The sequence below is a fragment of the Chlorocebus sabaeus genome, chromosome 26, assembly GCF_047675955.1.
Source record: "Chlorocebus sabaeus isolate Y175 chromosome 26, mChlSab1.0.hap1, whole genome shotgun sequence".
Classification (NCBI taxonomy): domain Eukaryota; kingdom Metazoa; phylum Chordata; class Mammalia; order Primates; family Cercopithecidae; genus Chlorocebus; species Chlorocebus sabaeus.
The window spans coordinates 13,033,338-13,177,516 of record NC_132929.1 but is presented as its reverse complement, the minus strand read 5'-3'; positions in this window follow the sequence as shown (position 1 = coordinate 13,177,516).

Here is a 144,179-nt window from a genome sequence, read left to right as displayed (position 1 = left end):
TCTGGCTAATGAGATAACTGTCTTCCCAAGGAGGGAATGATAAAGTACTCAGGCCATAAAGCATAAATTAATACTGCAAGGTTAAACACTGGAACTAACTCATGTTTCAACAAAAGCCCCTACCAGCAGTTAAATTAACTGACATAAATACCATAAAATCTGTCTTTATTTTAGTTTCAGATGATGCTTTTTTTTACACCCCTGCTTTCAGTTTGTATAACTCATTTTTGCACATTATTGCATGCACCATTTGCCATTTAAAGAATCAGCTACAACGGGGGAAAGATTTAAGGAATCAAATACTCAGAGAGAAAAAAAGAAACTAGTGGGTCTGGGGCATATCGTACTGAAGATTGTTGACGCCGTTGAAAAATACTACAATAGACAACAGTAGTTCAAAGAAACAGTTAATTATGAGACGGCCAGCCCAATGAAATCTACTTTTTAAGCTTTTGATAGACATTTTTTCTAAAAAAAATGCTAAAGAAACCTGTGGTGATAATAGGTTTGATATATATTCTGGCAAAAATTATATCACATTAATGAGGTGTCTTAAAGGGCTCATGCATTTTGTAGGAGGCATTTCAATGTATTAGTATAATTAGCAGTGATGAGAAAACTGTTTGGAACTGAATTACCTCTCACGAGTTCATTTGAGCTATATGAAATTACACCATGCAAGAAGGAAAATTATGGAGCCATCCAGAGAGAGTTCATGCCTGATTTGATCATAGCCACTAATTGGATGATCATTTTCGTAAAGCTTTTCAAATGGTTGACAGTTTCTGCCTCTCATTTTTTTTTTTTTTAAATGGACGAGCTCTTTATTTCTTGTCCTAAGCAACCAAACATAGGTTTGTTAGAGATTTGGGTGTTTCTACGGGGACCTTACAGGTGTAATTGTCACAATCTGAGCAACCTTTGTCCCTTAATTAGCTGCTTTTGGTGAACCCCCTAATGAGAGTTGCTGTTCTTGTTAACAGTCTTAGAGAATACCTGATGAGTGAAGCTCTCCAAGCCTGATACATGTCAGCAGCCACCATATGACAGCAATTTAAATGAAGTTAAAATTTGACCCGATTGGGATGGATAGAAGAGCACTTGTGTTGTACTGCTTTTGATTCATCCGTGTGTGTGTGTGTGTGTGTGTAATATGAAGTAGGTGTTCTGATAAACGACAACAAGAAAGTGAAGGGTGAGGGTGGAGAAAAGAAGCTTTATGAACCCTCTTCACAAGGCAACCAATAGCCAATATCAGAAGAAAATTGAAATAATGAAATTAGCTTTGTATAAATTGCTTTATGTGCACTGCAGGATATAGCAAAATCTTACAATTCAGGTGATCAGTAAATATACTGTTAGCTGCTTAACTTTTTACTTTTCTTCCATAGCTCCAATTTGAATCATTATTTCCATTTCAGGCATACAAGATTTTCAAAGACGCTTCAGTTGTGTGAAATTAAAATTATTATTTAAAAAATATACTTTTCTCATATGTGTGACCTAATAAATCAAACAGTCATTATGAAATATGCCACGCAATTTGTTGCTGAAAAGGAAGACAACATTATGATAATGATTTTCAATCTGATGGACAAGTTCTAATATTACTAGGAAGAGCCAGATGAGATACAATGCAGCGTTGGCGTTTTGTGTGCCTGTGGGTGTGTCCACATGCATGCACAGATGTGCCTGTGTTCAAGCTGGAAAGTGGTGTTGTTTCCCAGGCCATATATTGCAAGTACTTCTTTCTCTAGACATTTCTACCATGTTTGTAGCTAATAAATATTATAGGACATTTCCTCATAAAAACTACTTTTGGAAATATTTGCTATCAATATTACAACAACAGATCAAAGAAAGTGAAATATTAATAATCTCAAAGTTTCAACGAATCCTCTGGCTCTCCGCTGGCCTTCCTCTGCCTCCAGTTTTCTCAGGTATACAGAGAGATTGCTAAATTTAGCCACTCAGAAAGTTGAAACCAAATATCTTTATATTAGGGATGGAATATTTTATAAATGTGCTTGCTACATCCAAGGAGCATAATTTCAAGACATTGAGATTGAAATTTCAAACAATTAGGATTTGGAGATACTGCCTATTCTGAGCTAAGTTAGTTAAATTATTTCAGAGAACAAACAAGTTCCTTGGTAATAAGTGACTCCCATCAATACCTTGGCTTTTTCTCATGTTGACATTGTTTTCTCAAATTGGAATTTGTTTTCCTCTGAGTTTCCTATATTAGTTGCTCATGTTCTTACATTTCTTGTCTTCTGATTTGTATTGATGTAAATTTTCTGAGTCTTTGCCCTCAAATTTGATTCAGCTGAATGTGAAATTCAGCTGGGTATGGAATTCTAGGTATAAATAATTTTCCTTCAGAACACTGAATGTAATGCAGTATTACTGATGAGAAGTCTGATGTTAATTTAATTCTTATTCCTTTATAAGTAAGTGGGTTTTTTTTTCCCATAAGGACAAGTTTGATCTCATTACCTTAAGTGTTACTTCTCTTTCCTGCTCAACACAGTGAACAATTTCAATCTAATAACAAGTCATTTATTGGAGGTATTTTCCTTTTTCTTTAAACAAAATAAAGAAAAAAGAAAAAAAAGACAACTTTAGTCTCTCTTCAGGTTCAGGTTTTTTTGTCCTTGCTTCTTCCAAACTCTTGTAAGATGCACATTGACCTTCTGGCCACATTTTCTGTTCTCAACCATTTCCCTCTATTTCTTAATCTCTTAATTCTTTAGTTCTGTGGTCCAGGAAATTTCTTCAAAAGACTTTCTGTTAAATTTAGGTTTTTAAAATAATTGTTTCTTGCACAATAATTATGCTTTCTACTTTTGTATTATAAGGGCAGTACCTTCTTGAATCTCTGAAGGATACAAGGTGTTTTTTTTTTCCAAAATTTATGCGTCCTGAATTTTGTGTTTTCAATGGAGTTGGGTATTTCTCTCACATTGCATTTCATCTATATAATACAATTATATAGATAAAATAATATTATATGTATAATACTATATATACACACACAATATGTAATATCATAAATACTATATATAATATTGTATGTATAATACAGTATTATATATAAGGTATTTGTGTGTTTATGTGTATGCATGTGAATAAAGAAAAGATCTGGTAATATTAAGAGCTATAGTGAGTTTCGTTGCTATTATCTAGATCTATTTCTCCAACATGCCTCTCCCCAGCATGGGAGAGCTGACCTCTAGCTCTGTGTATGTGGGCCAATCTTTAATTTAAATGAATGAGAAAACCACCAGCACAGATCAATATGGGGTTCAGGCAAGCTTTTGTAATTTCAAAGAGCTCCCTTTTCTATAGTATTCAATAATACAGTGTCTAACTTGCTATGATTTCCCACTTCTGTCTCCTCTCCCACTTGGTCTAGACATTTGCTTTCCTCTGTCGTTATTGTCTTACCCTGCTCAGTTGTTTTTCCATTCCCAAAACTTTCTACTCAGTGCAAAGGCCTCCTCCTGGATCGGTCTCCTAGTGGGTCCATTTTTAGTGCTCTGAGGGACTAGACTGCTTTGGGACCTTCAGGCCTCCTTACCAAGGGCCAGTGGTACTTTGGTCTGTAGCCTTGGTGGTTTGCAGTTTGCTTCCTTCATGCTATTGAACTGAGCTTCCACAGTGCTGTTTCTATTCCGTTCTATTTACTCCAGAGAAGACTTAAATTTTGCTGTAACATTCTTAGTCTGCTTAAGTCTTTTCACTCTTCTCAGTTTTTATTTTAACTTGTCTTTTTCCCTTATAACTTTCTTTTTATGTTTTGTAAGGGCCAAATATTCCTTCATCATATTAAGACTGCAGACATTTTTCAATATTTTCTTTGGTTTACTGAAAACAATTATTTTCAGTCTTCTATGACTTATCTTCTTCACTCTTCTTTTCATAATCTCCAATCTGGATTTTTCCTTCAAACCAGCTGGAAACTACCTCAACTTCCCACTATGAAATATAAACATGTACCTATATCTGCATCCCTATTTTTTCTGCATCACTAGTATTAATTTTATTTCTTTTAGACAAAGTTTCGCTGTTGTTGCCCAGTCTAGGGTACAGTGGTGTGATCTCGGCTCACTTCAACCTCCACCTCCTGGGCTCAAGCAATTCTCCTGCCTCAGCCTCCACAGTAGCTGGGACTAGAGGCGCCTGTCACCACACCCAGATAATTTTTTTATTTTTAGTACAGATGGGGTTTCACCATGCTGGCCAGGCTGTTCTGAAACTCCTGACCTCGGATGATCCACCTGCCTTGGCCTCCCAAAGTGCTGGGATTACAGGCATGAGGCACCGCACCCAGCCTCTGCTATTAATTTTTATAAAGCATCCGTTCTCTGAAGGTGAAACTCTCCACCTCTGATCTATATCCTATCTCCTGCCAACTTCTCAGAAGCAGGCATAACTGATTAAGCTCTCTGACTCTGCTGTATCCCCAAGAAGTCTACCAGAGCCAACATCCAACAAGGTGAAGGTTTTTTCACCTTCACAGACTTTTTAGAAACATCGTCTGTCTTTCCAGTCTGCATTTCTGAAACCACCGCTTGGTCCTTGGTCCATGTCAGGCTGGCTTCTGTTCCTCCACTCCACCAAAATTGCATTCATCCAAGAGAGCAACAATCTCCCACCTTCTAACTGGCGATTTTTCACTCATTCCTCTTAACTTCTCAGCAGCATTTAAAATGCAGTTGACTACTCCTTTCTTCTTGAAACATGTTTTAGTCTTGCCAGAGAATCTTCTGCCTGTATTCTTCATCCTTATGTCCATTTAGGTCCTTGGTATTTGCAATATTGATTTCAATATGCTTTACATATTAAAAGTACTAGCATTTCATCTGTGACAGGAGACATTTGAGGAAAGAAATATAAAAGATCACTTGTCAACATAAATATATACAAACCTATTTCACAAACTCGGAAGAGAGCTACAAAAGAAAAACTTTCAAGAAAATACTTTTCCATTTCAAAAGTATATATTTCTACTAAAGTTCACAGTCCTGTAAACTAAATCAAATGAATTATATGCACAGACATTAGTTTTTAATATTTCTTCTTGGGAAAATAGACTGTTGCTTGGCAACTTATCATTCTAGTGTACAAGTTATACTAGAAAAATCCCTTACTTAACCATGCACCTTACTTTGAGAAAAATAGGTAGAGAAAATATTTAGCAGATATAATCAATTGATAAGAAATATTTACCAACTTCCATATTGCTGTAATGAATATTATTGTTCAGTCCTATGGAAAGGGGTCAATTCGGGAGTAAAATCAAAACTTTTAGAAAAAAATTAATAGAGGAGATTGATCTTTAATAGATAATCAATAGTCTCTTCTTTAAGAACTATAGGTAAAAACTGCTTATTCATTAGCACTAGCCTTACAGAAGTTTGTGAAGAGAAGAAAATTTGACTCCCTCTTTACGCTACAAACTCAGCATATTTTCTGTGGTATCCAATACCCCTATTGCTCTCCACATGTTTTTTTTTTTTTAATGTAATAAAGTATTAGTATTTTTTCTTGCATTCTCCAGAGTAAGAATAAACAACTTTAGAGAATGCAGAATTACATAATAATTTGGGGTTTTATTCTTCATAGTCCTCTTAGTTAATGCAAATACTTCCAAATTCACACATAAAAGTCAGTAACAATCATAACCAGTATATAATGAACTATTAATATGTATATTATATATACAATGGTACTTTATAAGTAGCTTATTATATATATATAAAAGATATCTGTTCTTCACTGTAATCTCATGAAATAATATTATTAAAATCTCCATCTTAAAAATAAGATTCAGAGATAATGATATACCAAAGGTGACACACCTTGTAAGGGGGCAGGTTCAAGACTTGAGGCAAGATCTGCTGACTCCAAAGGCTGTGATCTTTCCATTTTGACATGCAGTAAAGGGATTCAACCAGCAGAAACTTAAAAAGGTAAAAGTAATATGGGAAAAATTAATATTTGCCTATTCTGCATCTGTTCTCTTTTTTAAGAGCAGAAAGTGGCAATCCTCACAGCAAAAAGACTGCATTTCCCATTCTCCCTGCTAAGAGGTGAATGTAAATAATGAATTGGAGTACCTGGAGGGCTGACTCTCCTGGGATGTGTGCTGCTTTGGACCCTTTCCATTCCCCTCTTTCTTGCTGCCTGAAATACTCTCATAACCAGCAATCTTGGTCCCTGTGGTAGACTTCAGTACATGAACCATGTGCTAAGGAAAATGGATAAAAATATAGAGTCATCATAGCACATAGCACCTCTAGCCTGCTTAACCTTTTGACTTCTTTTTTTTTTTTTTTTTTTTTTCTTTTTTTGAGACGGTGTCTTGCTCTGTCGCCCAGGCTGGAGTGCAGTGGCACCATCTCGGCTCACTGCAAGCTCCACCTCCCGGGTTCACGCCATTCTCCTGCCTGTGTCTCCCGAGTAGCTGGAACGACAGGCGCCCGCCACTACGCCTTGCTAAATTTTTGTATTTTTTTAGTAGAGACAGGGTTTCACCGTGTTAGAAAGGATGGTCTCGATTTCCTGACCTTGTGATCCGCCTGCCTCAGCCTTCCAAAGTGCTGGGATCACAGGCGTGAGCCACCGCACCTGGCCAGCCTCTTGTCTTCTTTTATGTGGAGAATAAGTCCTTGTATTTCAGCCATTATTATTTGGAAGTTTCTGATATTTACAACTAAAATACTCATTGATACAGATATATACTTCTTCTTAAAGGAGAAAAAAAACATTCATGGATTGTAGATGCGCAGCATTCAATATAATCTTCCAAAAATATTGCCTGAAGCTATGTTGTCAAAGCAGAAAGCACCATTTTGGGGTAAGAATAAAATTATGATATTTAAAGTTTGTTAGGAAAAGAATTGGATGCTTTGTGGTAATTAGCATCAGGAGAGTTTATGTACAGCAGTCATACTGCTGGCAGAAAGCTGGTGGGTAGATTGACATACTTAGGACAGTTATTTAAGAATGAGGCTGCTGTGCATGCAGAAGTAGCCTGAGACACTTCATGCTCCTGAGGACAAATGATGTTTTGTTATTATGCTTAATCTGTGATGAAATCAATGAAGGCATCGTAGTAAGAAGCAAAACCATGGGGATGCTATTAAGAGTTTAGTAATTCTAGTTTGTGTGGAAATATGGATTCCACAGAAAAAAGCATATAGGGAAAGAAAAAAGTTACTGTCATTGTTTTGAATTGTTCCTGAGCTATTCTATTGTGTCATGAATTTTAAGTCAAATTTCATGTTATTAGTATTCACTTTTTTAGTGTGATATATGTGTACTGCCACAATATTACTATCATAAAATAATATGATATTATGAGTTGTCTTCTACTGATCTAAAGTAATGTTTGTAAAACGTAGCAAAAATACACATCAAAGTGAGAGGCAGAGAGAGAGAGGGAGAGGAAATGGGGGAGAGAGAGAGATACTGATTCTTTCCTATTAGCTCACGCTCTTAAGTACCTAAGTTATTTTCTTGGTTAATAACATACTCTCTATCATTACTCCTTTGCTTACAGGTCATAATTGTCATGTTCAATTTTAATCTCTAGCATGTTCTCTCAGAAGTAATTTTTTTTTTTTTTTTTTTTTTTTTTTTGAGATGGAGTCTTGCTCAGTGGCCCAGGCTGGAGTGCAGTGGCACCATCTCGGCTCACTGCAAGCTCCGCCTCTGGGTTCACACCATTCTCCTGCCTCAGTCTCCCGAGTAGCTGGGACTACAGGCGCCCGCCACCACGCCCGGCTAATTTTTTGTATTTTTTGTAGAGATGGGCTTCACTGTGTTAGCCAGGATGGTCTCGATCTCCTGACCTCGTGATCCACCCTCCTCAGCCTCCCAAAGTGCTGGGATTACAGGCGTGAGCCACTGCGCCCGGCCAGAAGTAATTTTTTAATCCAGCATTATCCTAGTGTTTACTATTCACCCAAATGGACACCTGAGTTTGGTTGTAATAATCATATGAAATCCACATAATTCAGATATCTCTCTATAAAAATGCCTAGAAGTCCTCTTTGATTGTTTTAGGAAGAAAACCATAGAAGTATGTGACAGTGACCTCGTCTAAATCTACACTCTGGAATAAAAACTTCATATTTATTTCTAGACAATTAACTCAGGCATACTTACATATAGCAAATTATGAATGGCACAAAATAGGATTATCTTGGGAATTTCCAGTTCCTCTTTATCAAGAACCTGAGAAAATAATTTCTCCACAGGAAATCTCTCTTTTCTGGTTGAGTGTGGATTTTTTTCAATGTTCAGCTGACATTCTTCTGGTCAGCGACCGTGGGCTCAAGTGTTGTTGCATTGTGTCCGGGTGGTACAATAAATGAAGACTATGGTCTTGAAATATGGGTCAGAATGAGAATGAAGGAAAGGAAATGGTATTCCAAGCAACACAAGTATCTTAAGCAAATTCACATAGTGAAAAAAAAAAGAGTGGTATGATTATTACACAGAGAGATGACTGGCCAGACTGGACAACATACTCATGTGATAGTTGCGGCCAAATTTGGAGAGTTAGAACAAAAATCTTACATGACAGACATTGTAAGGAGGCTTGCTATTCTACGTAATGGAAGGTTTTCTAGGTGTGAGAGAAAAGGGTCCCATGACAAAGATGGTATTTTTCAAGTGCTGTCTCATTTGTGCAGAGGTTAGAATGAAATGGAAAAGACTGTTTTAAGGGAAGCTTCAGCCAAGACTATTTAGTCGTTAGTTCAAATATTCTGAGGAAGAACTCAAACTACGTAGGAAAAATAGGAAAGCACACATTATACAAGGAAGAATTCGTTCCATTTAGTCTGAATTTTACCGAATGAGAACAGGTTATGATGGCAGAGTAGGAGAAGTTGCAAGTGGCACTTTAGTAAGGTTGTTTAATATATCTATTATTTTTAATTTAAGAAACAGAGAAGTCATAGTGTACCTTGGAGTCTACATATATTTCAAACAAATGGCATACACAACTCCTATAGGTTTTGTTTTGTTTGTCATGTAGGCTAGAAATAGAAGCATCTGTTTAGGTAGACTCTAATTTTTCTGTCTGATGATTTATGTCTCTTGAGGGAATTTTGTTATATTATAAATGACTGCAAAAGTTCATATGGGTCTATATAAAATCATCAAATCAAATTGAAACCAAAGCTTCTACCTTCCTCATCACTCTTGCTGTACAGAAAAATATTTTCATTTGAGTGACATCATTAGAGCAGACTAGAAATACGATAGGAATTACAGTTCATAGCATTTAATGACCTCAGAAGACTAACTGCTGAATAAGAAGACAAGCTTTTTTCCTATTTTTCCTGAAAGTGTAAACCAAGTGGGTAAGACCTTTAGCCAACCTATGCTTCACCAAATCATCTCCCAACCAATTTCATCCCCAGCAGCTAAAAAAAGAACCTTAGCAAAGGAACCTCACAGTGATTAACTTGCTCTCTCATCCCACCGGTTGTAAAAATATACTTTATACATTACATAGTGATGCTCTTTGATGTTATACAAGAAGGAATTTGTGCTTGATAAGTGGCATTACACATTCATTTCTAAAAGTAGTGTCTGGGAAAAGCTGTCAAGTTTATCAAAAATAGGAAAGATTTTACATTCTAGACTGAGTCTTCTATAGAAGGAAATTGCTCAGTGTTGGAAGTGATTGAGTTAGCAATTATCCCATTTCCTTGTTTCATTTTCTCCAAGCACTTATCATCCTTTGACGTGTTATGCATTTTAATTATTAATTGTTGGCCTCTCACCATTAGAATGAAAACTCCATGAGGACAGGTGTTTTTGTGACACTATGGATACTTGTCTCAAAGAATGTACTCACATCCTGAATATGAGTCCCACAGTACCAAATTATGTGCAGCTGCTAAATTGTAACACTTGAGTGAGTAATGTGTGGCATTAATAGCCATGATTTTGAGTCATGATTTTGCAAGGGACACTGTTGTGTCTACATATTTAGACAATTCAATTATTCTACAACTTCTATAGCCTAATTGCAATATTAAAGCTCTGGGAAAAAATTAAAATCTGGGCTTTTCCGTTTTAATATTGTGAGTTGATAATGTCATTATAACCTGCTGTTATAAATGTTCTTACATGACTTTCCAAGTAAATGCTCTTACATGACTTTCTTTGTATAGTCTGAGAGCACTTATACAATCAATTTTGAGAACTGTAATAAGCAGCAATCCAATAAAAAGTGTTTAGAGTGACTTAAAAGGCAAGTAGATTCTCAAATGTTTCTATTGCTTTCACTAGTTGTTTTTGCAAGTTGCTTCTTCAGAAATTTCCAAGAATTTCAATGTTACCCATGATGCAATTCCACCATTGACCTATATGGCGTAAGATGACAAGCAAGTGTCCAGACTAATAGAATTAAGTGGTAAGCAGGATAGAAACTGAGGCACTGGAGAGAAAGTAGGAAGAATATTTTATTTCTGAGAGCTAGTAACTATATGCAAAAATGAAAAAAAGTGCTACTGACAAAAATCTGACATTTATACAGAGTACTGTATCTTGATTCAGATGATCAAGTACTGATAATTATTTAGGAGCTTCTTCTAGATTCTCCCCTCCCATTGGGCCAATTGAGGTAACATTCTCAGTATTTTGCATTATTTTTGTTTTGTTTTACTTTCAAAACACTTCTTCTCTCTGAATTTTTTCTCTAGTCTTATTTTTATTGCCCCAATAGACGATTAGTCATGCCCCGAGAAGCCCAGTTCAGAGTGTAACGTGTTATATTGATAGTTATTTCCCTGTTATTAGTAATCCAAAAATCTATCTTTATATTCTCTAAAGTCATTGGATTTTTGTATCTTTGAATGAAAGGTCACTATCTTTTTTCATTACTGAAAACAAAAAATAAATTTAAAATAAAGTCATTTTACAAAGCCACAACCTAATTAAAAGGAAACATTAGTTCTACTTGTGATTATTTGGCCTGACAGAGACTTGTAGTGCAAAAAACAAACGAGAAATCATAGACATCGTTCTATTTGTTTGGGAGATGAGATTTAGAACTTAGATTTCAATAGAGGTGACACCGATTTTCTGAATATTTAGACCCCTTTGAGGAAATTGGTTCTGCATTGGATCTAATTCAACAGAGACAGGAAAGTGGTTAGCTTTGCTTTCACAAACTCTCTACTCCTTTCTGCGTATTCTAAATAGCATTACCTATTTTTCTAATACTAAACAATAATTTCTGATAAATTACCCTCTCTTAAGTGTACTGAATTACTTTCATTTGCCTTCTTTTGTTTTTATTTCAATAATTTTTTGAGGAAACGGTGGTCTTTGGTTAGATGAATAAGACTTTAGTGGTAATTTCTGAGATTTTGGTGCACACATCGTCCAAGTGTACTGAATTACTTGATCCTAGTTTGAGGCTAGAGAACAAAAGTGGTAAGAAGTCTGTGTTTCGAGGTAAGTATTTATATTTCTTGAGCACCAGACATTCTCTTACTCAAACTGTTTGTTAATTTGAAAGGGAAAGGCAATGGTATTTTGTAGTTTTAAATTTACTTCTTTTTCTACCTGTGATTCTAAATTGCTTCACCAAGTTAATTAGTAATCATTTTTTCTTCTTTCTTGAACAAGTGTTTATGTAGTTTGCTTATTTTAAAATTGGGCATTTATGTTTTATTACTCATCAATAAAAGGTTGTTACTCACTTTGAAAGTTTATCAACTCAAGATCTGTTATAAATTTGTATAGGTAGAGATCGATATATATATATATCTCAGCACTTTTTCCCTACACCTCTACCAGTGAGGTTATTTTTTACATTTTGTAATACAATTAGATTCTTTTCTCACATTCTGCATTCCATTATGGGATCCCTTTACCTCTTAAATATTTTTTTAATTTGCATACATTATGATTTACTCTTTGTACCATAAAGTTCTATGGGCTTTGACAAATGCATAGTGTATCCACATTACTATAACATACAATATATTTTTATCATACTAAAAATCTCCTGTGCTGTATTTATTCAACCCTCCTCCTTCCCCAAGCCCCTGGCAATCACTGACACATTCACCTTTTGTATAGTTTTACTTTTCCAGATTATTTAGCCTGTTCATACTGGCTTCTTCCACTTAGCATTTATAATTTATTCATGTTTATATGAGGCTTGATAGTTCATATCTTTTTATCACTAAATAGTATCCCATTGTGTAGATGTACCACAGTTTGTTTATCCATTCACCCATTGAAAGACATCTTGGTTACTTCCAGTTTGGGGTTTACAAATAAAGCTGCTATAAACATTTATGTGCAGGTTTTGCGTGGATGTAAGTTTCCAAAGTCACTGGGTAAACACCTGAGAGTATGACTGCTGAGTCATTTAATACAACTGTGTTTAGCTTTGTAATAAAGAACTAAACTGTTCTCCAGGATGGCTGGGCCATTTTTAATTCCCATCAGGAATGAATGATAGTTTTTCCAGTTCCACATCTTTACCTTCCATGGGTGTTGTCAGGTTGCTTTTGTTTTGTTTTGCTTTGTTAAATTTTAACGAATTTAAATGGTGTCTGATAGTATCTTGTTGTTTTAATTAACATTTGTCCAATGATAAATGATGTTGAAAATCTCTTTATATGCTTAGTTGCCAACTATATTTTCTTCTGTGAGGTATCCATTCAGATCTTCTGACAGTTTTTAATTGGTTTGCTGGTTTCACTATTGTTGAGGTTTAAGAGATCTCCATATATTTTGGGTGCAAGTTTTTTATCAAATTTGTAATGTCCAAATATTTTCTCCCACTCTGTGATTTATCTTTTCATTCTCAGGTAAGAGAATGAAAGAAAAAAGAAATGTTTTTAATTTTAAGTTAAACTTATCAATTTTATCTTTCGTGGCTCATCATTTTGGTGTTGTATCTAAAAACTTATCCCCAAACTCCATGTAGATTTTATCTTATATTTTCTTTTATAATGTTTTATAGTTTTTTATTTTGTATTAAAAATGCAAATGAACTCTTTTGAGTTTATTTTTCGAGTACGGAATAGGTTTGTGTACAAATTCCCTTTCGTTGAAAAAGACTTACTCTTTATTAAATTGCCTTTGCACCTTTGTCAAAAATCAGTTGACTATATTTATGTGGATCTATTACTATACTTTCTGTTCCATTCTATTGATGATCTGTGTGTGTATTCTTAGGCAAATACTATGCTGTCTTGATTACTATAAATTGATAGAAAGTCTTGAATTTGGGTAGTGTGAGTCTTCCAACTTTGTTTTTCTTTATTATTGTGTTGACTATGCCAGGCTCTTTGCCTTCTTACATACATTTGAGCATCAGTTTGTTGATATCTACAAAACAGCTAGCTAGGATTTTTTTAGGATCATGTTGAATCTATGGATCAATTTGGGAAGAATTGACATTTTAATAATACTCTTCTAATCTCAAAATGAATTCAGATGACATGACACCCTGGGGCCTGTTAGTGGGTGGGGGGCTAAGGGAGGGATAGCATTAGGAAAAATACCTAATGTAGATGACGGGTTGATGGGTGCAGCAAAAAACCGTGGCATGTGTATAACTATGTAACAAACCCGCACATTCTGTAAATGTATCCCAGGACTTAAAGTCTAATTTTAAAAAAAGCTTTTTTTAATGAATTAAGATGGAATGAACTCAGAATATCTATTTATTTCAATCTTATTTCTGTCATCAGTGTGCTGTACCTATCTTCATGCAGATCCTATACGTATTATATGTGTATACTTAAATGCTTTATGTTTTGTGTGCTGTTGTAAATAATAGGTTTTTTAAATTTCAGAGTATCATTAATCATTGTCAGTTTGAAGGCAGGCCATGGACTTTTGTATTTGACTTCGTAGCCTATTACCTTGCTATATTGCTTGCTGGTTCCAGGAATTTTTTATAATTTTTTTGTGGTTTTCAACATAAACAATGGCTTTATATGTGCATAAAAATTTTATTTTTACTTTTTAATTTGTGTAACTTTTTTTTCCTATCTTAGTATGCTAATTAGACCTTGAAGTACCAAATTGAATAGGCATGGCAGGAGAGGTTGTCTTTGCTTTTTTGTCAATCTTCATATGTCTCTTTTTTCCTTTACCATCCTGTCTAGAATTTTATTCATTTTATTGATCTTTTTTAAAAAAACCAGCTTATGATTTTGTGGATTTCTCTATTTTTTTCCTATTTTCAATTTCACTAATTATCACTCTAGTTTTCTTTTTTTGGAAAAATTGCTCATTTTTCACAAACTTCCTAAAGTGTAAAATTAGATTATTAATTTTAGATCTTCCTTCTTCTCTAATATATACATTTAATGCTATAAATGTTCTTTTAGCACTACTCTGGCACATCCCACAAATTTTGATAAAGTGTATTTTCTTTATGATTTTATTGAAAATAATTTTTAATTTCTCTTGAGACTTCTTATTTTTATTACACTTTAAGTTCTGAGGCACATGTGCAGAACGTGCGGATTTGTTACTTAGGTACACACGTGCCATAGTGGTTTGCTGCACCCGTCAACCCGTCATCTACATTAGGTATTTCTTCTAATGCTATCCCTCCCCTAGCCCCACACCGCCCTACAGGCCCAGGTGTGTGATATTCCCCTCCCTGTGTCCCATGTGTTCTCATTGTTCATCTCCCACATATGGGAGAACATGTGGTGTTTGCTTTTCTGTTCTTGTGTTAGTTTGCTGAGAATGATGGTTTCCAGCATCATCCATGTTCCTGCTAAGGAAATGAACTCATTCCTTTTTTTTTTTTTTTTTTTTTTTTTAAGATGGAGTCTCGCTTTGTCTCCCAGGCTGGAGTGCAGTGGCAGGATCTCTGCTCACTGTAAGCTCCTCCTCCAAGCTTCATGCCATTCTCCTACCTCAGCCTCCTGAGAAGCTGGGACTACAGGCACCCGCTAATTTTTTTTTTTTTTTTTTTTTTTTTTTTTGTATTTTTTTAGTATAGAAGGGGTTTCACCGTGTTAGCCAGGCTGGTCTCGATCTCCTGACCTTGTAATCCACCCGCCTCAGCCTCCCAAAGTGCTGGGATTACAGGTGTGAGCCAACGCGCCCAGCCCTGTGTGCTACATTTTCTTTATCCAGTCTATCATTGATGGCCATTTGGGTTGGTTCCAAGTTCTTGCTATTGTGAGTACTGCTACAATAAACATATGTGTGCGTTTGTCTTTATAGTAGAATGATTTATAATCCTTTGGGTATATACCCAGTATGGGATTGCTGGGTCAAATGGTATTTCTAGTTCTAGATCCTTGAGGAATCACCACACTGTCTTCCACAATGGTTGAGATTATTTACACTTCCACCAACAGTGTAAAAGTGTTCCTATTTCTCCACATCCTCTCCAGCATCTATTGTCTCCTGACTTTTTAATTAACGCCATTCTAACTGGCGTGGGATGGTATCTCATTGTGGCTTTGATTTGCATTTCTCTAATAACTGGTGATGGTGAACTTTTTTTCACATGTTTGTTGGCTGCATAAATGTCTTCTTTTGAGAGGTGTCTGTTCATATCCTTTGCCCACTTTTGCATGGGGTGGTTTGGATTTTTTTTTTGTAAATGTGTTCAATATCTTTGTAGATTCTGAATATTAGCCCTTTGTCAGATGGATAGATTGCAAAAATTTTGTCCCATTCTGTAGGCTGCCTGTTCACTCTGATGATAGTTTCTTTTACTGTGCAGAAGTTCTTTAGTTTAATTAGATCCCATTTGTCAATTTTGGCTTTTGTTGCCATTGCTTTTGATGTTTTAGTCATGAAGTCTTTGCCCAAGCCTATGTCCTGAATAGTATTGCTGATGTTTTCTTCTAGGGTTTTTATGGCTTTAGGTCTTATGTTTAAGTCTTTAAATCTATATTGAATTAATTTATGTGTATATGGTATAAGGAAGGGATCCAGTTTCAGCTCTATATGGCTAGCCAGTTTTTCCAGCACCATTTATTAAATAGGGAATCCTTTCCCTGTTGCTTGTTTGTGCCAAGTTTGTCAAAGATCATATCATTATACACATGTGGTGCTATTTTTGAGGCCTCTGTTCTGTTCCATTGGTCTATATATCTGTTTTGGTACCAGTACCATGCTGTTTTGGTTACTGTAGTCTTGTAGTATAGTTTGAAGTCAGGTAGCATGATGCCTCCAGCTTTATTCTTTTTGCTTAGGATTGTCTTGGCTATGGGGGCTCTTTTTTGGTTCCATATGAACCTTAAAGTACTTTTTTCCAATTATGTGAAGAAAATCAGTAGTAGCTCAATGGGGATAGCATTGAATCTATAAATTACCTTGGGCAGTATGGCCATTTTCACAATATTGATTCTTCCTATCCATGAGCATGGAATGTTCTTCCCTTTGCTTGTGTCCTCTTTTATTTCGTTGAGCAGTGGTTTATAGTTCCCCTTGAAGAGGTCTTTCACATCCCTTGTAAGTTGGATTCCTAGGTATTTTATTCTTTTTGTGATAATTGTGAATGGGAGTTCACTCATTATTTGACTCTCTGTCCATTATTGGTGTATAGGAATGCTTGTGATTTTTGCACATCGCTTTTGTATCCTGAGACTTTGCAGAAGTTACTTATCAGCTTAAGGAGATTTGGGGCTGAGACAATGATGTTTTCTAAATATAAAATCATGTCATTTGCAAACAGAGAAAATTTAACTTCTGTTTTTCTAATTGAATACCCTTTATTTCTTTCTGTTGCCTGATGGCCCTGGCCAAAACTTCCAACACTATGTTGAATAGGAGTGGTGAGAGAGGGCATCCTTATCTTGTGCCAGTTTTCAAAGGGAATGCTTCCAGTTTTTGCCAATTCAGTATGATATTGGCTATGAGTTTGTCATAAATAACTCCCATTATTTTGAGATGCATTCCATCAATTCCTAGTTTATTGAGAGTTTTGAGCATGAAGCACTGTTGAATTTTGTCGAAGGCTTTTTCTGCATCTATTGAGTTAATCATGTGGTTTTTTATCTTTTGTTCTGTTTATGGGATGGATTACGTTTATCGATTTGCATATTTTGAACCAGCCTTGCATCCCAGGGATGAAGCCAACTTGATGGTGGTGGATAAGTTATTTGATGTGCTGCTGGATTCAGTTTGCCAGTATTTTATTGAGGATTTTCACATCAATGTTCATCAGGGATATTGTCCTAAAATTCCATTTTTTATGCTGTGTCTCTACCAGGCTATGGTATTGGGATGATGCCAGCCTCATAAAATCAGTTAGGGAGGATTTCCTCTTTTTCTATTGATTGAAATAGTTTCAGAAGAAATGGTACCAGCTACTGTTTGTATCTCTAGTAGAATTTGGCTGTGAATTTGTCTGGTCCTGGACATTTTTTGGTTAGTAGGCTATTAATTATTGCCTCAATTTCAGAACCTGTTATTGGTCTATTCAGAGATTCAACTTCTTCCTGCTTTAGTCTTGGGAGGGTGTATGTGTCCAGGAAATTATCCATTTTTTCTAGATTTTCTAGTTTATTTGCGTAGAGGGCTTTATATTATTCTCTGATGGTAGTTTGTATTTCTGTGGGATCAGTGGTGATATCCCCTTTATCATTTTTTTATTGCATCTATTTGATTCTTCTCTCTTTTATTCTTTATAAGTCTTGCTAGTGGTCTATCAATTTTGTTGATCTTTTCAAAAAACCACCTCCTGGATTCACTGATTTTTTAAGGGTTTTTTGTGTCCCTATAGCCTTCAGTTCTGCTCTGATCTTAGTTATTTCTTGCCTTCTGCTAGCTTTTCAATGTGTTTGCTCCTGCTTCTCTAGTTATTTTAATTGTGATGTTAGGGTGTCAATTTTAGATTTTTCCTGCTTTCTCTTGTGGGCATTTAGTGCTATAAATTTCCCTCTACACACTGCTTTAAATGTGTCCCAGAGATTCTGGTACGTTGTGTCTTCATTCTTATTGGTTTCAAAGAACATCTTTATTTCTGCCTTCATTTCGTTATGTACCCAGTAGTCATTCAGCAGCAGGTTGTTCAGTTTCCTTGTAGTTGTACAGTTTTTAGCGAGTTTCCTAATCCTGAATTCTAATTTGATTGCACTGTGGTCTGAGAGACAGTTTGTTGTGATTTCTGTTCTCTTACATTTGCTGAGGAGTGTTTTACTACCAATTATGTGGTTAATTTTAGAGTAAGTGCTATGTGGTGCTGAAAAGAATGTATATTCTGTTGATTTGGAGTGTAGAGTTCTGAAGATGTCTATTAGGTCTGTTTGGTGCAGAACCGAGTTCACATCCTGGATATCCTTGTTAACCTAATGCCTCGTTGATCTGTCTAATATTGACAGTGGGGTGTTAAAGTCTCCCACTATTATTTTGTGGGAGCCTAAGTCGCTTTGTAGGTCTCTAAGAACTTGTTTTATGAATCTGGGTGCTCCTGTATTGGGTGCATATATATTTAGGATAATTAGCTCTTCTTGGTGAATTCATCCCTGTACCATTATGTAGTGGCCTTCTTTGTGTCTTTCGATCATTGTTGGTTTAAAGTCTGTTTTATCATAGACTAGGATTGCAAATCCTGCTTTTTTTTTCTTTCCATTTGCTTGATAGATCTTCCTCCATCCCTTTATTTTGAGCCTATGTACATCTTTGCACATGAGATGGATCTCCTGACTACAGCACACCAATGGGTCTTGATTGTTTATCCAAGTTGTCAGTCTGTGTCTTTTAATTGTGGCATTTAACCCATTTACATTTAAGGTTAATATTGTTATGTTTGAATTTGATCCTGCCACTATGATGTTAGCTGGTTATTTTGCCTGTTAATTGATGCAGCTTCTTCATAGCATCAATAGTCTTTGCAATTTGGCATGGTTTTGCAGTGGCTGGTACCAGTTGTTCCTTTCCATATTTAGTGCTTCCTTTAGGAGCTCTTGTAAGGCAGGCCTGGTGGTGACAAAATCTCTCAGCATTTGCTTGTCTGTAAAAGATTTTATTTCTCCTTCACTTATGAAGTTTAGTTTGGCTGGATATGAGATTCTGAGTTCAAAATTCTTTCCTTTAAATGTTGAATATTGGCCCCCACTCTCTTCTGGCTTGTAGGGTTTCTGCAGAGAGATCTGCTGTTTGTTTGTTGGGCTTCCCTTTGTGGGTAACCTGACCTTTCTCTCTGACTGCCCTTAACATTTTTTCCTTCATTTCAGCTTTGGTGAATCTGACAATTATGTGTCTTTGGGTTGCTCTTCTTGAGGAGTATCCTTATGGTGTTCTCTGTATTTCCTGAATTTGAATATTGCCCTGCCTTACTAGGTTAGGGAAGTTCTCCTGGATAATATTCTGAAGAGTGTTTTCCAACTTGGTTCCATTCTCCTCGTCACTCTCAGGTACACCAAGTAGACGTAGGTTTGGCCTTTTCACATAGTCCCATATTTCTTGGAGGCTTTGTTTGTTTCTTTTCACTCTTTTTTCTCTAATCTCGTCTTCTCACTTTATTTCATTAATTTGGTCTTCAATCACTGATATCCTTTCTTACACTTGATTGAATTGACTGTTGAAGCTTGTGCTTGCATCACAAAGTTCTTGTGCCATGCTTTTCATCTCTATCAGGTCATTGAAGCTCTTCTCTGCACTGCACTGTTCATTCTAGTTAGCCATTCATCTAGCCTTTTTTCTAGTTTTTAGCTTCCTTGCGATGGGTTAGAACATGGTCCCTTAGCTTGGAGAAGTTTGTTATGACTGACCTTCTGAAGCCTACTTCTGTCAACTCATCAAACTCATTCTCCGTCCAGTTTTGTTCCCTTGCTGGCAATTCTTTGGAGGAGAAGAGGCACTCTGTTTTTTTGGAATTTTCAGCTTTTCTGCTCTGGTTTCTCTCCATCTTTTTGGTTGTATCTGCCTTTGGTCTTTGATGTTGGTGACCTACAGATGGGGTTCTGGTGTGAATGTCCTTTTTTAATTGATGTTGATGCTATTCCTTTCTATTTTTTAGTTTTCCTTCTAACAGTCAGATCCCTCAGCTGCAGGTGTGCTGGAGTTTCCTGGAGGTCTACTCCAGACCCTGTTTGCCTGGGTATCAACAGCAGAGGCTGCAGAACAGCAAATATTGCTGCCTGATCCTCCCTCTGGAAGCTTCATCACAGAGGGTTACCCACCTGTTTGAGGTGTCTGTCGGCCCCTACTGGGTATTTCCCAGTCAGGCTATATGGAGGTCAGGGACCTGTTTGAAGGAGCAGTCCGTCCATTCTCAGAGCTCGAACGCTGTGCTGAGAGAGCCATTGCTGTCTTCAGAGCTGTCAGACAGGGATGTTTAAGTCTGCAGAAGCTGTCTGCTACCTTTTGTTCAGCCATGCCCTGCCCCCAAGGTGGAATCTATAGAGGCAGTAAGCATTGCTGAGCTGCGGTGGGCTCCACTCAGTTCATGCCTCCTGGCTGCTTTGTTTACACTGTGAGCTACTCAAGCCTCAGCAAAGGCAGATGCCCCTACACCTGTCAAGCTGCCGCATTGCATGTTCACCTCAGACTGCTACAGTAGCAGTGAGCAAGTCTCCATGGGCATGGAACCCACTGAGCAAGGCACAGGAGGGTATCTCCTGGTCTGCCAGTCACTAAGACCATGGGAAAAGTGCAGTATTTGGTCAGGAGTGTACCGTTTTTCCAGGTACAATCTGTCACAATTTCCCTTGGCTAGGAAAGGGAAATCCCCCAACCCCTTGCACTTCGTGGGTGAAGCAATGCCCCTCCCTGCTTCAGCTCACCCTCCGTGGGCTGCACCCACTGTCCAACCAGTCCCAGTGAGATGAACCAAGTATCTCAGTTGGAAATGCAGAAATCACCCATCTTGTGCATCAATCTCACTGGGAGCTGCAGACTGGAGCTGTTCCTATTTGGCCATCTTGGAAGTGACCCCTGTTAATCCTGAGTCATAATTTGATTGCACTGTGGTCTGAGAGACTGTTATTATTTCTGGTCTTTTGCGTTTGCTGAGGAGTGTTTTACTTCCAATTATGTGGTCAATTTTGGAATAAGTGTAATGCAGTGCTGAGAAGAATGTATATTCTGTTGATTTGGGGTGGAGAGTTCTGTAGATGTCTATTAGGTCTGCTTGGTCCACAGCTGAGTTCAAGTCCTGGATATCCTTGTTAATTTTCTGTCTTGTTGATCAGTCCAATATTGACAGTGGGGTGTTAAAGTCTCCCACTATTATTGTGTGGGAGTCTAAGTCTCTTTGTAGATCTCTAAGAACTTGTTTTATGAATCTGGGTGCTCCTGTATTGGGTGCATATATATTTAGGATAGTTATCTCTCCTTGTTGTGTTGATCCCATTACCATTATGGAATGCTCTTCTTTGTCTTTTTTTATCTTTGTTGGTTTAAAGTCTGTTTTATTAGAGAATAGGATTGCAACCCATGCCTTTTTTTTTTTCTTTCCATTTGCTTGGTAAATATTCCTCCATCCCTTTATTTTGAGCCTATGTGCATCTTTGCACATGAGATGGGTCTCCGGAATACAGCACACCAATGGGTCTTGACTCTTTATCCAATTTACCAGTCTGTGTCTTTTAATTGGGGCATTTAGTCCATTTACATTTAAGGTTAATATTATTAAGTGTGAATGTGATCCTGTCAGTACGATGCTAGGTGGTTATTTTGCCCTTTAGTTGATGCAGTTTCTTCATAGTGTTGATGGCCTTTAAAATTTGGTGTGTTTTTGCAGTGGCTGGTACCAGTTTTTTCTTTCCATGTTTAGTGCTTCCTTCAGGAGTTTTATCAAGGCAGGTATGGTGGTGACAAAATCTCTCAGCATTTGTTTGTCTGTAAAGGATTTTATTTCTCCTTCACTTATGAAGCTTAGTTTGGTTGGATATGATATTCTGGGTTGAAAATTCTTTGCTTTAAGAATTTTGAATATTGGCCCCCACTGTCTTCTGGCTTGTAAGGTTTCTGTGGAGAGATCTGCTGTTAGTCTGTTGGGCTTCCCTTTGTCAGTAACCCGACCTTTCTCTCTGGCTGCCCTTAATATTTTTTCCTTCATTGCAATCTTAGTGAAGCTGATGATTATGTGTCTTGGGGTTGCTCTTCGCAAGGATTATCTTTATGGTGTTGTCTGTATTTCCTGAATTTGAATGTTGGCCTGTCTTTCTAGGTGGGGGAAGTTCTCCTGGATAATATCCTGAAGAGTGTTTTCCAACTTGGTTCCATTCTCCCCGTCACTCTCAGGTACACCAATCAAACATACATTTGGTCTTTTCACATAGTCCCATATTTATTGGAGGCTTTTTTCATTCCTTTTTATTCTTTTTTCTCTTATTTTGTCTTCTTGCTTTATTTTATTACATTGGTCTTCAATCTCTGATATCCTTTCTTCTGCTTGATTGATTTGGCTATTGATACTTGTGTATGCTTCACAAAGTTCTCGTGCTGTGTTTTTCATCTCCATCAGGTCATTTATGTTTTTCTCTAAACTGCTTATTCTAGTTAGCAATTTGTCTAACCTTTTTCAAGGTTCTTAACTTCCTTGCATTGGGTTAGATCATGCTCCTTAAGCTCAAAGGAGCTTGTTATTACCCACCTTCTAAAGCCTACTTCTGTCAATTTGTCAAATCATTCTTTGTCTAGTTCTGTTCCATTGCTGGTGAGGAGTTGTCATCCTTTGGAGGATAAGAGCCGTTTTGCTTTTTGGAATTTTCAGCCTTTTTGCACTGCTTTCTCCCCATCTGTGTGGATTTATCTACATTTGGTCATTGATGGGGTCTCTGAGTGGACGTCCTTTTTGTTGATGTTGATACTATTGCTTTCTGTTTGTTAGTTTCTCTTCCAACAGTCAGGTCCCTCTGCTGCAGGTCTGCTGGAGTTTGCTGGAGGTCTACTCCAGACCCTGTTTGCCTGGTTATCACCAGCAGAGGCTGCAGAACAGCAAAGATTGCTGCGTATTCCTTCCACTGGAAGCTTCATCCCAGAGGGTCCCCCCTGCCAGATGTCAGCCAGAGCTCTCCTGTATGAGATGTCTGTCAGACCCTACTGGAAGATGTCTCCGAGTCAAGAGACATGCGGGTCAGGAACCCCTTAGCTGTGTGACCCTTAGCAGAGCTTGAATGTTGTGCTGGGAGATCCACTTCTCAAGCCTCAGCAGTGGTGGATGCCCCTCCCCCCACCAAGCTCCAGCTTCCCAGGTGGACCTCAGACTGCTGTGCTGGCAGCAAGAATTTCAAGCCTGTGGATTTTAGCTTGCTGGGCTCTGTGGGGGTGGGACCTGTTGAGCCAGACCACTTGGCTCCCTGGCTTCAGCCCCCTTTTGAGGGGAGTGAATGGTTCTGTCTCACTGGCATTCCAGGTGCCACTGAGGTATGGAAAAAAAAAAAAAAAAAAACTCCTACAGCTAGCTTGGTGTCTGCCCAAATGGCCGCCTACTTTTGTGCTTCAAACCCAGGGCCCTGGTGGCGCAGGCACCAGAGGGAATCTCCTGGTCTGCAGGTTGTGAAGACCATGGGGAAAGCGCAGTATCTGGACTGGAGTGCACCATTCACAGACCCTCAAGGGTTCCTTTGTCTAAGGCAGGGAATTTCCCTACGCCTTGAACTTCCCAAGTGAGGCAGCACTCCACCCTGCTTCGGCTCACCCTTCATGGGCTGCACCCACTGTCCGATCAGTCCCAGTGAGATTAACTGGGCATCTGAGTTTGAAATGCAGAAATCACCCACCTTCTGTGTCAATCTCGCTGGGAGCTACAGACCGGAGCTGTTCCTATTTGACCATCTTGGCAGCCTGTCTCTCTTGAAGCTTTTTTTGTTTGTTTGTTTGTTTTGACTCAGAGATTATTTTAAAATGTGTTGCTCAATTTTTAGATATATGGGGACTTTCCTGTTGTATTTCCGTAATTAATTTCTAATTGATTCCATTACTATTTGAAAACATACTTTTATTTCTATTCTTTTAAGGTTGTTATAGTATATTTTTTGACCCAGAATATGGTATGTTTTTATGAATGTTCCATACGAGCTACAGAAGAATGGAGTTGTTGGAAAGAGTATTCTATAAAAGTAAATTAGATCAAGTCAGTTGATAGTGATGTTAAATCATCTATATCTTTACTGATTTTCTGATGGCTTAATCTATCAGTTACTAACAGAGAAGTGCTGAAGTCTTTATAGCAGTAACTTACTTATAGTTTGATCAGTTTTTGCCTCATATATTTTGATGTTTTTTTGTTAGGTGCATAAGTGCAATAAAGAATTGACACTTTTATTATTACATACTTCCCCCTCTTTTAAATTCTCTAATTTTTTTTTAACATCAGAAATGCATTTTATTATTATTATTATTATTATTATTATTATTATACTTTAAGTTCTAGGGTACATGTGCATAACGTGCAGGTTTGCTGCACCCATCAACTCATCAGCACCCATCAACTCGTCATTTACATCAGGTATAACTCCCAATGCAATCCCTCCCCTCTCCCCCCTCCCCATGATAGGCCCTGGTGTGTGCGTGTTCCCCTTCCCGAGTCCAAGTGATCTCATTGTTCAGTTCCCACCTATGAGTGAGAACATGCGGTGTTTGGTTTTCTGTTCTTGTGATAGTTTGCTAAGAATGATGGTTTCCAGCTGCATCCATGTCCCTACAAAGGACACAAACTCATCCTTCTTTATGGCTGCATAGTATTCCATGGTGTATATGTGCCACATTTTCTTAATCCAGTCTGCCACTGATGGACATTTGGGTTGATTCCAAGTCTTTGCTATTGTGAATAGTGCCGCAATAAACATACATGTGCATGTGTCTTTAGAGCAGCATGATTTATTATCCTTTGGGTATATACCCAGTAATGGGATGGCTGGGTATACATATGGTACATCTAGTTCTAGATCCTTGAGGAATCGCCATACTGTTTTCCATAATGGTTGAACTAGTTTACAGTCCCACCAACAGTGTAAAAGTGTTCCTATTTCTCCACATCCTCTCCAGCACCTGTTGTTTCCTGACTTTTTAATGATCGCCATTCTAACTGGTGTGAGATGGTATCTCATTGTGGTTTTGATTTACATTTCTCTGATGGCCAGTGATGATGAGCATTTTTTCATGTGTCTGTTGGCTGCATGAATGTCTTCTTTTGAGAAGTGTCTGTTCATATCCTTTGCCCACTTTTTGATGGGGTTGTTTGTTTTTTTCTTGTAAATTTGTTTGAGTTCTTTGTAGGTTCTGGATATTAGCCCTTTGTCAGATGAGTAGATTGCAAAAATGTTCTCCCATTCTGTGGGTTGCCTGTTCACTCTGATGGTAGTTTCTTTTGCTGTGCAGAAGCTCTTTAGTTTAATGAGATCCCATTTGTCAATTTTGGCTTTTGCTGCCATTGCTTTTGGTGTTTTAGACATGAAATCTTTGCCCATGCCTATGTCCTGAATGGTACTACCTAGGTTTTCCTCTAGGGTTTTTATGGTATTAGGTCTAACATTTAAGTCTCTAATCCATCTTGAATTAATTTTCGTATAAGGAGTAAGGAAAGGATCCAGTTTCAGCTTTCTACTTATGGCTAGCCAATTTTCCCAGGACCATTTATTAAAGGCCTGCCTTACAAGAGACCCTGAAGGAAGCACTAAACATGGAAAGGAACAACCAGTACCAGCCATTGCAAAAACATGCCAAAATGTAAAGACCATCGAGGCTAGCAAGAAACTGCATCAACTAACAAGCAAAATAACCAGTTAATATCATAATGGCAGGATCAAGTTCACACATAACAATATTAACCTTAAATGTAAATGGACTAAATGCTCCAATTAAAAGACACAGACTGGCAAACTGGATAAAGAGTCAAGACCCATCAGTCTGCTGTATTCAGGAGACCCATCTCACATGCAGAGACATACATAGGCTCAAAATAAAGGGATGGAGGAAGATTTACCAAGCAAATGGAGAACAAAAAAAAGCAGGGGTTGCAATACTAGTCTCTGATAAAACGGACTTGAAACCATCAAAGATCAAAAGAGACAAAGAAGGCCATTACATAATGGTAAAGGAATCAATTCAACAGGAAGAGCTAACTATCCTAAATATATATGCACCCAATACAGGAGCACCCAGATTCATAAAGCAAGTCCTTAGAGACTTACAAAGAGACTTAGACTCCCATATAATAATAATGGGAGACTTCAACACTCCACTGTCAACATTAGACAGATCAACGAGACAGAAAGTTAACAAGGATATCCAGGAATTGAACTCATGTCTGCAGCAAGCTGACCTAATAGACATCTACAGAACTCTCTAATTCTTTATACTTAAAATGGGTTTTAATAGGAAACATATAATTGGGGTTTTTTAATCCATTCTAAAAATCTGTCACTTAATTAACATATTTAAACTATTCACATTTAAAGTGATTACTGATCCAGTTAGATTAATATCTACCGTGTTTGTGACTGTTTTCTATTTATTACATTTATTTTCTCCTCTTTTTTCTGCCTTTGCTGGTGTTATTGAACATTTTACATGATGCCATTTTATCTCCTCAATTAGTGTATCAAATATATTTTTTAAAAATAGTAGTTGTTCTAGACTTTACAATATGCAGTATGAACTAATTTAAGTACTTTGTATATACTACATCACTTCATGTGTAGTATATGTACTCTATTACAGAGTATCTCCGTTCCTCCCTACTGTTATCTATTTCATTTATCCACATGCTATAATCACTCAATGCATTGTTACTATTATTACTTTAAACAAAGAATTATCTTTTAGGACAATTCAGAATAAAAAAAAAATTATTTTTTCGTCTATTTGTCTTCTTTTCTTTATGTAGGCTCAAGTTTCTGGTCTGTATTATTTTTCTTTTGTCTCCAACCTTTCTTTAATAGTTCTGATTATTGCTTTGTCTCTTCAGTGTTTTTTCTTGCCTTTTAGCATGCTTGTAATTTTTTATTGAAAGCAGAATGTGTTCTATCAGGTAATAAAAACTGAAGAAAATAGACCTTTAGTGTGAGAACAAATGTTCATCTGTCTAGGAATTAGGTTGTATTTAATGTTTAGCTACTAGAGTCTCCAAATTCTCATTTGCTTGCTTGTTCCTCCCCTCTTAAATTGGGACTTCTCTGAGTACTTCTTCTCAGAAAGAGTATGTGTCATGTAGCTTTTTCAGTGATAATTATCATTACACTAGAACCTTACTGATGTGGTGATAACGTATTGGGGAGGGAGAGCTCTCTAGAGTCTAACAGTTAAGCCTCAGTCTTTTCATAACTCTATGTCTTAGGGCTGTATCTTCACAAGGATTTCTGTCCTCCCTCCAGTGGTATTAATTTTCCAACTGCCATGTAATTTTTTTCCTGCCTCAGATCCAACCTCCAAGTGATTTTCTTGGAGCTCTGTTCTCTGCTGACGGTGTACTCCCATTAAGTGACACCAGAAAACTGAGGGCAAATAGAATGAAGAGGAAGTCCTTTCTGACAGCTGGGATGTTTTCAGAATTCAGCTCAGGCAAAGTCCTTTCCCTAAAGAGTAGGCATGTGCTATACAGAAGACTCTGGGTATGTTTCATAATGGCTACTCTTTCCTTCCCTTGCCAGAATATTTCTCAGATCCTCAACATTGGAACCTGGTGGGAGTCTTGGAAGAGGGGAAAGTCTATGAAAGTTTGGTGTTGTCTAAAGATTACAGCCCCCAGGAATTTCCTGTTCTCACATGAGTCCACCCTCAGCCTCTAGCAATAAGTAAAATTAGCATTTAACTGTTTCTACCAGTTTATGGCTCCAGTGGCTGCTCCTGGCAGTAAGCAAATCTTAGTTGTTAATATCCCTCTGGATGCACGTGTCTTCCTAGATTTCACAGTGGAGGATTGTCCTATGGTATGGCCTCAGATCTTGTATGGTTCCAAGAAACATCATTGAATTTCAATTTTGTTTAGAATTTTCTTGTTGTAAGGATGGAAGCGTTGACTTCCAAACTACTTGTCAGCTGAAATTCATTTTTTGTTTTATGACATTTGTAATAGTTATTTTTCCATATTCAATTTAAAACTCTTTGCCAACTTTGAAAGTTAGTTCCAATGTGATATTGATTGGGAAGCATTAAATATATATATTAATTAGGGAAAAATTGAAATATATAAAATTTTGAATCTCACTATGCATTTATTCATTTTTTGTGTTCCTTAGTGAAATTGTGACATTTTATCCATATGGTTCCTGAATATTTATTATTTATTAATACTTATTAACTTTTTTCAAAGTTGGATGGTTTGGTACTATTGTGAATAAGATTTTTTCCATGTATACATATATATTATATAAATATATGTACACACACACATATATATACACACACATACATGGAAAAATTCTTATTCACAATAGTACCAAACTATCCAACTTTGAATATATATATATATAATATATATATATTATATATATATAAAATGTGTATATATACATACATATATTTTTAACATTGATATATATTTGGGGGGTACAAGTGCAGGTTTCTTACATGCATGTATTGCATAGTGGTGAAGTCTGGGCTTTAAGTGTTCCCATCACCCGAATGGTGAGCACTGTACCCAATAGGTGATTTTTCAACTCTCATCCCCCACCTGTCCTCCTACCTTTTGTAGTCTCCAAGGTCTGTTATACCATTCTGTGTGTCCATGTGTGCCCATTGTTTAGCTCCCACTAACAAGTAAGAACATGTAGTATTTGACTTTCTGTTATTTCACTTAGGAAAATGGCCTGCAGTTCCATCCATGTAGCTGCAAAAGACATGATTTTATCCTTTTCTGTGACTGACTGGTATTCCATGGTATATATACACCACATTTTCTTTATCCAGTCTTCCATTACAGACACTTAGGTTGACTCCATATCTTTGCTATTATGAATAGTGCTGTGATAAACATATGAGTACTGGTATCTTTTTGATACAATGTTTTCTTTCTGTTTACATATATACCTATTAGTGGGGTTGCTGGATCGAATGGTAGCTCTATTTTTAGTTATTGGAGAAATTTCAGTATTTTTTCCATAGAGCTTGACTGATTCACATTCCCACCAATAGTGTATACGTATTCACTTTTTCTCCACATCCTCACCAACGTATGTTGTTTTTAGACTTTTTATTTTTTTAAATGATATAATGTTATCATATATATAACTTTATCATATATATAATTTTGAGACAGAGTCTCACTCTGTCACCCAGGCTTGAGTATAGGGGCATGATCATAGCTCACTGTAGCCTCCAACTCCTGGACTCAAGCAATCTTCTCACCTCATTCTCCCAAATAGCTGGGACTACAGGCATGTGTCACCATCCCAGGCTAATTTTTATTTTTTGTAGTGACAGATCTTGCTGTTTTGCCCAGGCTGATCTTAAATTCCTAACCTTAAGCAATCCTCCTGCCTTGGCCTTCCAAATAGACTTTTTCAAAATAGCCATTCTGACTGGTATTAAGATGGTATCTCATTATAGTTTTAATTCACATTTTCCTTATGATTAGTGATGTTGAGCATTTTTTCTTGTTTGTTGGCTGCCTGTGTGTGTTCTTTTGAAAATTTTCTGTTCATGTACTTTGCCCAGTTTTAATGGGCTTATTTGGTTTTTTTCTTAATGAGTTGAGTTCTGTATAGAGTCTAGATATGAGCCTTTTGTCAGATGCATAGTTTTCAAGTATTTTTCCCATTCTGTAGTTTATCTGTTTACTCTATCGATTGTTTCTTTTGTTGTGCAGGAACTTTTTTAGTTTAAGTCCCATTTGTCTAATTTTGTTTTGGTTGTGTTTGCTTTTGAGGACTTGTTTATAAATTATTTTCCTAGGCCAGTGTCCAGAAGAGTTTTTCCTAGGTTTTCTTCTAGAATTTTTATATTTTCATTCTTTAATTCATTGTGAGGTAATTTTTTATATGGTGAAAGGTAGACATCCAATTTCATTCTTCTGCATATGGCTATCTTAATTTTCCCAGCACCATTTACTGAATTGGGTGTCCTTTCCTCAATGTATATTTTTGTCAACAGTGTTGAAAATCTGTTGGTTATTAGTATTTTACATTTATTTCTAGGTTCTCTATTCCGTTCCATTGATCTCTGTATCTGTTTTTATACTAGTACCGTACTGTTTTGGTTAATATAACTTTGTAGTGTAATTCAAGGTGAGGTAATGTGATGCCTCCAGCTTTGTTCTAAATTTCTTTGGTTGGGTTATTCGGGCTCTTTTTTGGTTCCATATAAATTTTAAGATTGTTTTATCTAAATCTGTGAAAAATTATGTTGGTAATTTGATAGAAATTGCATTGGATCTCTAGATTGCTTTCAACAATATGCTCATTTTAACGATGTTGATTCTTCCAGTCCATAAGCATGGGATATTTTTCCATTTGTTTGTGTCATCTATAATTTTTTCATCCGTGTTTTGTAATTCTGCTTATAGAGATCTTTACCTCCTTGGATATATTCCTAGCTATTTTATTTTTTGTAGCTATTGTAAATGGGATTGCCTTCTTGATTTGGTCTTTGGCTAGATTGTTATTGGTCTATAGAAATTATACTGGCTTCTGTACATTAATTTTGTATCTTGAAACTTTACTGAATTCATTTATCAAATCTAATAATTTTTTGGTGGAATCTTTAGGGTTTTTTAGATATAAGATCATATAATCAGTGTACATGGATAATTTGACTTCCTCTTCCCCAATTTAGATGCCTTATTCTTTTTTCTCTTGCTTTATTGCTCTGTGAAGACTTCTCGTATTATGTTGAATAAGAGGGTAAAGGGCCAGGTGCGGTGGCTCATGCCTATAATCCCAACACTTTGGGAGGCAGAGACAGGTGGATCACTTGAGCTCAGGAGTTCAAGATCAGCCTGGAAAACATGGCAAAACCCATCTCTACTAAAAAATAAATAAATAAATAAATAAATAAATAAATAAATAAATAAATAAATACATATTAGCCAGGCATGGTGGCACACGCTTGTGGTCCCAGCTGCTTGGGGGCTGAGGTGGGAGGATTGCTTGAGCCCAGGAGGTGGAGGTTGCAGTGAACCAAGATTGTGCCACTGTACTCCAGCCTGGGTGACAGAGTGAGACCCTGTCTAAAAAAATAAAAAATAAATAAAAAAATAAAAAGGGTGGTGAAGGTGGTTATTCTTGTTACAGTTCTTAGAGGGAATGTTTTCAACTTTTTTCCATTAAGTGTGATATTCCCTGAGGGTTTGTCACATATGGGCTTTATTATGTTGAGGTATGTTCCTTCTATGCCAGTTTGTTGAAAATTTTTATCATTTAGTGATGATAAATTTTATTGAATGCATTTTTGTGTCTATTGGTTTTGGTCCTAAATTCTGTTTATGTAATGTGTCACATTATTGGTTTCTATATGTTGAACCAGCCTTGCATCCCTGGGATAAATCCCATCTGATCATGGCATATTATCTCTTTGATATGCTGTTGGATTTGATTTGCTAGTATGTTTTTAGAATTTTTGCATCTATGATCATCAGGGATATTGATCCAGAGTTTTCTTTTCTTGTTGTTGTTTCCTGGCCTGGTTTTTGTATCAAGGTCGTTTTGGCCTCATAGAATTGCTTAGAATACTTCTTCCCTCCTCCTGTATTTTTTGGAATAGTTACAGGAGGATTGATATTAGTTCTTTTTTGTATGTTGGGTAAAATAAGCTGTGACTCCATCTGGTACTTGACTTTTTTGTGTTTGGAGATTTTCTATTATTGATTCAATCTCACTAATCATTATTGATATGGTCAGGAGTTCTGTTCCTTCCTGGTTCAGTCGTAGAAGGTTGTTTCCAGGAATTTATCAATTTCCTCTAGGTTTTCTGGTTTGTGATTGTACAGTTGTTCATAATAGTCTCTGACCATCTTTTTATATTTCTGTGGTATCAGTTACAATGTCTTCTTTTTCACTTCTGGTTGTTTTTATCTGTATCTTCTCTCTTCTTTTGTTGATTAGTCTAGCTAGTGGTTTATCAATTTTGTTTACTTTTTCAAAAAAGAAACTTTTCATCTTGTTGATCTTTTGTAACTTTTTTGGTCTGTATTTCATTTAGTTCTGTTCTGATCTTTCTTATGCTTGAAGGGGTCTTAAACATGGAAACAAAAGGTCAATATTAACCATCACAAAAATGCATAGTAATGCAAAATGCACAGTTCATATAAAACAATCACACAAAGGAGGAAGAAAATGGAATCAAATGGCAACATGACAGAATTTCATGAAAGCAAAAAGACAAAAAGACAGGGAAAAAGAAGGAAACAATTTACAAAACAACTTAGAGCAATCAACAATATGACAGAAACAAAACCTTACATATCAATATTAACCTTTAAATGGATTAAATGTTTCACTTAAAAGGTACAGATTGGCAGAATGGATTAAAAAAAAAAAAAGATCCAACTATATGCTGCCTACAAGAAATTAACCTTACTCATTAAGACATATAGAGACTGAAAATAAAGAAGTGGAAAGAGATAAACAGAAACAAAAAGTAAGCAGGAGTGGCTATACTTATATCAGATAAAAGAGACTTTAAATCAAAAACAGTAGGAAAAAAAGACAAAGTCATTGTATAACAATAAAAGGATCAATTCAGCAAGAAGATAAAAGAATTCTAATTATATGTATGCACCAAAGGTTGGGGCACTCAAATTCACAAAACAAATATTACTAGACCTAAAGAAAGAGATAGACAGCAATACAATCATAGCAGGGGACTTTAATATCCCACTTACAACACTACACAGATCATCGAGACAGAAAATTAACCAAGAAATACTGGAATTAAATTGGACTTTAAAACAAATTGACTTAACATTATACCAGAAACATTCTTTTTATCAGCACATGGAACATTCTCCAAGATCAAAATAAGTCAACAAATATTTAAAAAATTAAGTATCATTTCAGATTATAGTGGAATGAAGCTAGAAATCAATACCAAGAGGAACTTTGGAAACTATGCAAATACATGGAAATTAAACAGCATACTCTTGAACAATCACTGGGTCAATGAAGAAAGTAAAACCAAAATTTAAATTTTTTTGAAATAAATGAAAATGTAAACAAAACATACCAAAACCTGTGTGATATGGCAGAAGGAGTGCTAAGAGGAAATTTTGTAGCATTAAATGACTACATTGAAAAAGTAGAAGGATCACAAATTAACAACCTAACATTGTACCTCAATAAGTAGAGAAATCAGAACAAATGAAACCTAAAGTTAGCAGAAGAAAATAAATAATAAAGACCATTATATATCAGTTGGGCATTTATATGTCAAAAAGCATATTTTTTCAAATATTTTTTCAATTCATGTTATAATTACACATTATAGTGAACTCTCGTATAACTTATAAGTTACTTCAGTCATGCACTTATTTCTTAGGAAGATATAGAACTGTAATATCATATTGTGATGATAATCATAATGACAAATATAAAGAAGACATTGATTCCTCAACATATTGGTAGTTAAGCATAGTGTTATGAAGTTCAGAATCGTGAAGACATGAGTCTTTACATTTTCTTGTATTTTCTTGTATTTATTGGCCTCCAAGAATATAAATATAGTAGACCAGGCACGGTGGCTCACACCTCTAATCCCAGCACTTTGGGAGGCCAAGGTGGGCAGATCACGAGGTCAGGAGATCGAGACTATCCTGGCTAATGCAGTGAAACAGCGTGTCTACTAAAAATACAAAGAATTAGCCGGGCGTAGTGGCAGGCACCTGTAGTCCCAGCTACTCGGGAGGCTGAGGCAGGAGAATGGCGTGAACCCGGGAGGCAGAGCTTGCAGTGAGCCGAGATTGCACCACTGCACTCCAGCCTGGGCAACAGAGCAAGACTCCGTCAAAAAAAAAAAAGAATATAAATATAGTAAATGATGTTTGTGGGTTTGTGGGCATTCTTGTCTTGGTCCTGTCACTAGTAGTAATGCTGTTAGTACAGAACTTTCAAAACTTATAACCCACTAACCATGGGACATATAAAGTGTCCATCCAAAAAAAATTGCAAAGTTTAGTAGATTTATATACAAGGCAAACTACGTCATCATCTTTAAGTTTTATGCTACATTTTAACATTTTTAAATTATCAATTTTTACATTCTAGTATACAATTATCTAATCCAGTGTTTCTGAAACTTTTATGCCAGAAAATCTTTTTCATGAACTCTAATAACATCCCAGTGCTGGCGTGTTTCTTTGAAAACTGCTTCTGCTATTTAAATTTTGGAATCCATATTTACATAAGATGGCTGGTTTAGAATGTTCTCTTCTGTCTAATTTTGTTATCAGGGTTAGATTAGTTTTGGAAAAAAAAAAGGACAATCTTTTCTTCTGTTCCTTTGGTTTCTCTTTTTTGTGTTTGGTTTTTTTTTTTTTTTTCCTTTGAGACGGAGCTTCATTCCTGTTGCCCAGGCTGGAGTGCAGTGACACGATCTAGCCTCACTGCTACCTCCACCCCCCAGGTTCAAGCAATTCTCCTGCCTCAGCCTCCCAAGTAGCTGGGATTACAGGCATGCAGCACCACACCTAGCTAGTTTTGTATTATTAGTAGAGATGGGATTTCACAATGTTGGTCAGGCTGGTCTCAAACCTCTGACCTCAGATGATCCTTCCACCTTGGCCTCCCAGAGTGCTGGGATTAAAGGTGTGACCCACCATTCCCAACCTTGTTTCTCTTTTCTATTATAGGAAATATTTTATATAGCACAGAAATATTTGTTCCTTGAAATTTTGAAGGAAATCCCTTGTGAAACAGGATGTGGGCATATTTTGGAGTTAATATTTCTACCACATATGTTGATTTTCTTACATGATTAATGAACATGATAATAAGATTGACCTGTTCATTAATCAATTTGTATACTGCGTACTCTTTTTTAAAACATCCCATTGCATCATGATTTTCAAATATATATGTGTCTGGTTTAAAGACATACTCCTACATATTATTTCATAGAATATTTTGTCATTTTAATCTTAGCAAAAGCTATAATTTTTTTTATGTCTGATGTGGTTTGGATTTGTGTTCCTGTTCAAATCTCTTGCCAAATTGTAATCTCCAATTGGAGAGGGGACCTGGTGGGAGGTAATTGGATCACAAAGGGCAGACTTCCCCCTTGCTATTCTCATGATAGCAAGTTCTCATTAGAGCTGGTTGTTTAAAAGTATGTAGCATCTCCCACTTCTCTGTCTTCCTCCTGCTCCAGACATGTAGGACATGCCTGCTTCCCCTTCACCTTCCACAATAATTGTAAGTTTCCTGTGGCCTCTCCAGCCATGCTTCCTGTACAGACCGTGGAACCGAGAGCCAATTAAACCTCTTTTCTTTATAAATTACCCAGTCTCAGGTAGTTCTTTTTAAAAATGTGAGAATGGACTAATACAATGTCCAATTTTCGTTCATGTGTTTTTTTCTCTTACTTGATTAGGCTATGCAAAGTCTAAATTCTTTCCTAAAGTAGCTTCCAAGGAACAAGGCTTATGGTCAGATATGGGGTAAAAATAAAAAGGTAAGCAATTTAGACAGGGATTTCGCTACCAGGTTTCACATGTTAATTTATGTTGTGAATGTTTCAAGGGAAGTTCCTGGATGTAGCCTTTCCAAAGCTTATTTGACCAAGAACTTCTTTTTTAAAAAAAATTACCTTTTAAAAATTGTGTATCTCAAAGTTTGTCTAGTTAAATTATTTCATTTAAAATAATTATCTCTGAGGTCAGTTCCAAGATGACCAAACAGGAACAGCTGTGGTTCGCAGCTCCCAGCATGATTGATGCAGAAGACGGGTGATTTCTGCATTTCCAACTGAGGTACCTGGTTCATCTCACTGGGACTGGTCGGAAAGTGGATGCAGCCCACAGAGGGCAAGCTGAAGCAGGATGGGGCATCACCTCACCTAGAAAGTGCAAGGTGTTGGGGGATTTCCCTTTCCTAGCCAAGGGAAGCCATGACAGACTCTACCGGGAAATTCAGGACACGGCCACCTAAACACTGTACTTTTCCAACGGTCTTAGCAAACACCACATGAGGAGATTATATCCCACACCTGGCTCAGCAGGTGTCACGCCCACGGAGCCTTGCTCACTGCTAGTCCGAAATCAAACTGCCAGGTGGCAAGCCTGGCTGGGAAAGGGACCTCCACCATTGCTGAGGCTTGAGTAGGTAAACAAAGTGGCCTGGAAGCTCTAAATGGGTGGAGCCCACCGCAGCTCAACAAGGCCCACCTGCCTCTATAGACTCCACCTCTAGGGGCAGGGCATAGCTGAATAAAAGGCAGCAGAAACTTCTGCCGACTTAAACATCCCTGTCTGACAGCCCTGAAGAGAGGTGTGGTTCTCCCAGCACAGTGTTTGAGCTCTGAGAATAGACAGGCTGCCTCCTTAAGTGGGTACCTGACCACCGTGTAGCCTAACCGGGAGACACCTCCCAGTAGGAGCCACTGACACCGCATACAACTGGGTGCCCCTCTGAGACAAAGCTTCCGGAGGAAGGATCAGGCAGAAATATTTGCAGTTATGCAATATTTGCTATTCCGCAGCCTCCACTGATGATACCCAGGCAAACAGGGTCTGGAGTGGACCTCCAGCAAACTCTAACAGACCTACAGCTGAGGGACCTGACTGTTAGAAGGAAAATTAACAAACACAAAGGAATAGCATCAACATCAACAAAAAGTACATCCAAACCAAAATCCCATCTGTAGGTCACCATCATCAAAGACCAAAGGTAGATAAAACCACAAAGATGGAGAGAAACCAGAGCAGAAAAGCTGAAAATTCTTAAAACCAGAGTGCCCCTTATTCTCCAAAGGATCACAGCTCCTCACCAGCAATGGAACAATGCAGGATGGAGAATGACTTTGGTGAGTTGACAGAAGTAGGCTTCAGAAAGACAGTAATAACAAACTTCTCCAAGCTAAAGGAGGATGTTCTAACCCATTGCAAGGAAGCTAAAAACCTTGAAAAAAGATTAGATGAATGGATAACTGGAATAAACAGTGTAGAAAAGACCTTAAATGACCCGAAGAAGCTGAAACCCATGGTACGAGAATTATGTAATGCATGCACAAGCCTCAGTAGCTGATTTGATCAAGTGGAAGAAAGGGTATCAGGGATTGAAGATAAAATTAATGAAATGAAGGGAGAAGAGAAGTTTAGAGAAAAAATAGTAAAAAGGAATGAACAAAGCCTCCAAGAAATATGGGACTATGTGAAAAGACCAAATCTACATTTGATTGGTGTACCTGGAAGGGACAGGGAGAATGGAACCAAGCTAGAAAACACTCTTCAAGATATTATCCAGGAGAAATTCCCCCAACCTATCAAGGCAGTCCAACATTCAAATTCAGGAAATACAGAGAATACCACAAAGATACTCCTCGAGAAGAGCAACCCCAAGACACATAATTGTCAGATTCACCAAGGTTGAAATGAAAGACAAAATGCTAAGGCAGCCAGAGAGAAAGGTCAGGTTACCCACAAAGGGAAGCCCATCAGACTAATAGCAGATCTCTCAGAAGAAACCCTACAAGCCAGAAGAGAGTGGGGGTCAATATTCAACATTCTTAAATAAAAGAATTTACAACCCAGAATTTCATATCCAGCCAAACTAAGCTTCATAAGTGAAGGAGAAATAAAATCCTTTACAGACAAGCAAATGCTGAGAGATTTTGTCACCACAATGCCTGCCTTAATAAAACTCCTGAAGGAAGCACTAAACATGGAAAGGAACAACTGGTACCAGCCACTGCAAAAACATGCCAAATTGCAAAGACCATCAATGCTAGGAAGAAACTGCATCAACTAATGGGCAAAATAACCAGCTAACATCATAATGACAGAATCAAAAACACATAACAATATTAACCTTAAATGAAAATGGGCTAAGTACCCCAATTAAAAGACACAGACTGGCAACTTGGATAAGCAATCAAGACCCATCAGTGTGCTGTATTTAGGAGAACCATCTCATGTGCAGAGATGCATATAGGCTCAACATAAAGGGATGGGGGAATATCTACCAAGCAAATGGAAAACAAAACAAAACAAAAAGTAGAGGTTGCATTACATAATGGTAAACGGATCAATTCAATAAGAATAGTTAACTATCCTAGATATATAGTCACCCAATACAGGAGCACCCAAATGCATAAAGCAAGTCCTGAGAGACCTAAAAAGAGACTTAGACTCCCATACAATAATAATGGGATACTTTAACACCCCATTGTCAATATTAGACAGATCAATGAGGCAGAAGTTTAGCAAGGATATCCAGGACTTGAACTCAGCTCTGTACCACGCAGACCTAATAGACATCTACAGAACTCTCCACCCCAAATCAACAGAACCTACATTTTTATCAACATCACATTGCACTTATTTCAAAATTGACCACATAGTTGGAAGTAAAGCACTCCTCAGCAAATGTGAAAGAAAAGAAATTGCAACAAACTGTCTTTCAGACCACAGTGCAATCAAACTAGAACTCAGGATTAAGAAACTCACTCAAAACCACACAGCTACATGGAAACTGAACAACCTGCTCCTGGATGACTACTGGGTAAATAACGAAATGAAGGCAGAAATAAAGATGTTATTTGAAACCAGTGGGAACAAAGACACACCATACCAGAATCTCTGGGACACATATAAGGCAATGTGTAGAGGGAAATTTATAGCACTAAATTCCCACGAAAGAAAGCAGAAAAAATCTAAAATTGACACCCTAACATCACAATTAAAAGAGCTAGAGAAGCAAGAGCAAACAAATCCAAAAGCTGGCAGAAGGCAATAAATAACTAAGGTCAGAGCAGAACTGAAGGACATAGAGACACAAAAAAACCCTTCAAAAAATCAATGAATTCAGGAGGTGGTTTTTTGAAATGATCAACAAAATTCATAGGCCGCTAGCTAGACTAACATAGAAGAAAAGAGAGAAGAATCAAATAGATGCAATAAAAAATGATAAAGGGGATATCACCACAGATTCCACAGAAATACAAACTACCGTCAGAGAACACTACAAACACCTTGATACAAATAAACTAGAAAATAGAAGAAATGGATAAATTCCTGGACACATACACTCTCCCAAGACTAAAGCAGGAAGAAGTTGAATCGCTGAATAGACCAATAACAGGCTCTGAAATTGAGGCAATAATTAATTAATAGCCTACCAACCAAAAAAAGTCCAGGACCAGACAGAGTCAAAACCAAATTCTACCAGAGGTACAAGCAGGAGCTGGTACCATTATTTCTGAAACTATTCCAATCAACAGAAAAAGAAGGAATTCTCCCTAACTCATTTTATGAGTGCAGCATCATCTTGATACCAAAGACTGGCAGAGACACAACAAAAAAAGAGAATTTTAGACCAATATCCCTGAGGAACATCAATGCTAAAATCCTCAATAAAATACTGGCAAACCAAATCCAGCAGAACATCAAAAAGCTTATCCACCAACATCAAGTTGGCTTCATCCCTGGGATGCAAGGCTGGTTCAACATACACAAATCAATAAATGTAATCCATCACATCAACAGAACCAATGACAAAAAACACGTGATTATCTGAATAGATACAGAAAAGGCCTTTGACAAAATTCAGCAGCCCTTCATGCTAAAAACTCTCCATAAACTAGGTATTGATGAAACGTATCTCAAAATAATAAGAGCTATTTATGACAGACCCACAGCCAGTATCATACTAAATGGGCAAAAACTGGAAGCATTCCCTTTGAAAAATGGCACAGGACAGGGATGCCCTCTCTCACCACTCCTATCAACATGGGATGGAAGTTCTAGCAAGGGCAATCAGGCAGGAGAAAGAAATAAAGGGTATTGAATGAGGAAAAGAAGAAGTCAAATTGTCCCTGTTTGCAGATGACATGATTGTATATTTAGAAAACCCCATCGTCTCAGCCCAAAATATCCTTAAGCTGATAAGCAACTTCAGCAAAGTCGCAGGATACAAAATCAAAGTGCAAAAATCACAAGCATTCTTATACACTAATAACAGACAGAGAGCCAAATCATGAGTGAACTCCCATTCATAACTGCTACAAAGAGAATTAAATACCTAGCAATCCAACTTATAAGGGATGTGAAGGACCTCTTCAAAGAGAACTACAAACCACTGCTCAATGAAATAAAAGAGGACACAAACAAATGGAAGGACATTTCATGCTCCTGGACAGGAAGAATCAATATCGTGAAAATGGCCATACTGCCCCAGGTAATTTATAGATTCAGTGCCATCCCCATCAAGCTACAAATGACTTTCTTCACAGAATTGGAAGAAAAACTACTTTAAAGTTCATTTGGAACCAAAAAAGAGCCCTCATTGCCAAGACAATCCTAAGCCAAAAGAACAAAGCTGGAGGCAACACGCTACCTGACTTCAAACTATACTACAAGGCTACAGTAACCAAAACAGCATGGTACTAGTACCAAAACAGAGATATAGAACAATGGAACAGAACAGAAGCCTCAGAAATAACACCACACATCTACAACCATCTGATCTTTGAGAAACCTGACAAAAACAAGAAATGGAGAAAGAACTCCCTATTTAATAAATGGTGCTGGGAAAACTGGCTAGCCATATGTAGAAAGCTGAAACTGGATCCTTTCCTTACACCTTATACAAAAATTAATTCAAGATGGATTAAAGACTTAAATGTTAGACCTAAAACCATAAAAACCCTAGAAGAAAACCTAGGCAATACCATTCAGGACATAGGCATGGGCAAGGACTTCATGACTAAAACACAAAAAGCAATGGCAACAAAAGCCAAAATAGACAAACGGAATCTAATTAAACTAAAGAGCTTCTGCACAGCAAAAGAAACTACCATCAGAGTGAACAGGCAACCTATAGAATGGGAGAAAATTTTTCCAATCTACCCGTCTGACAAAGGGCTAATAATATCCAGAATCTACAAAGAACTGAAACAAATTTACAAGAAAAAAATCAAACAACCCCATCAAAAAGTGGGCAAAGGATATGAACAGACCCTTTTCAAAAGAAGACATTTATGTAGGCAACAGACACATGAAAAAATGCTCATCATCACTGGCCATCAGAGAAATGTAAATCAAAACCACAATGAGATACCATCTCACACCAGTTAGAATGGCTGTCATTAAAATGTCAGGAAACAACAGGTGCTGGAGAGGATATGGAGAAATAGGAATGCTTTTACACTGTTGATGGGAGTGTAAACTAGTTCAACCATTGTGGAAGACAGTGTGGCAATTCCTCAAGGATCTAAAACTAGAAATACCATTTGACCCAGCGATCCCATTACTGGGTATATACCCAAAGGGTTATAAATCATGCTGCTCTAAAGACACATGCACACGTGTGTTTATTGTGGCACTATTCACAATAGCAAAGACTTGGAACCAACCCAAATGTCCATCAATGATTGCCTGGATTAAGAAAATGTGACACATATACACCATGGAATACTATGCAGCCATAAAAAAGGATGAGTTCATGTCCTTTGTAGGGACATGGATGAAGCTGGAAACCATCATTCTGAGCAAACTATCGCAAAGGTAGAAAACCAAATGCTGCATGTTCTCACTCAGAGGTGGAAATTCAACAATGAGAACACTTGGACACAAGGTGGGCAACATCACACACTGGGGCCTGTTGTGATATAGGGAGATGGGGGAGGGATAGCATTAGGAGAAATACCTAATGTAAATGACGAGTTAATGGGTGCGGTGAGCCAACATGTCATATGTATGCCTATGTAACAAACCTGCACATTGTGCACATGTATGCTAGAACTTAAAGTATAATAATTTTTTTAAAAAGTATTGTCTCTCAATGAAAGTATTTTTCTTTTTTCTAATGTGTTATAGTTGTTTTTATTTTACATGTTTATCTCACTTTCCTTAGTTTTGTTTTTATTTTTATTTTTCAAACATCTTGAATGGCAATCATTTGTTTAATTTTTACTGTTTCTAGAATTACCATTTGACCTAGCAATTCAATTACTGGGTAATGGAAATATATTCACAGAAGAATATAAATCATTCTACCATAAAGACACATGCATGCAAATATTCATTGCTGCACGATTCACAATAGAAAAGACATGGAATCACCCTGAATGCCTACTGATGACAGACTGGATAAAGAATATTTGGTACATATATACCATGGAACACTACGCAGCCATAAAAATTAGTGGCATCATGTCTTTTGCAGCTCATGGATATAGCTGGAGGCCATTATTCTTAGCAAACTAACACAGGAACAGAAAACCAAATATCACACGTTCTCACTTGAAAGTAGGAGCTAAATGATGAGAACTCATGGACACTAAGAAGGGAACAACAGACATGATATGTTTGGATCTCTGTCCCCACCCAAATCTCATGCAAATCTCATGTCAAATTGTGATCCTGAATGTTGGAGGTGGGGCCTGTTGGGAGGTAATTGGGTCATGGGGGCAGATTTTCCCATTGATGCTATTCTTGTGATAGTGAGTTCTTGTGAGATCTGGTTGTTTAGAAGTGTGTAGTACCTCTCCCACTCTCTTCCTCCTGCTCCTGCCATGTAAGATGCCTGTTTCTGATTTGCCTTCTGTCATGAGTAAAAGCTCCCTGAGACCTCCCCTGAAGCAGAGGCTTCCATGCTTCCTGTACAACCTGTGGAACCATGAGCCGATTAAACCTCTTTTCTATAAAAATTATCTACTCTCAGGTTTTTTTTTTTTATAGCAGTGTGGATTAATATAGTAGAATTGCTACCAGTACAATCGAATTGGTACCAGGAGTGGGGTATTGCTATAAAGATACCTGTAAATGAAGCAGCTTTGGAAATGGGTAATGGGCAGAGGATGGAAGAGTGTAGAGGGAAAGACAGGAAAATGAAGCAAAGTTTGCAGCTTCCTAGAGACTTGCTGAATGGTGGTGACCAAAATGCTGATAGTAATATGGACAATGTGGTCCAGGCTGAGGAGGTCTCAGATGGAGATAAGGAAATTATTGGGAACTGGAGTGAAAGTCACTTTTCTTATGCGATAGCAAAGGGAATGGTTGGATTGTGCGCCTGCCTTAGGGACCTGTGGAACTTTGAACTTGAGAGAGATGATTTAGGGTATCTGATGAAAGAAATTTCTAAGCAGCAAAACATGCAAGATGGATCTGGCTGCTTCTAAAAGCCTATGCTCACATGCATGAGCAAAGAAATTACCTGAAACTGGAACTTCTATTTAAAAGGGAAGCCAAGCATAAGAGTTTGAAAAATGTGCAGCCTGGCCATGTGGTGGAAAAGAAAAACCATTTTCTTTATCAGGGGAAGAATTCAAGAAGATTGTGGAAATATGCATAGGTAAAAAGGCACCAATTGCAAGAGCTAAGACAATGGGGAAAAGGCTTTGAAGGCACATTTCAGAGACCTTCATGGTAACCCCTCCCATCACCAGCCCAGAAGCCTAGGAGAGAAGAATGATTTTGTGGGACAAACCCAGGGCCCCACTGCCTTGCACTGCCTCAGGACACCGCTTCTTGATTCCGAGCCACTTCACCTTCAGCCCTACCTCAGAGGAGCCCAGGTGCAACTTGGGCCACTGCTTTGGAGGGTGTAAACTATAAGCTTTAGCGGCTTCCATGTGGTTTTAAGCCTGCAGATGGTCAGAGTTCAAGAATTGAGGCTTGAGACCTCTGCCTAGATTTCAGAGGATGTATGGGAAAGCCTGGATGTCCAGGTAGAAGCCTGCTGTGGGAGCAGATCCCTCATAGAGAACCTCTACTAGGGCAGTGAGGAGGGGAAGTGTGAGGTTGGAGCCCCCACACTGTCCTCCAGATCCCGGAATGGTAGATACACAGGCAGCTTGCACCTGTCACCTGGAAAAGCTGCAGGCACTCCGCGCCAGCCCATGAGAGTGGCTGCAGGGGCTGAAGCCTGCAAAGTCACAGGGGTGGGACTGCCCAAGCCTTGGGAGCCCACTTCTTGCACCAGTATGCTCTGGATGTGAGACATGGAGTCACATGAAATTATTCTGGAGCTTAAGATTTATTGACTGCCTGTTGCATTTCAGACTTGCATGGGGCCTGTGGCTCCTTTGTTTTGGACAATTTCTCCCCTTTGGAATTGGAGTATTTGCCCAATGCCAACATCCCTATTGTGTCTTGGAAGTAACTAACTTGTTTTTTATTTTACAGTCTCATAGGTGAAAGGGACTTGTCCTGTCTCAGATGAGATTTGGAACTTTGGACTTTGAGTCAATGTTGGAGTAGTTAAGACTTTGGGGAACTGTTTGGAAGGCATAACTGGATTTTACAATGTGTGAAGAATATGAAATTTGCAAGGGGCTGGGAGTGGAATGATATGGTTTGGATCTGTGTCCCTGCCCAAGTCTCATATTGAATTTTAATTCTCTATGTTGGAGGTGGGCCTGGTGGGAGGTGATGGAATCACGGGGGCAGAGTTCCTAATTGGTGCTATTCTCATGATAGTGACTGAGTTCTTGTGAGATCTGGTTGTTTAAAAGCGTGTAGCAACCCCCCCCCCCTTCTCCTGCTCATGCCATATAAGATGCCTGCTCTTGCTTTACCTTCTGCCATGAGTAAAAACTCCCTGAGGCCTCCCCAGAAGCAAATTCTGCCATGCTTTCTGTACAGCCTGCAGAATCATGAGCCAATTAAACCTCTTTTCTTTATAAATTACCCAGTCTCGGGTACGTCTTTACAACAATCCAAGAACAGACTAATACAAGACACTTTGGCCTACTGGAGGGTAGAAGGTGGGAGGAGGGAGAGAAGCAGAAAGAATAACTATTGGGTGCAAGGCTTAGTACCAGGATGATGAAGTGATCTGTACAACAAACCCCCGTGACACAACCTTACCTATATAACAAACCCGCACATGTACTCCCGAACCTAAAATAAAAGTTAAAAGAAAAATTTACTGTTTCTCATTTACTGAAGAAAGAGTAAAAGTGAAACTATGAATTTGAGTCTAACTACAGCTTTAACTATATCTCATGAGTTTTTATAATTTGTAGATTTATTGTGATTTTTAAATATTCTAGTTATACTTTTGACTTCCTCTTTGGCAGAAGAATTATTTAGTAAAATTTTTTTGCTTTGAAATTTTCAATTGATTTGAATTTGATGTTTTAAAGTTATTAAAATTTTGCAGTTATATTTCTTTGTTGCAGAAATCTGCCTTCTAAATTTTCCGCTTTGGTGAACTTAACTAAGTTTACCTTATGTTTATTCATGATCAACTTTTGAAAATTCTCCAAAACAAATATATTTCTGTCAATCTCACATATTTTTTTAAATTTGTACTTTATATGTTTATTGTTTACATAATTATTTATGACCCATGTATTCATTGTGCATTTTACCTTTTATCAGTCAACATCAACTCTCTTTTCCTATTACTTGCTGCTTTGGTTTCCACTATTTTGATACTACAATCCCTGCTGTTTTTGCCTGTTTAATCATTTTGTTTAAATGATAGGTTGTAAAGAAAGTATACAATTTTATTTTATTTTGTTTGTTGTTTTTTGAGATGTGGTCCCACTCTGTCTCCCAGGCCAGAGGGCAGTGGCGCAATCATGGCTCACTGCATCCTCCACTTCATGTGCTCAAGTTTTCCTTCCACCTCAGCCCCTTAAGTAGCTGGGACCATAGGCATGTGCCACCATACATGGCTAAATTTTTTTTATTTGTGGAGATGAAGTCTTGCTGTGTTGCCCAGGCTATTCTTGAACTCCTGGACACAAGTGATTCTTTCACCTTGACCTCCCAAAGTGCTGGGATTACATATGTGAGTTGCTGTGAACAGTTCATAGACTTTTAGGTAGGATACCTTTTAACCTTTTTTCTTTTAACTGTAATAGCCTGATATTTCGATATTATTTCTGCCATAATGCTTTCTGAGGTTATAAGAATGTTTATTTTATATTATGTGTGTTATACAAATTGTGTTGTTGTTGAGTTTATCCTCAATCCTTTTACTTTCTAAGGTGTATTTCTAAGTTATTTTGTTCTAATCATTATTTTTGAAAGTTAAGCAATATGTATTAATTCTCCTTCTTCACTCATAAGTACATTAAGGACATTGGCATGGTTTGTTTTTTTCCTCCCACCATCTTCTGCAGTGATTTTTGGCATTATTTGAGATTTATTTTCTCTGACTCCTTATTACATTTTATCTTATATTTCAGTTTATACAAGTATTTAGGACTTCCGTTTTGTTTTATAATAATCTTTAGGAGATATTTAGCCTAAATTCTGTTGTTTCATGGTTTTAATACCCATTGACATTTTTTTAAAAGTATAGTTTTCCCATTACTGAGGTTTTTTTTTTTTCTTTTTGCATGTCCGTCAGTTATTTCAAAATGTTTCTTGTGGTAGTATTTTAGGAAAAATACATGAGTGTTTTGCTTGTCAAGTTCTTCATGTCTAAGACTTTCTGTTACCATCACACATAAATGCCAACTTTGTGCAGGGTATGGAGGGACCAAGAATAATGCAGGCAAAATGACTGAATTCCTTTGTTCTCACTGGCATCTTTTCTAAAATCTGTAATTATTTTTTGTTTACTAACAATATGACCCCCTAGAGTACTGTGTGCCGTTGCTTTGTGTAAACAGTTCTTTCATATATTGTCTTAAATTTTTCTAACTCAAATTCAAGAGATGTCGATGTCCTTAAACCTAATAATATGAAATTTGGGGAATATGCCCATGTACTTCATGGCAATATTCACACTTTATAGATTTCAATCAGGCCAACAGTTAACTTCTGCTTTTTTAGACTGAAAATCTCTAATATTCTTCCACTCACATTCCTTCATTTTTTTTAGTCTTTTTTCCTAATACTACTTATTTTTAATGTTTTTACTGATTCACTTCAAACTCATGCCAAATTCAAGGTGCTACACAATATGTACATAAAAAGACCCTCTATTTTGTCTTCAATTAGTTTCTTATAGAGAGGCAAGGTATCTCGATAAACTGAGATGTGCACTTGGAAAGAGTTCATGAGGGTTCATTACCAAGATCCTTGACTTTATACATACAGTTTAGATTTTTAAGCTCTAAGCCCATTTATCTTCCATTTCTCTGTCAATTTATAAGATTCGTAGTATTCACCCATAAATACACCATCATTCACTTAGGTCTCCTGGAGTGCATTCTTACAGGCCTGACTCTTCAGAACTGAAAAATGGTATTATTTAAAAACAGCAAATGAAACTACTTGTAGCACTTACTTCAAAGGAACTATCTAACTGTTACAAAGAGAAAAAAGTAAGTGATGTACCCTATATGGAAAGTCCTACATCATTGTGGACTTTTCAAGTAAATGATTCATAGGAATAAATCTCTAAGGAGTTAAAACGTGCTGTTTTGTTATTCTTTGTTCTAATAAAAATATTCATTAGAATGTTTTTCTAAAATAAAGATTTGTATTAGAGTGTATATTAAGGTCATCAAATTGGGACATTTTAGGATTAGTACATTTTTTTCTTAAGCAAAATGTATTTGTATTTCTAGTTTCTACACATTTCTGAAAAATTCTTTTCTGCCTTATAAATTTAGCAACTTAAGCGACTGAATTCTTTCTTTTTTTTAATTCACTGTTTAAAAGTGCCATTATATCTACATTTGAAATAATTACAAGTAGATACAAAAAAAATTTACTATCAAAATCAGTTGTCACTTGAAAGTATTTCTCATTGCTAACTTTTAAGGATTCCAAGATTGCATATTTGTTATAGTTTTTATTTTCAAGCATTGTCAACTGGATCCAGAAGATTAAGGCAGATCTAAAGAAATCGTCCACTAGGTCACAATATGTTATCTAAATTTTTATAATGACTTAACAAAACAGACTCTAATGGTTCCAAAGAATACATTAAAGACACTTGGGTGCTCTTTCAAGTTCCTTCTGTGGATGATAATTAACTTGCTGGATGAGTGGCATGACATCAGTGTGGTCTGTTTAGTACATAGCAGGGAAAATCTGTGGTAAAATAAACTATAATCAGACCTGAGACTATTTCAGAATCCTTTGTAGGCAATGAAATATGGACTTTGAGGAATAACTTTAATAGTATTGGGTGAATTTTACTTCAATCACTTCACTATTGCTTGCTAATTCAAGAAAAGGAACACCAATTTCCAAACTAGTTTTGATCTAAAACATTTATTTTAGCCAAATGTCTTTTACAAGAAAATTTCATCAATGATGCACCATTATAAGAGTTTGTTCATATGGTACATCTAGTTCTAGATCCTTGAGGAATCGCCATACTGTTTTCCATAATGGTTGAACTAGTTTACAATCCCACCAACAGTGTAAAAGTGTTCCTATTTCTCCACATCCTCTCCAGCACCTGTTGTTTCCTGACTTTTTAATGATCGCCATTCTAACTGGTGTGAGATGGTATCTCATTGTGGTTTTGATTTGCATTTCTCTGATGGCCAGTGATGATGAGCATTTTTTCATGTGTCTGTTGGCTGTATGAATGTCTTCTTTTGAGAAATGTCTGTTCATATCCTTTGCCCACTTTTTGATCCCATTACTAGGTATATACCCAAAGGATTATAAATTATGCTGCTATAAAGACACATGCACACGTATGTTTATTGCAGCACTATTCACAATAGCAAAGACTTGGAATCAACCCAAATGTCCATCAGTGACAGATTGGATTAAGAAAATGTGGCACATATACACCATGGAATACTATGCAGCCATAAAAAAGGATGAGTTTGTGTCCTTTGTAGGGACATGGATGCAGCTGGAAACCATCATTCTCAGCAAACTATCACAAGAACAGAAAACCAAACACCGCATGTTCTCACTCATAGGCGGGAACTGAACAATGAGATCACTTGGAATCGGGAAGGGGAACATCACACACCGGGGCCTATCATGGGGAGGGGGGAGGGGGGAGGGATTGCATTGGGAGTTATACCTGATGTAAATGACGAGTTGATGGGTGCAGCACACCAACATGGCACAAGTATACATATGTAGCAAACCTGCACGTTGTGCACATGTACCCTACAACTTGAAGTTTAATAATAATAAATAAATTTAAAAAAAAAAAAAGAGTTTGTTCATCCACCTTATCCTGAGAAACCTAGATGCTGTATTATTCTAACATGAGACAACTTTCTAAATTTCTCAAGCCTTTGATTATAAATTTGAACAAGAGAAATCATGTATCCCACTGTTGAAAAGATGTGTTTTTTCTTAACTTCCTTACCATATGGAGAAAATACTATTGAATATACACTTTATACTCCATAGAGAGGCATACTGAAGAGAAATTAAAGACATAAATGTGAAAAGTAAAACTATAAAGCTAACTGATACAATTATAGAAAAATATTTTTGTGACCTTAGAAATGAGAAAAACTATTTAAGAAAACTGATATCATAAGGAGGAATATTAATGGTTTTGATTACATACTATCAAGTATTTTTATATAAAGATACCATAAACAAATTTTTTTTTATTGAGAAAAAATATTTTCCTGAAACTAAGCATGCTTCATAGCTCTATTACTACAACTTCCTTGCTACATACAAATCTAATTTATGTGTGAAATTTTATTATGTACTAATAATTTCTAATGTTTTTAATTTTTTAAAAAACTTTTATTTTACTTTGAGTTTTGGGAGACATGTGCAGAACGTGCAGGTTTGTTACCTGTGTGGAAAGCTCAGGTAAACATTTGCCGTGGTGGTTTGCTACCCCCACAATCTATCACCTAGGTATTAAGCCCCACATGCATTAGCTATTTGTCCTGAATCATAAACAAAATTAACAGAAAAATAGATTGGAAAAATACTTATAATGTTAAAAACTAAGTAGCAGTCAAGACAATTCAATGGGGGAAGAATGGTCTTTTCAACAAATGGTGCTGGGACAACGGGGTATCCACAGACCAAAGGATGAATGAAGTTAAACGCATACACAAAATGTTTTCATATCCATACACACTATACACAAAAAATTAACCTAAATGGTCAAAGATCTATAACTATAAAACACTTAGAAGAAAACATTGAAGTCCATCTTCAAGACATTGGGTTCCACAATGGCTTCTTAGTTACAAAACCAAACACAGAAATGACAAAAGGGAAAAATAGACTTCATAAATTAAAAACTTTTATTCTTCAAAAAACACCATCAAGAAGGTGAAAAAAAACCCACAAATTGGAGAAAATGTTTGCAAATCATGTATCTGATAAGGGATTTTGTGATAGTTAATGTTAGGTGTCAGCTCAACTGGACTGAAGGGTACTCAGCTGATAAACCATTATTTCTGGGTATGTGTGGGGGTGTTTCCAGAAGAGACTGGCATTTGAATCAGTGAACAAAGAAAGATCCACATCAATGTGGAAACCATCCAGTTGACTGAGGGCCTGGATGAACGGAAAAAAAAAAAAAAAAGGTGGAGGAAAGGTAGATTCCCTCTCTGTCTTCTGGAGCTGGCACACCTTTCTTCTGCCCTTGGACATCAGAACTCTAGACTCTCTGGCCTTTGGACTCTGGGAGTTGCATCAGTAGACCATCAGGTTCTCAGGTTTTCAGCCTCAGACTGAAGGAAAACATTGGTTTTCCTGGTTCTCCATCTGGAAGACGGCCTATCCTGGGACTTCTTAGTCTCCATTTTTGAGTGAGCCAGTTCCCCTAATAAATCACCTCTCATGTATCTCTCTCTATATATCTCTGTCTATCTCTTGATATCTGTCTATCTAATCTGTTTATCTATTTATCCTATTGGTTCTGTCACTCTGGAGACACTGACAAATTCAGATTTACATCCTGAATATATAAAGAACACTTAAAAATAAACAGACAAATCAAAGATAAAATGGGCAAATAGTTTTTTTAATCCATTTTTATTATTATTATTATTATACTTTAAGTTCTAGGGTACATGTGCATACGTGCAGGTTTGTTACATACGTATACTTGTGCCATGTTGCTGTGCTGCACCCATCAACTCGTCAGCACCCATCAACTCGTCATTTACATCAGGTATAACTCCCAATGCAATCCTTCCCCCCTCCCCCCTCCCCATGATAGGCCCCGGTGTGTGATGTTCCCCTTCCCGAGTCCAAGTGATCTCATTGTTCAGTTCCCACCTATGAGTGAGAACATGCGGTGTTTGGTTTTCTGTTCTTGTGATAGTTTGTTAAGAATGATGGTTTCCAGCTGCATCCATGTCCCTACAAAGGACACAAACTCATCCTTTTTTATGGCTGCACAGTATTCCATGGTGTATATGTGCCACATTTTCTTAATCCAGTCTGTCACTGATGGACATTTGGGTTGATTCCAAGTCTTTGCTATTGTGAATAGTGCCGCAATAAACATACGTGTGCATGTGTCTTTATAGCAGCATGATTTATAATCCTTTGGGTATATACCCAGTAATGGGATGGCTGGGTCATATGGTACATCTAGTTCTAGATCCTTGAGGAATCGCCATACTGTTTTCCACAATGGTTGAACCAATTTATAATCCCACCAACAGTGTAAAAGTGTTCCTATTTCTCCACATCCTTTCCAGCACCTGTTGTTTCCCGACTTTTTAATGATCTCCATTCTAACTGGTGTGAGATGGTATCTCATTGTGGTTTTGATTTGCATTTCTCTGATGGCCAGTGATGATGAGCATTTTTTCATGTGTCTGTTGGCTGTATGAATGTCTTCTTTTGAGAACTGTCTGTTCATATCCTTTGCCCACTTTTTGATGGGGTTGTTTTTTTCTTCTAAATTTGTTTGAGTTCTTTGTAGGTTCTGGATATTAGCCCTTTGTCAGATGAGTAGATTGCAAAAATTTTCTCCCATTCTGTAGGTTGCCTGTTCACTCTGATGGTAGTTTCTTTTGCTGTGCAGAAGCTCTTTAGTTTAATGAGATCCCATTTGTCAATTTTGGCTTTTGTTGCCATTGCTTTTGGTGTTTTAGACATGAAGTCTTTGCCCATGCCTATGTCCTGAATGGTACTACCTAGGTTTTCCTCTAGGGTTTTTATGGTTTTAGGTCTAACATTTAAGTCTCTAATCCATCTTGAATTAATTTTCGTATAAGGAATAAGGAAAGGATCCAGTTTCAGCTTTCTACTTATGGCTAGCCAATTTTCCCAGCACCATTTATTAAATAGGGAATCCTTTCCCCATTTCTTGTTTCTCTCAGGTTTCTCAAAGATCAGATGGCTGTAGATGTGTGGTATTATTTCTGAGGACTCTGTTCTATTCCATTGGTCTATGTCTCTGTTTTGGTACCAGTACCATGCTGTTTTGGTTACTGTAGCCTTGTAGTATAGTTTGAAGTCAGGTAGCGTGATGCCTCCAGCTTTGTTCTTTTGACTTAGGATTGTCTTGGAGATGCGGGCTCTTTTTTGGTTCCATATGAACTTTAAAGCAGTTTTTTCCAATTCTGTGAAGAAACTTATTGGTAGCTTGATGGGGATGGCATTGAATCTATAAATAACCTTGGGCAGTATGGCCATTTTCACGATATTGATTCTTCCTATCCATGAGCATGGTATGTTCTTCCATTTGTTTGTGTCCTCTTTGATTTCACTGAGCAGTGGTTTGTAGTTCTCCTTGAAGAGGTCCTTTACATCCCTTGTAAGTTGGATTCCTAGGTATTTTATTCTCTTTGAAGCAATTGTGAATGGAAGTTCATTCATGATTTGGCTCTCTGTTTGTCTGTTACTGGTGTATAAGAATGCTTGTGATTTTTGCACATTAATTTTGTATCCTGAGACTTTGCTGAAGTTGCTTATCAGCTTAAGGAGATTTTGGGCTGAAACAATGGGGTTTTCTAAATATACAATCATGTCATCTGCAAAAAAGGGACAATTTGACTTCTTCTTTTCCTAACTGAATACCCTTGATTTCTTTCTCTTGCCTGTTTGCCCTAGCCAGAACTTCCAACACTATGTTGAATAGGAGTGGTAAGAGAGGGTATCCCTGTCTTGTGCCAGTTTTCAAAGGGAATTTTTCCAGTTTTTGCCCATTCAGTATGATATTGGCTGTGGGTTTGTCATAAATAGCTCTTATTATTTTGAGGTACGTTCCATCAATACCGAATTTATTGAGCGTTTTTAGCATGAAGGGCTGTTGAATTTTGTCAAAAGCCTTTTCTGCATCTATTGAGATAATCATGTGGTTCTTGTCTTTGGTTCTGTTTATATGCTGGATTATGTTTATTGATTTGCAAATGTTGAACCAGCCTTGCATCCCAGGGATGAAGCCCACTTGATCATGGTGGATAAGCTTTTTGATGTGCTGCTGAATCCGGTTTGCCAGTATTTTATTGAGGATTTTTGCATCAATATTCATCAGGGATATTGGTCTGAAATTCTCTTTTTTTGTTGTGTCTCTGCCAGGCTTTGGTATCAGGATGATGTTGGCCTCATAAAATGAGTTAGGGAGGATTCCCTCTTTTTCTATTGATTGGAATAGTTTCAGAAGGAATGGTACCAGCTCCTCCTTGTACCTCTGGTAGAATTCAGCTGTGAATCCGTCTGGTCCTGGACTTTTTTTGGTTGGTAGGCTATTAATTATTGCCTCAATTTCAGAGCCTGCTATTGGTCTATTCAGGGATTCAACTTCTTCCTGGTTTAGTCTTGGAAGAGTGTAAGTGTCCAGGAAATTATCCATTTCTTCTAGATTTTCTAGTTTATTTGCGTAGAGGTGTTTATAGTATTCTCTGATGGTAGTTTGTATTTCTGTGGGGTCGGTGGTGATATCCCCTTTATCATTTTTTATTGCGTCTATTTGATTCTTCTCTCTTTTCTTATTTATTAGTCTTGCTTACGGTCTGTCAATTTTGTTAATCTTTTCAAAAAACCAACTCCTGGATTCATTGATTTTTTGGAGGGTTTTTTGTGTCTCTATCTCCTTCAGTTCTGCTCTGATCTTAGTTATTTCTTGCCTTCTGCTAGCTTTTTAATGTGTTTGCTCTTGCTTCTCTAGTTCTTTTAACTGTGATGTTAGAGTGTCAATTTTAGATCTTTCCTGCTTTCTCTTGTGGGCATTTAGTGCTATAAATTTTCCTCTACACACTGCTTTAAATGTGTCCCAGAGATTCTGGTATGTTGTATCTTTGTTCTCATTGGTTTCAAAGAACATCTTGATTTCTGCCTTCATTTCGTTATGTACCCAGTAGTCATTCAAGAGCAGGTTGTTCAGTTTCCATGTAGTTGAGCGGTTTTGATTGAGTTTCTTAGTCCTGAGTTCTAGTTTGATTGCACTGTGGTCTGAGAGACAGTTTGTTATAATTTCTGTTCTTGTACATTTGCTGAGGAGTGCTTTACTTCCAATTATGTGGCCAATTTTGGAATAAGTGCGATGTGGTGCTGAGAAGAATGTATATTCTGTTGATTTGGGGTGGAGAGTGCAAATAGTTTTAGTAGACATTTCTCTAAAGAAATGATCTAGCAAATCAAAACCATGTTGAGATATCACTTTCATACCCATAGGATGGCTATACTTAAAAATATACATAATAACAAGCATTGGCAAAGATGGGGAAAAAATAGAACTTTCATACATTGCTGATGGGTGTGTAAAATGATGCAATTGCTTTGAAAAATGATTTAATAGTTTTTTAGAATGTTAAACATTGAGTTGGCATATTGTCTAGCAGTTCTACTGCTAAGTACACACCCAAAAGAAATATAAACATAAGAACTTGTACACAAATGTTTATAGTAGCATTATCCATAATAGCTTTAAACTGGAAAACAACCCAAATTTCTGTCAACTGATGAATGGGTTAACAAAGTTCCATACAATGGAATATCACTGTTTAGTAAAAATAAACATTGATACATGTTACTACATGAGTGAACCTCAATAACATTAGCTAAGTGAAAGAAGCCAGTCACAAAAACCACGTTTTGTGATTGCATTTGTATTAAATGTTCAGAATAAGCAAATCTATAGAGACAGAAAGTAGAATAGTGGTTGCTTATGGCTATAACATTGAGTGGAAATGCGGAATGATGGCAATGGGTATGGGTTTTCTTTCTGTAATGATGAAATTATTCTAAAAGTGATTATGATTGTACAACTCTGTGAATATACTAATAATTTAATATACTAATAATTTTACATTTTTAATGTATGGGTTGTATGGTGTATGAATTATATATCAATAAAGCAATTTTTTAACATCTAATAATTTCCTGGGTTTTAACTAATGTAACATATTAATATTAGGGCAAGTGAGATGAGTATATATTGAAATTGTTTGAACTGTAAATCAAAAAGTATTCTAAAATAAAAGTTTTAAAAATAAAGACTAGAGTTTAATATCTAGTATATTCAGGAATTCCTCAAGGCAACAATAATAAGATAGAAAATTAAATTAAAAAACAGACCAACAAAATTAATAGACAATCAGAGAAGATGAAATATTAAGGACTAACAAATTTTAAAGTGATTTCTCACTAGTTAGATGAACAATGTAAAATGAAATAAAACAATAACATAAGTCTTCATACCTATCAGCTGACAAATACCACAAAGTCAGAGAATGGTAAGTTTTATTAAAGATGTGGGCAAACAAGTACTCTCATGTTGTTGGGAGTCTAAAGTAGTGCAGCCATTCTGGAGAACAGTATGGTAACTGCTTGCAAAATGAAGTACTCAAATACCCAATGGCCCAGCCACCCCATCCCCAGACATAAAATCCAAAGAAACTCATGTGTAAGCTCATGAGTGGAGAGATGTAAAATATTCATTGCCATGAACTTTATGATGGTGAAAATTTGGAAGCAAGCTATATATCCATCATAGAATTGATAAGAAGATATGGAGGACATGTCATATGAAATACTTTGCAATAAGGAATAAGCAAGGGATTTTTTTTTTCATTAAGATGAGATTCTAAAATCAAAGTGAAAAAAGAATAATAAAAATAAAAAAACAATATTAATAACATAATATTTATGTAACTCACAGATATATAGACAGAAGTCCATTATATATTTTTAAATGTATATACATATTCAGAGACATTTAAGAAGCATTTTTGTGGGGGTCATTGAAAAAGTGTTAGGGAGTAGTGAAAGGTATAAGTATTAAGGTCAGGGATAATGGAAACAAAATAAGGTAATAAATAATATCATACCAGAGAAATGCTTTAAGTACTATACTCAACCTTCTGCCCCTGAGTTCTAAAACAGAAAGGGCAAAAACATAATGTAATTCATTAGAGCACTACTGGCCTCACGGAATTGTATTTATTTCCTTGAAATGATCAAACTAGATACAATAGTTTTGCATTATTTATAGAAGTATTAATTGTATTTTTTCTTCTTTACTACTAAACATTTATTTATTTATTTATTTTTGAGACGGAGTCTCGCTCTGTCGCCCAGGCTGGAGTGCAGTGGCCGGATCTCAGCTCACTGCAAGCCCCACCTCCCGGGTTCGCGCCATTCTCTGGCCTCAGCCTCCCAAGTAGCTGGGACTACAGGCGCCCGCCACCACGCCTGGCTAGTTTTTTGTATTTTTTAGTAGAGACGGGGTTTCACCGTGTTAGCCAGGATGGTCTCGATCTCCTGACCTCGTGATCCACCCGTCTTGGCCTCCCAAAGTGCTGGGATTACAGGCTTGAGCCACCGCGTACTACTAAACTTTTAAAAAGAATTATTTTCCCAAGCTACTCCCTTGATCTCTTGCAATTTGCATTCTACATTATTCTCCTTGTACATCACTCTTTCAGAAGACTCCAATGACATCCTTACTTTCTCATTTTACAAAATCTCTGTCACCAGGCTGGAGTGCAGTGGCGCAATCTCGGCTCACTGCAACCTCAGCCTCCCTGGTTCAAGTGATTCTCCCGCTTCAGCCTCCCGAGTAGCTGGGACTACAGGCACCTGCCACCACGCCAGCTAATTTTTGTATGTTTAGTAGAGATGGGGTTTCACCATGTTGGCCAAGATAGTCTTGATCTCTTGACCTTGTGATCCGCCCACCTCGGCCTCCCAAAGTGCTGGGATTACAGGCGTGAGCCACTGCACCCGGCCTGCAGTTTTTTGTTTTTTTGTTTTTTGTATGGCTTCTTCTTAAAATTTTCTCATATTTTGGATTCAGAAAGAATTCATCTTCCTAGTTCTCCTGGTAAGTTCTCCTAGTTCTCCTGGTGGTAAGCTCCCACCACCTTATCAATTTTTCTCACTATGCTCTAGCTTTTCCTCCTCACCCTACCCATTAATGGTAGATACTTCCAAATGCTTTCACCTTGACCCTCTTTTCTTCTTCTTGATGTTTATATCCAGGCAAATAACTTCAAATATTACTCAATATCATTGATTTCCTGAAATGTAGCTCAGAATTTTCAATATATCCCCTGTGAATGTCCCAGCATCCACAGCACCTCAAATTGAACATGTCTCAAGTTGAGTATCTTCCTCCACAGACTTTTTCCTCCTATTGTGTTCTCAATCTCAGCAAGGCTGTTCTAGTCACTGTAGGCTGGCAGCCCTTCCTAAAATATAATTTACTTTCACAGTCCACACTCAATAGACGACAAGTCTTTTGAACATACATCCTCAGTGCCTTCTAGTATCCATTCTCTCCTCTTCATTCCCACCACTACCTCTGTAACTCAGACCTCCATTGTTACTCAGCTGTCCTGTTTCTACTACTAGAAACGGAATAGAATTCTATTTTGATATATCTTTGGGTTAAAGACACAAGGATACTCCTGGAGAAAAAGTATGAAGGTAAAAGTAAGAATAAGAATAGGAAAAGCCCCAAGGGGATGGACAAAATTAGAAGAAAGACCTATAAATCACTTTTTCGGGGAGATAAATTTTTAAGAGTCCATTTCTATTCAAATACTGGCAGATTTTGTGCTTTATTTTCATGGGCATGTCATCCTCTTACAGACCTATCCCTAGCCCGTACCAATTCTATTTCGTGTGAATGCTCTGCTTTAAAACAGCCTATCTCTTCATTTTCTTCATTAACTTTGTCATATCGGAATAATTGTTTCCTAAAGGAATTTTCCTGCATTCAGTTTCTTACCTGTCATTCAAAGTTTTAAAACCTAACTCTTTAGAGCAGAGATAGCATTTTTCACCTATTAGATTAGCAAAAATAAAAAAGACTGATACTATGCAGGTATGGAGGAAAGAGCTCTATTTCCATAGGACTGCAAATGGCAGCAACTTACTGGAGGCTAATTTGGTAAAGCCAATAATGCTTTTTAAATATTCATGCCGTTTGACCCAGGGATTCCACTTTAGAACTATAGCCTACAGAATCACTTGCATAGGAAAGCAAGAATGTTCCTTATAGCAGTTTTCATGGAAAAAAATTTGAAAATCCGCTTAAATGAACATAAATAGGAAAATACTTAAATTATGGAACATCCATATTGTATGATATCATTTAACTTTTTGAAATAATGAAAAAGACCTGCATACACTGGTATATAAATATGCCCCCAGAAAATACAGAATAATCTCATTTTTATAAAATAAGGAACTACAAAATATATACATATCTGAGTGTGTGTGTGGTAGAAATATGATATTGGTATACATTTATGTGTATATATCTCTGTGCATATGTATGTCATATACATATATATAGTTTTCATTTTTTAAAAAGGGATATGTGTTACTATCTCTGCCTCCCACAATGTCTCCAGTTTATTCTTGCTCCTCCTTTTCTCAATTCCTATAGCACATTCCGAGGCTGTCTACATGTGTCTTGTTTACACTAGCAATTATAGGTTTGTTGAGAATAGCTAAATTAAATTTTATACATCTTACATTTCCTGCATGGCCTATGTAGGTACTCAAGAATACTTGCTGAAGCACTTCACCATTATCAAAGTAAAAATACATATTTTTAAAATATGTTACCAAAAATATGTGTTTGTGCGTGACTCAGTTTAGAACTGAGAGCTTCATAACATCCTTTGCATGCATTTCATAAGCCACTAAACTACAGAAGGTTAATAACGAAGGAGGGAAGTTAATTACCAGTCAGTCAAAAATTAGACATTTATTTGGTATTCAGCAAGTTGGCATAAATCTTTCTAATCTTTGAGTCATACTTTGATTATGTTTAAGAGCCTAATAAGAAAGAAAAGAGAGAACTTATTTCTTGTGGGTCAATGGCAGGGATCACAAAGAGTTTATGATCTGATAAAGTAGTTCACCTCTTTTGAACTAGAAATTTCTGCCGGAGCTGGAAATAGTAGAGTAGAAATTTACTACCAGAGCTGATATTTGATAAGTCAACAAAAACCAAAGGCTTTTTTCCACCTGAGGAAGTAGAGTATTTGTCAAGATATGTTTTCCTGGGAAAAAATGGCACTGGAATTTGTCACTCTTATCACTCTACCCTTCTCATTATATTAAGTTCCACAAATTTCCCAAAACAAATATAGCAAATAATTGTATTTCTTAAATATTTTTAAAATTACACAAAAGTTTATAAATTTTATTTATTAAATATATTTACTAAATATTTATATTTATATAAGTTTGTAAATCTTTATTTTATAACATTCCTGAAAATATATAAAGTGATGTATCTCGTAACAATGTTTCAGTCAATGAGGGACCACATATAGGATGCTGGTCAGCTGAAAAATTCCTATCATCTAGCGATGTCATGGTCATCATAATGTTGTAGCAAAATGCATTACTTCAGGTGTTTGTGGTGATGCTGGTTTAAACACACCTACTGCACTGCCAATTGAATAAAAGAATAGCATATACAATTATGTGCAGTACGTAATACTTGATAATGATAGTAAACAACTATGTTACTGGTTTATGTGCGTATTAATACTCTACTATACTTTTATCATTATTTTAGAGTGTACTCCTTGTAACTTATTTTGAAAAGTGAACTACAAAATAGCCTCAGGCAGGTCCCTCAGGAGGTATTCCAGAAGAAGTTATTGTTCTCATAGGAGATGACGGCTTCATCTATGTTATTGTCCCTAAAGACCTTACAGTGGGACAAGATGTAGTGGTGGAAGACAGTGATATTGATTATTTTGACTCTGTGTAGGCTCAGGCTAATGTGTGTGTTTGAAGTTTCAACAAGAAAACTTTAAAGAGTAAAAATAAATAAATTTTTAAATGGAAAAAATGTTTATAGAATATATATAAAGAAAATACATGTGTACAGCTGTACAATCTGTTTTAAACTGTGTTATTATAAAAGAGAAAAACGTTAAAAATTATTTAAAAGTTTATAAAGTAAAAGAATTACTTTTATTAGTAAGTTAAGGCTAATTAGGAAGCTAAGGCTAACATTTTTTTTTTTTTTTTACTCACCACTATCCTAACAAAGAAAGTTAATTTACTATTGAAGAAAGAGTTTTTGTAAATTTAGTTCAACTGTATGGTGTTTTTAAGTTTATGGTAGTGTGCAGTTATATCCTAGGCCTTCACATTCTCTCACTGCTCAGTCATCAACTCACCCAGAGCAATTTTTAGTCTTGCAAGAACCATTCATGGTAAGTGCCACATATAGATGTATCATTTTTCAAATCTTTCATTCTGTATTTTTACTGTATCTTTTCTATGTTTAGTTACACAAATACTTACCCTTGTGTTATAGTTGTCCATAATATTCAGTACTGTAACATGTTGTACAGGTTTGTAGCCTAGGAGCCATAGGCTATATCGCATAGCCTAGATGTGTATAGTAAGCTACTACCATGTAGGTGGGCTTGTGTAAGTAAACTCATGATGTTTGCACAATGATGAAATCAAAGCATATCACTGTTGTTAAGTGAGGCATGACTGTATATACAGTCATACAGTCATACACCCATTTACAGGTAACAGAGAGGTCAAATAGTTTTCAAAGTTACATAGCTGTAGGTTTTAGTACCATGATTCAACCTGGATCTATTTAATTCTGAGCTCTTTTTCAGATTCCCTCTCACTCCACAGTGTGATACAGCATCTTATTGAAATGTATGGGAAAAAAGATAGTTAAATCCTAGGATACTTCAAATGAAAAGTCCCGTTACTACTCAAGTTTGGACAAGTAGACAAAGATATGGAAGTTGAGGCAGCCTCCTTGCTGTTACTCTGATGTAGCATCATCTGCAATTATGACCAACATACAGTATGGACAGCTGTCACTCAGTTATTTCTGTAGACTGGGGACTGCTTTCAATAGCCTATTGAGGAGTTGTTAATTGCCTTTCCTAGTTTGTGCTTCAATTTCATATCCTCTACTTTTACAGAAGATTCATGCAAAAATCAGCAATGTAATATCTGCTTCACATTTCCATAGGCTGTTGTTGATAACTCAGAGTGGTGACTCTAATTTGACATTGCTTGGGTTTGAATCCCAAAGTTGCCATTTACTGTATGACCTTGGGTAAATTGCTTAATCTAAGTAACAGTTTATTTAGCTATAAAGTAAGGATCACAAAGATACTTCAGGAATAACTGAGATCAATACTCAGGAGTAAATGAGATCATGTGTGTTTAGTACCTACTTCAGCAGCTGGCTCATAATTAGTGCTCAATAAATATTAGCTATTATTATCAATTAAAATTGTTCATGTTTTATTAAAGTTTGTTTCAATAATAAGTGTCACAAAATAATTACGTCTGTCTCATGTCTCCCAAACCCCAAGAACTGAGTTGAACTTTCTCCATCCTTAAAATGAAAGCTAGATCACCTAGGGTAACACTATGGTCTAAATATTGATTTACCCTTAAAATTAATATGTTGAAACCTAACACCCAAGATGATCATACTAAAAGGGCCTTTTGGGAAGTGATTAAATCATGAAGGCTCCACCTTCATGAAAGGGATGAGTGTCCTTATAAAACAAGTTGAAAGGAGCTTCCTTCCCTCTTCTTTCCTTTCAATAATGTAGGGACACAGAAGGTGCCATCTAGGAAGAATAGGTTCTACTAAAGACACCAAATCTGCTGGTGCCGTGATCTTGGACTTCCCAGACTCCAGAACTGTGAGCCATAAATTTCTGTTGTTTATAAATTACCCAGTCTAACGTATTTTCTTATAGCATCCCAAACAGACTGAGGTAGATTTTGGTATTGAGAACTGGGGTGCTGCTATAGCAAATACCTAAAAATGTGGAAGCAGCTTTAGATATGAGTAATGGGCAAGAGCCAGAAGAGTTTGGAGGAGCGGGCTAGGAAAAGCCTATATTACCATTAAAAAAAAAAAAAAACCTTAAGAATAATTTTGGTGAGGTCTCAGAAAGAAAGCAGGGCAGCAGAGAATGCCTTAATCTTCTTAGAGATTAAGAATGTTGATAGATATATGGATGGTAAAGACCATTCTTTTCACATCTTAGAAGGAAATGAGCAACAGTGTTCAGAGGAAACAGAGAAAACTAGAGGAAAGATAATCCTTGTTATAAAACTGGCAAAAAAATTGACTTCACTGTGTTAATGTTCTAGTGTTTCGTGAAAGGCAGACTTCTGAGTGATAAACTAGATTTGGTGGAAGAAATCTCTATGCAAAGTGTCGAGGGTGCAGCATGGCTTCTCCTGACTACTTATAGTAAAATGCGAGAAAAGAAAAACAAATTAAAAATGAACTTAATCTAAAATGAAACAGAACTTAAAGATTTGGAAAATTCTCAACCTGACCATTTTGTAATTAATATAAAACAGTGTTCAAGAGAGAATACCAAGTGTTTGGCTAAGCAAATTCTTGATAAAGAAATTAGTATGGATAGAAGGAAGTCAGATGCTATTTATCAAGATGACGGAGGAAGAATTCTAAAGGCATTTCTGAGATCTGTGTGGCTGCCCCACCCAGACAGACCCAGAATGCCAAGGTCTTGGAGGTAGAACAATTACAAGGTTCTATTCCTTGGATCCCAGTGTAATGCTCCTTGACTGCCCCAGCTGTGGCTCAAACAGGTTTAGGTGTGGCTCAGGGCACCCCTCCAAAAAGTACAAGAAATAAACCATTGCAGCATGCATGTGGTACTAACTCTGTAGGCACACAGCAAACAAGAACACAGCTTGCTAGAACAAGTTAAAACTTTGGGAGCTATTGGGATGGAGCGAATATATTTTGGCATGTGCAAAAAGCATTAATTGGAGGGGGCAGGGACAGAATGCTATGGCCTGAATGTTGCTGTTCTCCCAAAATTCATATGTTGAAACCTAACCCCAATGGTGATGGTATTAAGAGATGGGCTATTAGGGAAATCATTAAGTCAAGAGGACTCTACTCTCATGAATGGGATCAGTGCTGTTATGAAAGAGGTTGAAGCGAGCGGCCTTGCCCCTTCCATTCCTTACACCATGTGAAGACACAGAAGGTGCAATCTTTGAGGAACAGGCCCTCACCAGACACCCAATCTGCTGGCACTTTGATCTTGAAATTCGTCACCTCCAGAACTGTGAGCAATAGATCTGTTTATAAATTACCCAATTTAAGATATTTTGTTATAGCAGCTTAAATGAAATGAGACAGGCAGTGATTCTCAAATGAGGGGAAAGATCTAGAGGCATTATTGGTCATCACAACAGGAGGGGAGGAAGGGAGGCACTACTGGCACCTAGTGGTTAGAGTCCAGGGATGCTGCTCAACTTCCTACAATGCACGAAAACATCCTACAATGCACTAGGGCGGCCTGCCACAGTAGGAAATTGTCCAGCCCAAAATGTCAATGTTACAACATCAGAGTTAAGAAACTCTGACCTAGGGTCGTTCTCTCCTTGCCAGAACTGCAGAGAAATTCACTTTCTCATCATTCAGTTTCACTCTCTTATCATTCTACTGGTGTCTTAACATTAGTGCAGGCATGTTATTAACCTTATCTTTTTTTTTTTTTTTTTTTTTTTTTTTTTTTGCTGTAAGATGTTGAAATTATTTTTGGAAAGAAGTAGTAGATTATATAAATTCAATAAATGTACTTTTTAAATGTCTACGTGAATCACTCCAAACTCTAACCTCATGTGCCATCTTTCCTGATTAGTGTATCTGTCAATGTCCATTCAGTTATTCTTATAGTTTTGAGATCGCACTGCTAAATTTTGTGTAGCACCCAGAGCAGTGTCATAAACAGATAAATGAGGTTTACAATAATTATGATAATGACCTTTCAGCATCTGAAATATTAAGAGGAGTCACAAAGCAGAATGCTAGCAATCAATCAATACAGGTACAAGCATTTATTGAGCTCCTGTAATGAACCCTACTCTGTGTCAGGTGCTATGAGGGAAGAAAAGTTTGTCTTATACTTCTGTTACATCCTTGAGAAGTGCTTTGTCAAGTTCAGAAGAGAAAAATCAGGCATGAAATAGATGTCAAACTGTGTGCCCCTGAGTGCTAGGTTGTATAGGACAGTTAAGTTGTAGTGGATTTCACATACAGTTAAAAATTGTTTAAAATTAGTATTAGAATTTTCTTTAATTAAGTAATGAGATCATGGATATAGTCACTGAAAAATTAAGATAGCCCCTTTTTTACACATTTAATTTTAATTTCTAAAAATGTACTTTCCACAAAGCAAGATAGTGATTTTACTTCCTGAATATAATAGAGGGCTTTCTGACTTGTGATCTCAGTCATGAAGCTGACATTGCATTTGATAAATCCCCAGCATATTTAAAACTAACCCTGCTTATTCTTAAGCTGGTTTAATTTTTAAATTTTAGATATCTATGGCATAGAAGTAGAATTTATAAATCTGAGAGGCAAGATAATTGTTTTTTGGCTTATCATGTTAAATCAATGATGCTATTCAGGCCAGAAATTGAACTGACTATTCACAACAAACTAGTTTATGAAAACCAACAAGCCTTGTCAAGGAAAGATTGAGTGTTCTCCAGAAAGACTGAATGCAAAAAGTTGAGATGCAAGCTAGTTCCCTGGACTTTTTCTCTGGATGCAAAAAGGGAATATCCGGCTCTGAGATACTTCAGAATGTAGCTGTGTGTTATGTGAGGGACACTTGGCATTCTTTACCTTCAGGGTGGCAATTACCTTCACAATTGCATGCACATGGAGAAGAAAATATACTCCAAATTACATTGTGAACTCTGGAGATTAGTGCATCATTTCATGGACAGTTGAACCTGTGTCCCACATAAATGTTTCCATAGCAAAAACAAAGAACATCATTATGCCGTCTTCTAGATTTCCAAGGAGTTTGCATTAGAGTTTTGCCACCTGACTTCCATTACAGGGAATGGGAGTCAGGGGGCTGAAACCACAAGCCATGCTTTGAAAATTTAGGGGGATGTGTCAGTGTCTGGACTTAAACATTCATTCTTGTGCTCTTTGGTGGCAATTGAGTATAAGATGCATTGCCTCCTCCATGCCTTTTGGGAATGGAATTACATACAAATTGTATATGTGTAGTCAAGTATATATGGCATAACATATGTAGATATAGAGGGCTTTAACCCTGCAATAGGAGTTTAGCATGCTTTGTAGTTTCAAGTTAACCTCTGAATTCTTGACCCTACAAGAAAATTTAAATAATGACTTCCTGTGTCATTGAAATTATGAATTAAAGCAGTGTTTCTGATTCTGAGAGTTGGTATTGTCAGGGTGAAGAAAATCTCTGAACTTTAAGCTGCTTGATCGGGTTGGGAAGATTTCCTCTGGCTCTTAGCGACCTCTCCCCCATTTGACTCCCCTTCACTCATGTTCACTGTTCATGCTCTTCATTTCTATAACACAGAGTTAGTTTATGAGTTCAGTTTCATAGTTTCAGTTCCATCGTGCCCTGAATGCTTACAATTAGAGATCTTAGAGTTTCAGTTATTGTGAGTTCTTTTTCTTGAATCCTTCCTTTTCTCTTACTTTCTTTTATTCACTGAGTTCTATCTATTCTCCTTACACATAAATCTAAGTGTGGTTCTGATGCGTGAGTATAAAATGTTCAGTAATTCTTATGCATTCTGACTAATTTCCAAGAGAGTACACAATTGTAAGACAATAATGGAGAAAATGAAATAGTACAAAGACTAAAGAGCCAAAATCAGGGCTACTTTCATGGCAGATACCCAGACCCAAAATCCCCTCCCCACTCACAGTTCCTCAGGCCTCTACCAATCTTACCTCCTATTAAACCCTGGCTATTTGGGGGATTCTCAGACAAAGGTTGAATTCCTGAGCCTTTTGTATACTTGCCACTCGAATGATCTCAACCACCACATCATTGGAGTTATTTCCTTTAGTCCAAGTTTATTGCTTGGAATGAAACATGGGCTATTATAATTAGGTTTTAATGAGACAGGTCAATAGGGATTTAGTCTACAGGATCTGGGGAGAAGGCTCCTTAGTCTAGGAAATAATGCTGTTTGAAATGTTCAAAAAGATGTCTAAATCATAGGATGATAATGACAGATATGAAATGTCAGGATCCTAATGGAAGTCTCCAGCTCCAGCTACTCTTCTGGCAATTAATCAACAGTCAGGTTAACCCTACAACCTTATCCAACTTTGGAGAACCTGACATTCCAACCATCAAAGTGACACATGTCCCTTCAGGATTTGCTGTTATGTATCAGTCCACGATATTGCTTTTCAAAACATCATTGTCCGGAAACTCTGAGAGGCCTATGTGTTATCTAAGGCTGAAGTGCATCAACTGGTCTCATAACAGTAATATTTTTAGTATAACAATGCTTACATTTATGGTACTGTGAAAACAGTCATTTCTATTTCACACTTTTTAAAAACCAACATTATCCTTTTCAAATTAGAATCATTTTATTCTGCAGTAGCAAATGGAGTGCATGGGTCAGGAAGTCCATATTCGGCAAAAGTAAATATGTATAAAAACTATTTTTCTGTTCTAAGCAATAAAACCACAATTCAAAGTTGCATTCAGGTACACAGAAAGTATGGACTTTATTATTTCATCTTTTTCATAGCTGATTAATCTTCCTCTTGAGCCTCTGTCCAACATAAGGAAAAAGAAGGTTTAGTAGAATACAATAGCCAAAGCCCTATGCAATAATTTAAACCATTTTAAGATAAAATATCCTGTGGTAGACAGAATAGTGACCTGCCAAAGATATTAATATCCTAATCCCTGGAACCTGTAAATAATGCTACATTACATGGTAAAAGAATCTTTGCTGATGGAATTAAAGCTACGGATTTTAAAATAGTGAAATTAATCTGTTACCAATGAGTCTCAGATAATAACATGGCCCCTTGAAAGTAGAAGGGGAAGACAGAAACATAGGACAGAGATAAGTGTAAGAGATACAAGGCAAGAAATATTTAACACATGAGACAGACATGGGGTTCAATCATTATTACCCTTCCATAGATTGCAAATATCTGATATTTTATCTTATAGAAGAAAAATGTAGACAAAACCGCCTTAGGTTTATGTATTGAAAACAAACTTTAGATTACTGTGCAATGAACAAGTATGTTTTTGTCTTTCAAATGCATATCTATGCCAATAAAACATCAGTAATGTTAGAAAAACTTTAACAAGATCTGAATGGGATTTTAGAAATGGTAGAAGGGGTATTCAATTACTGCTCATCAACAGACTAGTAAAATTAAGCAATCTAATGAAAATGTTGGAGGGGGCAAGATGGCTGATTAGAAGCAACTGCAGTCCACAGCACTCACAGAGAGGAATGAAAGGAGTAAGTGAATTCAGCACCTTCAACGGAAATATCCAGGTTTTCACATTGGGACTGAATAGGCAAACAACTCAATCCATGAAGGATGAAGAAAAAGCAGAGTGGGGTGATAGGCCACGCAGGAGCAGCACAGAGCCAAGGGAACCCCCATCCCCAGTTAAGGAAAGTGGTGAGTGACTTGTGCAACCCTGCCCAGGGTCTCTCATGAATCTTTGCAACCTGCGCATCAAATCCCCTCTTAAGCCCATAACACCAGGGCCTTGGGTCCAATACACAGAGCTGTGTGGAGTCTCTGCAGAGCAGCCACTCAGGCACACATAGAGACCCAGGAGTTTTACATTCTCTGGCCCCAGGATCTGCAGCAAGTCAGGAGATCCATCCCTACATATCCCTAGGAAGGGGGCTGAATCCAGGGATCCAAGCAGCATCATTCTGCAGGCTCCACTTCCATGGCACTTCACAAGTTAAGATCCATTGGCTTGGAATTCCAGCTGGCCAAAGGCAACAGGCTAGAGTCTGCCTGAGTTGGGACTGAGTTCCTGGGGAAGGGATGGCTGCCATCTCTGCAGTTCAGTAGATTCCGTCATCCCAGCCTGCCAGCTTTGGAGAATACAAATGGTTTGGACAAGGAAGGGCATCCCTCAGTGTAGCAAAGCAGCCTTGCCAGATTGCGACCATACTGCTTCTTTAAGCGGGACCCTGATTCATTCCTCCCCACTGGGCAGGATCTCCCTGCAGGGGCTTCAACCTCTCCAGCTAGGGTTCTATAGACAGAGCTCTGATCACTTCCTGGGACAAAGCTCCCAGGGGGAGGGGCAGCTGCCATCTCTGAGGTTAGTGTCAATTCAGCCATTCCAGCTTGCTGGCTTTGGAGAATACAAACAATTCAGACAAGGAAGGGTCCCCCCCGCCCCCATGCAGCACACTTGCTCTACCAAAAAGCCGCCAGACTGCTTCTTTAAGTGGGTCCCTCATCCTGTACCTCCTGTCTGAGTGAGATCTCCCAAAAGGGGTCTCCAGCTACCTCTTACAGGCACATTTGAACCAGCAGCAGGTCAGTACTGCATTGGGATGGAGTTTCCAGAGGAAGGAGCAGGCTGTCATCTGCATTTTGCAGCCTTCACTGGCAATATCTCTAGGTATGGGAAGAACTGAGGCAACTAGGATCTGGAGCAGAATCCCAGCAAATCACAGCAGCCCTACAGAAGAGTGGTCTGACTGTTAAAAGGAAACAAACAGAAAACAACAAAAACAACATCAACAAAAAAGACCCTACAAAAACCCCATTCAATGGTCAGCAACCTCAAAAATCAAAGGTAGATAAACCTACAAAGATGAGAAAGAATCAATTCAAAAATACTGAAAACTCAAAAAGCCCTTGCCTCTTCTCCTCCAAATGACCACAACGCCTCTCCAGCAAGGGCACAGAACTGGGCTGAGGCTGATATGGCTGAATTGACAGAAGTAGGCTACGGAAGTAGACTTCAGAAGAACGAACTTCACTGAACTAGAGGAGCAGTTGTAACCCAATGTGAAGAAGCTAAGAATCATGATAAAATAATACAGGAGCTGATAGCCAGAATAGTCAATTTAGAGAGGAACATAAAACGACCTGATGGAGCTAAAGAACACAACACAAGACCTTCACAATGCAATCACAAGTATCAATAGCAGAATAGACCAAGTTAGGGAAAGAATCTCAGAGCTTGAAGGCTATCTTTCTGAAATAAAAGAGACAGACAAGAATAAAGAAAAAAGAATAAAAATAAATGAACAAACCTCTGAGAAATATGGGATTATGTAAAGAGACTGAACTACAGCTTATTGGGGTACCTAAAAAAGATGGAAGAATGGAGCCAAGTCAGAAAACAGACGTCAGGGTATCATTCAGGAGAACTTCCTGGATTTGAACTTGAACATTCAATTTCAAGAAATGCAGAGAACCCCAGTAAGATACTCCATGAGAAGGGAGGAATGGATCCAAGTCAGAAAACATACTTCAGGATATCATCCAGGAGAAATTTCTGGATTTGAATTTGAACATTCACATTCAGGAAATACAGAGAACCCCAGTAAGATACTTCATGAGAAGATCAACCCAAAGACACATAATTATCAGATTCTCCAAGGTTGAAATGAAAGAAAAAAATGTTAAGGGAAGCCAGAGAGAAAGGCCAGATTACCTGCAAAGGGAACCCTGTCAGACCAACAGTGGACCTCTCAGTGGAAACCCTACAAGCCAGAAGAGATTAGGAGCCAATATTCAACATTTTTAAAGAAAAGAATTTCCAACCCAGAATTTCATATCTGGCCAAACTAAGCTTCATAAGTGAAGGAGACATAAGACTCTTTCAGCCAAGTCAATGCTGGGGGACTTTGTCACCACCCATCCTGCCTGGCAAGAGCTCCTGAAGGAAGCACTAAATGTGGAAATAAAAAACTGTTACTAGCCACTACAAAAACACACTATAGTACACAGATAAGTGACAATATGAAGCAACCACATCAATAACTCTGCAAAATAACCAGCAATTATCATGATGACAGGAATTCACACATAACAATACTAACCTTAAATATAAATGGGCTAAATGCCCCCACTTAAAAGACACAGAATGGCAAGCTGGATAAAGAGTCAAGAACCACTTGTGTGCTGTCTTCAGGAGACACATGCATGTGCAAAGATGTACATAGACTCAAAATAAAGGGATGGAGGAAAGTTTACCAAGAAAATGGAAAACAGAAAAAAACAGAGGTTGCAATCCTAGTTTCTGACAAAACAGACTTTAAACCAACAAAAATCAAAAAGACAAAGAAAAGCATTACATAATGGTAAAGGGTTTGATTCAACAAGAAGAGCAAATTATCTTAAATATGTATGCATGCAATAGAGGAGCACCCAGATTCACAAAGCACGTTCTTAGAGGCCTACAAAAAGACTTAGACTCCCAAACAATAATAGGGGGAGACTTTAACACCCCACTGTCAACATTAGACAGATCATCAAGACAGAAAATTAACAAAGCTATTCAGGACCTAAACTCAGCTCTGGATTAAGAGGATCTGATAGATATCTACAGAACTCTTCCCAAAAAACAACAGAATATAATATACATTCTTCTCATAGCCAATGAGATCACTTTTACTGTAAAAGTAATCACATAATTGGGAAGTAAAACAGTCCTTAGCAAATGCAAAAGAACTGAAATTATAACAAACAGTCTCTCAAACCACAGCACAATCAAATTAGAACTCAAGATTAAGGAATTCACTCAAAACCACACAACTAAGTGAGAATTGAACAACCTGCTCCTGAATGACACTTGGGTAAATAATGAAATTAAGGCAAAAATAAAGATGTTCTTTGAAACTAATGAGAACAAAGAGACAATGTACCAGAATCTCTGGAATGCAGCTAAAGCAGTGTTAAGAGGGAAATTTATAGCACTAAATGCCCACATTAAAAAAACTAGAAAGATATCAAGTTAACAACCTAACATCTCAGTGAAAAGAACTAGATAACCAACAGCAAACAAACCCCAAGGCTAACAGGAGACAAGAAATAACCAAGACCAGAGCTGAACTGAAGGGGATAGAGAAACAAAAATTCCTTCAATAATCAACAAATCCAGGAGCTTGTTTTTCAGAAAAAATTAATAAAATAGACCTCTCGCTAGACTAATAAAGAAGAAAAGAGAGAAGGATCAAATAAACACAATCAGAAATGGTAAGGAGGATATCACCACTGACAACACAGAAATGCAAACAATCATCAGAGAATACTACAAACACCTCTGTACATACAAACTAGACAATCTAGAACAAATGGTTAAATTATTGGAAACATACACCCACCCAAGATTGAACCAGGAAGTAATGGAATCCCTAAATAGACCAATAATTCTTTCTGAAATTGAGGCAGTAGTAAATAACCTAACAATGAAAAAAAAAAAAAAAGCCCAGGGCCAGACAGATTCACAGTTGCATTCTACCACAGGTACAAAGAACTGATACCTTTCCTACTAAAACTATTCCAAAAAAATAAAAATGATGGTACTCCTCCCTAACTCATTCTATGAGGCCAGCATCATCCTGATACCAAAACATTGTAGGGATACAACAACAACAAAAAGAAAACTTTGGGCCAATATCCTTGGTGAACATTGATGCAAAAATCCTCAGTAAAACACTGGCAAACTGAATCCAGTAGCATGTCAAAAAGTGTATTCACCATGATCAAGCTGGCTTCATCCCCAGGATGCAAAATTGGTTCAACATATGCAAATCAAGAAATGTGATTCATCACATAAATAGAACTAAAGAAGAAGAAAAAAACACATGATTATCTCAGTAGATGCAGAAAATTCAATATCCCTTCATGTTAAAAACTCTCAATAAGCAAAGTATTGATGGAGCATACCTGAAAATAATAAGAGCTATATATGACAAACCCACAGCCCATCTCATACTGAATGAGCAAAAGCTGGAAGCATTCCCCTTGAAAACTGGCTCAAGACAAGGATGCCCTCTCTCACCACTCCTATTTACCATAGTATTGTAAGTTCTGGCAAGGGTTATCAAATAGGAAGACAGGAAGTCAAATTATCTTTGTTCGCAGATGACATGATTCTATGTCTAGAAAAATCCACTGTTTCAGCCCAAAGTCTTCTTAAGCTGATAAGCAACTTCAGCAAAGTCTCAGGATACAAAATCAATGTGCAAAAATTGCCAACATTCCTATACACCAACAACAGGCAAGCAGAGAGCCAAATCCTGAATGAACTCCCATTCATAATTGCTACAAAAGGGATAAAATACCTGCAAATACAGCTAACAAGGGAAGTGAAGTACCTCTTTAAGGAGAACTACAAACCACTGCTCGAATAAATCAGAGAGGACACAAACAAATGAAAAAACATTCCATGCTCATGGATAGGAAGAATCAATACTGTGAAAATGGCCACACTGTCCTAAGTAATTAATAGATTAAATGCTGTTCCCATTAAACTATCATTGATATTCTTCACAGAAATAGAAAAAAAAAAAACTATTTAAAAATGCATATGTAACCAAAAAGAGCTCAAATAGACAAAACAATCCTAAGCAAAAAGAACAAAGCATCATGGTACCTAACTTCAAACTATACTACAAAGCTGTAGTAATCAAAACAGCATGGTACTGATACAAGAACAGACACATCAACCAATGGAATGGAATAGAGAACTCAGAAATGAGACTGCACACCTACAACCATCTCATCTTCAATTAATCTAATGAAAGCAATGGGGAAAAGGTTACCTAGTTAATAAATGGTGCTGGGAGAACTGACTAGCCATATGCAGAAAATTAAAACTGGACCCCATCGTTACACCTTGTACAAAACTTAACTCAAGATCAATTAAAGACTTACATGTAAAACCCAACACTGTAAAAACCCTAGAAGAAAATCTAGGCAATACAATTCAGGACATAGGCACAGGCAAAGATTTCATGCAAAGATACCAAAAGCAATTGCAACAAAAGCAAAACTTGACACGTGGGATCTAATTAAACTAAAGAGCTTATGCACAGCAACAGAAACCATCATCAGAGTGAACAGACAACCTACAGAATGGCTGAAAATTTTTGCAATCCATCCATCTGACAAAAGTCTAATATCCAGAATCTACAAGGAGCTTAAACAAATTTACAAGAAAAGAAACAACCACATTAAAAAGTGGACAAAAAATATGAACAGCCACTTCTCAGAAGAAGACATACGTGAGACCAAAACACATATGAAAAGAAGCTCAACATCATGGATTATTAAAGAAATGCACATCAAAACCACAATGAGATACCATGTCATGCCAATGGGAATGGCTGTTATTAAAAAGAAAACAACAATGCTGGCCAGATTGCAGAGAAAACAAATGCTTTTACACTGTTGGTGGGAGTGTAAATTAGTTCAACCGTTGTGGAAGACAGTGTGGCAATTTCTCAAAGACCTAGAGGCAGAAATAGCATTTGACACAGCAATCCCATTACTGGCTATATACCCAAAGGAATGTAAATCGTTCTATTATAAAGATACATGCGCGTGTGTGTTCATTACAGCACTATTCGCAATAGCAAAGACATGGAGTCAACTCAAATGCTCATCAATGATAGACTAGAATAAGAAAATGTGGTACATATACACCATGGAATACTATGCAGCCATAAAAAGGAATGAGGTCATGTCCTTTGCAGGGACGTGGATGGAGCTGGAAGCCATTATCCTCAGCAAACTAATGCTGGAACAGAAAACTAAACACTTCATGTTCTCACTTACAAGTGAGAGCTGATTGATGAGAACATATGAACACACTGGGGGAAATAATACACACTGGGGCCTGTAGGATAGGCAGTGTCAGGGGAGGGAGAACATCGGGAAGAATAGCTAATGGATGCTGGGCTTAATACCTAGGTGATGGGATGATCTGTGCAGCAAACACCATGGTGCATGTTTACCTATGTAACAGACCTGCACACCCTGCACATATACCCTGGAACTTAAAATAAAATAAAATAACAACAAAAAGAAAATGTCTACATTAGGAAGAAAATAGGGAAAACAGAGTTGGGTTTTCTTTTCAAGTAATGTTTTACATTACATTAAGGTATAAAATGCTTGAATGCCAGATGATTTAGAGTTCATTGAAATATTGTAAATAATGGTCACTAACAAATAAGCATATATCTTTTCATGTCTTAAGGGTAAGAATTTTGACAAAATTGAAGAAAGAACATCAGTTCTTCTCAGCCCTTGCTTTTGAAAATAGTTTTGAACCACTTTTCTCTTATGTTTCTTGGTTAATACAAATGAAACACTGTGTTTATTTCTATTGAGGTGTCGTCACAATTTTTTGGTCATGGATCTTTAGTTTTCCTCCATAAAATAACAGAAAACCATCAGTGACTAACATTCTAATCCAGTCATGGAAATAGGACATGACCGAGAATGGTGATTATTAAAAAGTCAAGAAAAAATAGATGTGGGCGAGGCTGTGGAGAAATAGGAATGCTTTTACACTGTAGGTGCAAGTGTAAATTACTTCAACCACTGTGGAAGACAGTGTGGCAATTTCTCAAGGATATAGAACCAGAAATACCATTTGACCCAGCAATCCCACTACTGGGTATATACTCAAAGGAATATAAATCATTCTATTATAAAGACACATGCACATGTATGATTGCAGCACTATTTATAATAGCAAAGACTTGGAACTGACCCAAATGCTCATCAATGATAGACTGGATGATGAAAATGTGATACGTGGAATACTACACAGCCATACAAAAAGAATGAGATCATGTCCTTTGCAGGGATATGGATGAAGCTGGAAGCCATCAGTCTCAGCAAACTAACACAGGAACAGAAAACCAAACACTGCATGCTCTCTCTTATAAGTGGGAGTTGAACTATGAGAACACATGGACCCAGAGAGGGGAACAACACACACCGGGGCCTGTCGAGTGGTGGGGGGTGCAAGGGGAGGGAGAGCATTAGGACAAATAACTAGTGTGTGTGGGCTTAACACCTATATGACGGGTTGATGGGTGCAGCAAACCACCATGGCACATGTATACCTATGTAACAAACCTGCACATTCTACACACGTATCCCAGAACTTAAAGTAAAACAAAATAAAATAAAATAAAATTTTAAAAAAGAAGCAGACATGACCAAATGATGTAACACAAATAATAAATATCAGTACTGAACTTATCCATTTTTCCATTTTATTTTATTTGTTCTATCTATTTCCATTTTATTTTGTTGCCATCTTTGTTGATGTGGAATTCTTATGCATGCTTGTTAGAACTGGCAATAGGTGAGCAGGCTAGGAGGAATTGATAGCATTGATAAGTGTGAATGCCAATGATGAAAACTCATTAAAATAGAAAGAAGTTTGGGAGCATAATCATTTTTGAAATGTATTCCTAAAGCTGGTCTGGTCTAATCTACAGCCTTGCAACAAAATGACACTTCATCATCCCACACCAATAATATCTTTCAGAATCTTAGCAAGAGATCCCACAGCACCCTTAAATAACTCATTCCAATATCTTAAGATGCTCTTGATTCAAAAGTTTCCTCTTCAATCTCTTGCTGATGTGACTAGTATCTCTTCCCTGCTTTCCTGCCTTCATCAGAAATGCAAAATAACTACAACTCACTCCTAAAATCATATTTCTTAAAATTTTTGAGGACAAAATTATAACAACATTACTGAATGTTACATTGTTAGAGACGCCACTACTAATTTGTGACTCTTATGACGTATTGTGAAAGATAATACAATGACTACATGATTGTTTTAAAGAAAGACTGATCCATATCTCTCATGTTAGCATGAGTTGAGTATGTTTGAACATTATGTGGACTCTTTATTAATGAGGCACATTTTTAACCAGAGGTGAATTAAAGATGCATAGGGCATCCCTGTTAGGTTAGTCAGCAAAACAATCAGTAACATGCTCATAGTTATTTTTTATGATCTATCAAATTGAATCACCAATCTATTAAATTTAAACTTCTAGCATGTAGCAAATCTCTAATTAAACCAAACTAATTAACATTTTATCCTCATATGAAGAATGCATTTACTCTGTTTATATGGGATTATATTTGTAAGATTTTCTACAGACCATCTGTGTGGTCTCTTCTAAAGCGCCATCTATCTTGTAGCATATTTCCCTTGCAAAAAAAATAATATATTAAAAAACCAAAAACAAAACTGTTGTTGGTGCAAGAAATTTATTCACCACTGAAAAAACATTTTCCAATTTAGTAACAAAACAGAGGTACAGTAAATTGTCAACTAACTCTTACTGCCTAGAGAAAGATTGATTTTGTTTGCAAACCATATGTTTGATATCTAAATCATGTTCGGAGTCTTTTATTCATGATTGCAGATTGATACAGTCCTCCTTGAAAAAAATGTATTTATCTTTTCCAGTACTCATCAAACACTAAATACCTAACTAGGTTGCAAGAAGAATCTTTAATTCCGTCATTGTACTCGGGTAATTGCTTTTCCTTCCTTATGTTTAACCAGAGTAGATGAGCTATAATTTTAAATTTCTCTTGACACTTGCTATCAGATGCTTTATAAAACACGAACAAGGTGAGGAGTGATGAAAAAGCCAACAGAAATAAAAGTCTTTTCTGCTACACACACACACACACACACACACACACACACACACACACACACGATGTTGCTTATGTGGATCAAAATGATTACTACGAAGACATCCAGAATTCCTTAAAATCACATTAATCCTGAAAAGTCCCAGACCCAAATCAGGAGTCCCAAACACCAGTGCCTCCAGGGTCACATGTGAATTGAAGAGCAAGTCCTCCATAGAAAGAGGGGGCCATCTCAGAGCTCCCACTGAGTTGTTGACAGGTGAGAGTGTTAGCCTTTTGTGCCTAACTCCTACATTTTCAAGAAAAACCAAAATTCAGGTGGTTTTGAAATATCTCTTTACTTTAAAATCTGGGCTACCTAGTCTGTTGCTGTTGCTGTTGCTGTTGCTGTTGCTCTTGTCATTGTTAGTAATGTCGTTATAATGCTATCCAAGCCTAGCAAAGTACATCTCTTCCTTAGATTTTGTTGCTAGGCAATATAATCAACTGTAGAATTGCCTTGCAAAATAGTCTTTTTAACATTAAGAATTAGTTTTTCTGCCTTACATGTATTTAATTAATATCATTGACTAACTATTAGTGGGGAACTGGGAAACCTTCGTTACAGTTGCATTTCTGTCACTAATGTTGAGGCTTATGGTGATAGCAACAGTAACAAGCACACATATTTATTATGTACTTACTGTTTGAGTTCCCAGCATGGTACTACTAAGTACTTTCTTGCATTCTCTCATCTAATCCTTTAGACAACCCTATCTGGGTTGTGATCATAATAACATTATTATTTTTATTTTATTTTATTTATTCATTTATTTTTTGAGATGGAGTCTCACTGTGTCACCCAGGCTCACTGCAAGCTCCGCCTCCTGGGTTCATGCCATTCTCCTGCCTCAGCCTCCAGAGTAGCTGGGACTACAGGTGCCCGCCGCCACACCTGGCTAATTTTTTTGTATTTTTAGTAGAGATGGGGTTTCACTGTGTTAGCCAAGATGGTCTCGATCTCCTGACCTCATGATCCACCCGCCTCGGCCTCCCAAAGTGCTGGGATTACAGGCAGGAGCCACTGCACCCAGCCAATAACATTATTTTTATAACAAGAAACATTGTTGAGCACCTAATATGTACCAGCCACCATATGATATGTTAATGTTTAGAATAGATGTAGTCTCTGCCATCCTGCAATTTTATGTCCAGTGGGGAAGATAGACTATAAACAACAAACAATTGTGCAATGCAAATCATTATAAATGTTACAAAATGCTCAAAGTAAGTTGCCTAACAGCACACAAGTAATTTATTGCACAGATAAAATTAAAATAATATTTATTGAGCACATATTATACCCCAGGCACTATGCTAAGTACATTATGCAGACTCGCTTACCTATGTCTCAAAACAATCTGAGGTAGGTACTACTATTATTCCCATTTTTCAGACAAGCCACCTGAGGCCTGAAAATAATTGAGTGAATTGCTCAAAGTCACACAGCTAGTAAGTGATGGAGCCAAGATTTGAATCCAATCAGTCATATTCTTAACCACAAACTATTCTGTCTTCCTTAAGCCAGTCACTTAGTTTCTCTTCAGGCTCAACTGTAAATTCCTCACCTAAGTTTACTGAAGTGTAAATTATATTTGGGTGTATGCTTGGGGAAGTGCAATGAAAGGAAGAGAAGATTGGGCTCGATGATTTGTAGGTTGTCTTTCTGATCTACGATTTAAATTTTAAATTTTTGGTGAAGTATGTGGTTCAAGAGTGTAGCACTTCTGCATTGAGGTTTTTGGTGGGGTTTTTTGGTTATTCAAAAATTTCTGGAAATAAATGTAGTAAGTGAGATTTTGTTGTAAAGTCATTCTTAGGCCAGATATGCCTGACACTGCATTTTTATAAAGCTTAGTCGTATAATCCTTTAATGTCAAATCCAACTAACTACTCTTTCTGGTTACTGGCTAGGAGTCTTACTTACTAACAACTTTTGAATTTCTTCCATACTCTGGAGTTTTAAGTCATCCGATGCCTTTCATTTCTCTCAGTCTTCTTAAATACAAGCTTGTATTATTATTTAGTTCAACTACCCCAAGTCTTTAAAAATTAGTTGTTTATATTTGGATTAAAAATATCACAAGATAATTCATGATTTACTTTAAAGGATGGCAACTCATCTATGCCACGGCATCCTTATTCTTTTGTTGATAGAAATTCAACAGAATATTACCTTATGAGAATTTAGATATGCAATAAATAATTTCTATAAATGCATGTTGTTTAAAAATAGTACTGAAATGCAGTGTGGACATGAAATAATTAAGTCGGTATGGTTAGACTTTGTGTGTCCCCACCCAAATCTCATCTCAAATTGTAATCCCCATAATCCCCACCTGTTGAGGGAGGGACTGGGTGGGAGGTGACTGGATCATGGGAGCAGTTCACCCATGCTGTTCTTGTGATAGTGAGTGAGTTCTCATGATATCTGATGGTTTCATAAGGTAGTTTTCCCTCCTCTTGCTTGCTCTTCTCCTTCCTGCCACCTTGTGAAGAAGGTGCCTTGCTTCCCTTTTGCCTTCTTCTATGATTGTAAGTTTCCTGAGGCCTCCCCAGCCATACTGAACTGTGAGTCAATTAAACCTCTTTCCTTTATAAATTACCCAGTCTCAGGGAGTTCTTTATAGCAGAATGAAAATGAACTAACAGTATAACATCAATTACATATAATGGGAAAATATTTTGAATTAATGTATATACCACTTTATTATCATTTCTTTATTAAATTCAAAAGCCTTTTGTCAAATAAATAGCAATTTTTTTAAAATGGGGATATATAGACACACTGTGATCATTTAGGTTTGGCTACAAGAGTTTTACCAAAACTATAACCAACTCATCAATACATTCCAAAATGTATCTTTTCTTGGCACTACAAAAGAAACTATTAAATACAGTATTTGTCAACATCACCATATCTTGTCCAGCCAGCAAAACACTTGTAAATAAAATTATATATGTATATAAACACATATATATATAATTTATATATAATTCATATATATATATAACTCATATATATATACGAATAAGCTTAAAATAAATTGTCATGTAAACAATGGCTATAAAATTCTAGTGCAATCGTGTGTGATCTACCTTTATATGAAACAAAAGGTTTTCCTTTTAATTTGTCAGGCAATATTCTCCTGAGATGTGACATTATAAGCAGCATTCCTAAAGGATTTTTATTTATCATAGGCCAGTGAGAAAACCTAGGTTATGGCAGTTTATGTTGATGGTTCTGTATCCATTCCAGAGAATTTACTCACAAGAGAATAGACATATAGAATTCAATTGCAAAGCACAAGTGAAAAGAACATCTGGCTCTTTACAAGGCCTCAGAGGAAGTGACCTGATATGATGGGAGTCATTAAAATCATGAAGTCCTAATGCATTTTAGAAGAAATTGCACACTATGAACTACTAATTAAAATGGTCTCCAGGGAAAACCATTAAACTTATGGCAGATCAGCATTCATTAATAACATTTCATGTTTTGTGTCTTCTCAGGATACTCTGGTGAAGTCTTTTACGCTTTGATCAAATCTCTCCTTATGAAAATATGAATGCTTTAATATATTGCTAACACTGGTCTGTAGACATCATAATTAAATTTTAGTGGAATGAAATTATTCACCTGTTAGTTATCTGCAGATTTTAAATAGCACTGTACATGTTACATTCCAGTACATAGCAGCTGGTAAACGCCTAAGAATTCATTTAGTGCATCTTGAAGAAACCACAGCCCAAGGACCTACTAATGCGTTTCATAGCACTCTTCATGTTATGTTGATTATGAGTAGGAAATATTTGTTTAATTCCAAATTTGTCATTTAACAATGTCCCTGGTATGTGAGGAACAGACTCTTCCTTGGGCTTGTGTCAAGCTCTGGATTCTCTCAACCAAAGGGAATGTAGGGCATTTAGAGGCCTCAGAGGAGAGAAGTACTCATAATTCACATTGAACTTAACAGATTATTAAAGACTTAGGAAGTATTCAGCAGAAAAACCTAAGATGAAGATTGATTTTGGGGGGCTATGTAATAATTTATAAACACCATTATGCTATGTAGAGGTTTCTCGTTTTGCTCTTTGACTGTGGTTAATAGAGGAGAGTGGCCAACTATCCACTAAAGATAGAACAACAAATGGTGAAATTAAACTGCTTTAGATAGTCTCATGCTACAGGTAAGAAGCAAATTTATAAGAGTTGTTAAATGTTAAATGGATCTAAACTCCTTATTAGAGGTTCTTATAAACGTAAACAGGATTGCTTCTCTCACTAGTCTCAGACATCATAGAGGTCGCAGCACAGGCCACCTCAGTCGTGTTTTGGATTCTCGTGCCCTTCCACTTTCCTAAACGTACTCTACAAAGTAGCTGTGTGAAACTTCTAGCTACTGCATAATTTTTTATGCCTCTGGGTGTTTGCACAAACTTTTCCCCAGCTGCTCACTACTCCCTGTGAATACTTTTGCTAATCTTTCAAGATATAGATCATATATGATCAGCGTTCTGAGACCTTCTCTGACTCCAGACACTTTCTTTTTCTTTTGTGGGTACTGTGCTTATGAAACTTTATTGGAGTATATGTAACATATATTATAGTACTGTTATGTTATATATGTTATAAACTATATAAATATAGTAAATGTAAGGCATGTCTTTGTTATGTATTTGTTTCTTTTCCTTGATTTGATATATTTAAGAATAAGGACCATTTCTTATTCTTCATCCTCAAAATCCTGGCTTTTAGCAAAATAACTAGCAGAAGGCAAGTGCTAAATAGCTGTGAACTGTTGCACTGCCATTATTATTACATGCTGAATAAAAATTGGAGGATGAAACAATAATTACTAACAAATAATTATTTGCGTAAAACTTTATAATTTGTGTAATCCTTCAAATACTTTACTTTCTTTGATATTCAAATAACCCTGTATGGTGAACAACAGAGAAAATGTATTCATTATGCAGATGACAGTATAAGAGGAAGGAAATATAGGTGTTAACTAGAAGGCATTAAGATGTTTCCTAGCTTGGAAAGTCTGTAAAGGAATTGCAGCACTGGTAAACATAGTAAGTTATATAGTTACTTAGCTCTCTTCTATAATCTTATTTAAATGGCAATTAAAATATTTTAAATGTGAATTTAAAAATGAAGAAATAGGGAGAAATTATGACCATAAAGATGGTAAAATATTGTAGACTAGATAGCAGTAACTGCCCTTGCTGGCCTGGAAACCTAAATTTCCAAGTCAAAGATTGGAAAGAGGAAATGAACCAAAAAGAAGCCAATTCCTACTCTGGACCCTTGGAAAAGCCAAAGGATTTGAAACACCAAATGTCTTTGAAGGTTGTGCATGGTAAGGCTTAAAACACAAGAACTTGAGTGGAAGATTGTATACAGAGCAGCCAAGTTTCCCAGATTCCCTTCCCTGATCCTCTGCTGATCCCAGCATAAGACTGGAGATCTATATTCTAGAGCTAGATTTGATGTGGACTTTGTGATGGTAGGTATGAGGGTCGGGGTGATAGAGCTGAGTAGGGTCTCATTCTTAAAAGAATTATGGAAAATTCCACATCTGGAAGACTATGGAAGTAGTTAAACTAGTAAACTGGGAGGAGGAAAAGGTGTCACCAGAGAAAGTGACATACTTGAACTAATAATTTTCAAGTAAGAGGAGATCCAGGTGATGCTGAGATCCAGGTGTGCCAGTGGGAGTACATTGCTGACGGCGAGTGGAGACAAAGGTCCTTGGAGACATAGAACTCTAGGTCTGACAGGCCAGGGGATTAGATGCACTTTCCACTTGGGAAAAAATAATCACTTGAGATAATGATGGGATTTTAAAGCTTAGGGTTCTTCAGTTGAAAGCAGCAATCTGGTAAATTAACTGAGTACACTGATACCAGTAACTTAGGCAAAAAGGAAGAATTTAATAGAAGGATATGTAGAAGAACTTATAGATCCAAAGGAAAAGCTGAAGACATTCTCTTCTAAAAGTATAGAAACCAGAATGGCTTCAGTGAGTCTTTTCAGAACACCATTTTAGAAGAGACTTAGCTCTACTTTTTATCCTTGGGGAATTTCACTTAAAGCTCAACATTCCCAGGAAAAAAAAAGAACCAGATTTGCCTAGTTTGAGTCCTGTGCCCCTTGGCTAGTAAAGGGCAGGCAGCCTTGACGGATATGAAGAATGCACACAATGGGGGAGAAGGAGCTGCTCAAAGTGAACTGTGTGCTATTACTAGAAGAAGAGGGAATCGTTGCTGGGCAGACAGAAGTAACAGATGTCCACTACAGATGCCTACTGGTGGAGTATATGAATTTTATTCTAACTTTATACAATAAATATTCATCTGTGTAAAAAATTTCCATATAATAATGAGTAAACTCCTAAACTTTCTCCTATTATTTCATTTCAATTGATGACAATGATCTTAAACCTAAAATTTTAGTGTGAGATTCTGAGAATGCACGCCTTAGGTTTTAGAAAACAAATTTTCAGGTAAAAAAATTTAAAGAATGCAATTTTATGAATTGAAAAGGAAGAAAAGAAGTTTTAAAAAACTCTTAAGACACCATTTTTGATGCTTTGCTTGATTTGTACCACATAAGAAAAAGAGATATATATTCACCAAAAAGTTAATAGTAATAAAAATATTCAATAATAAAACAGGTCTCAGAGTTCATATTTCTTCATGAACTTTTAATTTATATAATTTATTCTGTCAAAAACAATAGAGTCAGCTATGCTTAAGTTTATGGCTTTGAGAAAGCCTGATAAGATTGGACATTTAACAAAACTTGTGACAGCATCAGGATGAAGCGCACCATTTTCTTGTGTCTTGCTGGCCCACAGTGACTAATTTAAATATTTGTTGATATAAACTAATCTGGTAGCAGGAACGAATCACTTTGATTAGTTTACTTGCATACATAAGAAGCCGAACCACCAGGAAGATGAGAGCCAAAAGTTAATAGATAAAAATATCAACAAACTCTCTTCCGTTTTTTGAATTTTCATTCAAGAGTAAAGATAGTTTCACTACAGTTTGTAGTTCCTAACTTTCCCACCTGTCATCTAACATTGAATAAATGTTATTGATGCACTATGGTATCCTAGGTGCTAGTTTAATAAGTAGTTAGATAATGAGGAAAGAAAACAATCATTGGTACTTTCAAACATACTTCTGGTAACCTAGAGATCGCTCCTTTTATTCCCAGTCTACTCTTCCTAAGCTAATTTATTTATAGTCTGCCCAGTCTCCTGTATATATATATATTGACTTGTACTGACTTTTTTGTCTTTTTTTCTATTTCTTATTTCTGTCAGCATTACAAAGGTAGCATTTACATGCAACAAAAATTACCAATTTTAACTTATCAATCTTAATTCAATGACTTTTGACAAATGTATATAGTCATATGACCACTACCCTACTCTGATCTAGAATGTTACTGTCATTCTTCCTGTTCTTCTTGCATCCTCTACCCCTAACCCCTGGAAAACACTGATCTGCTTTCTGTGGGTGATAGTTTTGGTTTTTAGTTTTTGGTTTTAATTTAGCATAATGCTTTTGAGAATTATCCATGTTACTGTGTGTAGCAGTAGTTTATTCGTTTTTATGGTGGATGACATTCCATTTTATGAATATACCAAAAACAGTTCGTGCGTGCACCAGTTAATGGGCATTGGGTTGTTTGCAGTTTGAGGCGATTATAAATAGTTGCTATGAATGTTCAAGTACAAGTATTTATGTATATTTAAGTTTTCATTTATTTTGGGTTAATACCTGGAAATGGAGTTTCTGGGTCATATGATGAGTTTCTTAAACCTTTTGTTTAAAAAAACTGCAAAACTGTTTTCCAAAGTGCCTGTACCATTTTACATTTACACCAACAATGTATGAGAATTCCAGGTTTTCCATATTCTTGCACTTACCGTTTTATAGTTTAGGCTTTTATAGTTAGTTAAGTCTGTGATCTTCTTGAAGTTAAATTGTGAATATGGCCTGAGGTAAGAGTTAAGATTCTCTTTTTTCTCTCTTTTTTGGTACACACGAATCCAACTGTTCCATCACCATTTGTTAATAAGATCATTTCCCCATTGAATTGTCTTGGCACCCACCTTGAAAAATTAATCAGCTTCTATTCCACTAACCTACATTTCTATCTTTATGGAAAACTATCTGAATGGAATGCTGAGGCTTAATATTAGGTCTTAAAATTAGGTAGTATAAGTTTTGGACTTTGCTTTACTTTTTCAAAATTGTTTTGGCCATTCTAGGTCCTCTGTATATACATTAAAATTTTAGAATCAGCTTGTACTATCTTTGAAAAAGTCTGCTAGACTTGATTAGAATTAAGCCAAATATGTTGATCAAATTGGGATAATTAACCTCTTAATAAGATTGCATCTTCTAATCCACAATCATGGTATCTCTATTTGTTTGGGTTTTTTTTTTTATTTCTCTCAGAAATATTTTATAGTTTTTAGTGTACATGCCTTGCAAATATTTTGTTAAATGTATCCTCAAGTATTTCATGGTTTTTTTCTGTTTTTTTGTTTTTTTTGTTTTTTTTTTTACTATTCTAAATTATATCATTCCTTTATTTTCAATTTTCAGTTGATTGTTGCTGATCTATAGAAATAAAATTGATTTTTATGCTCAAACCTTATATCATGCTACATTGTTAAATTTAGATGTGTGTCCATTCTTTTATAAATTCTTCAGAATTTCTATACAGATAATTTATAAATACTTTTTTTTTCTTTCCAATCTGTAAATGTTTGTTTCTTTTTATTTCTTTAAAGTGCTGGTGAGGAATTCCAGTAAAATATTGAATAAAAGTGGTGAAAGTAGTCATCCTTGCTTTGTTCTCAATTTTAGGGGGACGCATTTAGTATTTCACCATTAAGTATAAAGGTAGTTACAGATTTTTTCCATAGTTGCCTTTAGCCAGACTGTGTTCCCCACTTCTTAGTAGGCTTGAGAGTCTTTACCATAAATGGATTTTAATTTTGGTAAATGCTTCATCTGCATCAATGGGCTGATCATACAGGTTCCTTTTCTCATCTGTTAATATAGTTAATTACATTGATTCAGTTTTGAATATTAAACCAACTTTACATTCCTAAGGTAAACTCCACTTGGTAATGATTAATTATCTTTCTTACATATTTCTAGGTTTGATTTGCTAATAGTGAAGAATTTATTTTCATCTGTGTTCGTATAGAACACCAGTCTCTAGTTTTCCTTTTTTTATAATGTCTGTCTTGTTTGCTCTCAGAGTAATACAGGCTTCATAAAATGAGTTGAAAAGTGTTTCTTTTCTTTTTTTTTTTCTGTCTTTGGAAGAGTTTGTGCACAATTTCTTCTTTAAATGTTTAGTAGAATTTGCAGTGAAGCCACTTGGGCCACTTGGGTTTTCTTTGTGGGAAGATTTTAACTACAAATTCACTTTCTTTAATAGGTAAAGGACTATTCAGGTAGTTAATTTCTTCTGGAGTGAGCTTTGGTAGTTTTTGCCTTGCAAATAATTGGTCCATTTCCCCTAAGTTGTTAAATGTATCGACATAAGCTTATTCATAGTATACTCTCATTGTATTTATATCTGAAGGATGCATAATGATATGCCTTCCTGATATTGACAATTTGCATATGTTCTGTTTTCCTGATCAGTCCACTAGAGGTTTATCAATTCTGTTGATCTTTTCAAAGAAATAGCTTTTGTTTTCATTGATATTCTCTATTGTTTTCTAGTTCCTTGATTATAATCCTATATTTTTTATCTTTTTCTTTATGCTTACTTAATTTACTGCTCTTTTCCTAGTTTCTCAAAGTGAACATTTAGGTCATTGATTTGAGGCTTTTCTTTCTCAATATGAGCATTTAATGCTTTAAATTTTCCTGTAAATACCAAATTAGCTACACCTCACAAATTTTGATATGCTATAATTTTTTATTAGGTTCAAAATATATTCTAATTTCTCTAGTAATTTTTCTTTGACTCATAGTTATTTAGAAGTGTGTTATGTAATATCTAAAGATATGAGGATTTTCTGTATATATTTCTGTTACTCATTTTTAATATAATTCCATTTTGGTCAGAGAACAAACTTTGTATGATTTTAATCCTTTTAAACTTAACCAGACTTGTTTTGTGGCCAGAATATGGTCTATCCTGATAAATGCTTTTCGTGCACTTGAAAATAATGTGTATTCTGCTGTTGTTAGTTTTCAGTAAAAGCCAACTGGGTCAAGTTGGTTCACAGTATTCAAGTTTTCTACATCCTTGGTAATTTTCTATCAACTTCTTCTATTAATTATTTAAAGAGGTCAAAGAAATCTCTGAGTATAATTTTGGATTTGCCTATTTCTCCTTAGTTCTAGAGTACTTCTTTAGAAAGAACAAAAGTGGGAATTTTCATTTAGAGGATAATAGAAGTTTAAATGTTGAATAATACTGGGATGTTTTTGTTGTTTTAATAAAGTTTCCCTCTTCTACATTGCTTCAGTTTTGGTAAGTACATCAGAATCCCAGTTCATTTGTCTAAATGTGAATTTTTATGAACTGCTTGATTCATAAAATGTTAATGTTAAGCAGAAACATTCAAAGACAATTTCAATAACTATAAAGTTCTGGAGAAAATTGTATTTATGGTATCAAGATTATTGATTCTTAATGTGGAGGTAAGTATATGTTCATAAATTGGTTAACTCAGGAATACTTTTGTATGCCTACTAAGTGGAACCAAAATTGTATCAGATATAAATTTCACCCTCGAGCAGCTTTTTTGGACTTAAGATAAAACACAGTATGAGCACCAACATGATGTGATTTGATAAAGTCTGGGAAAGTCTTTCCTTGACAATTGCCTTTTTTTTCCTACCGATTGGTTGTCTGAGTCCATTTGGACATCTGTAACGGACTATCATACACTGGGTGGTTTATAAACAGTGGAACTTTATTTCTCACAGTTTTGGAGATTAAGAAGTTCATGATCAATGCACAAGCAGATCTGGTATCTGGTGAGGGCCCACTTTCTGGTTCAAAGATGGCTCCCGCTCCCTGCTTCCTCACGTAGTGAAAGGAGCAAGACCACTCTCTGGGGCCTATTTATAAGGGCACTAAATCCATCCATAAGAGCAGAGCTCTCATGACATAAGCACCTCCCCAAGGCCTCACCTCCCAACTGGCATCACATTGGGGATTAGGTTTCAACATACGAATTTGGGGGAACATAAGCATTCAGTCTATAGCATTGGCTAAATAATCCACAATTTCATTAGACATTCTGATTATTAAGGAAACATTTGCTGTTAAAATACAAACACTCCTTGGAATGAGAACACACATTTTCATTTACCAGCAATTATATGATCAAGGATGAGTAGCTCATGTGCCTTCCAATATGAAAAGTTTAAATATCTCACTTCAGAATGGTTATATTTTGATACTTGAGTGGGAAAAGGTTCTGAAACATAGGGGCTGGCCAGAAAACACAACTAGTTCTGACAGATATGGGATTTTGGGGAAGGGAAGGAAGAAACAGCCCAGAATCCCTGAGGTCTGTGTGAAAGGTTGGATGGTTGGATAAGTGAGGTATAAATGTAAGGGAAATAAAGGAAACAAGTGAAAGTCACCAGGATTTATTCAATCAATATTTAAGGAGCATCTACTATGTTCTAGAACATAGCCACTTATGCATACAGCAGTGAGCCAAAGTCCTGCTCTCATGGGGAATGTATTCTGTCAGGGAAGAATGAGGTTAAAAAATGAAAAAATAAATTTATTTAATATTTCAAGGGTCAAGTGTTATGATGGATGTGAAACTGATGGTGGGAGGAAATTTTATTTTAGTTCATCAGGAAAAGTCCCTCCAATGAGAGACCTCAGTGAGGTGAAGGAGCAAACTTTACCAGTATCTGGAGGAAAAGCATCTAAGGCAAAGAGAATAACAAATTCAAGATCCTTGTTTGGGGGTGGCAGGGGTACAGGAATGTTTTTTACATGTTTAAGTAAGAGCAGAGTCCAGTGTGGCCAGAGAACAGTGAGTGAAATTGGAGAGGTAGCAAGGGACCAGGGTAAACACTTTGGATTTTCTTTTCAGTGGGATGGAAAGCCACCGGGTGGCGGTGGGGGGAACAGAGAAACAACATGATTATATTTATGTTCTGTATGGATCACTCTGGCTGCTTGTGGAATAGACAATAAAGAAACAAGAGTGAAAACAGAGAGACCATTTGGAGGCTGTTCCAATCATCCTAGTAAGAGATGATGGTGATTTTGACCAGAGTGATAACTATGGAAGTGATGAGATGTGATAAAATTCAGGATATATCTTACAAACATGTATATAGATTGAGATAAATTGACAAAGAATGAGAAAATGAAAGACAAGCCTGACCTTTTTCACAATTTTGTTAGGGCTGGCAAAATAAGATTTCATTTCACATGATTTTGGCAGCATATATTGAGATTACTTTTAGTTTGAAGGTTGTATATTTTGGAGAAAATGCATGGTTCTAAGACCCTCAGAAAACGTGTAAAAACTGCACTTTGGTACACTGAATAATGTATGTAAACTACCATAGCTAAGAATGAGAATATTTTGATAGCTTAATAGCTCTGACAAATGGTAATATATAGACTTATCCCTTGTGATATATGCTATCACTGAGTTGCTTGAACTAGCTGAAATCCCTTCTCAGCAATATTTCATCTGGTTGGATTTCAGTGCTGAACAAGGGCTTCACTGTTTGTATAACTTGTCCCTAACTTACCTGGCCACATCCTCCCCAGCATGTCCTGAATGCAAGAGTCCCAATGTGCTCCTTACCATTTCCTGTTTACCAAGGTACTTTCCATGTTCTCTTGATGTTTCCTCTGCCTCCAAAGCTCTTCTCCCTCTGCTCCACAGGCAACATACTTTTTATTCTTCAAGAATTATTTCAAAGGTCACTTGACCTGAGAAGTATTTCTAAATCCACTTTTCTCTGCCCACCTTCTAACCCCAGGTAGTTTTGTCATCCCCACTTCTCCATCCAGGATCGGTGATTCACTTGGTACTATATGTCACTCCTCCAGCACCACAACCTTCCTTTTTGTGAGACCCAGTATCTACAATACTACCTGACATGTGGTGTAACATTCAGTACTAATAATAATAGCATCGAGTGTTTCACTAAGTACCAGGCACTGCGCAATGCATAACCTTATTAATCCCCACAACAAGTCCATAGGTCAATTATTTATCTCTTTTCAGGAAACAGAGAGAACACTCAAGGTTGCAAAATTCTGCCAGGGTCACAGCTGACATGGGCAGGGCTGACATTCAGATCCAGAGTATCTTACTTTCCAGCCAAGGCTCTTAATCAGTAAGCATAGTCCCTCCTCACAGGATGGCTACATGGAATTGAATTATGTTCTAGATTGTGTCAAGGAAATAACAGAGTCTCCCAATGTTAGTAAAATGTCTTCTCACAATGAAAGATGAAGTTTTCTGTTCTATAACATCATAGATATAGCCAAGTATAACAAAAAGTAGCCTCTTTTGGAGATTTACATGAAACATCAAAATCAGTCATCAATCTGTCAGTTTAAATTTTTATATGCTGGTAGAACATATCACAGCACTTTCTAGAGAAATGCTTGCCAATTTAGATTATGAGGAGATGCATATAATTACTTGAAATAAGTCTGGAGAAACATGCTGAGTAAGATTACTAAGTTGTTCTAATTCATAACTTAAGTGAGATAATCACAACAAAGGGAGTAAAGGCACATTCAATTATAAAAGTAGATTGGCTTGGTCTTCCTCTTTGCTTGCTGGAAATGGGTTTTCCAAATGGAAGAGATAAATAGCACCCGCATCAGAAAGCACTGCTGTGAAATCTGTCACTTGGCTAAAGAGAGAGCTGCAGACAAACCCTACCTGCAAATCAAACCTAAATTGAGCCTCAATATATTCAAGAAGAATGAATTCAATAGATAAAGAAGACCTGTACATTGTCAAAAAAACAAATAGCTGATCCAACTTTAACTGCATTTCCAAAGCCAAGATGAGCAAAGGCCCCAGAGAAACAATGATGAATGGCACCATGTCTTTGTTGCAAAGAAGCCACAGAAAATAGGATTGTGCAAGAAGTAAACTAGAAGATCCAAGTCAAGTTTCATCGTATAGATGTACTGGAAGATAAAATGACTAGTTGAAAGAAATATCCTCCAATAGAGTTTGTTTGTCCCACCTCAGCCTAAAAGTACTTTCTTGGGGCAATCTTCTCTCATCCTCCAGCTAGATTAAATCTACTGCTATCTATTCTCATCTATACTTTCCCTCAGCTGCACTTATCACAACTGTATTTATACTGACATGTTATTGGTACCATTGTCAAGACCATCCCTCCTCCTCTGGCCCCAGTAGACTAGGTTTTTATGAAGCAGACATCATATCCTGGCTTGTTCATCATTGTATTTTCAGTTTTTCACACCGACCCATCAAGATAGGTGCTCAAAACTTACTTGATGAATGAATAATGACTACCGCTGTGCAAGCCCTAGATGATGTAGAGAGGAAACAAAGGAATGATTAACTTTAAACACTAACACAGAAACAGGAACCAAAATTAATAGAGAAAATACAACTTCTAACTCTAGAGCCTAGGGTCAACTAGAACCATCACCACTGAGCCCACTTCCAGTTTCTAGTAGCACCTTTTATATTTATGTCTGAGTCAGAGATGGGGAGCACAAGTTCTGTTAAGAGACTTGCAATCTTACTCAGAAATGTTACCATGTTGAAGACCTAAAGAACTTCCTGAAGTATTTACAACATAATTAAATTATTTGAACACAGCGTTCTCTTAATAATTTTTAAATTTTTTAATCCAGAATTGTTGTATCTATTTAAAAATGAGTCAAAATTGAAGCTATACCTAGGTATGTATGCAAATGAGTTACATTGTATAGGTTGCTTGACAGGCTAAACATGCCAAACATGTGTGTTGCAGCTAGCAGCTCTCTAGGCATGCTCTGAATTTATGGTGTCATATACGTTGCAATTATTGATTTACATAAGTATTGCAATTTCTTTACTAGTGTAACAGATTTTAGCTTGAAAGGACTGTAAACTGAGAGGTTCACTGTAGTTTAAAACTGGCAGCTGGTGAGAAGATGAATTCTAAGCCAGAAGAAGAGGCTCCTGCTGTTTTCTAAAGAGAGTGTCCCTGGGTGATACATCTGCTTTTGAAACATCAAAACATATTTCATTGTGGGATCTTCCAAACATACTTAATCCAGATTTCTTTGATTTTATGTGGCAAAATGAAAAGACATACATTTTGCATTTCCTATTATTACAAAATGTCAAACTCTCTAAGCAAATATTGACTTGTGTGGTAGATAGAATAATGGCCCCCAAAGATGTCCATGTTCTAATCTTCAAAACTTATGAATATGTTACCTTGCATGGCAAAAGGGACTTTTCACATGTGATTAAATTAAGGATCTTGAAATGGGAATATAATTCTGAACTAGGTGAGTCTAATGTAATTCTAATGTAATCACAAGAAGCTTTATAAGAGGAAGGCAGAAGGGTCAGAGTTAATAGGAGATACGAGGATGGAATCAGAGATAGGAGTTGTGGCATTGCTGGAGTGGCCACCAGCCACGAAATGAAGGTAGCCTCTAAAGCTGGAAAAGTCAAAGAAGGAATTCTCTCTTAGAGTCTTTAGAGAGAACTCGGTTTTGATGACACTCTGGTTTTAGCCCTATAAGACCCATTTTCCAGACTTCTGACCTCTAGAAAGCGAGATAATTTGTGCTATTTCAAACCACTAAGTATGTGGTAATTGGTTACAGCATCAATTGAAAACTAACACAATTCATAATTATGTTGTTGACCTCTATTATCTCTAGCAATAATTCCTTTTCGTAGGTACACTTTATTACTGCACATTTTATTCTTTGTCTTACTTTAAGTGATTCAATTCTTCCACATGATAAAGTGATCTCGGAAGACAAGATGTAGTGGTCAGTAGTAAAACTACAAGTAGAAGGTGTATTGAACATTTACTACATTTGTATTACACTCCATAGTCAACACTGTGTTATACTGTATTTGCTGTATTATTCCACTATTTTAGGTGCTATAAGGGCAGAAAAAAAAATGTCGTTTTTTCCTTTGCCAAAGCTTACAACCTTGCTGGGAGACATGATAAATTCACAATTGTGTTACCTCCAGGGCCCCAAACACTCTTGCAAAATATGACTAACATAGTACCAAATATAAGGGTTCCTAGAATATTCACCCTAAAAGGTAAGCAACTGCTGTCCTGGTTCACAAAACCATACCTACCCTATAAGTCTCCTGAAGAGGATTTAATTTATCTCCTTTTAATTAAAAAAATGTGGGTACATAGTAGGTGTACACATGTAAGAGGTATAGAGATATTTTGGTACAGACATGCAATATGTAATAATAACATGATGGAAAATTGGGTATCCATCTCCTCAAGCATCTATTCATTGTGTTACAAAAAATCCAGCTGTGTTGTTTTGGTTATTTTAAATGTAAAATGAAATTATTATTGAGTATAGTCCCCTGTTGCGCTATCAGATACTAGGTCTTACTCATATTTTCTACTTCTTTTGTTTTACCCATTAACCATTCATACTCCCCACCAGCCCCCACTACCCTTCCCAGTCTCTGGTAACCATCCTTCTATTCTCTATCTCCATGAGTTCAATTGTTTTGATTTTTAGATCCCATAAATAAGTAAGAACATACAATGTTTGTCTTTCTCTGCTTGGTTTATTTTACTTAACATAGTCATCTCTCCTTCCACTCACATTGTTGCAAATGGGAATCTCATTCCCTTTTGTGGCTAAATAGTACTCCACTGTGTATATGTAGCACCTTTTCTTTATCAGTTCATCTGCTGATGGACACTTAGGTTGCTTCCAAATCTTGGCTATTGCGTACAGTGCTGCAATAAACATAAGAATCAAATATCCCTTCAATATACTGATTTCCTTTCTTTTGGGTATCTACTTAGGGGTAAGATTGCTGGATTGTAAGGTAACTCTTATTTAGTTTCTTGAAGAACCTTCAAACTGTTCTCCATAGTGGTTTACTCATTTACATTTGCACCAACAGTGTATAAGTGTTCCCATTTCTTCACATCCTTGCCAGCATTTGTTATTGCTTGACTTTTGGAATAAAAGCCATTTTAACCTGGGTGAGATGATATCTCACTGTAGTTTTGATTTGCATTTCTCTGCTGATCAATGATACTGTGCACTTTTTCATATGCCTTATTTTGCCATTTGTGTGTCTTCTTTTGAGAAATGTCTATTCAATTTGCCCAATTTTAAAGCAGATTATTACATTTTTTTTACCTATAGAGTGGTTGGAGCTCCTTATATATTCTGGTTATTAATCCCTTGTCAGATGAGTAGTTTACAAATATTCTCTCTCACTTTGTGAGTTGTCTCCTCACTTTATTGATTGTTTTCTTTGCTGTTCAGAAGCTTTTTAACTTGATGTGGTCTCATTTGTCCATTTGTGCTTTGGCCACCTATGCTTCTGGGGTATTCCTCAAGAAATCTTTGCCCAGGCCAATGTCCTGGAGAGTTTCCTCAATGTTTTCTTGTAGTAGTTTTATAGTTTGAGGTCTTCGATTTAAGTCTTTAATCCATTTTGATTTGATTTTTGTATAAAATGAGAGATAGGGGTCTAGTTTCATTATTCTGCATATGGATATCTGGTTTCTACAATGCTGGTTATAGAAGAGACTGACTTTTCCCCCAATGTATTCTCCCATTTCTTTACCCTTCTATCATCCAGAAAAATGTGATTTATGATTTAAGTTTGAATTCTGGTAAATGACAGTATAATCTATAGTCAATGTAGAACTAAAACAGAATAAATAGAAATTGTTTATTGATGAAAAATAAATATTATCCATCTTATTAAAGCACTAATAGTTCATGTTTTTAAGTGGTGCGAGCCCAAAAATTTCTAGGTCAGTTTCACATAACACCTGTATACAATAGGAGAATATCAATTTTGTATTCATTTAATTTCATTTTGATATAGGAATTTTGGTCTACTTTTTTATATTTTGGAGAATAAGTTACATTCAGAAACTGCACATATGATAAGCTGTACAGCTAACGGAATTTTCACAAACTGAATACACCTGTGCAACCAAAACTCAGCTCAGCAGACATTACTAGAACCCAGTCACAGCCCTTTATCTCAGTGGTAACCATTTGTAAATTTGTTTTGCCTGTACTTCACAGAAACACACCATATAGTATGTTGTCTTTTGGCGTGTGGCTTTGTGCGCTCAAAACATTTTTTTAAAGATTCTTCCACATTGTTATATGAATAGTAACTGTAATAGTAGCTTTTCATTCCTATTGTCATATAGGATTCTGTTATGTGAGTATACCACAATGTCTTTATTCATTTTACTGTTATAAACATTCATGTAGTTTCCATTTTTTTGCTGTTATGAATTAAATTCTTGTGAACATTCATGTGCTTTTTGTGAATGTTGTTTATCCTAAAGCAGCAGCCTTATATATTTTAAATTTGGCCTAAAAGTTTCTCCATACATAATGAACTGTAACCTAAATGGATGTGTAAACACATTGTAACTTACTCTTAAGCCAATCACTGACTTTCAGCCAAGGAAAGGCAGCCATTTATTTAAACTGTGTTCAAATAAAGCAAATGCCAAGCTGTAACCCATCCAGCTGTTTCTGTGCCTCATTTTCTAAATACCACTTTCCTTTATCTGTTCATAAACCTTCTTCAACCGTGAGGCAGGCCAAAGCCTCTCTCCAGTTATGGGTCGGGGCAGTCCAATTTGTGAATACATCTTTTCTCAATTAAACTCAGTTAAATTTATTTTATCTAAGGTTTTCCTTTTAACATGAATATATATATATATATCTCCATGGATATGTGTATATATATATATATACACACACACATACACACACACACAGATATATATGAATTTCTGTCTGTTATATACCTAGGAGTGAAATTGCTGAATCATGCATTCATGAATGATGGCATTTTTTTCAACTATAGTAAAAAACTATAATAAGTTCTCTATCTGGTTCTATTTTGAACATGCAAAACTCAAATAAACAGCCTCTTCTCTGCCAAGGCCAAGGAACAGGTTGCAATTCTAATTAATTGAAAATAAAACATTTAGTGAGAAGACAGTTTGTGAAGGGGTAAAAGTTTAATGTCAGAAAGTGAGTAATGGGTACTGTATCAGTCAAGGCTCAATCAGAAAAGCAGAATGGCTAGAATATAGATAGACTGATAGATTTATTACAGGGATTTGACTTTGTGCAATTGTGAGAGCTAGCGAAGTAGTCTCTGAAGGCTCTTGTCCTGTCTGAGACTGGAGCTTGAAGTTCACAGAGCAGCACGTTGGGGAAGGTAAATGGATTTAATGTGGTGAAAGCAAAAAGAAGCTAGAAGCCACAGGCATGAGCTGGACCTTATTATAAGGACAGACTGAAATCCATGTCACTTCTCATGGCCTCTGACCTTGATGGCCTAGGTTTCCTGCAGAAATTGGGCCCTTCATCAGTAGTTAAATACATGTACACCTGCCTGAGGAGTTGAGAACCTAAAGGGTGATCCCAGGAAGGTGGAGCCAACAGATAAGCCACAAGTGTATGAGGGTTACAAAATGGCTGCTGCTTTTCTCCCACCAGCTGCTTTCTAGTGGCCTTCTACCAGAGCTTGAGATGCACAGAGAAGAGTTCAGCCTCGCCATGTTGAGGCATTACAAAGCCAGTAAGGGGAAAATTGAGAAAGTGAAAATAATTGGGTTAGTTGCCCTTTAAGAAACAGAAATACAGCCTGGGCAACAAAGCGAGATCCTGTCTCTCTCCAAAAAAAAAAAAAAAAAAGGAAAAGAGATTTTATAAAACTCACAAGCTGGAGAAAGAGTTACTCTTTTCCCAGGAGTAAAAATAGGACTTCTCCCTTCCCAAACTCCGTGAGCATATTTTATTCTTCCTCGTTCTCCTTCACGTTCCTGCAGCATTTAACACTTATCAATCAATACCAATTATTGAAGGCTGTTGTCTGGTTTTGTTTTGCTTTTGTTTTTTGAGATGAAGTTCACATAACATAAATCATTTTAAAGTGAATAATTCAACGGCGTCTAGTACATTCAGGTTTTTGCAAACAAAATCTCTTAAGTAGTTACAAAACACCATTCATCACCCCAAAAGTAAACCCCCCTTAGCCACATAGCAGTTGCTAGCCATTTCCTCCACTCCCAGTTCCTGGCAACCAACAATCTCCTTTCCGTCTCTATGGATTTACCTATTCTGAATATTTCACATTAATGGAATCATACAATATGTAACCTTTTGTGCTCGGCTTCCTTCGGTTATCATAATTAAGCTTTAGCCACATTGTAGCACGTACCAGTGTTCGATTCTTTCTCATGGCTGAGTAACATTCCATCGTATGTATATGCCACAGTTTGTTTAGCCATTCATCTATTAATGCTTACTTGAGCTGTTTCCATTTTTTGGCTCTACGTACTTATTTGCTGCCACCTGTTTTTAACTATCAGTTCCTTTTTTTTTTTTTTTTTTGAGATGGAGTCTTGCTCTGTAGCCTGGGCTGGAGCTCAGTGGCCGGATCTCAGCTCACTGCAAGCTCCGCCTCCCGGGTTCACGCCATTCTCCTGCCTCAGCCTCCCGAGTAGCTGGGACTACAGGCGCCCGCCACCTCGCCCGGCTAGTCTTTTTGTATTTTTTAGTAGAGACGGGGTTTCACCGTGTTAGCCAGGATGGTCTCGATCTCCTGACCTCGTGATCCGCCCGTCTCGGCCTCCCAAAGTGCTAGGATTACAGGCTTGAGCCACCGCGCCAGGCCTTTAACTATCAGTTCTATTTAAAGTAGGAAAGTACTTAATGTATAGGCATACACTACTCAAAATAAATAGCAAATATTTTAGCTTGTCTTACAATTAGCTGTAATCTAATAGATTAATTTTAATCTAATGAAGCTGGGTTCTAGCCAATGGGATATGAGGGGAAGTCATATATGCAACCTCTAGGAGACATCTTTCAAGGGAAGAGAATATTCTTCTCTTCTTCCTTCTAATTTCAAAAGTCCACCCCAAAAGCACTGAGCTTCTCTTATCCTGATTAAATTTCTTTCTGCTTGTCACGTGTAACAATTTCATTTACTGAAGATGATCTTGGATTCTGAGAGTATTTCTGAGATAGTACCACCCTGAGGTTGGAGAGCGTAAATTCAGGCAGCTCTGCAGGCTGTCATGTCAGTCCTTCCCCAATCTTCTGTCTAGCTTAGTAAATCTCATTTTTCCATACTTACTAATGAGCATACAAGGTCAAACAAAAAAAAATTTTTTTTTTTCTTTTTGAGACAGAGTCTCGCTCTGTTGCCCAGGCTGGAGTGCAGTGGCGCAGTCTAGGTTCACTGCAAGCTCCGCCTCACGAGCTGACGTCATTCTTCTGCCTCAGCCTCCCGAGTAGCTGGGACTACTGGCGCCGCCACCTCGCCCGCCTAATATTTGTATTTTTAGTAGAGACGTGATTTCACTGTGTTAGCCAGGATGGTCTCGATTTCCTGAGCTCGTGATCCGCCTGCCTCGGCCTCCCAAAGTGCTGGGATTACAGGTGTGAGCCACGGTGCCCAGCCAAACAAAATATTTTAAAATCTTACTTAATATGGATTAAATCTAACATTTCCCTTTTTCTTTCAGTCTTATCTTCTTTTAGAAGATTAGACTTAGATATCAAGGGGTATAATTATATATACTATACTGTTCTTTGTATTTCTGATGTTTGCAAATTAATTTAGCAATGGTTTCTAAAATTTTTTCTACTAAATTACATTAACATAGTAAACTTTACAATTTTTTAAAGTCATAATAATGAAAATGTTTTCATAACAATAAGTTATTCCAACCAATATTTAGTACAATGTAATTTCACTACAATAAAATAATGTAAACAATTTAAAAGTTATGCCAACTTATCTATAAACTCTAGTGCCATTCTGATATCCCAGAGTGGTTTTTTTTTTTAATGTTCAGATATTCATTAATTAAATCATTCATTTAACTATCAAATATTTGGAAACAGGCTAGGTGCTCATGATTCCTTGTGAGTAAGACTTACTCCCTGATCTAAATCGGTGAAGGAGACAGACAGACAAATATGCAGCCCATGGACATACGGGATAGGTCAAAGCAAAGCTCTGAAAAGAAGCACGGAGATACAAGCAGCTAACTTTACTAAGTAGCAAAGAGGACTGATTTGAAAATGTTTTGAGACAGTGTGACTTTTGGAATTAGAAGAAATTTAGTACCTAGAGACAAGGGGAAAATATCCCAGTCATGGGGAGCAGCATATGCTGTGTTTATGAATGGCTAGTGTTTTGGTCTGATCATAGCAATATTTGTTCTGAGTAAGAAGACAGAAAACGGGGGGTTACAAGGTAGGCTGGATTTAAGAGTAAAGACTGACTCTTCGGTGTAAGACTTATGGAGGAAATAGGGTAACTAGCTAAAAATATCCAGCACATCTCAGAAAGCCTTTAAGGTGACTTCGGCCAAGTTTTCAGCCTTTAATCAGGACTTGTAAAATTGAATTAATAAATCTATTTCATTTCAACAGTTTTCCATTAAGTGTTCCCTCACACCTGCTTGGATCATCCCCTCCCAGTCTTTGTATTATTTCTCCTTATTTCTTTTTTCTTACCTAATTCTTTTTAGCGAAATAGCTCTTTTTTAAAAGCGTTAAATGCTCTGTCTTTCTGGTGCTTCATAGTTATAGATAATACTTGTGAAATACATTTTCTTGAGGTGTTTTGGGGAGGTGGTTAAAAATCATTTGACTCAAATTTCTTTCCCACTGTGTGCCCTTCAGTCCTGGAAATATAAATCCAATTTGTAATTACTCCAATAGTCTCATCTCAGAAACTTTGCCTGACACACCATTCCATATGTTTATGATTCTCTGAATGAAAAAGTGTTCCCTGACAACGATTCAGATTTTTCCCTTTAATTTCCATTTATGCCTTATTGTCTTATAATGTTCAACTGAAAATATATGTTACAATATTGTGTGACATTATCAGTATTACTTAAGATTTTATATACCCATATATCAGCCAAACATCAGATAAATCTCACTATTCTCCTTTCGAGACATCTTCCTTCCTGTAAGAGTACAGGTAATAGATTAAATTTCTTCTTCATGACAAGTTGACTTTAAGCATTTCTTACAAACTGAAGATGAGATTCAATTTGCATTTTGGTCTGAATTATTTTTAAATGTGAACTGGAAATGGAATTTGGCTTAACGCTTGTACAATTAAAGCAATGGCGCTAACTGCATTACTTTTAAGATGCAACTTATTTCAGGGTTGATTTTAAGAACAGTGTCAAGCCAAGACACAAGACTAATTTGAAGGTCTTGCTAATAAATAATGTTGTTAGAAAAAAGGGGATATTCTGATGATTTGTAATCCTGCAATAATGGCTTCTAAATAGTTAAGATTAGTTTGAGAGATGAGGGCCTTTCCACCCTCTATGCCATATGCCAGCAGGGAACAAAAATCAATCTTGTGAGGACTCTGATTACTTCTGCTGCAAGTTTCTTGTCAGCAGATTCAAAATGTGCAGGGCAATGAATCTTCCACAAGGTAGAGGTGCTGCCCATCAGCTGGAAATCTTTTTTCCCAACTTCTGGTAGAATATCTGCTTGTGATAAATTAGGAGGAGAAGGAAAAAAAAAATAGAAGACCATTTGGTGCAACAATTTTAATCCTGTGTTATCAGTACAGAGAGAAAGTGACACTAGTTCCTATGGCTTTGAAATGAAAAATGTACTGTTGGAGAGAAGAAGCTTGAAACTTAAGGAATAAATAAAATAATGATCTTGGTCATCTTAAAATACTATATGGCTTAGTAAAGGGAGACCCACATTAGGAACTGAGAGCTGAATTAAGTACTAATGTCTGAAGCAAGATGTCTAGATGTAGGTCCACATTGGAAGCAGTGAGAAAAAAGATATTGAAGTTTATACTAAAAGACACAGGGATTGGAGCAATGAGAGAAACAAGGACAATGTGGTAGGCAGAATAATGATTTCTGAAAATGTTGATTTTAGTCCAGTGAGACCCACATGAGACTTCTGACCTACAAAACTGTGAGATAATAACTGTGTGTTGTTTTAAGCCCCTGGGTTTGTGGAAATTTGTTAGAACAGCAATAGAAAACTAATGAGACAAGATATAAGAATATGAAAGAAAAAATAAAAGTGTAACTATGTATTACAAATTTCGCATGTTATCATTGCTCATGGGATGCTCTTATTGCTTGTGAAGATACTTTGGAACAACCTTTCTGGTTGTTTCTGGTTATCTTTAAGTAGTTTTCAAATACATTAAAATTATACATGCTCCATGATCTAGAAATTACACTTCTAGGAACTTAATGAAATAATTAAAGATGTGTGGAATGATAACATACAAAGGTGTTTGTAATAGCCTAAAATTGAGAATAGCTTAAATGTTTCACAGTTGAGGTAATATGGATACATTCTGGCATACTCTCAAGCAGCATACTACGTAGTCACTAAAAACTAGTTAAATGAAAACATTGAAATTAGAAAAATATTCTCAACATATTGAGTTGACATCAGGTACAAAAATGTTATACATGGTGTGATAATACTAGTATATAATATTGGGTATGCTGGTGTGTGATATTGGTGTGATACATCTATAATCACACCAATACTTTATACTTTATCATATATATCAGCAACTATATACATGAGTAGTAAGTATGCGTGTATGGAATGTATTTTTATCTTATTCTTACATTCATAAAAACACAACAAAATTTATCTTTAGATATAAAATTTTTCTGCCTGTAGATGTGTGTGTGTGTATATGTATGCATGTAAAAAATTGTATGTATCTATCACTTTTTAACCAACTGACAGTAGAAGTACAAAATATACAATTGTCTGTATATTTAAGCTGTCCCCTACCCAAAGTTGTGGTCCAAACTCATTCTGAAATGGGAAAGTCTCTACTAAAAACAAAGAAACTCAAAGTTAGAGTGAATTATATAATTTTTTTCTCTGGGCCCAGGTCACTTAAGCCCAATGTCAGTCATCAAACAGTTCTTTTACAAGCCTGCAGTTGGTGGGGTGTCAAATACTAAAATATTTCCAGATAGCAATTTGGAAAAATATAGCAAAAGCCTTGAAAAATAATACTTTTTAAACAAGTAATGCCATTTTTAAGAATTTAAAAAAATAATAAGCAAAGGCTCTTACAAATAAAAATATTCACTGAAGACATATTGATGTAGAAAAATAGGAAACAGTCTTAATATCCAGTAAGAGGGGAGCTGAGTAGTAATTTAAAATAATATTTTCAAAGAGTAATACATGGGAAAATGTATCCAATATGCTGCTAAGTAAATACAAGCAGGCTACAAAATTAAATATACAACATAATTCCAAATTAGAAAATGGAAAAATATACCAAATGTTAAGAGCCGTTATCTCTGAGTAATAGAACTGGGTTTTAGATTTTTGAACCATATGTGTATTTGTGTGTATATTGGGGCTTCTGTTTCTTGAACCAGGTGCATATATTACTTTTCTCATTCAGAAGACAATGTTTGCCAGTCAGAGTGCCCAACAGTGTCTGGAAGTCAGTTAGATTATCTATCAGAATCCAATTGAAACTGGGGAGTTCCTTTCCGCCATGACCTGCCTGCCTTGCCAGTCCCTGATATTTGGTAGTCCTTGATAGTTCATAACTTTGACCTGAGAATCCCTCATAGAGTCCATGGAAAAGTCTTTTTAGAAACACTAGTAAAGACCCATGACCTTTCTTTAGGAAATGCATCGTTTCCTCCTAGACTGAATCTGACACTTGGCCACAGCAGAGGTGCCCAGCGTAGTGCTAGTAACAGTGCGGTTACAGCTAAGAGCTAAGGCACACCCTACAGTAGTGCCCAGAGGAGAGTTTGCCCTGGGCCTCAACTTTGCCTTAGGAACAGCCCGCCACACAAGAGAATACTGTTACACGCTTGCCACCAGGTAAACAGATATCCTTTATATTGTTTCTGGCTATAAGGAGCTCCAGACTGGAGAAGGATCTCAATTTGAGATTTATCTGTCCTAGGTTCTCATTCTCTCCTGGGCCCCACATGCTTCGTCATCTGTGTTTCCAGCAATGGGTATTAGGATGCAAACTGGTACCTTATCAGGCCTTTTGAAAGGAATGAGATTAAGAGCCTTGAGAACGTATTTTCTCTAGTAGCTAAAAGACAGGGCCTCCTCCTCCACATGCCCCCTCCCACCTCCAGCACAACCCTTGCTCGTGGTCAGTACTCAGTAAGCATTTTTAATTAATCGAATGACAAATGGCACTTTTAAAAGAATTCTTTAAGGAGTTTGTAATGGCCACTTTCAGTGTGTGTATGTGTATGTGTAGGATTATAAAGTCCCTTTTATTCTAATGGTCATGCAAGATGGAAAAAGGTAATAATGTCTTCCTTTTTCAAGGGTTTACTGAGCCTCAGATAAAAGGAAAGAAATAATTCCATCTCATTCTAAGGAAACTACAGAGTCAGTTCAAGAGATCAAAGCTGCATTAACTCTTCCAGTTACTGCCATTTACCATTTACTATCATTTAGTGCTCTGGAAAAGGTAATCTGCTAAATAGTACCCAAGTGGCCTGGCAATTTATTAAGTGAGCGATTTATTCTTTTCTTGCTACTAAGATCAAACTTTTCACCATTCAAATTCTCCACATTCCTCGGAGATAACAAGGTGGGAAAATATTCTTGTCTTAGAGATAGGAAAAGTAAGGTTTAGTCTTGAATCAGATCAGCACAAGAAAAGAAGAAGAGAAAAAGAAAAGGATTTTCCATTGCTCATCCTAATTCTCTGGTACACATTCTTTCTTTTCTAAATTCAGAACTGAGCTTCAGCCTTCTGTTTTACCAAATCTGTGTAAAAGAAGGGCTGCCTTGGACTCCATAATAGTGCCAGTACGCAGCACTGTAAACAGAGCATTGGTAGAGATGGGAAAAAACGTGATTCATTCAGTCAATAAAGCGATAAACAAGAAATAGTAAGTTATTAAGCCTCATGAGGCAAGGAGGAGTTGAAAACATTTAAATATATTTATTCTTTGCCAGCAGTTATCAAAAGTAAATATCCCAGCTGCAATCACACTGATACTAAAAACAATCCATTTTTAGACTTTATCCATGCCGTCTGCTATTGTTCACTTTAGGGGTGAGTGATTCCCACGCATTCCTCCCCCACTCCTGTCAGATTGAGGTCACATGGCCTCATAAAGCAACGTGCCTCTCTCTCCAACTTTGATAGAAGTTGTCTGTGACATTAGAGCCGAGATAGTAACAAAGCTCCTGGACTGCTTTATCACGCTATCCAGGGCTTCCAAAGGTCCTCCTGCTTCAAGAAAACAGTAGCAGCAATACCCACAGAATGCATGCAAACTTCGTAATGACATTGTCTTATATGATTATCATGAAAAATCCTACAAGACAGGTGGTATTACTGACATATAGATGGGAAACATGAGGTACAAAGAACTACATAAGGTACGCAAGTTCACAGAGTGAGTCACTGATGAAGCCTGGTTTTAAAACCAGGCCTATAAAATTCCAAAACATACCTCTCTGTACATCTCTTTTTATAGATGGCACATCTGGGTTTTACTACACTGTGTGGACTTTTCCAGTAAAAAGTTGAAGCAGTGTCCCAGGACTTGAATTCCATTTTACCATACTCCTCGGAAGAGTAAGAAAGCATGGAGCAGCAATTCCATGGGTGGTTGTTGCCCAGACACAGGCCATATCCTCCAAAATGAACCAAATTATATGTTCATTAAAACATTTCCAAGGCCACGTGCAGTGGCTCATGCCTGTAATCCCAGCACTTTGGTAGGCTAAGGTAGGCAAATCATTTGAGCCCAGGGGTTCAAAGTCAGCCTGGACAGCATGACAAGACTTTGTCTCTACAAAAAATAAAAAATAAAAATTAGCCAGTCACAACATAACAGCATGTGCCTGTAGTCCCAGCTACTCGGGAGGCTGAGGTGGGAGGATCGCTTGAGCACAGGAGGTTGAGGCTGCAGACAGCCATGACCATGTCACTACACGCCAGCCTAGGCAACAGAGCAAGACTCTCTCTCAGAAAAAGAAATAAATAAATTCCAAAATCTGACTTACACTACAACATGACGCAGCAAAACTAGTATTTGCTGAATGCCAGAATTAGGAAATACATTATTATGTTACCTCCATGAGATCTGTAAACTATGTCCTCACCTCATGGAGGAATTTTTAGCCCACAATCTGCCTTAAATGAATACCATGTTGAGTACATAATTTTTAAAAGAAAATACGCAAAAAGCATTATGAGATGTCTACTGTCTATTGTTACATTCTTTAAGTAACTCGTTTACTGGTATTTATCAAAAAACTTGTTGCCTTCCAAATTTCACTAGCATGCCAAAATCAGTAACTAAAGCAATGCATGTCAGAGTGACTGGTGGTCTGTCTGACTCACTTCCCATCACCAGTAGAATAAAGCATATTAATTGTAGACCCAGACTAGTTATATCTGCAGTGGTCCCTCGCTATCCCTGGGGATATGTTCCAAGACCCGCAGTGGATGCCTGAAACCATGATGGTACCATTTTTGTAGATTCTGGTTTTTCCTATACATACATACCTGTGTTAAAATTTAATTCACAAACTAGGTCCAATAAGACATTAACAACAATCATAGAATAGAATAATAACAATATACTGTAATAAAAGTTATGTGAATGCATTCTTTCTTTTTTCAGAATAACTTCTTATACTGTACTGTGGGTAACTGAAAATACAGATAAGAAGGGACTACTGTATTCGCAGAGCCATGCCCAGGGTTCCATGTAACATCCAAATACAGTATAAAATATACTTTTGGAGGGATATATATGAAAATATGAATAGTAGATATCCCCAGGTGTTCAAATTCCTGCTTATAATGACTGCTTTTTAACCTGATTTGTATTTCTGTATTTTAACAATCCTTTTGTAACAATTTTTTTAATTTCCATAGGTTATTGGGGAACAAGTGGTGTTTGGTTACATGAGTGAGTTCTTTAGTGGTGATTTGTAATATTTTGGTGCACCTATCACCCGAGCAGTGCACACTACACCCTATATGTAGTCTTTTATCCCTCACCTCCTTCCCACCATTTCCTCCTGAGTCCCAAAAATCCATCATGTCATTTTTATGTCTTTGCATCCTCACAGCTTAGCTCCCATTTATGAGTGAGAACATGCGATGTTTGGTTTTCCATTCCTGGGTTACTTCACTTAGAATAATAGTCTCCAATTTCATCCAGGTTGCTGCAAATGCTGTTAATTCATTCCTTTTTATGGCTGAGTAGTAGTCCATCATATATATAGATAACTATCTAGATATAGATATATACACATATATATGTATATATACATATGCAGATATTTATCTATGTATGGATCTACATCTAGATATATGGTATAAATCTATATATAGATATATGGTATATATGTAGATCTATATGTTCTCAGGCAAGTTATTCTAATATTGTATGCCTCAGTTTTCTCATTTGTAAAATGGGAATAATAACATCCACCTCTGTCATGGCTCATGCCTATAATCCCAGCACTTTGGGAGGCTGGGATAGACACAGAGATATATACCACAGTTTCTTTATCCACTCTTTGATTGATGGGCATTTGGATTGTTTCCACGCTTTTGCAATTGTGAATTGTGCTGCTATAAACACGCATGTGCAAGTCTCTTTTTTCATATAATGACTTATTTTCCTCTGGGTAGATACTCTGTAGTGGGATTGTTGGATCAAATGGTAGTTTTACTTTTAGTTCTTAAAGGAATCTTCACACTGTTTTCCACAGTAGTTGTACTAGTTTACAGTCCAACTAGCAGTGTAGAAGTGTTCCCTGTTCACCACATCCACACCAACATCTACTACTTTTGATCATGGCCATTGTTGCAGGAGTAAAGGGGGTATTACATTGTGGTTTCAATTTTCATTTCCCTGATTAATAGTAATATTGAGCATGTTTCCATATGCTTGTTGGCCATTTGTATATCTTCTTTTGAGAATTGTCTGTTCATGTCCTTAGCCCACTTTTTGATGGGATTGTTTGTTTTTTTCTTGTTGATTTGTTAGAGTTAATTGTAGATCCTTTTGTAATAAAATTTTGAATATATAAACTACAGGAAAAATATCCTTCCAATATATAGAAACCATGCTACTTAATATCAGCTAAAACTTATCATGCATTTTCTATGTGCCAGCCACTGTTCTATGTGTTTCATATGCAATAACTTATTTAATGATCACAATAACGTACTGAGGTGGATAGTATTTCTTTTTGAGACAGGGTCTCCCTCTGTTGCCCAGGCTGACGTGCAAGAATGTAGTCACAGCTCATTGCAACCTCGACCTCCTGGACTCAAGTGATCCTCCCACCTCTACCTCCCAAGTGACTAGGATCACAGAAACGTGCCACCATGCCTAGCTAATGTATTTATATTTTTTGTAGAAATGAGATCTCACTCTGTTGCCCAGGCTGGTCTCGAACTCCTGGGCTTCAGCAGTCCTCCTGCCTAAGCTTCCCAAAGTGCTGGGATTATAGGCATGAGCCATGACAGAGGTGGATGTTATTATTCCCATTTTACAAATGAGAAAACTGAGGCATGCAATATTAGAATAACTTGCCTGAGGTGAAACACACTTAGTAAGTCAAAAAAACAGCATTTAAAAAGCAGTCTCATTCCAGAGATTGCATTCTTAACCATTGCACCATTTCATCACACAATAGACACACTTAAAGTGAACTAGAAATTAGTCTTTGGAGCACACCTGAAACATTGAAAAACAGTTACGAGAAAAGTCTGTGAATGGAAAAAAAAAGGAAAGAGACATCAGACATTAACAGTGATTGTCTTTCTGTGGTAGAATCAGGCAAGGTTTCCTCTTATTTCTAGTTCGTTTTGTATTTCCAGTATTCATTTAATAATAGTATATCTCTTTTAGTTTTTTTCTTCTTCAAAAATAAAGTTAATGGAATCAGTCAAAAACTATAATTCTAGGGAGGACCCTAGAATACTCTCAAGTAAACATACAAATGTTACAGACAAATCCTATGAGGAGCTTCAAAGACAAATTCCAGAAGTTTAGCATGCCCTTTAGAAAGTAGAGTGTGGAGTCCTAACAAATTCAAACTCTAAATCGGGCCCACTTCTGAGAAGGCAAGGACAAATAATGTCAGCATTAGCTGGACAATCCTCAAGTTATTCCAGGAGAGAATCTGAATACGGGAGTTTGGGGAGGTATCCAAGCTCTAAATTAGGCTAGCAAAGATCTAACATGTGTTTAGAAAGGTCTTGTAGGCTTGTGTACAGGTTTCAGCTTCCATGGGATTCCAAAGCACTTTGAGCCATTAGCCTCCTATTTATGAAAATGATTGATTGATTGAATGATTGAATGATGTGTTGATTAATATGTTCTGCTTTTTTAAAAAGGAAGCTAGCAATAACCTATTATGGAGTCTACATGCTTGTTAGAGTTGGGCCATAAATTTGGCTCCAAGATTTCTGGCAGCCAACAGAAAAAAAAGTAAAGCCACGTTACAGTTTTCAGAATACATGATAGAATGAGCCATTTTTCATGAATAGGTCCAACTGGTTTGTACACAACCAACTAGAAATTGTAAATGTTTACACAAATAAGGTGCTGGGTTATATAATGACCAATATCTTTATCATAAACATAATAATGTGTTTAACAGACAAATTCTATGAAGCCAAAACTTAAGTCAGTCACACACCCACACACACACACACACACACGGTTAGGAATGACAGGCAATATGACGCTGTCCATTCGGTGGTCAGCAAGCCCTTTGTAGCTCTAGTTCAGTTTCCAGAATGCTTAACAATATTTCTGGTTCTTTATCCTCCCTCTCTGGATTCTTAATTTGCACAATGAGTTGGGTCCCAGGAGCAAACAGGAATAGTCCCTTTTACACACTTGTTGCTGTGGGTTTTCAATATTTATTGACTGTGACGGGGTGGAAATTATTCAGTTGTTAGGTCACTAGACTGTAAACTTCTTCAAGTTGGGCTCATATCTCTTACCAACTTTTATTGGTCTATATCTTAATGCCTAGTACAAAGCTATGAATCAGGTGGTCATTTCGTTGTTAAAACAGAATTGATTTGTGGTTTATCATTTATTTTTCCAGGGTGGCTGAACTTAAGAAGTAAGTGAGAAAAAAGAAATAACCTAGTGAGCTCAAAAAATAGGGTCTCAGGGAATAAACACGCTATTATATACCTCTGGTCAATAATTTTAAACATGTGCCATTTTCCATCTGCATATTTAGGATTCACTTTCTAATTTTACCTTTGCTTTTGTCTGGAATCCCTTGGATCCAAGAGACTTTCTGTGCTACCAGCTGAGATCATAGTGTTAACAGCTGAAACCGAAGTTTCAGAAATCTTCAGCATGACCTACTCCAAAACACTGTGTGAAAGTCCCCAGGGTATTTACAGTCAACCATGTAGGAATGGAAGAAATGAGTAAACAGAGCCTTCCCAGTGACCTCAACAGTCATCTGTTAGCAAAAGGGTCCTCCAGGTGTAAAACTGAGGTCCACAGGGGCCTATGAGTTGAGGGATGTATTAAGCCATTCTCACATTGCTATAAAGAAATACCGGAGACTGGGTAATTTATAAAGAAAAGATGTTTAATTGGCTCATGGTTCTGCAGGCTGTACAGGAAGCATAGCTCTGGCATCAGCTTCTGGGGAGGCCTCAGGAAGCTTACAAGCATGACAGAAGGCAAAGTGAGAGCAGGCACATCATATGGGGAAAGCAGGAACAAGAGAAAGGAGGTGGGGAACTGCCACACACTTTTAAACAACCAGATCTCATGTGGACTAAGAACAAGAACTCACTTATCACCAAGGAGATGGCCCAAGTCATTCATAAGGGATCTGCCTCCATGATCCAAACACCTCTCACCAGGTCCCACCTCCAACACTGGGGATTATATCTCGTGAGATTTGGAAAGGACCTTCAAACTATCTCAAGGGGCATGCATCAGATAAGCTGCTCAAAATGACACCTCTTCTCCCTGATATATCCTACCTGCATATATTTCACTATTTGTGAAAATCAATAGGTTTAAGCACATTATATATCCATAGGAAGGAAGGCCCTAATACTTTTTAGTTGCTTTCTATGTTCCAGAAGAAAAAAATTCTGGAAATCACCTGCTATCATTATATATCCTTTCAGTTCACTTATGCTAATACTCTCATAATTGTATGACTTTAGTGAGAATGGTTCCCACCACTGATTTCACTCTCCAGCTTGCCACTGACCTTCTCAATTTCCTCCTAATCCAGCCTAGATTGCACAGTCTCTATGCTCACCCCCTTGTGAACATTCTTAACTATCTTACCCCATTTGCCTTCCTTGTACTAAGCTGGCAATACGTCAACACCGATTAACTCATTTAATCAATGTCTGCAAACAAATCATTGAGCATTGCTGAAGAAAATCATGTATCCACACTTAATGACTCCCTTTATTTATGATTACAAATCTTAATACATGATGATGATAATTTGCATGCCTATTAAATTAAATTGTTCTCCCCTCAAAGCTGTCTGTTTAATGCCTTCTGTAATGGTTTTTTGTATCAACTTGACTGGGCCACTGGGTACCCAGATATTTGGTTAAATACTATTCTGGGTGTGTCTGTGAGGGTGTTTCTGGAAGAGATTAACATTTGAATTGGTAAAGTGAGTAAAGCAGATTGCCCTCCCCAGTGTAAGTGAGTCACAGCCAATCTATTGAAGGCCTAAATAGAACAAAAGGTTCAGTAAGGGAGAATTTGCTCTCTCTGCCTCACTGTCTTTGACCTGGGATGTTGGTCTTCTCCTGACTTAAGACTCTGACTGGAACTTACCCTATCCATTCTTCTTTGTCTCCAGCTTGCTAAATGGTTCTGAAGCCTTCAGACTCCATAACCATGTGAGCCAATTCCTTACATATTTCCTATATAGAGAAAATCTAGAGAGAAATATAGACAAAATAGAGAGAAATGTATTGGTTATATGTAGAAAATATATAGAGAGAAATATATATTTAAGAATATAGAGAGAGAAAAAGAAAAAAAAGAAAATCTTTCTCAAACACATTTGTCTCTCTAGCCCCTGCTCCATTTCTCTGCTCCCATTCCACCAAACCTTTTTTGTTTTTGTTTTTGTTTTTTTTTTTAAGAAGGAGTTTCACTGTGTGTCACCCAGGCTCGAATGCAGTGGCGTGATCTTGGCACACTGCAACCTCCACCCCGGTGGTTCAAGCAATTCTCCTGCCTCATCCTCCCAAGTAGCTGGGATTACAGGTGCTGCCACCACACCCGGCTAATTTTTGTGTTTTTAGTAGAGATGGGGTTTCACCATGTTGGCCAGTCTGGTCTTGAACTCCTGACTCCACTTCAGCCTCCCAAAGTGCTGGGATTACAGGTGTGAGCCACTGCGCCTATATTCACTGGCTCCGATTTCTCTCTCCCCAATCTCTTCTCAAAGTACCAAATCCTTTCTATCACTCCATTGAAGGAATCAGGTCTTCAGTGATCTACAGTGACCTACTTTAAACACCATCTTCTTATCCTCATAGCTTATCTCCCACTTGTAAGTGAGAACATATGATATTGGTTTTCCATTTCTGAGTTACTTTACTTAGAATAATGGCCTCTATCTCCATCCATGTCTCTGCAAAGGCGATTATTTTGTTCTATTTTATGGCTTAGTAGTATTACATGGTGTACTTATACCACATTTTCTTTATCTCAGATTCAGTAATACCACACTTTCCTAATTTTCTTTCACCTTCACTGGTCACACCTTCTCAATCTTTTTTCCTGGCTTCCCCTGTTCTGTCAGATCTAAATCTAGATCTCTAGTGATCATCAACGCCCTGTCCTTGATTCTCTCTTCTCTACCTACAATTTCTCAAATAATCCCATCTATTTTCCAGAACATCTATATGTTAATAAAATTTAAATCCCAAGTTAAGACCTCTCTTTGAGCTCTAACCTCCTAGATCCAGCTACCTCCTTGATATGTCACTTGATATATCCAACTGCCTCCTTGATAGATCACATGATATATCCAACTGCCTCCTTGATATATCACAGTTGGCATGTCTAACTTACCAGGGGCCAAGCAAACCTATTGGTTTTCCCAATAGGCACACATATACACATTCCATCATTACCTGCATGCCTCTGCTTAAGTCCTTCCCATGGCTTCTCACTGTACTTAAATAAAGTCAAAACTTCTCACTATGGCCTACAAAACCCTACATGATCTCATCCCTGCCTCCCTTTTGATGTCATTTCTTCCCAATGCTCACCTTGGTTACTGCATTAAGTGTCTCACTGATATTCTGCATGTACCCTAAAATCAGGCTCATGCCTGTCTCAGTATTCTTACATTTGTTATTTCACCTGCCTAGAATGCCTTCTCCCAAATCCTTACAAGGCTGCCTCCTATTGTCATTAAATGCCACCTCCTCAGAAAAGGAGCCAAAGCTGCTAGTATACAAACACACATACACATAAACACACACACACACACACACACCAGTCACCCTCTCCCAATTAACCTACTTTATCTCCTTCATAGTACTGTGTCATGAATTTAATTTGTCTTCTTTATGTATGTATGTTTATTGTCTCTCAGCAACTAGAAACTAGGTTCCTTGAAGCTCGGAATGTTTTTCTTAGACATTGTTGTATTCCCAGGGTCCATAATACTGTCCAGTATCTAAATATCACAAAAATACAATTTATTTGACTGGTAATGGGAAAAAAATGTGTCTACTTCAAAATAAAATGATCTATTGCAATAAGGTAGTAAGATTAAAAACTATAATGATTTCAGGCAATCAAGAGAAATCTGAGACAGAGGTGGATAGAGAAGAAAAGAGTGATTAGGTCATTACAGATAACTAGTCTTTTTATACAGATAACTAGATATGGTTGTAAACAAAAAACATATTTATACTTCAGAGATATAATGAACCAAATAAAACAACATACCATGTTATTGAACTTAGAATCTCATAGGAGACTGGTGAGTAAAGAAATATATGTTCCCAAACATGAAGCTATTGAAAAGTTCTACAGGTAGTAAGGGATCATTAGGAAAATAATTATACCAAAGGTCACTTGGAAAACATTATAGCCACAGGAATTTCAAAGTCATCTTTGGAACATAGCGATCTAAAAGAAATCATAATGTTAAGACATATTAGTAAAGACATAACTTAGCTTAAAGTTACTCTTCAGTTTACTATTCACCTATCTTAAGAAATCTTCAACTTCCTTCCTTCTTAAAATATAAGTAATATGGAAATCCCATGGGAATCTCTGAAAAGAAGAAATTTAACTTGACTTTAGTATTTGAACTGCAAAGTAGTGATCAATTAATTTATTAATAATCAGATAATTGAGCAGGGGGTTCCTGAATAAAATGAAAAGTAGAAATAACCAGAAGGACAATTTTAAGAACCATCTCTCAGCTTTATAAACTAATCCTCCTCTAATGGCCCTTTTTAATGTAATTTATAGTTTCATCATTACCCTTTTTGTATTAGTAATTATTTCTAAAATACCAAAGAACCATCTTTTTTTCAAGGTCCTTCCCTCAGTCTGATTTACAACCCAGCTCAAGTTGGACTCTGTCTTTCTGAGGTTTGACATTTCAAAATATTTATTGCTCTTTTACCTTAATGCCTTTCTCATGAATCTGAAGGTGACCGTTATTTCTTTCATCGTGTTGTAATTAAATGGATCAACTATTGCTTTATTATTTCCACTATTTGTCTGCACAGCACATTAAAACTTTCAGATTAGAAAGTGATATTGAGCACTGTGTGAACTACAACAAACAAATATTTCCGAAAATATAGGGTCCTCTTGATGCGTCACTAAAGGAGCTGTTCCAAGTGAAAGCACAAAATCTTTAATATTTTATTGATCAGATCTAAACCTTCTGCCCAAAGTGGCAATTAAATTTCAATTAAACTGACTGAAAGCATCATATTAAATTTCAGCACTTTACGAGCTATCAGATAATGCTGCAGGACAAATCTTTAGTATGATCACACTCTTTTCAAATTATATTATCCTGTTCATTCACAATAAAAGTGACAGTTTTAGGTATACTTTCAATATTTCTTGAATATAAACCCTCTAATGAACACATTTTATTGCCTTTAAATCAATTATTATTGGATATTTTAATAAAGTGAATTGAGCACTTTGTTTTACACACTGCTTAGAAGTTATTATATTTTGCAGTCTGCACAGCAAAGAACTGAATCAGAGAGAAGACAGAGAGAGAAATGGCCAAATATCTGACAGTGTAGAAGAAATGGAATGAGCCATTTAGAAGGTGGAAGGCTTCCTGTCTCACTCTATAACATTTAATGATACATGCTAATTAGCATATGATTAATGTTTTTTCTCTTTTTGAAATTTTGGTCTAAGTTGTAGAAGTACCTTCTACCACAATAAGAAAAAATGTTAGAAATCACAGAATTATAACACAAATATAGTCTTATGTATACTTTATTATGGAAATTGAGACCTTTAGGTTTTTGTTTCTTTCCCTTGCCCATTGAATTTATGATTTATAATATTATAGCTCAGATTTTCAGAGCACAGTCCATGTTAAATGTTGACCAAGATTGTGCCCATCTGAATGATATACATAGAATCCTGATGCAGTTGATTCTTCACGTTGGTCACCCAAGTAATTAATGCAGATTCCAGACTTAAGCATACAGTCAAGGTGGTCAGTATTGATTGCCAAGATGGCCAAATGAATGCTTTAGCTCTGTACAGTCCAGATCACTCAGCACATATGTGACATACCACTTCATACTTACTTCATAAAAAGCTCTGTGTACTGTCCCATTTCTTGCACATATGTACACAAACTGGGCAAACATGGCATAGAAGCACCCTCAGAAAGAGACTAGGTGAAAGAGTGCCCTCCACTTTCAAAGAACTTAGCCACATATGAGGATTTGGCCCTGCTTTGTTACTACAGAGATGTCTTTATTGCAAAAGTTGAAAGGATGCTGGAATAACCTCCGTGTAATCCACTGGAGTATATTACATTAAAACTTAGATGAAAATCATAATTTTTTTATTGAAATGATTCAGTTAGATTACGGTCCCTGAGTTTGAATAATTGGGTCTCAAGGCGACAAGGGAGTTGAACAACTCATTAAAACTATGCCTGTGTAGCTGGATTACAGGACCAGCAGCAAGGCTGTTCGCAGAGGTGGCATCAATCTGTAAGAGATGTTAGAAGACCATTTCAATCAATGTGGGACCGGTTAACTCAGGCTTTTGTACAAAACCTATACAGTGGGTAAACTACAAATTGCCCACCTCCTTCAGAAGTAAGACAGTGCTGCCAAGTCACAAGTTTAAAACCACTTATTTCTAGCACCATTCTTTCTGTTGAGCATGGTCTTCATCAGCTGGAAATAGGCAGATACAATCAACTATTCACTGTTTACCTGGAATGAGCGGCAAAGTGTCTGCTTTCCAACAAAACCATGTGTTTTAAAAATAAAAAGGAAGCTAATACAAGCAATTTAAAAATAGGAAATACCTGCCTATTTCAGAATACCGATTGTACTTCCAGCAGTTGAAGTGAATTAAGGCCACGGTCTCTATAGAATTTTTATTAAGACAAAATCAGTTTCTCCTGAGTTCAGATTGTGAAAGAATCCAACGAAATGTTGTGCCAAGTAAGAGCCCACCTATATCATTCGTCATAGACCACAGGTATAGGAATGGGAACTATTAGAAACACATTCTAAATTGTAGTAATTCTCACTATGGGCAAATCTCTATACATATAATTGTACAACTGCAGTCTAGTTGGTCTCTGCTTTTAGCTAAGCAGAGACGGTTAACAACAGACAATCTTGCTGGGCGCGGTGGCTCACACCTGTAATCCCAGCACTTTGGGAGGCCGAGGCGGGCGGATCACGAGGTCAGGAGATGGAGACCATCCTGGCTAACACAGTGAAACCCTGTCTCTACTAAAAATACAAAAAATTAGCCGGGCGAGGTGGCGGGCGCCTGTAATCCCAGCTACTCAGAGGCTGAGGCAGGAGAATGGCGTGAACCCGGGAGGCGGAGCTTGCAGTGAGCCGAGATGGTGCCACTGCACTCCAGCCTGGGGGACAAAGCGAGACTCCTTCTCAAAAAAAAAAAAAAAAAAGACAATCCTAAAACTGTTCATTATCACATGTCAGTTACTTGTTTTACACATTGGCAAAGTAGTGGTGTAATAGATGAAGGGTGTGACTTGTTTGAACTTTTAAAAACAATAAGCATAGCAGAAAAATATTTCCCAATAAGGGGTGAACCCTTCAAATTGGAATGCCTGGGAGACTGCCCACCCAGACTTCTTCAAGTGAAGCTGGCCAGTCCTTACCCCTCTGCTGCCCTCAGCCAGGCCCTCAATGCAGTCTCTCTCCTGGTTTTCTTGAAAGCACTCAGTGGGCCACTGAAGTGAGAGAACACACTAGGAATTCTACTTATATTGATTCGTATCTAAAAATTAATGGAAATCAATCTTTATTAATACTTAATATATGGTTTGACACTAACAACCTCACTCAGACCAAGCTCCCTCTTGACCTCTGCGTCCCAGCTCAAGAGGGAGACAGAGCAAACTGTGGCCTCCACAGGGCAGGGGGTGCCCTCCTGCGCACATTTGCACTCAGCCTCTCCCAGCACATAATCGTTTGCACTTGCCCAGTTAGACAGGCTTCCAGATAACACTATCTAGTTCTAGCTAGGTTAACCCTCACAACATGACCCTCTGGGTTTGAAAGGAAAACTGTGGTATGAAGATATATGAGCGATGCAAGCACAGGCAAGCATTCCTCTTATTCCTAATTGAAGGCATCATAATTCACACAAGTTGAATACAAATTCGGGCAAAAAGTCTTAAAATTATCCATATGATTATTGGAAATATGAGTTAATATCCACAGTTGCTAATAATGACCTTCACCCTATTCATGAGACAAATATTTCTTGAGCACCTACTACAGGCCAAGCAGTATTCCAGGCCCAGGGCATATGACAGTGGACAAAATGACAGGTCTCTGGTCTCGTGGGGAAGAGGGGAAAGAGACATAATAAGCTAAATAAGTAAACCACATAGGGCACTCAAAAGTAATAGGAGAAAAATAAAGCAGGGAAGAGAGATGGGGAACAACAGGGAAGGGTTTATAATTTTAAATGAGTTGGTCAGGGAAGGCCTCACTGAAATGATATGTGATAAAAATGATGCAATCATGAGAATAGGACATATCAAAACCAACCATCTTCTATGTAAAAACAAACATCTACAATTTGAAATTGAAGGCATCAGTGCATTTAAAAAATGAAATGCTGTTTTAAAATTTCTAAGACACATTTAAAAATTAGCTCATTTTTTAAATATGTTTAAAATTCTTGTTTTCTTATTATACTTTAAGTAGTTCTGGGATACATGTGAAGAATGTGCAGGTTTGTTACATAGTTATACACGTGCCATGGTGGTTTCCTGCACCCATCAACCTGTCATCTACATTAGGTATTTCTCCTAATGCTCTCCCTCCTCTAGCCCCCCAACCCCCAACAGGCCCTGGTGTGTGATGTTCCCCTCCCTGTGTCTGTATGTTCTCATTGTTCACTCCCACTTGTGAGTGAGAACATGCAGTATTTGGTTTTCTGTTCCTGTGTTAGTTTGCTGAGAATGATGATTTCCAGCACCAAAACAGCATGGCACTGGTACCAAAACAGAGATATAGACCGATGGAACAGAACAGAGGCCTCAGAAATAACACCACACATCTACAACCATCTGATCTTTGACAAACCTGACAAAAACAAGCAATGGAGAAAGGATTCCCTATTTAATAAATGGTGTTGGGAAAACTGGCTAGCCATATGCAGAAAACTGAAACTGGACCCCTTCCTTACACCTTATACAAAAATTAACTCAAGATGGATTAGAGACTTAAATGTAAGACCTAAAACTATAAAAACCCTAGAAGAAAACCTAGGCAATACCATTCAGGACATAGGCATGGGCAAAGACTTCATGACTAAAACACCAAAAGCAATGGCAACAAAAGCCAAAATTGACGGGATCCAATTAAACTATAGAGCTTCTGCACAGCAAAAGAAACTGTCACCAGAGTGAACAGGCAACCTACAGAATGAGAGAAAATTTTTACAATCTACCCATCTGACAAAGAGCTTATTCTTTTGCATGTGAATTTTTGTGCATTGTTTAAAAATAAACATATTAGCACAACAGAACCAGTATAATGTTTATAAATAAAGAAGGAAATATTCATGTATTTGAGATGAGTTAAAAAATGTTTACTGATGGGAGTGTGTGATGAAGTTTGGAGAGTACTCTTCTAGACTACAATAAAGTAATTTTTATGAAATGACACTTTGATCACCCCTTGCTTATCTAAAGCATTGTCATAGTTTCTGATTGCCGTGGAAGGTATATTCAGAACTTTAACTTACTTCTACTGTGACCTGGCTGCTCTCTTCTCTCCATCTCACCCTCACTCCAGAGAGACTGAACTTCTCCTAGTTTCTAGAGTAGCCCATGCTTCCTCTCACCTCCTGGCCTTCCCATCACCTATTCCCTCACTTGAGAATACTCTTTTTTTTTTTTTTTTTTTTTTTTTGAAACGGAGTCTCGCTGTGCCGCCCAGGCTGGAGTGCAGTGGCGCGATCTCGGCTCACTGCAAGCTCGGCTTCTGCAAGTTCATGTACTGCAAGTTTATAACTGCAAGTTCACGCCATTCTCCTGCCTCAGCCTCCCGAGTAGCTGGGACTACAGGCGCCGCCACCTCGCCCGGCTAATTTTTTGTATTTTAGTGGAGACGGGTTTCACCGTGTTAGCCAGGATGGTCTCGATCTCCTGACCTCGTGATCCGCCCATCTCGGCCTCCCAAAGTGCTGGGATTACAGGCGTGAGCCAGGGCGCCCGGCCGAGAATACTCTTTTAAGGACCACCCTCACTCTCAGAAGCTTCCCACTTTTCACCTGTTCGGCTGCTCCTTGTCCTTCACGTTGCGGGATGCTTCAGGAATCACTTCCTCCTGGTGGCCTTCTCAGACTAACCAAATCCAGTTTAGTTGCCCTCATTGGAATTCAACTTCCCCGTGAGCAGTAGGAGGACACGAACTTACCCTGGGGTCACTGCTGTAGTCCCAGAACCAAATCAGTGCCAGGCACATAATAGGCATTTCATACATACTGAGTAAATGAGTAAGTGAATGGGTAGAGCTATGCACATTTAAGTATTGATACAAATTCCGTATCCTCTGCAGTGCTTGTGGAGCAGGGTTCCATTGATTGTACTCTTACGGAAGTTTCTCTCTATATATATTTATAACAGGGCATTTTACCCAGGGTTTTCATTATTTTCACCTTGGATAGCATAAACACTGATGGAATCTGACAAGCTTATAGTGCATCAGATTGTGCCTGACATGTAATGAACACGCCAAAAATATTTATTAAAATATTTATCACATGAATTTATTTGAGAATGTAAGCTACAGTACCCTCAAAAAATATTTATTAAAATATTAATCACATGAATTTCTTCGAGAATGTAAGATCTGGTACACACCAAAAATATGTATTAAAATATTCATCCCGTGAATTTCTTTGAGAATGTAAGATACAGTCCTCAATTAGGGCAAACCTGTGTTCTTAAATGATCAATTTTCATAAAGCATAATGTCTAGTACATAAGTTCTGTGATTATATTTTGGACTAGTATTTGCCAATATATAAAACACTCTCATTTACATGTGATACATTTTCAGAATTATCTGTTCTTAGCTGCTTTGCTCATGAAAATTTACGAAGTTGAAATAATTGTTTTCTTACATTTATTTATTTTATAATCACCCCATAAATACTGAATATGAGATGATTGTGAAGTAATAATAATGTACCATGTCTGTATAATATATTCCATATGTATGGTGGGTATGTGTGTGGATGAGGAAGGTATGTACCTAGATGTGTCTTCCCCACGTAACCAAAGGCTGTCCTCACTTTACTGATACCTGGAGGACAAACTTAATCTGAGATGCCACAAAATCTTCTTTACAGTGCTCACTAGGGAGACACATAAGAGATTAAATGTGACTAAAGGAACTAGACCTTCCTCCTTACAAAAGACTGATCATATTCGTCCTGTTGGTAATTATGTAAGTCTTTCCTTTTGCAAGTTGCACCAACCCCCCAGTTTCTCATACCTTGATAAACCAAAATGACATGATGAAAGAAAAATGTTAAGAGCAGACATACCTGGACTACTCTTGTAGTAGTCAGACTACATTCTTTTTGTGGAATACTCCTGACATTTTTTCACTTTTTTCTAAAAGCAATATTAATTTTTGTGGGATAATAAGAGGAAACCCCTAGCTTTGACCAACAAAAAACATAAAAATCAATGAATATAAATATAGAAGGAGATGCTGTGTGTTTATAAGAACCTGCTCTCACATTTAAGCAAAATCAGTCCACAAGCAAAATCAGTCCAAGAGCAAAATCAGTCCACGAGCAAAATCAGTCCACGAGCAAAATCAGACCACAAGCAAAATCAGACCACGAGCAAAATCAGTCCACGAGCAAAATCAGACCACGAGCAAAATCAGTCCACGAGCAAAATCAGTCCACGAGCAATATCAGTCCACGAGCAAAATCAGACCACAAGCAAAATCAGTCTACAAGCTGTGTTGTGTTGATAAAGTGCATGGTGTTTGAGAGCATTTTTTCCCATGATTCAGTGTGTTTGGTTTACTTTTAGCTATAAATACCTTTTTCATATAATTCTGCCTTTCCAAGGCATACATATGTAAGCAATCTTGACAAACTGATCAAGCCAAGCTGCTAATAAATGTATTTAATCGCTGTTTTTTGCATATCCTGTACCTCCTAAATATATACATTCCCATATGTAATAAAAGACTAATTTTTATTGCATTTTAATGGAGTGATTCGGCAATTTTTTATGCTTGTGTTTTATTTAACTACAGTGAAAGCTTTCAGAATAAACTTCATGTAAGGATATAAGTAGATGGGGAAAAGATGGAGGAAAATGGAGATGGAAGGTAAAAGAGCTTGCTATGCTCAGAAAGTGCTTTGCATTTCATTGAGTCTTACAATTCATTCTCAAGTACAGTAGCTCTGTTGTGTGAGCAAATCTCTTTGCCTAGACCATAATAATTGAACTTTTACAGATTTCTCAAGTACATCGAAACTGCTGCTAAATCAGAAAGGGTGAACTGAAGCCTGCTCCGCTGTACCACACTCACACATCTCCAATGCTATGCTGGATTTATTTTTGACACTAAGAAAAGAACCATGAATTTTTGTCAACTGCAGCATGGGAATTTACATTTGTTCTATAAAATGCACTGAAAGGACCAGCCTGCTCTTTGAGTATGGGAAATGTAATCTATCCAACTCTCAATAAACTTGAGAATATATATCTGGTTAAACCCATCTAAAATGAGATGCAGTCCTGGCAATATGGTGGGCTCAGAAAGACTGGCAATAAAAGTAGATATACAGTATCTGACATCAGATTGTTTCAAGCTTAATTTCAGTAAAGTAATAATGTCAGGAAAAGAAACGCTCTGTGATGCACAGATTGATATCATTAGATAGAAACTATGCAATGCCTTATGAACACAACCATTTTTGACTTGATATTATATGTAAAGAATAGAGCAATATTCAATGTGCCAGCTCCAGATTTGCAGTTATAGAAGTTGACCAGGATAGTGGCCAGGGAGAAGGATAAAATATGGCAAAATATACTCCTCTGTAAACAAAATCAAATGGGATTATACTACTCTAAAATATGTTCTGTGTAAATGCCCTCCACAATTTGCCCTGAGTAGTGAATAATTGCCCACATTCAATGAGAAGGAGCCTCCAAACACAGAACGTTAAACAAATAATGCATATGTATCATAGTCAAACTAAACAAAAGCACCTTGGTGGCACTTCTAGCCACAACGGCAGAGGTGCATGAAATAATTGGTGAAAGGCGATGGATATCTTGAGAAACCCAAGCAATGAAAGCCCAGTTCCATTTATTTTTCTCTTAAATTGCTTTTTCCAGTCAATAAATAATCACATAATCACATCCTACTTCCAGGAGAACATACGTGGTTGCCACCCTTAGCAGGTTTCATTTGTGGGCTCACACCTCTCTATTCAGGATTCCAAGTGTCAGGTCTGCCTTGGGCTTTCATCTTCACAAATGTCAAGTGTGTTTCGTCTTCAAAAACAATGGTGTTTCTGGTTTTACTTGTCCTGTACGAATCGCTCTCTGCTCTCCTTTCTCATTTGGAGAAGACATTATAGCAAGTTCAGGTGCAGATCAACTTTGTAAGAAATTAAGTGAGGCATACACAGAAGAGCAAAAGCACACGTAGAAATAGATACTACACTCCCCCCTACACACAGACACACACACACACACATGCACACACACATTTTCTACCCAAATACAGCAAGACGCTCTAACAAAGAGATTACTTGGACATACACCTTTAAAAGCCAAGAAGACAAGTAAATAACCCATAGAGAATTATCCTTTATAATTTTGGAAAATATTATGGCAAGCTTAAATCAATAGCTAATGCCACAATTAAAAAATTATTTCTAAATCCATTTAGTTCAATATTAAGTATGCTCCCTATTATGCTGTGAAATGAATAAAAGAGAGACAGATTACATTTTTTTCTTTCACCTCCAAAATAATGAAAAGATTACTGACAAATCAATATTGTTGCTATTAATAGTTGCCTCCGTCAGCCATTTTGGGGGAGACGTTATGCTTTTCTCGATTTGTACACCACGAGTCTGTTCTCCGTCATTCCCTTTCTCTTTAATCTTGTTTGAGTGTACAGCTCACTCGTCCTTATTTTATTGACTCAATCACAGGCGCACTGTCACTTTTTATAAAATGGTCACTGCAGAATCACATCAAGCAAATTTTTGATTCTGCAGTCAGTAATTTAGTGCCTTTATGGAATTGCAATTTCAGGGCTCACTGCTTGTTTTTCTAAAATGTACTTTAGGAATTAGTTACTCCAGCCACAAATCAGTTGAATTTATGCACAGTTGTAATACAGTTTATGGCCTCATGGTACATTGCTTCAAAAACAGCAGATGTGAAATTATGATAAATATAATGAGTGTTTTTTTGCCTGATCTAGTGGAGTAGAGAAGGATCTGGAGCGTGTTTACCTATCCCATGCAGTACATTTAATGTCTTAGTCAGGAGCCCTGACAATGGCTGATTAATGTCCTCATCTCCTTTATTAAAGATAAGAGTAGCACTGCAGTCAGGAGATAGAAAGCATACCATAAATCTTCGTAAAATGAGCAGTCAAATAATCACTCATCAGAAATAAAATCTACATACATTAACACTAACACTCAGCCTTCCACGCACGCTCCCATAAAAAGCAAAAAGAGATGGCGGTCCTGAAGTTTTAATTTGAACTAGTTCTTTAAGTTGAATATTACCAACCCTGTAACCTGGATGCAAAAGCTGGCATTTAAAAGCACATGTGAAAGGAGCAGATGCCTCATCATTACATTAAGAGCATGAAGCAGGCAACAATTAAGCGATTCACTGGAAAGACATAATGCTGATCTATGCTAGCAATTAATCACAGAATACATTAGACAATGATGGGTGACCTACAAATTTTTGACAAAATAATTTTTCATCATGTTGGCGATTTCTTAGCCTAATATGCCTGCAAGGCACAGAGTCAAAACCTGTCATTTATTCCATCTCTCCTTGACAGGCGGCAACCTGTCTTCCAGACAAAATGAACATTATCTGTGCTCACTAGACATTTAGTGCAGGGCTTAGCTTATGACTAATGATAATCGGCAGACAGAAATGTTAGAGTCTGAAATAATGTTCTCTTTGTTAAAGAAATTTCTTGAGGTAGAATTTTTTTTCCGAAAGATGTATAAAGATAAAAACTGGTTTTTATCTGGGTTTTAATGCAACTCAAAGAACCAATATTTCCCTTCTACCAAAATAAACAGAAGGATGTAACAATTTTTTAAATTAACATCTCATTTGAATACCGACTCTTGCCTGAAAATGTCTTATGTGGTTAGGAACTGAGATACAAAGGAAAGCTCAGGAGATAGAGTCTTAAACAAGAAAATATAGGCAAGCTGTTTTGTGTTCCAGGTTTTATTTTGAATGTGGTAGAAATAAGTTTCAAACATCATGGGTGCATGTGTTGCAGAATATAAATAAATGAAGACCGTGTTGAGAAATGGACTCCCACCACTCCTATTTCTCTTGATTTCCATTCATCACTGGGTTCTTCAAAGCCTGAGACATAAGTATGTTTGGGGAAGGCAATTTTGTACAAGAGAAATGCATAAAATTGCAAATTTGTTAAATCGATTTAAAATTCCACAAGCAAGTATTTTATCTTGTACTTATAATTAATATAATTGTTTTATATGCTTTAGATGGAGAGAAATAGATTTTTTTTTTAGTTATTTTTCTTGTGCATTACACGTGCAAAACGCCATCTCAGAGGTAGATGTTTCTTTGGATTCAGGCACCAAATTCCTATTAGCCTTAATGGTACTTACACATGCACACTGATGGCGAATATACCCCCTAGGGTGGAAATTTAAAAGAACAAATGGCAAGGACATCAAAATAGTAAAGTCTAATTTAGATGATCCATAAGCCCGCACAGTTACTTTCCTGAGAAGGCAAACAAATGTTATGCCTTATGATGTTTCCGATTGTTTTGATAGCCCTGTAAATACATCCTCTAGACTCATTAGTTAAAGGGAAAGTCTGTTTTTATCAAGCAATGCAATTTTCGAACACATGTGTTTGGTTTGAATTTTATTTTTTTCTATTTTGCATAATGTGTTATTGCAAGTTTGTATAATGTAGTTGGTCACTTCAATCACGGCATCTTGCTGTACACCTATCAAACAGCTTGTATGTCATTCTTTTCCTTCTCTATTTCGTAGAAAACTCAAAAGGTTTTTGACCCCAAATTGTGGTTATTTTATTAGGTTTGCCCCAATTTCCTTCTAGAAAGAATCTGATTGTTGCATAATTCAAAGAAGTACATGTTATTCTGATAAGATAACAGCTGAAGTCCCATAAATCACTGAATTTATCAGTTTACAAAGCCAGATAAATAGTCATCTACCTGGCAAAGGAGGGCCTGTTCTGTTAGTGTTCAAAATAATTCAGGGAAGGATATTGAGAAAATTACCCTTTCCTTTCTAAACATAGCCAGGGCTTCCAGTCCAAGGATCTGGATATACACTGAATGTGAAAGTCAATATTTAAAGGTGTGTCTGATATCAGGATAGCAAACAACTTTAACCTTTAGGGATCACAAATCCCTTACTTTCCGACTTTCATTTTATCTTTTGCAAAATAAAGATGAGAGCATTATCACCCTTTTTCCGGTCACTGAGCCTCATCGCTGTCGTGTATATTGATCATCAGCACCAAGCAGCTTCTCAGTGAGGGCCAGGAGAACCTGGATGTTGTAACAGTTCCCCAGCAGGTTCCATCACTGGGGCCCAACAGGCTGGAATTGCCTCCCTGCCAGGACAAAGCTAGTTCTGTGTTTGTTATTCCCACTTCCATGTAGGAAACCTCCAGAAAATCCTTTGCATTATTCAAAACTGAAATTTTACCTCAACAAAAGTATGAATGAGAGATAGGGACCTGTACAGTCAAATGACCATTTGGTACTGATCACCCGTTAAATGTCACAAAAGAGTACATTTCATTTGATTAAAAAATAAATTAGTATATTAAAATCTGGAAGGCAGACAGCTAGTGTAGAGCTAAGGAAGTAGAGCTCTGTGCCTCCTAATCTTGGAAATAGTGAACTTTAGAGTTTGTCCTCACCCCCACTTATTCTCTTTTAGCTATTATTAGATCTCCCTCTTTCCCATATGTGCCCCTTTTCCCTTTATGCCAGCCAACACACTCATCATACACTCTTTCTCTGTAAGTAAAATGGAGACAGAAGAAGAACCAAACGCTGATTCAAACATCTGGTAGATGGATCATAATTACTGCAGAGTTGCTGGGCAGATAAGGCTGAAGACACATAGAAGAAAACAACTATTGGGTGAATTTTGTGGGTATGGAAATGACGCAGCACAGGGGATCTATGAAGGGGAGCTATGTCTTTGTTCCTGTTTTTAAATCCACACTTTGCTGGTTCAAGAATTGCTTGAAGATCATACTTTTGATTTTCAGTGCACTCCTGAAGTAGGAAAAACACTGACTAGAAGGTCAAAGTCATGATACTACTTTATGTTTGAATTGAGGGGACTTCCTAGCTGTCTACTGAGTGCATGAATTCTTCTCAGAAACATTCATATGTGATGGTGTTTTCTTTTGTCTTCCTTCAATGATGTGAAACTTACCCAGAGTAAGACCTTCTTCTCCTAAGAATACAAAAAGTTAATAATAATAATAATAGTTATTATCAACTTAGCATTTATTAAATACCAAACATTGGAATACAACCTTTACCTGCATGTCGTTTAAATTCATTCAAAGTATTATCAACCCATTTTAGAGATGAAGTAATCAAGACAGAGTTAAGAAACTTCCACAAGAACAGAGGACTACTTGGTTCTGTATGGTTCTAGAGGCTGTGCTCCTAACCCGTATGGAATACCACCTCCTTCAAGTATATACACATTTTTAGTCTTGCAGAATAAGCTGATTCCACACAGGTGTAATCTTCACTTTCTCACCTCCTGTTCCACTCCTTCTCTTCCAGGAGGCATTTTTAGCCCAGTTTAACATTTCTAGTTGTCCGGGCTATTTTTCATGTGACTTAACTTCTGTTGCCTCATCTCTTTCGCCTGAGTATTCTCTTAAAATCTGACACTCAGAACAAACTGTAATAATTTTGAAGAGGTCTGGCCACTTTTCCTGGAAGCTATAGTTCTATTTACATGGACTGGGATGAAATGACCTTTGGTCTTAGGCCATATTTTGGAAGTGCTAAGTTGTGTCACTCAGTTGACACTCAAACGTTGCAATCCAAAAACAGTGCCAACTACATTTCATGTGATTATGACACACCGCTCCCTGGATTTCCATCTGATCTCATCATCAGTGGGATGTGGAACCTTCACTAGGCTTCAGTTTCTTTGTCTATAAGAGGAGCTAGTTTGTTGGTTTCTCTTCAAGACCTTCTCCAGCTAATATATTAGCTGCTGCTTCTATTCATGTTCCTATAAATTCTCTTTTGCATATTGCTTATTCCTCTACAGGCATACCAAATTGAGCATGGGGTAAGGAGACAGTGGATAGGGCTGACAAAAAGCAGAAAATTAAGGAAAAAGCAAAAGCTTACTTTAAGAAGAGATTTATTGGCCAAGTGTGGTGGCGAGCACCTGTAGTCCCAGCTACTCGAGAGGCTGAGACAGGAGAATCACTTGAGCCCAGGACTGTGAGGCTGCAGTGAGCTACAACTGTGCCGCTGCACTCCAGCCTAGCAGCCTGGGCAACAGAGCAAGATCCTGTGTCTAAAAAAATATATATAGAAGAGATTTATTTACATTCAGGTCGTATTTTATGTATGATGTGAGGAGTGTTGTAAACCTTTTAGAGTTGAAGCTTCTAAGAGGTACTGTCTGTCAGGAAAGCTTTGGCATGTTCCTAGATTGAACAGAAGAAGCAATAATCATTTTTAAAGTGCTAATAAACTGGATTTATTATAAAACAAATTAACTAGGGTCAAGTTCTTTGAACTTAGATCCTATGCAATTGTACTACATATCACCAAAATCAGGTGAGTTTTCAGATCTCTGAACGAAGCAGCATTTTTGGCCGTGTAAGGTGAGTTTTCAGTTCTCTGAATGAAGCAGCATTTTTGGCCGTGTATCTCCAACTTATTCACTTTACTCCTTCCCTGAGTAGAAAATTCGGAGGAGTTTTTTGTTTTTTTGTTTTTTTTTTTTTTTTTGGACGGAGTCTTGCTCTGTTGCCCAGGCTGAAGTGTGGTGATGTGATCTCGGCTCACTGCAACCTCCACCTCCCAGGTTCAAGAAATTCTTCTGCCTCAGCCTCTTGAGTAGCTGGGATTACAGGCACCCACCACCATGCCCAGCTACTTTTTGTATTTTTAGTAGAGATGGGGTTTCACCATGTTAACCATGCCAGTCTCAAACTCCTGACCTCAAGTGATCCGCCCGCCTCAGCCTCCCAAAGTGCTGGGATTGCAGGCGTGAGCCACCATGGCCAGCCAAGAGAAATATTTTTTAAATTTTTAAAATCTTTTTAGTGCTGACTGTGTTTTTGATGAGAGGATGGATTACCATAGGAAAGGGAAAACTGTAGATGAGATCTTCTCTTCTAAAAGCCTCTGTGATTGTTGCAGGCTTCCAGCAAACAACAGCCCATGTGTCTTGCATCATTACCTGAAAGATACCCAGCTTATTTCTGAGAGCTCCAGAAGTAGATGTTTTTGACATCATTGTTCTGCCTGAATCCAAAAAGGGTAGTAGGAACCGTGAATCAGCTATTCTCATGTTTCAGTCTCATTACTTACTAAATTCATAACAACTACCCATAGAAGTTTCCTATCACCGTACTTTTGCCCTGGTTTCTCTTTTCTTTAAAGGGAGTGGTAACTTTGGTTCTTTTCCTATTTAAAAAAAAAACAAAAACAGATGTTAAGTTATAAGATAATGTAGATAAAACTTTAACTGATAAAAAAAATATCAAAGGCAAGCTAATATAAAACCTTATTTAATCCAATATTCCAATGATATGGGGCAGCCTTATAATTGATAGACAACTAACATGTAGAAGAAGTCCTCAAAATTAGAATCCAGACTTCTGTTTTTTGTAGAGGGGAAAAGAAAATCACAAATACTTTAAGCACTTTCTACCTGGGTGCCCTCAGACAAACCAACAATCATTTTCATTTTGCCAAAGCCAATGATAACTCTGCGGCATTTGCCATAGTTAACAATCCTCATCTTTCTGGCTTCCATGACACCATGATCTCCTACTTTTCCCAGCATGCCACTAACCCAGCCTTTTAGTTTCTGTTGCTGGCTCTTTCTCCTCTGCAGTCCTTAGGCCTTCATTTGTTCTCTCTCTCTCTCTTTTTTTTTTTTTTTTACTTTGTTATACTTTAAGTTCTGGGATACATGTGTAGAACGTGGAGGTTTCTTATATGGGTATACACATGCCATGTGGGTTTGCTGCACCCATCACCCTATCATCTACATTAGGTATTTCCCCTAATGCTATCCCTTCCCTATTCCCCCACCCCACAACAGGCCCGGTGTGTGATGTTCCCCTCCCTGTGTCCATGTGTTCTCATTGTTCAACTCCCACTTACGAGTGAGAACATGTGGTATTTGGTTTTCTGTTCCTGTGTTAGTTTACTCAGGATGATGGTTTCCAGCTTCATCCATGTCCCCGCAAAGGACATGAACTCATCCTTTTTATGGCTGCATTGTATTCTATGGTGTATCTATGCCACATTTGCTTTACCCAGTCTAACATTGGTGGGCATTTGGATTGGTTCCAAGTCTTTGCTATTGTGAATAGTGCTGTAATAAACATACGTGTGCATGTGTCTTTATAGTAGAATGATTTATAATCCTTTGAGTATATACCCAGTAATGGGATTGCTGGGTCAAATGGTATTTCTAGTTTTAGATCCTTGAGGAATTGCCACACTGTCTTCCACAATGGTTAAACTAATTTACACTCCCACCAACAGTGTAAAAGCGTTCTCATTTCTCCACATCTCTCCAGCATCTGTTGTTTCCTGACTTTTTAATGAATACCATTCTAACTGGCATGAGATGGTATCTCATTGTGGTTTTCATTTGCATTTCTCTAATGACCAGTGATGATGAGCTTTATTTCATATGTTTGTTGGCTGCATAAATATCTTCTTTTGAGAAGTGTCTGTTCATATCCTTTGCCCACTTTTTGATGGGATTTTTTTTTTTTTTTTTTTTTGCAAATTTGTTTAAGTTCCTTGTAGATTCTGGATATTAGCCCTTTGTCAGATGGATAGATTGCAAAAATTTTCTCCCATGTAGGTTGCCTGTTCACTCTGATAATAGTTTCTTTTGTTATGCAGAAGCTCTTTAGTTTGATTAGATCCCATTTGTCCATTTTGGCTTTTGTTGCCATTGCTTTTGGTGTTTTAATCATGAAGTCTTTGTCCATGCCTATGTGCTTAATGGTATTGCCTAGGTTTTCTTCCAGGGCTTTTATGGTTTTAGGTCTTATGTTTAAGTCTTTAATCCACTTTGAGTTAATTTTTGTGTAAGTTATAAGGAAGGAGTCAGTTTCAGTTTTCTGCACATGGCTAGCCAGTTTTCCCAACACCATTTATTAAATAGGGAATCCTTTCCCCATTGCTTGTTTTTGTTAGGTCTGCAAAAGATCAGATGGTTGTAGATGTGTAGTGTTATTTCTGAGGCCTCTGTTCTGTTCCATTGGTCTACATATCTGCTTTGGTACCAGTACCATGCTGTTTTGGTTACTGTAGCATTGTAGTATAGTTTGAAGTCAGGTAGCGTGATTCCTCCAGCTTTGTTCTTTTTGCTTAGGATTGTCTTGGCTATGTGGGCTCTTTTTTGGTTCCACATGAAATTTAAAGTAGTTTTTTCTAATTCTGTGAAGAAAGTCGATGGTAGCTTGATGGGGGTAGCGTTAAATCTGTAAATTAGTTTGGGCGGTATGGCCATTTTCACAGTATTGATTCTCCTTATCCATGAGCATGGAATATTTTTGCTTTAGTTTGTGTCCTCTCTCATTTCTTTGAGCAGTAGTTTGTAGTTCTCCTTGAAGAGGTCCTTCACATCCCTTGTAAGTTGTATTCCTAGATATTTTATTCTCTTTGTAGCAATTGTAAATGGGAGTTCACTCATGATTTGGCTCTCTGTTTCTCTATTATTGGTATATAGGAATGCTTGTGATTTTTTGCACATTGATTTTGTATCCTGAGACTTTGCTGAAGTTGCTTATCAGCGTAAGGAGATTTGGGGCTGAGATGATGGGGTTTTCTAAATATACAATCATGTCATCTGCAAACAGGAATAATTTGACTTCCTCTCTTCCTATTTGAATACCTTTATTTCTTTCTTTTGCCTGATTGCCCTGGTCAGAACTTCCAACACTATGTTGAATAGGAGTGGTGAGAGAGGGCATCCTTATTGTGCTGGTTTTCAAGGAGAATGTCTCCAACTTTTGTCCATTCAGTATGATATTGGCTGTGGGTTTGTCATAAATAGCTCTTATTATTTTGAGACATTCCATCAATACCTAGTTTATTGAGATTTTTTGCATGAAGGTGTGGAATTTTGTCAAAGGCCTTTTCTGCATCTATTGAGATAATCATGTGGTTTTTGTCATTGGTTCTGTTTATGTGACGTATTACATTTATTAATTTGTATATGTTGAACCAGTCTTGTGTGCCCAGGATGAAGCCAACTTGATCGTGGTAGATAAGCTTCCTGATGTGCAGCTTGATTCGGTGTGCCAGTATTTTATTGAGGATTTTTGCACCCATGTTCATCAGGGATATTGGCCTGAAATTTTCTTTTTTTATTGTGTCTCTGACAGGTTTTGGTATCAGGATGATGCTGGCCTCACAAAATGAGTTAGGAAGGAGTCCCTCTTTTACTGTTGTTTGGAATAGTTTTAGAAAGAGTGGTACCAGCTCCTCTTTGTACCTCTGGTAGAATTCGGCTGTGAATCCGTCTAGTCCTGGGCTTTCTTTTTTTTTTTTTTTTTTTTTTTTTTGGTTGGTTTATTTCTTCTCTGTCTATCCATGCTTTGAATTCACTCAGCTCAGTCACATGGTTCTAACCATCATCCATAAGCCAGATGCTTAACATCAACTGTCTATGTGACATTTCCACATAGCTGTATGGAACATATATCTAAAACAAAAACAGAAACAAGATTCCCCGAATCCTACTCTTCCTTTGGTCTTTCCCAATTCAAAAGGAAACTGTTATTAAAAAGTCAAAAAATAACAGATGGTAGCGAGGTTGTGGCGAAAAAGAAGCGCCTGTACACTGTTTGTAGGAATGTAAATTAGTTCAACCATTGTGGAAAATGGTGTGGCGATTCTCAAAGACCTAAAGATGGAAATACCATTCGTCCCAGCAATACCATTACTGGGTATATACCCAAAGGAATATAAATCATTCTATTATAAAGACACATGCATGCATATGTTCATTGCAGCACTATTCACAATAGCAAAGATATAAAATCACCCTAAATTCTCATCAATGATAGACTGGATAAAGACAATGTGGTACATATACACCATGGAATACCATGCAGCTACAAAGAAAAAAAGGAGATCATGTACTTTACAGGGACATGGATGGAACTGGAGGTCATTATTCTTAGCAAAGAATAATGAATAAACTAACACAGGAACAGAAAAACAAATATTGCATGTTCTCATTTATAAGTGGGAGCTAAATGATGAGAACACATGGACACATAGAGGGGAACAACACACACTGGGGCTTTTTGGAGGGTGGAAAGTGGGAGGAGGGAAAGGATCAAGAAAAATAACTAATGGGTACTGGGCTTGATACCTGAGTGATGAAATAATCTGTACAACAAACCCCCGTGACAAAAGTTTACCTATGTAACAAGCCTACACTTGTACCCTGCCCTTAAAAGATTGAAAGATAAAAGGTAAAAATAAAAATAAAGCAATTTTTAAAACACACAAAAAAAGACAAAACCAAAACAGCACTATCTCCCCAGCAACGCCAGCTAAAATCCTAGGAGTCATTCTTAATTTCTACATTTTGCTCACCCTCGGCATCCAATTTTTCATGTAGCCATGATAATTCTGCTCCAGAACATATTCTATATACAAACAATACTATCTCTGCTTTGACCCTCATAGTCCAGACAAGCATCTCTGCTTTGAACTAACACAGTGGCTACCCAGCTACCCTTCGTCCATTCTTGCCTTCCTAGATCCATTCTCTGCACAGTGGTTGTTGTATTGTTTCAGTATAAGTGTATTGTGTCAGTCTCCTGCTTAAAAATCTTCCAATGGCTTCCTATCAGAGAAAAATCCAAAATTTCCTACCCCGGCTTATAAAGCTAACATGTTTGCCCCCTGCCTGTCTCTCTTGTCTCATCTTTCGTGATTCCCTGTTCAGTATGCTCAAGCCACAGAAAACTTTTTTTTTTTCCCTGTTTCTCAGTCATTCGTGGCTTATTCCTGCCTTACAACCTTTCACTAATAGGGACCTCTGCCTAGGATGCTTTTCTCTCAAAAAGCATCTGCTGACTGCTTGCCAGCTGACTGCTTCTTGTCATAAATCTATCAGCTTAAATGCCATCTTTTCAAAGAGGCCTTCCCAAATCAACCATGCCAGCTCCGTAAAGAAAGATCTTTGTCTACTTGTTCTTAGGCCTCTTGCCAACACCTAGAACATGAGTAGCACATAGTTGACACTCAATAAATATTTGTTGAATGAACGAATAAAATAGCTACATTTTTTTCCTAACTGTAAAATAAAGGAATTGAGTTAGATAATTGCTAAGGCTTCTCTTGCTTAATCATGCTGGGTAAATTAGTTGGTCACCAGTAATGTGGGCACTTGAGTCTTCTCTGTTTCCATCAGTTGATCCACTTGAAAAGATTTTCTCTTCCAACTATGAAAGCTGATAATAACCAATATTCCTGAGCATGACAACACCATACCCTCATGATATAATATTAATTACAGCTATTTTTATTAGCCATAAGCACCAGCACCATTTTTTCAGAGCTCCATTGACTTACACCTGCTGTTAGTGTTTGATTTATTTAGTCGTAGCAAAAAATTTACATGCCAATGTAAATAGGGATGAGAGAGGAATACATGCTATTTCATAATTTATCACTATATGAGGTCCTACAGTCTATTTTTTAACAGAAAAGACAGAGAAACACTTCTACTATTAGACTAATACATAATAAAAATATATTTGTGTCTCACTTTATTCTCTTCACATACACACTTCTTTTATTTTACTGCCTCTGCATGACACATACCTATTTCAAGATGATGTGATTTAACTCATTTAATCTGAGCCCTTAAGAACTTTTTTCTGTCCAGTTTTATGATTATTATTACCTATCATATTTTACAATCAGGATGAATTTCTTGAAAACCAATTAAGACTGTAGGTATGTTGTAGCCTACTAGATTTCAAAATGCCCAGATCAGCTGAGGACTTTGTAGTTATCCCAGCTATGAACAAAACAATAAATGTTCATGTACTTCAAAAATTTATGTGGCTAAAATGTTCCATTTTATATATATATATATATCTGTAATTATATCACTTGTTGTTCTCACCCTCTAGATCTTCTTAAAATAAATGACTGTGAGGCCAGGTCAAGTGGCTCACGCCTGTAATCCCAACACTTTGAGAGGCTGAGGCAGGTGGATCACCTATGGTCAGGAGTTCAAGACCAACCTGGCCAACCCTGTCTCTACTAAAAATACAAAAAATTAGCTGGGCATGGTGGCACCTACCTATAATCCCAACCACTTGGGAGACTGAGGCAGGAGAATCGCTTGAATCCAGGAAGTGGAGGTTGCGATGAACCAAGATCGTGCCATTGCAATCCAGCCTGGGCAACAAGAGTGAAACTCTGTCTCAAAAAAGGAAAAAAGAAAGAAGTGACTGTGTCTTATATACTTCTTTACTATTCAGAGTCGTGCATAGAAGTTCAGTGTGAACATGAAGAGTTAAATGTTGAAAACCTAAGTGACTTCTTTTCTTTTATTAAAACACATGTTCAATATTTACACAGGGAGGGAAACATCACACACCAGGGCCTGTCGAGGGGTGGGGGGCAAGAGGAGGGAGAGCATTAGGACAAATACCTAATGCATGTGGGGCTTAAAACCTAGATGACGGGTTGATAGGTGCAGCAAACCATGATGGCACATGTATACCTATGTAACAAACCTGCACGTTCAGCACATTTATCCCGGAACTTAAAATATAAAAAATACAACGCATGTTCAAGTTTTTTTTTTTTTTTTTTTTTTTTTTTTGAGGCGGAGTCTTGCTCTGTCGCCCAGGCTGGAGTGCAGTGGCTCACTGCAAGCTCCGCCTCCTGGGTTCACGCCATTCTCCTGCCTCAGCCTCCCGAGTAGCTGGGACAAGTATTTTTATATTTCATTCACAAACACAAAAATATCAGTGTCATCATGCAATTGCTGCTTTTAATGTATTACACTAAATGGTGGCTATAATTATAGACACACCCCTATGTATTTTATGACTACCTCTCTTTTTCTTTTTCTTTTTTTTTTTTTTTTTATTATGTGAGGATTTATTGGTGAAAATGAAATATACTGTTTTAGAGATTTTATATACTGCAGGAATAAGTACATAAATATTGTCAATATGTGTCCTCTTACAACATAGGAGTGGGGTCTGAATATGATGAATATGTTGAAAGAGTCTCTTTTTATTTTTCAGAGATGCCGGTCCATATCCAGGGCTGAGCAAAAGCCTCATATTTTTTGATCACCTTCCAGTGGGTCATTTCTGCAACATTTTCCAAGAATAACAAATAGTCTTAAACACACAGACCCTGTGAACTCATCCTATGATTATTTCATGTTAGCTACATGAAGGCAAGTTTTACCCCAGATATCCTGTGGGCCCATATATGGGAGACACGAACACATTGTCGTTAATACTTGATATCTGATGGTTATGGGTAGAAACAAACAACCCTTTCCTTTTAGGGAAAATACAAACTTTAAGCAGCATTCCATTTATCTACATCAATATTTGAAGAAGTAAATATCTAACAGCACCACCCACATAGTTATTTGTTGATCCATTCCTGTAGTCTATCGATCTTTCTTCAATCCTGTGTTCATGGCTAGAATGATGTAGCAGTGTATATTGTATCTCTATGATAATTTAATTTAACTGCAGCATGCTAGGGTCTAGATTGCTCCCCTTAGCAGCCAGGGGTGACCGCAAACAGTGCCAGAGCCTAGATTGTTGTCAGCAATAATTTCTGGCTAAAAAGAGGTTTGAAAGAATGTGACATTCTACAGAAATATCCAGCAATAAGAGTCAGAGTGTATACAAGGAAATATATACAGATATTTTAATAAAACCATAAATATCTTTGTCAAAACAGTTGATAGCTGACTAGCTAACAAAATCTCTCGTCTGCATTTGCATCTCTGTATGAGTCTGTATGGTCTCTACTTGCTCCAGGCATGTTTCCTTAATGGCTTTATTTATACAGATAATCTGAAAATGAAGTAAATGGCTGAGCTAAATGGGAGTACAAACGGAAAAAAAAAATAATTCTGCTAATATACGTTCTGTTTTTTCTACCCACACAAAAATAAATTCAACTTGAAAAATCAAAGGAAAGAAGCAAATGGCTCTTCCTCCCTTTAATTACCACATTTAGGCAGAACTGTAAGTACACACACCATTTCAGCACATGGCTTGGATGTGAGTGATGCCACAGGGCCCTGAACTAAAATGCTTGACTCAGAAAGTGCTCTTTAGCCATGCGTTCCTCTATCAGCCCTTATTTCTGTGAAGTAGGAATCAAAAAAAAAAAAAGATAGGGATCCCAGCACTATTATGGCAATAACATTCACTTTTTTTTTTTCCTTTTATAGGCTAGCCTTGTAGGAAAGTAATTATCCCCCACAAACTGAGAAAAAAAAGAACTATTTGGTGACACTAGAAAATATATGGGTGGTTATAGAAATGGCAATTTGTTATCATATGATTTTGAATCAGCTTCAAATAATGACTCAAGCATTGCACCGCAGTGATGCTGATTAGCAATGGCCTACCACAGGTTGTGGGATTTCTGATTAGCAATTTCGCCTCAGTGGTGAGAACTAGTGCAATGTGTACCCAATCCGACTGGGAAGAGGAAGAACAAAATTATTCCCAAGGCTGTTTTGGACACTAAACACCATTGTCTCAAGCAAAATGAAAGGAGAAGAAGTCAGAAACTGGTGCGACCGTCCACTAGCTGGCTCTCCAGGAGACCTAGGTGCTGATGACAGAGACATATTATCAGATATGATCATATTCTTCCTTTTCCTGGAGTGGCATTTATCATCTATCACAATGTGGTTATTGTCTCATAGTTGTGATAAAGCTTAGGGCTGTAAGGGACTTCAACTGTCTCTTGTTAAGTACGCGAACTCATTCCAGTATGAATACGGAGATGTTCTTTTTTTCATGTTTATGATCTTTTATTTCCTTATCTACTCCAGCAGAAGGCTTTAATAGTAAGGGAGTTCCTGGAAGGAATTCTTTCAAACCATGTACTAGTCACTTGTGGTTTTTACTCACTACTAACTTGGTTTCTACCAAACAAATCAGCACTATCTTCCATGTTTCCTACTGATTTCATAAACATATATCTTGTTTCCCAGATTAAGTTGTAAATGTGTCCATGATGAAGTCCATGTCTCATATGTAGGCCATTGCATCTGCCAAAATACCTGCAAGCATGAGTAGTTGGTACCTTTAATGTTCCCATAAATACTTGCGGCTCAGTGATAAAATTGGACTGCTTTTTAGGCATAAGAACAGAGTATAGATATCAATAATGAGAATTTTTGTTTATTCATTCATTTATTCCACAAACTTTACTGAGTGTGTCCTAGGTTGCATCCACAGGGATACACCAATTAAAGATGAATCTGTCCTGCCCTCAATGAGCTAACAGTTTCTAAGAAGAGGCCAACTGCAAATAAATACTTATGGTGTCTTAGGATACATGCCATGATCAAAGTTTGTATAAGGTTTAGCAGAAAGGAATAATTCACAGAAGTAAAGTTTGACTTGGTTCTTAAAAAGTATGTTTATAAGGTGGAAGATGATGGAAAGAATTTTCAAGGCAAAGGGGAAAATACCAATTGTTACAACTGAAATACAGTGAAGATGGGCATTATGAGAGAAAGAGTTGAAGAGGGAAGTATCCAAAAATTTAAATACACTCTGCCCACAGACTATGTTTCAGATGTCAGAAATTTCTGTAAGTGCTGCCTGCAGAACCCATTCTCTTATTCTGCTTCATCTTCATGGTGGAGTGTCCTCTTCCAATTCAGTTCAAAACACTCCATCTGTCCTTGAGCACACCTTTATGGAGGACACAAGCATCAGCTCCCCTTCATTCTTCTGCTCATAGCATGAGCCAGATTCTGGAGTTCCCTGCTCAGAAGACAGCCCAGGCCTCTCACACAACTGCTTACACTAACAAAGGCCTAGATGGTAAACCTGGCCCGAGAAGTTTTGTGTGCCTCACTAAAGCATTTGGACTTTATCCTCTAGTGTAAACAATGGGGAGACTTTTTTGTACTTTGTCCAGAAAGACCTAATGAAAGCATTAATATATAATAGGATATAACTAGAATGGCATTAAATCTAGATCATAACCTTTGATTCTCATTATGGTCTTCTGAGAACTAATGGGATAATTAACTTAAGCCATTAATACAGGTAAACATTTGATCTACTGTTGTTCAGATTTTGGAAATAGAATGTGAATCAAGCCTTGGAAACATACTAATATTCTACCCTGCAGATGTTAGTAGTATTCAGAGAACCTTTTTCTGATATCCATATGTCATTACACATGGATGATTTATTAATCATCAGATGTATTTTTAAATACCACACAAATGCAGATTATAATGTGCCAAATAATCACGCACTATAGTGCATGATTTGTATTACAGAGTTCTCTATTTAACACGGGGGTTTCGTTTTTCTGGAGGCAATTTCTTCAGAAAAGAGTGGCCTCATGCCTCTGCTGTTTTTCAGTGAGTAAAGCAGCTTTACATTACAGCCTAAGAGAGGGATTCCTTTTTCTTACCCTAGCCAGCAATCATTGCAGTCATTGGTGGAGCACTATCTCCTATCAGACTTCAAGTTGCATTTCAAGTTTCAGTAATCCTAGTCAATCTATGAAGATGGTATTCCTTTGATGAAACTGCACAGTTAAAATTAGGACAAGAGTGCTTAAAGATTGTTTTTTCAAAAGTTAATGAGTCTTTAAGAATCCTGTACGTGGTGGTACAGGTTATGTGCCGGCCAGCTCCAGGAAGAATCATTCATAGTCATCATAGATTTCTTTATTAGGACTATTGTTCTGCAGGAAAATACCTTAAGGGAAGAGAGACCTCTTCTAATTTACACGAATGTGCCATATGGGCTAGCAGTGCAAGTGTAACACATGATATTTAACTAAATTTATAAATTGGTAGTATTTCTTCTTAATTACCAAACCCATGCACAAAGTTTTGATGGTAAACATTAAAAAGGAAACAAAACTGAAAGTACTTGAAAAAGTTCGAGTGATGTTTTGTATACTAACTCTGGAAGGAGATTGAAATTGAAAGTAATTTTAAAAATAGTAACGTAAGAGTTAAATGGATAGATGAAAATATAAAAAATGCAACTTCAGAAGAAAAATATCACCAGAAAAATATGATTTGATGGTTAAGAGTCCCAATGACCTTGAAGGTAGAAAGGCTGGACCCACTCATTTTTGCTGATCATACCTTTATTAACAAAACCAAGTTGAGAACATCAGAAACATGGATTGTACTGTTGATGATTTAATAGTGTCAAGAAAAAATTTCTGAATCTTTATCCTGTCTTGAAATCCAGCCTAACTGGGAGAGATCACAAGTCATTTAACCCTTGAGTTGTACCATTTTCCTTCTATCCACAGTAGGGATTAATCAGCTTAGAGCAAAGCACCTTAGAAGCTGAGATACAATGCTGCCCTCTGTGTATTAATATTAAAACAACAGTTGTCTTGACTGCCATAGTTAAAAGATTCTATACAAAGACTTCATTTTTTTATTCTTCTTATTTGTGTTTTTATTTATTTGTTACAGTAAGCAAATAAGGAAAAGAAAAGAAAATTATATTGGCAGAGGCTGACCTCTATTTTAAGTAATTTGTAGCTAAAAAGCTTACAGACTAAAACATGTAAATATATGCAGATCTGAGAGTAAGACCTCAGAAGTGAAACAGCCAAACAAGATTGAAGAGAATACAGGCCACACACAGGAAAATTGCTGGTGCTCTTAGCAACCTGGAAACCTGAAATGAATTATTATCTGGGTCCTATTGTGACCTACTTAGTATCCTGGGAGCATGTTGGCATAAGAAGAAATTTGGGGCTATAGGAATCACTTATTTACTTGACCTCAAAGAAGCGTGAACCAGTAGGATGCCTGCTGAGTCTGCCCAGTGAGCAGACACAGCTACAGTTATGGCCCAACCACAGCATGCTCAGGTGCTCACCCCGCACCACAGACAAAGGCAGCCTGAGCCCATGTCCTTTGCTGAGTTTCTCTTTCACTGGAATATGCTGTATCTAAGTGGTAACCATTCCTAGTGATAGCAGTAGAAAAAAAGGCAAAATGGACACCACCAGTGTTCTCACTCTTTTCAAGTCTCTATTTTCTTTAATTATGTCACAATGAGAAGAACAGAACATGCATTTTAGATTAAAGTTAGAACGAGAGAATGGTCATTGTGAATAAAAGAACAATGCATTTTTTTAAAATGGAGAATATAGGTGAATAGAATTGGGGAATATTTACAACAAGGCCAAGAGAATAAACATGACACTTCCTCAGACTTCAAGCATTCTTGCTAACAGACTGCGACCACATTAAAGAGCTGGGATGATCCAAAGAGAACATTAGTTCTAGCTGTTGGGGTGTACAGATGAGGAATAAAATTACAAAATCTCAGTATCTCTCAAAGTACCAGATCTGAACTCAATTATCCAAACCCTCTGATTTCATGCTTTCACCTCACACTGCTCCCTGCAGTAAGTGTTCTTTCAAAGTCTCCTTGAACATAAATTGTTTCTTATAGCACCATGAATCACAGGAGTTTGAGTAAGGTGAACTGAGGTAAAGGTGATTGCTCTCAGCCTTATTTTTCTCTTTTAAGGAGGAATCTACCAAGGAACAAAATTGTGCCCTCCACTTCAGTCAAAGCAGACATGAGTCATCCTTGAAATTGGATCCTACACTTAATTTTGCTTGTGTACATCTAGTGTATAATATATGTCTCACAAATGAATTCTTTCAGAAGAGCCAAAGCCTGAGATGCCATGATTGATGGAAAATTCCAAGTAACCCAATTAACATGAATAAGGAAGTTATCAAATATGAAAACTTTAGGTGAATTAACTGCCATCCAATATGTTATGATGTGGTGAATAATGGGCATCTGGAGTTTTATTAATGAACATCTAATGGGAAAGATAGAACTGGCACCAACAAGTTTAATCCCCAATAATGTGTAAAACAAGCCTAAGCCAAAACCAGGAGCTCTATGTAGGCGCCAGTCCCCATGACCTGCAATAGGAAGCATCTTAACTCACAGGTGTGTTAGCAGAAAGACACATTCCAGCCAGCCCACAATGTTTTCATGGGACAGGAAGCTCCGTTTTGAATTACTGCAGCCATTATTCTCTTATCTTGAACTGGCGTAAGTGTGTCTCTGTACTGTCCAGAGAATCACCAAAGTCAGTAGTGGTTACCTGTACTTAGCAAGGTAATCAGACAGAGAAGAAAACCCGTTTTCCTGATTTGTGAATAACATTACAGCAAATTCTTGTGTATGGTACAGGTATCACCCACAACTGGATATACTTATTTTTTGTTTTTTTATAAAAGCTTTAAATTAACAGGATTTCTTAAGCACAGTTAGCCTTACTTGTGGCCACAATAAATGCTGCTTAGGAGGAGCAATTTGAGAGTCTCCAAAATACCTCCAGAGCAAGGTTGCTGCTGTTGCCTGAAATTCTCCCATTAAAGGCCCATTAGGCACTGCCCCCTTTTCGTATATGGCTAGCCCCAAAAAAGATAACATATTCAATCCCCTCTAAGTCAATGGTGAATATTCACACAGAGATGTTAGTTTCCTCCCAACCAAGAGCTACAATGGAGAAAATTTTCATGAAAAGGAAGGAGAAAACAGAAAGATTCTGCTCTGAGTCTGCTGCCTAAGGGGAAATCACATGGATTTGGATCCCCACATAGCCATATCATGGAGTTACTAGGTTAAATGAAGGAAATGAAAGAACTCCAGCTGAATCTCGCAGTGCCTTGAAAGCATCATGCTCTTCTGGCATCCGATCTTTGCACAAGTTGTTCTTTCATGGAAGTCTCCTTAGTCGAAGAAAGTTTCCCCTCATTTCTCCTGGCTAACTGAGAACTTTTTAAGATCAGATAAATTATCTTGTTTTTCCTGTCACAATGACTACAGTATTATATATGTCCAATAATTTTTAAATGATAAATGAGGAAATTAGAGTTAAAAAGGTACCTAAGATCAATCCCACTTTGGTCACAATTTTGCCTTGGGCCACTCTAATTAAAAAAAAATTTATTTCCCCAGTGTGTCTGTATCATTAAGTTGAAAACACATTCGGGAAAGAAAAAAAAAAAAAACAGCTAGTGATGGATACGATCATATATTAGAATTGCATACACAAAACCCTTCAAATCCACATTTAAGAGAAAATTATCATCTTACTAAAAATCATTAATGCTAAAAACAAAACAATTATCAGTGCTACTGCGCTTATCTTAGAATATCATATCATTTAAACAAGTAAGAAAAAAACCCAGAAACTCAAGAATGCAATTTTGCTAGTTCATATAATTGTAGCCACTTTGAAAGAAAAAAATTCTGAGATTTTCTAACATTTTTAAATTAACCAAAAGTTCCCCAAATTCTAACTTTCCACTTATAACAACTATTTTTGTTCATTTTCTACTTCTTCTAAACATTCTGGATTTCTTTGAAAATCTCTTAATTTGATATATATTTAAATTTTAACATATCCTTTTCAAGAAGGAGTAAAACACATACAAAAAAAATTAGAGACTAAAAGCTTCAGTGAAGGCTCAAGCCAATATCTGTTGGGTTACATTCTGCTTTCCTGGTGGTAAACCCCTAGTTGACAAGAACTAGTGAATTGAGAGAGAGAGCGAGAGCATTTGTGGGTCATTCCGTTCTCAACTTATTAATGATTGGCACCCTCTTTAAACATTTAGTAATCACAACCTGGGTCTAGGAGCTTTACAGTATATTCATTTCCTTTTATAAGAAATGAAATAACATTTAAAGTCTATATATTGATTTTCCTTAAGAAAGTGTCCTTAATGGGCTCACTAACAGGAACAAGATGGCAGGGACAGAAATAAAAGCATGGAAACTTAAAATTCTAAAGATGAGTGCTTCTCTTTCCTGGAGTAAATTAATACACAGATTAGAAATTATTGAAATTCATCATTTGATTAAGTATATTTCTGTTAAGTGAGAAAAGTTTTTGTATTTAAGGTGCTTTGCTCTTTGTCTAAAGGAAGAGAGGAATAAATGGGAAAGAAGGAGGAGAAGAATTGGAGGAAAGGACTGTAGAAGATATTTACATTTGTAGTTGGATGTTATAAGACTTAAGAAAATTGGGGGTTGGTTTCTGATACAAGCTTACTGAAAGGTGATTTTGTAATATGAATCAAAGCTTTCAAAATCTGCATATACTTTGATTCACTAATTCCACTTCCAGAAATTCATTCCAACAAAATTATAAAACAGGTGTGTTTAGATTTATGTATGTGGATGTTAATTGATATGTTATTTATTAAAGTGAAAGCAAATTTAGGATGAGAAGTACTTGATCAAATAAATGGTATTCCATGATGATGTAGATGGATATTTGTTGACATTGAAAAGTATTTTATATCTTTCGTTATGTAAAAAAGAACATTACAAGTCAACATATTTGGTACAATTCCATTTTGTAATATGCTTTTGTGTATTTAATGTATTCTAAGAATATTTTTTCTGAGAATATTTACTCATGTATATGTAATATA